Source organism: Onychostoma macrolepis, chromosome 18 (assembly GCF_012432095.1).
Source record: "Onychostoma macrolepis isolate SWU-2019 chromosome 18, ASM1243209v1, whole genome shotgun sequence".
Classification (NCBI taxonomy): domain Eukaryota; kingdom Metazoa; phylum Chordata; class Actinopteri; order Cypriniformes; family Cyprinidae; genus Onychostoma; species Onychostoma macrolepis.
This window is the reverse complement of record NC_081172.1, coordinates 14,566,148-14,692,523: the sequence shown is the minus strand read 5'-3', so window position 1 is coordinate 14,692,523 and position 126,376 is coordinate 14,566,148. Positions and strand designations below refer to the sequence as shown.

General features: G+C 36.0%; 4 protein-coding genes across 7 annotated transcripts; 2 read left to right on the top strand and 2 right to left on the bottom strand.

The window, feature by feature from the left end:
• The first annotated feature begins 5,268 nt into the window (after positions 1 to 5,268).
• Positions 5,269 to 17,041, top strand: st8sia2 (ST8 alpha-N-acetyl-neuraminide alpha-2,8-sialyltransferase 2). The gene is made up of 6 exons (XM_058750592.1): positions 5,269 to 6,077; positions 8,816 to 8,872; positions 9,217 to 9,369; positions 9,501 to 9,758; positions 13,166 to 13,459; positions 15,728 to 17,041. Exons 1-6 carry the CDS (start codon positions 5,980 to 5,982, stop codon positions 16,011 to 16,013), a joined length of 1,146 nt encoding a protein of 381 aa, XP_058606575.1. The 5' UTR covers positions 5,269 to 5,979; the 3' UTR covers positions 16,014 to 17,041.
• Positions 17,042 to 21,544: 4,503 nt separating this feature from the next.
• Positions 21,545 to 26,139, bottom strand: fam174b (family with sequence similarity 174 member B). Its single transcript, XM_058750541.1, has 3 exons — positions 25,464 to 26,139; positions 24,216 to 24,347; positions 21,545 to 23,341 (listed from the first exon to the last, which is right to left on the bottom strand). Exons 1-3 carry the CDS (start codon positions 25,736 to 25,738, stop codon positions 23,338 to 23,340), a joined length of 411 nt encoding a protein of 136 aa, XP_058606524.1. The 5' UTR covers positions 25,739 to 26,139; the 3' UTR covers positions 21,545 to 23,337.
• Positions 26,140 to 30,703: 4,564 nt separating this feature from the next.
• Positions 30,704 to 76,318, top strand: chd2 (chromodomain helicase DNA binding protein 2). Of its 4 annotated transcripts, XM_058750538.1 has the most exons (38): positions 37,530 to 38,279; positions 38,605 to 38,714; positions 42,291 to 42,525; positions 42,647 to 42,733; positions 43,049 to 43,110; positions 44,221 to 44,337; positions 44,761 to 44,919; positions 45,545 to 45,681; positions 45,786 to 46,011; positions 46,144 to 46,244; positions 54,668 to 54,709; positions 54,802 to 54,971; positions 55,074 to 55,198; positions 55,927 to 56,143; positions 56,239 to 56,328; positions 56,444 to 56,634; positions 57,430 to 57,618; positions 57,795 to 57,957; positions 58,041 to 58,193; positions 63,390 to 63,461; positions 64,815 to 64,964; positions 65,088 to 65,236; positions 65,346 to 65,535; positions 65,629 to 65,796; positions 68,516 to 68,685; positions 68,769 to 68,810; positions 69,207 to 69,346; positions 69,446 to 69,584; positions 70,428 to 70,578; positions 70,684 to 70,806; positions 71,092 to 71,208; positions 71,339 to 71,476; positions 71,772 to 71,888; positions 71,992 to 72,170; positions 72,261 to 72,360; positions 72,439 to 72,634; positions 73,949 to 74,192; positions 74,306 to 76,317. In XM_058750538.1, the coding sequence occupies exons 2-38, from the start codon at positions 38,653 to 38,655 to the stop codon at positions 74,604 to 74,606; spliced, it is 5,412 nt and encodes a 1,803-aa protein (XP_058606521.1). In that variant the 5' UTR covers positions 37,530 to 38,279; positions 38,605 to 38,652; the 3' UTR covers positions 74,607 to 76,317. The 4 variants fall into 4 exon arrangements, 3 of the variants coding, with proteins under 3 accessions (XP_058606523.1, XP_058606521.1, XP_058606522.1); XM_058750540.1 differs by lacking the exon at positions 44,221 to 44,337 and having other exon boundaries at positions 37,529 to 38,279; positions 74,306 to 76,318; XM_058750539.1 differs by having other exon boundaries at positions 37,530 to 38,714; positions 74,306 to 76,318.
• Positions 76,319 to 76,985: 667 nt separating this feature from the next.
• rgma (repulsive guidance molecule BMP co-receptor a) lies at positions 76,986 to 88,926 on the bottom strand. The gene is made up of 4 exons (XM_058752406.1): positions 88,203 to 88,926; positions 85,578 to 85,693; positions 82,083 to 82,594; positions 76,986 to 80,316 (listed from the first exon to the last, which is right to left on the bottom strand). Exons 1-4 carry the CDS (start codon positions 88,214 to 88,216, stop codon positions 79,615 to 79,617), a joined length of 1,344 nt encoding a protein of 447 aa, XP_058608389.1. The 5' UTR covers positions 88,217 to 88,926; the 3' UTR covers positions 76,986 to 79,614.
• Between the last annotated feature and the right edge of the window lie 37,450 nt (positions 88,927 to 126,376).

Genomic DNA, 126,376 nt, shown 5'->3' with positions numbered 1-126,376 from the left:
ATAGCTTTTTCACTGAGAAAAAAAAGCAATATTATGTATAGAGGACTCTATATTTTAGCCAGCATCATTGGTTAAAAAGTTAAACACGTCTTGATGGATTTGTTTATTACAAACATGCAGTTTTTTGCTTCATAAGATGTTAATTGGTGGACTGATATTTTTATCTCTCATTATGAGTTTGAACTCTCATTTGATGGCACCCATTCACTGCAGAGGATCCATTGGTGATCAAGTGAAGCAATGCGCAATTTCTCCAAATCTGTTCTGGTGGATGGTTTAAAGGTAAGTAAATTTTCAGCAAATTTTCATTTTTGGGTGAACTATTCCTTTAATTGCTAGTACAGAAACCTTTGTTAGTATATTACCTGTGAAACTGGGGGGGGCTCTTAAAAATTAAAAGTGTTTTTGTTTGGGAATTCAAAGCTTTTACATTAACTATAATGTTTCCCTAAAGACTTACTCCCGAACCATGGAGTGCAGTAGGGTTTGGATTGGCATTTGTCGTGTGTACGTTTCTATGCACATTGCATCTGTTTCGCTTTGTTTCACATAATAATCCATCACTGCTATAGCTATCCCATCAAACTGTGCATAATTAATTTGAGGATTCATTACAAGGCCTAATTTCTCAGGAGACTGATGTGTTTGTGTGAAAATGCACAGAATATTTTATGTAAATAAGTAATTCAATGGAGAGTTGATGTTCTGCTGCAGTGCTTTAACTGAAAAAGATGCTGAATTTATGGTTTTGAAAATGATCCTTCGGAACCACTGCTCAAGTTGTCCATAATAATCAAACAACTTAATCGTCTTCAGCTGAAGATAAACCCTGCTGTGTCACAAATATAAATCCAAAATACGCATAACACTCTTCAAATGGCACTCATAATATTTGAGTGAGAAGAGGGAAGGGTGGATTTTCAGTTGGCTCTTTGTGTTGTACATTTTTGATGTTCAGTTCAAAGTAGATGTTGAGAGGAGCTCAAATGCTCAAATACAGACTGAGTTTAGGGGAAAAAACAAGGAGCTTGACGCTTCACGATCAAAACCAAAGGATATCTTTTTTTTTTTTTTAAATGCAAGCAAAAGTAAACTACAATCTGGATACTAAATAAATGTTGAATGCTCTTGAATATTCTCTCATTTTAACTTTGTTTGTTTTCCATTAATGTACTAGCAGTTATTTTGTAAACATTACAATATATAATTGCATATTGTGCAATTGCAATTTTTCTGTACAATTTTTCACGATGCAGGAAAAGGTTACAGAAAGAGATTTTCAGATGAAGAAAATAGAAAAAGTGTCTAATTTCCTCCAAAGCATTTTTCACTTATTCCTTGGACTTTTTCAAAATACCAACTTACATATAAATTTAATTGTAAGTTAAAAGTATTTCCCTTCCCTGTGGCTGAGGGTTGAGCGGTGTGTGTGTGTGGAGGCAGGAGGAGATTATTTAAAAGCATTACAAAAACCCATTACTTGCCTTCATGAAATCCTTAGAAGCAGATTGGATATGGAGCATGGTCATTTTCCATTGGATAGCTTGATATACACATTGCACATGCAGGGCTAAACTGGGTCCGGTGCAATGGCACACTGAGCCGATGGAAATATGGGCACTATTTTCTACCTTAATGTTGCAGCAGATGAATTATATTGGCTCAAGGCATTCAAGAACTGCTGTGACTCACTGACATGAAATGTTGCTCATTTATTTGCAGGCAGCTCCGCTGACTCTCCGACAGCTTCAGTAGCCTGGTCCAAGTTTGGTAAGATGAAAAAAGAAGTGCCTTTTAAGAAGGTTATTCTGAATTTGATTTACTTTTTCACTTATTTCACTTTACTACATTAGTACTGACGTTCCAAAGGGGGTTTTCGCAGCGATGCCATAGCCATTTTTGATTCCTCAAATTAATAGTCATTTGAGTAGTCATTTGGATGCAGCGTTGCGCTGGACAGGACAAATTCCCGACAGTAAACCGATGTCCTGTCGTATTTCTGACCCTACTTCAAAATATCCGCGCTACTTCTGACATGAAGGACAAATGAATTTGCAAGAGTCGTTCTGTCGCGTCCATCATAGACAGTTTTAAAGGGTTAGTTCACCCAAAAATTTAAATTCTGTCATTAATTACTCACCCTCATGTCGTTCCAAACCTGTAAGACCTTCGTTCATCTTTGGAACACAAATTAAGATATTTTTGATCAAATCTGAGAGCCCTCTGTAGACAACAATGCAACTGCAATGTTCCCAGGTCCAGAAACGTAGCAAGGACATCAGTAAACTTTTTGTGTGCAAAGAAAACATTAATAACATTACTTATTAAATTCTTGTCCCCGAGTTAGCATCTTCCTCCATTTTGGAGAGTACCCCAGAATGTAATAAACGTAATCAACCTTGTTTACGTTCAGTAGACAGTGCGTGCATGCTAAACGTAAACAACACTGAAAGTGTACACATGCTGAACGTAAATAACGCTGATTACGTTGATTACGTTCTGGGGTACTCTCCAAAATGGCAGAAGACAGTAACTCAAGGAGAAGAATTGTTGAATAAATTATGTTATTATTGTTTTCTTTGCACACAAAAAGTATTCTCATAGCTTCATAAAATTATGGTTGAACCACTGATGTCACATGGATGTACCGATGTCCTTGCTACGTTTCTGGACCTGGGAACATTGCAGTTGCATTCCTGTCTACTGAGGGTCAGAGCGCTCTCAGATTTGATCAAAAATATCTTAATTTGTGTTCCAAAGATGAACGAAGGTCTTACAGGTTTGGAACGATATGAGGGTGAGTAATTAAATGGGTGAACTAACCCTTTAAGCTGTTACGATGCAAAGCGACAACGGTTTCTATGAAAAAAAAAACAAATCACTATAAAGAACCTTTTGTGGAATAGGAAAGTTCTATGGATGTTGAAGGTTATTCATAGAACCATATCCTTGCAAAAAAATAAATAAAATAAAATCGAAACCATCACAGGAATTCTAGTGGTTTCCATATAAAAACCATTATAGACATTACAAACCATCAACTTTTAACTATTAAAACCACTAAAAATGGATTCTTGAGTCTTGGGACATGTTCCATTAGGATTTAGTGGTTTTAACAAACCACCAATAGAAGGCAACCAATTACAAGTAGAGACCCACAGGCACCATTACAGTTTCCATTAAAACCAGTACAATTCCCATTATAACCAGTAAAACCATTACAAATTCTGTGATGGCCTCTATTGTTTGTTTTTTTTTCCAGCAGGGATGCCAATAATAAAGAACCTTTAAGATATAATTTTCACTGACAGATAGTAAGCCTATTAAACGCTCACACATAAACAAAATGTTATTAAGAAGGTTTTCATAATCCATCATGCATACAGACTCCCTATAAAGCAATTGTGAGGACAAATTAAAAATACGGCAGAAAGATGACCCCCTTTTTCCTTCCCTTACTCTTTTCTCCACGGGCACCACCATTTCTAGGCCATCTCTGGCAGCACGAAGCACACAAATGTATCAGAATGATTCAAAGACCTTTAGTTTAATGGCAAGATGCAGGAATTCATAAATGATCATGAACAATCAGTTAATAGGCTGGATGTACAGTATAGGACACTTTCAGTTTACTATCATCATGTGTACATTCTTCCATTTCTAAAAACAGTATCATCCTAAATATGCATGCGATTATGGGATGACAGAAATGTATTATGATATTTGAATCATAAAAATATAATAAATGGACTAAAAATCCCAAAGTGTCCCACTTTATATCAGTATTTTTAAATACAAACTACATTTGCCTACACAAGCATATTTTGATAAGCAGTGGGGGTGTTAGACCTGACAGGAAACTGTGATATAAACAGTACATCTTTCACAGTGCGAGAATCTTCTTCATTTGTAGGTTTAGAAATGATATGCCAGGGCTGTTTCAGTATATTTCTGAGCCTGGAAGACGGTGAAAACAGTCATGCACATTCTTCGTAAGTAACATTTTGTCAGCTTTTTTTCCAGTTATGTCTGCTGGGTACACTCTTAAAAAGACAGCAAATTTGAATATCTCTCATAACATCTGGTGTTGTGAAACACTTGGTGAGTGATCATGATAACCAGTCAATCTTAGCTTAAAAAACAATTATGCTGCCTAATTGTACAGGGTTGTAGATCACTGAAGCAACCAGGAAATTAAAGTTTTACTACCTTTCAAAGAAATCAGAGACGATCAGAATCAAAGATGAAAGGACTGTTGGCTGTTGAAGCAGCAGGTGCTTTTGTCTCTGTGTCTGTCTGTCTGTCTGTCTGTCTGTCTGTCTGTGTGTGTGTGTGTGTGTGTGTGTTTGTAGTGGGGTTTAAATGACCAAATGTCCCTACAATGTAGGCAAAACCCCATTAGTACATTGACATTGTGACCTCCAGCAATTAAATTTGTTTTCTAACCAGCTGTGACTGTGAAAGGCGATGAGCAAGAGTATACTAGCTAACATACTGCACTTAGCCTACTGTTTCTTCCATATAAATATATGGCAACAGCCACAATATTTTTAATGTAAGAGCTGGCGCAGGCATTTTTAACTTTAATGTGCAAGGTTTGTCAGCCACTTCCTGTCATTTTAGCAGTACAAAAACAGTCTTGTAATGTGCATTCAAATTTTCAAAATTGCAGCGAAATTTCACCAGCAAAAAAACAAACATGTATTGTCAGCAGTGTATTAATGTATAAAGCACAGCTCACACAGAAGTTTCTTTCAAACTAAGCAGCTTTCTGTTTTTGCCGAAAATCATTGTGATCAACAGTAACTGTGACATCTCCTTGAGAAATTTCTCACCCTCAAATTAAACTCAAATTGCAAACTATTATTTGTTATAATATAATTTTAATTTAGTAGGGTATTGTAATCATAAACAAACTGTGAGAAAACGGTGTTACTGTTACTGCACTCTGTTATTCTTCTAGTTATTTATAAAGTGGCCAGGCTAATGATTCGGAAGTCTCCTACATTAACAGGAAATAGATAAAATGTTGCATTTACTGCAGCGTTGCGTAGCTCCGCCCACACGAAACTCTCATTGGACAGAATTAACGCTCCTAGTGCATATTAAATATTAAACACGAATGAGGTGACAGGTGAGGCTGATTGTGGAAGTTGAGAAATATTGGATATCATATGACAAATCCCTAAAGTTCCACAATAAATAAATAAAAAATATGAAAAGCATGCCGCCCTAAATAACAGCAGGAAAGTCGTGAAAATAAAAGAAAATAAGAGAAAGCGCGCAGACGGAGTGAACTGTTCTGATTGGCTGTGATTTGTGTTTGATTATGTCGCGTCGTGCAGCTGTTTCAGGTTCACTCTGGACAGACAAATGGCTTGTCACTGTAACCCTGTCGTGTCGCACCTGGTTAGGAAAGGGATTTAGGATTAGAATTTAGAAAAGACCATTAGCTCAATATAAAAACAATAGAAGTCAATGGAAAGTCCTCACCGAACCAAACGTCTGTGTCTTTGTCAGATAGAAACAAAGAGAGCAAGACAGAGAGGGGGAATCATATTTCATATTCAATTTCAAATCCACGCCTTCTGCCTCTATATACCAATTACGCGGCTTAACTGAATGTATAACATTCATATGTGAGTTTATGCACCTTGCAGGCAAAGTTTCAAGGGAACTGCCACCCACCAGATCTCCGAGGAGTGAGTAGCGGCAGGAGTAGAAGAGAAGAAAGGACGTTCACGTTTGCCTCATCTCCACACTACTTTAGTGAAGGTGGAAGAAGCTGATGGACGTGATGTTTAATGCAGACAACTGTTCGCTAACCTGCACGGCCAGTTAGAATGGTCCGGCTTTGTCGAGGAGACGGAGGAACATTACATGTGTTGCCCTGCGTAAGGAAGCAGTGTGAAAGAAGAAGAGATTTCTATTGCGCTTATAGTTCAACGCATCTGTAGAATCGCACATATCGGTCAAGTCATGTCTTTTGAATTCCGAATACTGATGTTTGGGATCGGGACTGCCCTGGTTATATTTGTGATTATAGCTGATATATCGGAAGTGGAGGAAGAAATCGCGTAAGTAAATTCGATTAACGTACAATAAACAATAGGCTACAGATGAATGTATTCTTGTTTGGTCTTTGTTTCAACGAACGCACAGTTGCACTCTATTTATGTTTGTGTTTAGGACATTGTCTTCCGTGCTTTGATTGTCTCAAGAGAGACTTTGTAGGAGCCCAAACAATGGACAGTCCATTTAGGACTAGCCTGAGCTGCGTATTACATTGGCTTGTATTAATACCATTACTATATATATACAACAAAATGACAGAGAGCTGTGCATTTTATTTACTTGATGATGATGATTATTATTATTATTTTTTTTTATTTTTTTTTTATTTTATATATATTTTTTTTCTATTGGAAAATCAATCTTAAATTGGAGCTGTGTTTTGGAAAATAACTGGTCTCTAGTTGGTCCAAGCTGGTCATTAGGTTGTCTAAGCTGTTCAGTAGCTGCCCGACAAGCTACATATTCCAAAAAGCCAGCCTGACCACCCTGCTGAGCTGATTTGTTGCTGTTCCAAGATGATTTACCACCTTACCAACTTAATGACCACCTTGGACCAGCAAATGATTGGCTTGGACCAGCTAATTACCATTTTGAAAAGGCAAATAACCAGTTTAGACCAGCTACAATGTTCTAAAACACAGATTACATCTTAAACTGTGTCTTCCTGCAGGGTTGGTTTGGTCTTTCATCAAACAGGGTAATACTGTGTCTAAGTCAAAAGAGGGAGACAATGTGTTGTCCCGAAGACTATTGTTTGCAAAGCCTGTGTTTGTGGGTAGGCTACTTCAATTTGAGGTAACAGCTCACATGTTTGATATTACAATAGTTTGATGTCGTTGATATTTCTGTACAATCTGGAGGGGATATGTAAGATTTTTAAAGCTTTTAAAGTTAATCTTTTATCCATTCAGAGTTACTTACCAGCAGAGTGATAACATTTTTGGAACTGATTTTGCTGAATATTGTTAATATGTATATAGTCTCGAACTATTAATGCTTGGCAGGTCTCCAAAACGAGTCCTTCAGACTTTGCTGAGTGTGAAACCTTGTATGAGAGTCATCAGATAAATGCAGCTGACCCTGGTGCTCTGTAACGGATGGCTGTTGGTTTGTGGTTTTGTTCTACTCTTGAGTGTGTTCTGCTTGCACCCATTCACGGCAAGTGAAAAGACAGTCTGATCTGTGGTTTGTGGCAGCTAGGGGATTACTATTTGATTTGTGACTTTAAAGCTACAGCCTGGAGACAAAAATGAACCGTTTGCCTTTCCTCGGCTATAATTGAACCCTGTAGCAGAAATCCTCAGGCTTACATAATTGCAAAAATCTAGCTGTCTCGGGACATACACTTTAAAGCTCTTGAGCGAGAAGAATGTTTGTGTGTAGATGGATTAATTGCAAGAATAATTGCATGAGAAAACAACACTCAAACACAAGTGTGTGCTGCCAAGATGTGCATATAGTGCTTAATTTTTAAATGGATCATGCCTAGAGTTGCCACATTTGACATTTTATGCAAAGTGTTTGGCTTGTTTCTGTGTACCGTGAGATTGTATTTCACATTTCTGCTGCACTGATTACTATTTATCCATTAAGTGTGGAAAGGGAATATTTCCTCCCTCATATTTGCTAACCCAAAATATCCCAGAGACAAAATATAATTGTAAAATCCCAATTTGGAAATTTCACACCTCATTTACTAGCTGTCAGAAGGCATTAGATGATGCTTATGATCTAATTTTTGCTTAAGTTATTGGCGAGGTTTATAATTTATTGTAATTTAGAATATAATTCCATATCAAACAAAGGATCTAAAGGGCATATCTCAGAGCAGTTATAAGCGCTTTGAAGAAACACCACCGTTTAAATCTGCATTTGAAGCTACTCCCCAGAATTTTAAGAGATCTGTGCTCTGTCTGCTTAATAATGCACATAGCCATGACTTTGGGGGAGACATGGAGAACATTACAGTGAGTGGTAGACAAATAGGACTGATTTGCTGAAGGAGACAATGCTATCCTGTCCTAACTGCTTTGAAGGGGGGCACCCTGCAGTTAGAGGTGGGTTGAACGGCATGATGTTGGTTACCTATTATCCTTGGCATGTTTGAAAGGAATAGTTCACCCAAAAATGAAAATTTGCTCACCCACAGGCCATCCAAGGTGTAGATGTGTTACAAGTTAATAAAAACAGATTTGGAGAAACTTAGCAATGCATCACACTCTATCTCACCTCTGCAGTGAATGGGTGCCGTCAGAATAAGAGTTAAAACAGCTGATAAAAACATCACAGTAATCCGCACGACACCAGTCAATCTTTTAACATCTTGTGACGTGAAAAGCTGCATGTTTATAATGAACAAATTCAACATATGGTGAGCAAGTGATGCAATGCTAAATTTGTCCAAATCTGTTCTGATGAAGAAACAATGAATGGCCTGAGGGTGAGTATTCTTTTTAAGGCGATTCATCTAGGATTTAGTGTATATTCTAACACTTTATTTTTTATGAAATGATTAATCGGTAATAACTATAACTTTGTGTTTGTACCATCAAAATATTCTAAAGAGTTTAGAAGTGGAACGGCTTATATTAAGTCCTAAATAAACATCATCATCATTCAATTTCATATATTTTTCCAGTCCAGGGTCTAATTGCCTTTACCTCAATTATCTACTCAGAGAGCATTATTAATGGTCATTACTGGATAATGATGATGAATATTTTATGCCTTCTGCTCTTAGGAACATTGAGGATTCACAGAAGTTTCACTTAAAAAGCTTTGTCCTTCATTCCAACAGGTTTGTAATCTGATTTATATCATTCATGATTTATGGTGTTTTCATGAGAAAATGTCATTGATGCTTACAACCACATATTTAAATCTGTTTCTCAGTGTTATAGACCTAAAGCAAGACATTTTAAATGTAAATGTATTTTATTTTCAGTTTATTTGAATGTTAATTATTTAAACATTTTTTTTTTTTTCCTCATATGACTGATTTATCAGGGTTTCAAGAATTCATTAAACATAGCTGTCAGTATTTTTTGAGGTGACGGATGTTATTTGTAGCTGTGTCTAACAGTGATGTTTCACAGACATGCACATAAACATGGTCCTTTTTTTTTTTTTTTCCTCCATCAGAAATTCAGTCCTGAATGCTGTTCCTACTTCACTAGTCACGTATAGAAAGAGCAAAGTCTCTTCTCCAATTCCACTGCCAGGCATAAAGAGCAAAACCAGCAATTCATCCTCACCAGAATGGACTTTCAACAGAACTTTGTCTAACCTCATCAGGTACGGCTTGAATTTATTCAGATGCACAGTATGGCATTTCTAAAGAATGTGGTTCCCTGTTGATGCTATATTATTTTATTTTTATTTTTTTTTTTTAGCATTCATAGTGTTATTTTTAATTTTCCTTCCAGGAAAAACATTTTGAGGTTCCTGGATGCTGAGAGGGACATCTCAATTCTTAAGAGAACCTTTAAGCCCGGGGATGTAATTCATTATATATTTGACCGCCAGAGCACCACAAACATCTCTGAAAACCTGTACCACCTTTTGCCAACGGTGTCTCCCATGAAGAACCAGCATTACAAACAATGTGCCATTGTAGGGAACTCTGGGATACTACTGAATAGCAGCTGCGGCAGAGAGATTGATTCACATGACTTTGTCATTAGGTAAACAACTTATCTTCTATTTTGTGTCGTAGCATTCAACAGTTTGTGCTGTTGATGTATCCTCTCATCCTGAATCAAATGATAAATCCACCTAAACTAGCTGAACTTTTTAATATATGTATAAAATAGTCTCTAAAAGAAATCATTTGAACCTTCCTCTTTTTGGTCCTTGACACCAGATTTATTTAAGTGATAACTGTGTTTGTGCTTCAGTGTAAAAAAAAATGCTATTGCCACTATTTTTCATAAATTGGTCATTATTTCTTGTAACTGTGACTTTTTATCTCACAGTGACTATTTTGTCACAATTACCTTTTTTTTTTTTTTTTAACTCCGAGGGGGAAACTTGTTTTTAAGAATAACAGGCAGAAAAAAATCTCAGATACAGAGGTTTTATCATGAGTAGTATTAATACCTCCGAACAGAAAGGCTAATGTGAATTTATTATGAAGTTAATTTAAACATTTTTAAATGAATTGTCTAGGCTGTTTGTATCTTTGCAGCCGTAGATTCACATTCTCTACACTCAACTTGAAAACTTACTTTAAAGAAATGGTTGGATTTCAAACACATTGCGATCTGTATGCGACACCATGCACTTTTGAAATGGCTGTCAGTACTACATCCAGGCTCGACTCCTACTGTTGGAAGGCTTTCAGAACTGAAGGGTGATGCATACTGCAATTAGTGACCAGCTGAGCCAATATGACATTTGTATAAGTCATACTAAGCCACAGCCCTGGAAACGTAATTAGGCTGTCTTCTTAAAGTGACTAAAGTTCACTTGCCTGTAAAGTGCTCTGCCTACAGCCGAAAGCTGTTTGCTTGAAAAAAACATTTACAGCAGTGTGCTTCATGTGATATACTATACTGTGAGATTCCCAATCCTAAATGAGTCTTCGTCAGCCCAGCTGTGCTCTTAGGACATTAATGTCATTCAGCCTCAGTCCAGGGACATACAGAGACTCGAAGATTAAGTAATGGAGGAACTTAAATCCCTCCTGTGTGTTTGGCATGGCTTTTCTGCTGGGCAAGGACAAGACTGTGTGGGAGTGTGACCGTGACAGCTAAGCCTCGGCAGTCGGCATGGTGCCAGTGTTGAAAGGTTTTCCAGGTATTGTGGCAAGATGATAATGCCAACACTGCGCTCAGTATTTGCTTTAAAGTCACCTCTGTGTGTCTTTATGGATTTTATGGAAATTAAATGATGGGATGAGCTTTAAAGGCACTTGCTTAGTCTGTAGGAGTATTCTGCATGTGAAAAGATAATGCCTACTGTAGTATTTATGTTGTAATTTATACAAAGATAAATTACTTGCTTTAAGATGAAGCAAGTCTGGAGTGAAGGTCAAATGTTTTTACTTTTTTAGCTGTATATGTCACTCTTGATGCTCAGTAGTCCGGCAGGGCTTTTCAATTTGTCACTTGAACCCATCTTTCATACACTAGTACACTCTACTTGTAGTACACTTGTGACTAAATACATTTTTTAAATACAGAGATAGTATGTTAAAAGCGTGTTTTAGTTCATATTCATGGTGTCCCAAAATAGCACAGTTGAGAACACTTAGATGATCTTAAGTTTATCTTAAGTACTAAAAAAATAATTTTTAGTATATTAAGTACAAAATTAGTGAGCGAAAATAGAACACTTTATGTACATTAGGGAAGTGTACTTTTTTTCACCTGGGCAGATTGTACTTCCAATTTGAGGCCTTTTATTTTGCATTTTAATTAGTGATGCACCAATCATAATTTTTCACGGCCGATTCCGATTGATTTTTGATCAATTCCAATACTGGTTGCAGATTATTTTACTTATTTATTGTTTATTTTGTTCTATAACAAGCAAATTGTCCTTAAAGAGAAATAAGGACAATTTGTTTTTGTAACTGCTGCATTTTAATCACGATCCAAACAAATATGCTACACATGTTGCATGAGTTGTTGTTTTTTTACATTTTAATTAGATTGTATAATTTCAATATTTAAAGCAAAAACCGAACAGTCTGACTACATAAAACATCTGCATGAAACAAAAACAACAGAGGGGCTAAATGAGAACGCAAATTCGCTCTCTAACAGCAGGCGGCGCTTATGGAACAGCAGCAGTATAGAGCTGCTTTAGTTACTGCTGTAAACAAAGCAGCGCTGCACTTATAAACACTGCTTTATAAGGAGGTTAGAGGAGAAGAAAATGCAATTGCCATTGAAACTTTTCTGAAGACCGTTCCCTTCAGTGATGCATTCATATAACCCCTCATCCCCAATTCAGTATTCATATTTTCTTATTTTTCGAGAATCATGAACAGTGAGCTGCTATGCCTACTACGTTATTTTCTCCTCTTTTCGTCCGTCTTCAGCATCTCTGGCCTCTGTTAACTTCATGTTTACAGGCTCAGGCATGATGTGTTTTTCATTATCATTGTTCCAGTAGCTCCTGTACAAAAATGTACACAACAGAGTTGCATTCAAAGGTCTTTTCCATTAAATTGGATGTTATTACTTAAGCAATGTGCTGTGAACAGTACCTTTTTAAATTACTTGCTAAAAACACTTCAAATTGTTGCTTCATTGTGGCTGTAGTTGACTTGAAATTGTTTTTTTTTTCATAGAGATTTTTAAAAAGTCTCCATTTAAAGCATTATAAGCCAAAACCATTACGAACCAAATCGACCAGCTCTGAGGTGAATCAAAATATAAAAAATTGTATTTGAAAAAAAAAAAACCACTTGGAAAAATTGCTCAAAGACAAAGGTATAAGACTTTGTGCTTAACAGGTTTTATGAGGGAAGTAACTACAATTCCATGAATCATTATGAATGAGTCAAGTTAAAAATGTAAAATCGAATAAAATATAATATAAAATAATTGGATTAATGATGTTGTGACGAGCAAAAAGCAAGGAATATGGTTAGTTAAAAAGAATAAAAAGCACTTGCAACAGATTATCAAACTTGCAGACAGTAGGTTTGTCTTGATGGTGTTCTTTTTAACTTATTTAAAAACAAAACAAAACAAAAAAAAAAACCTATGGAGTAGTAAAATTTAAAAGTAGTTTTATTTGCGGAACCCAGCTGTTGCACTCTATAGAAGAATACCATTTAGTCTAATGTGCTATCGCACCCCTTTTGGCAACAGCGAAAACGCAACACTTATTTGAAAGACCTGCATTGACACGTTCATGTAGAGTATGTTATGGTTGTAATGTAGTCTCTTTGAAGCACACATAATAAACTTCAGACATATTTATTGTTGATAGCTTGTTACTAGGAAACTAAGGCTTGATCATATGTCACCATGTGAATACACACAGGCATAAGCATTTATAACATATACAATATGTAAATGAACTAACTTGAGAGAATATTAAGACTCAACCGTATGAATATACATGTGTTTCCAAGGTGTAACCTGGCTCCAGTGGAGGAGTATGCGACTGATGTGGGCCTGCGCACCAGTCTGGTGACTATGAACCCTTCTGTGGTGCAGCGTGCTTTTCAGGACCTGAACAGTGAGGAGTGGATACAGCGCTTCGTCCACAGGCTGCAGAGCCTCAGCGGGAGTGTGCTATGGATCCCTGCCTTCATGGCTAAAGGAGGAGAGGAGCGAGTGGAGTGGGTCATCCGCCTAATTCTTCTGCATACCGTGAACGTCCGCACCGCCTTCCCCTCCCTGCGTCTGCTCCATGCTGTCAGAGGGTACGTGTCCATGCATTTAAGCCTACTCAACACTCATGCTCGCTGAAGCAGGTGTATCAAGCCTCTCGCTATTTATAGTTCAGGCATCAATACATTCACATCCTACTCAGCAACCACAGCATGGGGCTGCTCTTGTAAGTGGATCAAGGCGCACACTAAGTGCGTACCGGCATTTATATATCTGTATTTTTTTTTACAGAAGGTCTTTTGTAAGTTCGCTCAATGAATTCAAGCCCCTCTGGGCTCAATTGTAGTCGGCTGTCTTTAAATAGCGCGCAACCTTTGCCTCTTTCATTGACCTCTGCATATTTTAAGTCTGCTATTCAGCCCTCCCTCAGAGCAGAGTGGCTGGAGCCCACCATCCTTACAATGCACCTAGCCGAGGTTGGTTTTTCTTAAATCCATCTGTGTAACATCGGTTGCCGGGGCCAGAATAAAGGTCAGGCGAGACAGCTGTTCAGTGAATGGTGTATTGAGGAAAATATGCCATTACAATATGTTGCAGTTGATTAAATGATAAAAAGTAGTACGTTTGTAAAGGAATAGCTCATTTCAAAATTATATCATCTGCATACACTCATTTGGGAAAAAAAAAGGGAAGATCTAAATGGAAGGAAGATAAGCAAGTTTAAGTCATTAAATAGCTTTAGATGGTGCATGCTATTTTTAAAATCTAAAACAATAAAAATAAATTATGCTTATTTTCAGCAACTATATGAAAATGTATTTGTACTTGATGAATCATTACAGCAAAAGAAACTACATTTTACGTGTTTTCAGTGTTGTTTGCTGTCTGTTGAATGTAGTACAATACTTTATATTGAGTTGTCCTTGTAGGATGCATGCCAAAACAATTATTGTAATTAAGCTGGTTCTTTTAATTAATAATTCACAGAGATGGCATAAATGTATAAAGTTACCAGTTTGAATAGGTCTGAATCAGTGCCTGCTATAATTTACAGCATTAGCAGACAATATTTAATTGATACAATACTGTCCTTCTTATATATATATATATAGAGAGAGAGGAGAGAGAGAAATTTAACAGTTTCCACAAAAATATTGAGCAGCACACCTGTTTTCAACGTTGATGATAATGAGAAATCCGTCTTTGAACAAATCAGCATATTAGAAAGATTTCTAATCTTTGCTGGTAATTTAGCTTTGCCATTACAGGGATAAATTACAAGTTACAATATCATGAAATAGAATTTTTAGAATTTCTTTTTAAATCCCAAATGAATCAGAAAGCAGTACAAAGACCAGAGGTAGCTTTAAGATGTGGGATCCTCTTTATTATCTGAAACGCCTTTCCTCCAGGCCCCCCTTTTTCCTCAAGCCTTCTGAATGAATGACACCTCACAGATACACAGAGAGGGCCCCATTGTGAGGGTTATTCAGGGGTTAGTGGACTGGAGAGGGTTCAGTGCATCTTAATGGACATTGTTCAATTGTCTGATCTTCTCCTTTTAAACGTGGAAGAACTGCACAGCCGTCAGGTTTGGATGTGGGTGAGTTTAGCATGAGAATATTTTAAAAAGGGGATTTAGCCTAAATTCAGCAGCTGAGCTCAGGCTCCCTTTTTAGTAACCTTAGCTGTTAACACACTTAGGATTTTATAATCCCCTGTTACATTTGGATTGGCACTTTAAGACCTTATACACCTACTGTTCAAGTTTTGGGTGAGTTTTTAATGGTCTTTTGAACTTTCATCAAAATAATTTATGGAACAATTCTAAAATAAGAGTTTTGTGGAAACTGATACTTAAATCGGCTGGCTGCTAAAAATTCAAGTTTGCCATCTTTCTGAAGATTTTATTAAAGGGATAGTTCACCCAAAAATAACAACTCTTTGTTCGTCTTTGGACCACAAATTAAGATATTTTTGATGACATCCAAGAGCTTTCTGATCCTGCGTAGACAGCAACGCAGCTAACCTGTTCAAGGCCCAAAAAAGTGGTAAGGAAGACATTAAAATAGTCCATGAACCACCATCAGTGGTTCAACTGCTCACAAAAAGTATTCTCGTAGCTTCATAAAATTAAGTTGAACCAGTGATTTCACATGGACTATTTTAACGATGTCCTTACTACCGTTCTGGGCCTTGAACGTGTCCGCTGTGTTGCTGTCTATGCAGGGTTAGACAGCTCTCAGATCTCTTAACTATCCCTTCAATGTAATTGATCTACAAATATAAAACAGTATAGATCATAATTGTAAGAGAGCATGCACTCAGTCTTATGTTTGTAATCATTGATTTTCTTTCAGATACTGGTTGACTAATCATGTCCAGATCAAAAGACCCACCACCGGACTCCTGATGTACACCATGGCTACACGCTTTTGTGATGAGATCCACTTGTACGGCTTCTGGCCTTTCGCTCACGATCCTGACGGCAAACCAGTCAAGTACCACTACTACGACACGCTAACTTACCACTACACATCCAGTGCCAGTCCACACACAATGCCTTTGGAATTTAGAACTTTAAGTGCTCTTCACAGACAGGGCGCGCTGCGGCTGCACACGGGACCGTGTAAGCTTCCAACATGAGCGTTTGCAGCCTCGTTCCAAATGGTTTCATACACTGGACCTATGAGATGCTGTGGAAAATATAGATTACCTGTATAATACAGGTAAATCTCTGACCAAATGTAAGAATGCAATATATGAACGGGGGAGTTTTTTTTTTTTTTTTTTTAAGTTTTCAACCTTAAGGTTGCCATTGTTTTTGTTCATATCCCATGTTTTTTTTAACATGTTTCATTAAGTGTCTTATTTGTTCAGATTTTATGCCATATTTGGCCACAAGGTGGAAGCATATCTGAGGATAAAATGAGAGGCTCTTTTTGTCTTTAGTCTTAGCTTTTTGGGAAAATTTGTGTATTTAAAAAAAAAAAAAAAATTGTCTAAATTAAGATTGTCATTTATTTGTTGCCTTTACGGTCTATATGTCTGTTGAGCCCACAGACAGCCTGACTGAATGTAGGACTGTTGTCAGTTTTTACATTTAACATGATACAATTTAGACTTGGAATGAACATTTTGGGGTTTTACCACTATGTTGCTACATGTGTTCTTCTAGACGATATTTTGGACAATAATTTAGTGCCTCAAGTAGGAGATGATGTTATGCTGCATCATGTGACACTTGATAAAGTTGCCTTAGAAAGACATAGTGAGTAGTTTTGTGACTATTAGCAGGCGTTAAAACTTTTGAATTAATGTGCAGTAATACTTGTGGAACATGTGAACTGCAACCGTCTGAACACTCTGGTGTAGTTGAACATGTTTGCACAGTGAGGCAGCTATCAGAGCGTGTGCAGCCCCACGCTGAGATACTGTAGTCAAATCCAGTACACACCCAGCTGTTCACACACACTTGTGTACTCAAGGATGGTTGACCGTATAGGGATGTTCAGTGTGTAAACTTTGGAATTGGTTAAAGCCACATAGTAGCGGTGTTTCTGTATCCAAGGGTTTTGGGTGGTGGGGGATTTCTTTTGTATGTGACACGCATTACATGTTTAAGTGAATGTATTTGTGATAACTTATAAGTAAAGAACATACTGCTGTACTCATCTGCCCAGTGTGATAAAAGGGTCAATGATATAACACGTGTTTGTTTTTGTTTTTCCAGTTTATTCATGCATGCACTGTAAAAAAATTTCAAGCGGTTTCAACTGATTATTATTTAGTAACTATAGTTTCGCAGAAATTTTATGTTCAGTCAGTATCTGACTTCAAAGTGTTATCTGAATTGTTAGTTTTTAGTTGGCTCAACCTTTACTGAACTAGTTTTATAGTCCATTCAGCTAAAAAAAATTACAGCAAGGTATGTACATAAAAATGTAACCATTTACTCCATGTTTATGTTACCTTAACTAAGATTTATTATTTGGGCATCATAAGAAATTGCTTGGGAACTAGTTGTTACATTTAATATATTTTAGTATATAATATAATAGGCTTTATTTTTAACAATCTCCATTTAAAACATTTTTCATACAGACTAAACATACTGTTTAAAAGTTTGGATTTGGTAAGATTTTCAAAAATGTTTCTGAAAGTCTCTTAAGCTTACCAATGCTGCATTTAAATAAGAAAAACACAGTAAAAGTAATATTGTAAAATATTACAATTTCAATTAGTTGTTCTAGTTTAATATATGCTAAAATTATTCTATTTTCAGGATTTTATATATATATATATATATATATATTAGTGGTGGGCATAGATTAATTTTTTTTAATCTAGATTAATCTCACTATAATCTTGGAATTAATCTAGATTAATCTAGATTAAAATGGCTCATTTGAATTCTGCCAAATAGATCAGAATAAGTTCACTACTAGTAGTAAACAACTAGCAGTCATCAAGAATTTAATATTGATAATAACATTGAAGACATTGTATGATTATTCCTTAAAGATAAGGTTTTAATAGTTTTAGTAGTAGTAGCCTATTACGTTCTGCCCAATGTCTTCAAGTGAAACCGAACTTTTATTTTGACAGGTTGCCGTGAGGATAGTTTTTCTCAAATGAAACGCTCGAATGCTCATGAAGTGACTCTCAGAGCAGTTCTGGAGATGTTGTTCATGTATTTATGTCCTCATTTAGTGAGACGACAGACGTTAATATCGCCGCAAGCGCCACGCCGGTCTTCTGTATGAGTAGTGAACAAACCCGTGCGTCTGCGCCATACATTAACACAGAGACACACAGAAGTCATATTTAAATAGACGTTTTGCGGCTTAATATTTACAAATAGGAGTGGGAGTGTGCTCACTTGTGTGTGCGCCACGCTTGTTTGTTTGTTTGTTTGTGTGTGTGTGTGTGTGTGTGTGTGTGTGTGTGTGCGCGAACCGGGCGGAACTCCGCTGTGCGCGATACAGAGAGCGACCATGTAGAGACAGAAATGACTTGCCGATTTCCATTGGGAAGCTTCTTAAAATAAATTTTCCTGAAGCAAACCCGCGGCTTCATAGCTGCATCCATGTTAGCACGCATACACACAGGTTCAAGACTCGTTCTCGCCCCTACAGTGCAATTCGGCTAGGTATACATCCGCTAAAATATCAAGGTGAAAGTCATCATAGCTTGCGTAGTATAGACCCAGCTCCCAACCCAACTTTGAGAATAGATTAACGGCGATATTTTTTTTTATCGCCCGATAAGAGTCTCACGTTAACGCAGCACGTTAACGCCGATAACGGCCCACCACTAATATATATATATATATAAATAAAGCTCAAAAGAACATTAATATTTTTGCTACAATGTAAAAGTGTTTACTCTCACTTTTGGTCAAATTCATGCATTCATTATTATTTTTTATTTATTTTCACACAAAAAAAATTTACATTGTAGGGTACATTGACTTAAAATAAATCAAAAGTAATGTGGTGTGAAAACAAACAGAAGAAAGAAAAAAACAGGAAATTATATCACAGAAAGAACCCCTGCAGACCCTTATGACTGTATCAAGGTCAGTAATTATCAGATTAAAATATCAGATAATTTGATTTTTTTTTTTTGACAATGCAAGGTTATTTCAAGTTGTAAAATGTTGCAACTCTCCAAAAAGGTCAAATGTAATCCAAAAGCTCATGATATTTGTAAGAAATACTTTTTACCTTTATAAAATATTGTAATATCTTTAATTTCGATGCGAACATGTAAATATTTGTATTTTTTAATGGTTATATCACGTCATGACTCTAGACATGAACAAATTTAGCATTTAACTTGTTGAAAATAGATCTTTAAAAAAAGATTTTTAAAAGGTTATTTTATTTTGGACAACAACAAAAAAATTGCTGAGTGGCAAATTTCATTACATTTGATTTGAGGTCTAATAAAAGGACGTTTTCCTAGAAGTTGTTTGCTAGAGGTTTTTCTTGAGGCAGTTAATCAAAATTAGTGAAATGTTTGGAATATTTTTCTGTATAAACACAAACAGTTGAGGAGCTTTTCATGCATTTTGAACCATGTGATCTGTCGTGTTTTTGACATGGAGCATTTGCTGCACTACATGTTGCTCTTATTATGTCTCTAGTTAAGTTAAAAATAGATAATTGTCTCACCGCAGACGTCAGCAGGCTATCCGACATAATGAACGCATTTATCTGTAAAAGCACCCCTGTGTTTTGAAAAAAATAGAAACGGTCTGTAACCAATATGACTAAACTTAATTACGCAGCAACTGACTGCAGGTCACAGCTTGGAGGACGTTCGGAAGAGATGTCCACGTTTCCTGCTTTCAGGATGTGTTAATGATTACCACAGTGTCTGGTTTTTGAGGAGAAATGGGGATCCTTTTGTTTCTGTTTTTACTGAATGACCCGTGTGGTTAGGAACCCTATTAACATTACACCCAAAATAGCCCAGATGTTTGTGGAGATGAGAGCTTCTTTGTCTTCATTGTATGCTAAAACTGTAACAATTCTTTAGATCTAAATTCATATTTTAAGTTGAATGCTGGATCTCTGAGCTAAGCCAATTTACAAAAGTCATGCTGTTATACTTTAAAGGAATAGTTCATCCAAAACAATTAAAAATTAGCTGCAAATGTACCATTCAAGATGTAGATGCAGATTTGGAGAAATTTAGCATCACTTGCTCACCAATTTTTGGAAATGAAAAGCTATGTTTGTAAAAAAAAAACAAATCCATCTTTAAGGTGTTATAACTTTAAGCCATAGCTTGCGGCCAAAATACTGATTGCTTTTGGATTATTGTGATGCTTTTATCAGCTGTTTGAACTCCCATTCTAACGGCACCCATTCACTGCAGAGGATCCATTGGTGAAAAACTGATGTAAGTTTCTTCAAATCTGTTCAGATTAAGAAACAAACTTATCTACATTTTAGATGGCCTTATTTGCATCAAATTTTCGTTTGTTGGTGAACTATTCCTTCACTGTAAAAAAAAAAAATGTAATTTTTTTTTTAATGCAACCAGATTCAGCGGATTTTTGAGTTTGCTCAACTTATTTTTGTGGGAGATTCTCAATTTTTTTGTTGTATAAACTTAAAACAACAAGTTGAGAAAACTCACAAATCTGCTGAAGCTGGTTGCCTTAAAATTTTAAGTTGGCTCAACTTTTTTTTTAATTTTTTTTTTTACAGTGTTTAATAAAGTATTATAGAGTTTAAATAAAAAGAGAAACAGGAACTGAGAAAACAGGAGATGCCACAAAATGGATCCAGTCTGGGAAAAGCGAAATAGTTTATGATCTGTAAGCCACATAACAGCATTTTAGCCTATATTTTCTGAGAAGTATGTGGTGTGATGTCTTGTCAGGCAAATTTCTGGAAATGTGGCGTGTTTTAAAGGCTTGTGGGTGACCAACGCGTGAGGAGCAGCTGTAGCCATAGAATGACTCAGCTCAGCCAAAGTTTGTTTTAAAAGACTTTATCACAGGAAAATACTGTTAAAAAAAAAAAAAAAAAAACCTTTCATGTCAGGCAAAAAGAGAATTTACAATATTTTATGTGGTTCTTCACAATTTATTTTAGAGGGGAACAACCACAAGGATGGAAGGCTCATTTAACACCAAAATTCCACATAAAGCTTCAAATGCACTTTTAAAGCCATAGTTGTGTCGTGTGGAACAAAATGTGTCTGCCTTCTGCAAATAATGAAGTGACATGCATCCAAGTGAAACTTACTCTCTCAGTAAAAACTCTCCACAAAAAACAAAAAAACAAAAACATGATTATAAGTTATAACTAAACATTAAAAGTAATAATTAAACAACTTTCACTTCAGGTGCAAAGCTGTCACTGTGGCATCTTTGTACCTTATTTAAATACCAAATTGTACACATTAGTACTTAAAAAATACATATTTTTATCACCTCAGTGACAGTTTTGTGCATTTTTCTGAGTGTACACCAATAAAGGACCACCAATTTTGAATACTGAGCTACAAATGAAACATTTGACTTGTATGTTATTCCATTCCTGAGCTGTTGCAAGTCATTGATTTAACACGTTTGTGGCAACTCACATTGAAGCTCAAACCAAGTTTTAAACAATGCATTTGACAAACCTTGTTTGAATAATTCTGATGCATTAAGATTTGTATTTATTTCATTTAGAAAGTATTTTTATTAATCAAGAACCCCAAAAAGTACATTTATCATTTGGTACTCTTCAGAAACAATATTCTACAATTAGCACATACATAGACAGGTTTTCTTTGGAAAGAGAGATGGTTGTTAATATAAAACTTTTTTTTTTTTTGTCCAGTGTTTAGACTAGCATGTCAGACAAACCCAGGAAAAAGTTAAAGCATGTATTTTAAGACATGTTCAATTATTGCAGAATGCTAAAGGAAGAAAAAACACCTTAGACAAGACACTTCATCTTATCAGTGCAGTTTTACAGCCGTCAGCAATCGCTCGCTTTTGATACTTTTTACTTCCCATTCCTCTCCATTCAGATTTGCATAAAATACATTAGGAAGTTGGAAACATTTAGAGCAGAATAGAAGGAGAGAGAATCACATACTTCAGTTTCTAGTCAGACAATAACAGCTACATCATAAACAATTTATAATTCAATAAACATTCTTATTGGCCCTTAGATGCTGGACATAAGTCCTTCACATTAACATCTAGTAGGAGCAATCAAGATAAGATAAAATCGCACTGAATTTAAGGAAAGTTCACAATACAATATATATCGCTGTAGCTTTAAGAGATTCTTTCAATGCTGCTCTAAACCTGGGAAATATAATTTAATATATCTGATACGATAGCTATCTGTGTTTAAACCCTTCATGATGTGTGGCACTGCAGTTTTCCACTGTAAAACCAAGTTAATTAAAAAAAAGGAGGTGTGCATATGCGACAATAAAAAACAATCCCCAACCTCAGAAAGCAGCAATACGGCAACAATATTCTCCCAACTCCACACACATCCTCTCTCACAAATACATTCAACCCATATACAGTAAATATGCACAATTAGTGGTTAGTAGATTAATAATTCTCAAAATATAGGGAGGTTTGAAACATATTACTCTTATTAAATCAAAATATGCTTTTTTTCTGTCTAAAAAATAAACAATTTCAGAGGAATAATTTGCATGTAGTATATACAGACAATAGTATATAATAAAGACGTTTGGAACACGTTTTTCCAAAAGTATTGGAACATAAACATCCATTTAAACATCGTCAATAGTCAGATACAGGGAAAAAAAAAAAAAAAGAAAAAAGTCTGTCCATCACAAATATATCTATATTCTATTCATTTGAAGCTTTGAGCTGATTCAAGCACAGCTAAATCACTTAAAGTAAGCTCCATATGTAGAGTTTTTAAATCAATAATTTTAATAATTGTCTGAAATTATAATATATATTATGATTACATTTTAAAATATTACTTAAAATAACTTCAGTGTGATATACTGTAAAACAAATGTTTAAGCTGCCTGATACATTCAAGGGCAATGTTGAATATATTATATTGAATTACCAACTTTCTACAAAACAACTGGAATATTTTTGGGCAAAAGGAAAAATATGAAAAGTTGTGCAATAATTAAAGCAATAATTAATTTGTGGAGGAATAACTTTAGTGTCTCCTTTCTTTGGAGCGAAGAAAAGTTTTATTTTTATACTTTAATAATTAATCTTTGATTAACTTAATGTGCTTTCAACAGAAAAGCTTTCATGAGACATCAGCTTTCGTGCTGGTTTGGAATGTCAAAACACATTGATACATCAAAAAACATGTCAAACAAAAACACTGCTTCCACTGAAGATTCAAGCCGAGCACAATTCCTGTATAGATGTGTTCACACAGAGGTATCCAGGGGGGGTTAGAAGAGATCTTCAACAATGACTCTGAGCGCAGAATGTAATTCACCTATGAAAAAGCAAAGAATTTAAATCAGAGGGTTAAGTAAACTAACAAAAATATAAAGTTTCCAGTTGTCAAACTGGTTTGCCTCACTATCAAACAGCTACATTGCCAATAAAAGCTGATAAACAGGGAGCCATGCCCAGCAAAAAGGAAGCAGTTTCTCAGTCAAAGAACAATTGGACGGAAGGGAGAAGTCAAGTCTTGACGCTCACTAGCCCTCCAAATAACACAACTATTTCCATTGTGACCTGTGAGGTCACATACCAAGAACATTCATATACCTTGTCAGATACTGCCCAGCAACACAAAAATGGGAAGCATTAACATTTTAAAACATTAACAACTTAAGTCTGTATAAAAACCAAACATTTCCGGCAGAAAGGTAGCACATAAACACTCTTCCTCAGTAAAAATGTTCAAATAAGTGCTTGGGGAGGCATTTTCCATTAATACTTTATTCTAATGAGACGAAAGTCCTTAGACGTTTCAGTCTTTGTTCTATTTTTAGCACCACTTCCTTGTCCCACTATGTTGCTACTCTGTTTACTGAAACATATTTAAAATGTTGTGTTAACTAGAGAAAAGTTATGTAGCTGCACTGCACAGACTACATTTACTGCCAACCATCTGGGAAGAAACTGAATCTTGTGAAGATTGAAGGTATTTAACAGGCAGACTTGGAAACAAATCAAATATGATCCAGACCAACATGCCACTAGTTTAGGCATTAGTCCCCCACCCTTCAACTTGTTTTTAAAATCTCCATTTTAAAAAGCATTGGAACACCCCTATATACAAAAATGACTAAATGAAGACTCAAGTTAATACATAAGATCTTATGCAATGTTGTAAGCAAATGTTGTGGTAAAGTACTCACCTGTACTTGACATCGAACAGGGTCGAGTCGTCGTCTTCGTCATTTTCTTCATTTAAAGGTGCCATCTCTACACGCTCGGCGGGAGTTGTGATTATGTCATACTTTCGTGTTTTTCTGATCTTCTTTGCCGATCTAATCAAACCAGGGATAGAGAGAACATGCGAGTAAGGTATGACCTGTATGTTCAATAGTGTATGAGAGTTTTCCAGTTACGCAATGGGAAATTCTGATTTTGATTCCATAGCTATAATAATCATTTTAGTCATTTTGATAAAAGAAATGGTCACTCGCTTCCCTTCACAGTCTGTTGCCAAATTAGATCATTTTAAAACTAATCTAACAAATCATAAATAATACAATTCTTTAAAAGGTTGCGTTTATAGTGACAGAATTTTCACAGACTTTCTAGATATGACAAATGCAATCCAATAAATGATCCTGCTTATATATTATCATGTCATTCATTTATTTCAGGGATGGGTAACTTCGGTCCTGTTTAGCTCCAACCCTAATAAAACACACCCGAAGAAGCTAATCAATTTCTTCAAGATCACTAGAAAGTTACAGGCAGGTGTGTTTGTTTAGGACCCTCCGGGACCGAAGTTGCCCATCCCTGATGTACTTATATAAAACACCACTTCAACAAAACTCATGTATTTAATTACATGTTCTACTGACATATAAGTAACTGCACTGTCCGAGTCTCGTTTTAAGTACCACAAAACACACTTCTTCGTTCATTAAGTGTTTTGAATCACTAAAAAGAACCGGCTCATAAGAGTCACTATTCGTTTGTTGAGAAACCGGACTGTTCGCGCTGTGTATATTTTTGCTGTAAGTTACACAGTGCTGGAAACACTGTCAGAGTATTTTAGTTTCGTTCGCATCTGATAACGGAACCGAACGTCAAAAAATATTTCGACTAAAGGTTCTGAATAAGAGTCGGTTCTCGGGTTCCTACAGGCGAACCATCTAATTCCAAAGATCCAATTAGAGGATTAAATCAGGGATAACGTGTCAACGTTAAACAGAGAGTGTTCCGAAATAAACGAATTATGCATACGATAAAGGCTATATTAGAAGAACAGTGACACTAAACTACGGAGACATTTACCACTGAGTCGAAAATTACGCCATTTTCAATTATGAACAAGGTGGCATTGTGAACAACAATAACAGGATATTTGCACAAGCACTCAGACCTACAAAATAATACACCATTTAAATATAGGACAAATTATATGTTACCTGATTATTTTTATGACAAGGCACGTGATTAGCAAGACTGTTAAAACGCAGATGAAAATCGAAATGCTTTTGATGGTAGGAAGATCCCTTAAAATAGTAGAAATACGAGATCCAACCGCTGAATCGGTTTCATTAACGTTATGTGATGAATGTTCTTCTTCTTGAGGGAGTAATGTTGAATTGAGCGGCGTCGCTGAGGATGGACGCGTATCTGGCTCTCCGTTCACCTCATGCGCAGTGACAACAAGAGCAATAGCCAAAGTATATAGCCACATATTGTTTCCCTGTTTAAACTGCTTGCTTAATGTCTTATATATTAAAAAAGAAAAAAAGAGTCAGTACAGAGAAGGTTTGCGTTCTATAACTCGAAACGTAAACAACAGCTGGCTGATGAATGGTGTTGGGAAACGATGCTCTGACATCTCAAATATTCCACGGTTCCCACAGTCGGTCGTCAAACATGTCCTGTGTCTCGCGAACTATCTGTCTCCCACCTCGAGTGCTGTTTCATTCGATGGTTTGCACTCACACGCAGCTCGGCCCGTTATCCAGGATGTTTTCTTGGGAATGCGTGTCGGACTCGGCAGGAGGAAATGTGGGTTATCCACACCCGGAAGAGCTCCGGGAGGGTCCAAACAGACGAGGAACCAATGCGCATCAGCGTTTGCCACCAACGTGGTGTTATGGAAGAAGGGCGCATGTTGATAGTTGTGGTGTTGAATTATTGCATTGTTCCACGAGAGTAGCCTATCAGACAGTTTTACAGCAGACATTTTAATAATGAATTTGAATCTTTATAAGCCTATGTGTCGTCATTTTATTATAAATTATACATATTGCAAACCTATCTATCTATCTACACTATATTGCCAAAAGTATTGGGTCACCCCCTTCTAATGAACAGGTTTGACTACTTTAGTCATTTCCATGAGTACAAATCTTAATGTTTAAGCATATAATGATATTCTAGGGAATTGTGTGCTTCTGTTTGGACAGGACCCTTTTCTATTCTAACATGATAATGCCTCTGTGTATAAGGCAAGGTTCAAAAATAAATGATTGATTCAGTCAGTGTGGAAGAACTTGACTGGTCTGCAGAAAGCCAAGTCCTAATCCAAGCTGAATACCTCCGGTGTGACTTTAAATGCAGATCTTGAGCCAAAAACTCATTACCAAACACTTGTACATACACTATATGGACAAACGTATTGGGACACCCCCTTCTTTAGAACAGAAAAATGCACTTCCAAAACTGTGGCAACAAAGATGGAAACATAATTCATGTATTTAAAAATTGTATTTCCATCTCTGTTGCAACAGTTTTGGAAGTGCCTAAAATGACTGTACCCATATGTACTAGTCATTGGTGTTTGGTAAAGAGTTTTTGGCTCAAGATCTGCATTTAAAGTCACACCAGAGGTGTTCAGCTTGGATTAGGACTTGGCTTTCTGCAGACCAGTCAAGTTCTTCCACACTGACTGAATCAATCATTTCTTTTTTAACCTTGCCTTATACACAGAGGCATTGTCATGTTAGAATAGAAAAGGGTCCTGTCCAAACTGCTTTAAAATTAGAAGCACACAATTCTCTAGAATATCATTATATGCTTAAACATTAAGATTTGTACTGGAAATTACTAAAGTAGTCAAACCTGTTCATTAGAAGGGGGTGACCCAATACTTTTGGCAATATAGTCTATCTATCTATCTATCTATCTATCTATCTATCTATCTATCTATCTATCTATCTATCTATCTATCTGTCTATCTGTCTATCTGTCTGTCTGTCTGTCTATCTGTCTGTCTGTCTATCTATCCAAAGGAATAACTCATCTTTAAAAAGGAGCCAATGATAGATATACAGGTGGGTAAAGTTTATTTTTGAATTATTTCAGCCAATTTGAACAGTTTGTACAAGGGATACAGATTATTTTATAAATTAATGTGATGTAGACTTTACAAAGAGGCTTTTGTTGAAGAATTATTCATTAAGTACTGTGTTTAACCTCAACAGAATACCTGCAACCCTTATCAGAGAAAATCTCTGCTTCTAAAATAAGAGAGCATTAAATGTACCCTGCAGCACAAAAACAGCCTGCTTAATTTTAGAGAGCGCGGAAAATAAAAAATAAAATAATGAGACTGTTTATATTGCAAAAAACAAAAAACAAAACAAAACAAAAAACGTATAAGTGGACCTCAAAAGAATAAAGGCATGATTTGATCCCTTAAGGTTATAAGTAAAGGAAATGGGTTATTCTTGGATTAGGCTTTGGCTTTCCTGTGTTCCATCCTGTTATTTAACAATATTTAACAGAGGAGTCTCAGTTATAGTCTACTGAATCAAAATACACATAATATGATACTATATTAAATACATAATATGCATTCAAATCAAACTCTTATAAGTGTTTTTAATAATAATAATAATAATACTTGTATAACCTAAAAAAGAAGTTTAACCATAAGCAGACACACCTTGGAGTATCACACTTCTAAACTGTCAACCTTAGTTATGTAAGCGAGGTTGTGATTTTTTGGGGGAGCTGTTGAATTATTCTCAAAGTCGAATACTTCCAAAACAAAGAAAAGGGGGATTAAATTAAGTGCATGGTTTATATTAGCCACATGATGGCGCACTCTACACTAATACAGTCAGTGGACACTTTTTTTTTTCTTCAGTGCACAAATGGAGTTGCACTGTGGACCCCAAATCAAAAATGTACTGGACAATGGTTGAAAATATGCTCTCACACACACACACACACACACACACACACACACACACACACACACACTACAGTAGGCCATTAGTATTTTCACCAACATACAAAGAAAATTGTTTTAAGGCAGTTATTTCTATCTTTTGCTGTAGTGTGTCAATAGGAACTATCAGTTTACAGTTGGAGTACTACTTGTGCACAATGCACATTTCAGAATATTAAGCCTAAAATGTAATTTAATGTCACTATTGATGAGGATTGTATGATCTTTGAATAATATCAGTCTATAAATGCAAGATATTTAAAGTGTACCTGAAGTTTACTTGCAATAGTTCCACTTTAGCACAATCACATATACCTCAGTATGTCTTTAGTTGGACTTCAGCACTACTTCCACACAAAATTAGTTGTTCAAATTTAGCAGACTTTAAGTATACCAGTATAACTAAGTATACCAGTTTAGCATACCAAAAGTACAAATATATATGTGTGTGTGTATGTGTGTGTGTGTGTGTGTGTACTAACATAAGCACAAATGTAATGTTTATAAGTCAACTCTCCAGCATACATTACTGGAAGAACTGCAACTTTCTTTGGATCCACAGACTAAAAAATAATCATATAAGGCCACAAGAGGGCTCCTAGGGATCTGTGTGTTTTTCAGACCATCCCATATTTTATTTAACATCTTTGTTTTATTCATCCAAATTTGTATGCTGATATTAGGGGCCATAATATCATACATTGCCATTTATTTATTATTTATTTCAGAAAAGTACAGACATAATGGCATCTTGGTTTTGACGCCACATTCTATTTATATTTGGCTAATTTATATATAATTCTAGTCTTGGTTGTATACAAATAATCAATAGAGTTCAGCTCGAGGCCTCTGCCTTCCATGAACAGTCCACCTGGTGCATTTGCCAGTGCCTACGTGGCATGACTTTAGAGAAGAAGGGGGAGGGAGTCCAGGAATGATCCAATTACTGTTGCTTAGTAACCAACTGCAGTATGCAGACTAGCTGTTGGAGAAGATAGAAATGAGCCCTTGACAGAGCTGAGCTTCTGTTACTGTACACATCAGCTACTTGTTCATAAATCAAAGGTTATACATATTTAAACAAAACAATGAGTTTTAGATCAATATGTTATTCATATTGCAATAGCATTAATCCAATGTGTTTTATTTGTGCTTTTGCAACATGTACATGAACCTGTTTTTTTCTTGGTGACTGTTGCATTGATAATGTTATTTAAATTATATGTATGTAACTATAATATAAATTAATATTAAATAAAATAATGTAAAATTCCAAAATAATCAAATCTACTGTTTTGACTATTTAATTAAAGGATTAATTAGTTTTTTAAATTATTATTATTAAAGACGTCAGAATAGCAACACAAATTCAAGTTGAATAATTTTTGCTCAATTAGCCTATAGGTTTTAATGAATAGTGAAGATGTCTGAAATGTACAACTCATGGAATTACTGAATAATAACACTGCGTATTAAATAAAAAATAATAACAATAGTAACATGGCACTCTGGGCCAATTTCTGTCTTCACAAATCCCTTATTAACAAACAGACTATAAGCAAACAGACAAGATTTTGAAATTCAACATAATACAAGGTCACAGACTATTCTGAAGACACAAAATTAGATCAATTAACCTCAACCTTAGCCTTTTGACTGTCTTAATCATACAAATGTTGACATTCAGATGGAACTACAAAATTAAGAATTGCACAGAGAGCGCATTGTTTTTATACAAATCACATTGTGATGAGATTAGGTTGGGAGTTTCATATATATATATATATATATATATATATATATATATATATATAGTATCTATCTATTTATCTATCTATCTATGCCTATTAGATAGATAGATATAGATATAGATGAAGTGTGTGTGTGTGTGTGTGTGTGTGTGTGTGTAAAAGCAAGTTTCAAATTAATCAAATAGGGTCTGTGGTTATTATTATAAGAGACTTTAAAACTTCTACAACATAACACTGTCATATCTCAAACTAATTTTGAAGCTGCTGTTTTTTTTTTTAAAACGTAAATTAAGTCTCACATTCTGGTGTTAGAAAAAAATAAAATAAAATAAAAGATAATAAAAATAAATCTTTTAAAAATCACTTTTTGAGGTATTACGGTGTAATTTATCTTCTGTTCTCTTCAAGTAGCTAGCCTAATGTTAACCACAGACTATTAAATCAAATTTGGATTTGTGTAAATTAAAAACAAAATAAATTCACAATCTGAACAAAATACAAATTCTCTTCTTGGTTTTAGAACTACAGACTGAGGAGCTCTTTTGTTTTGCGTTGTTATATAAATGCCTAAGCTTTATATAAGTGTTACAGTAAGGTAAGTGGTTCTTTGGTGGCCAGTATTTATGGTTAAATTTTAGTGTTGTCAATATTCCATGACAACAAATATGTACTTTTTTTTTTTTTTACGGTCACACAAATCAAACGTTAGTTTACAGAGACAGTCATGGATGCTGCGTTTCTTCTACCCAGAATGCTGCAGTGAGAGGAAGTTGTCTCTGCTTACGCTGAAGCTCAGGGCTGTCCACCCGATCAGTATAACAGCGCAGGCAGAGAGGACGAGGAGCGCAGACGGGAGAGAACAGGCAGTGGAGACGGCGAAGATGGCGATGCGGCGCGGTCTGAGCGACAAGACCTCATTAAAACGAAGAATATTAACGACGAGAATGGCGTCGAACAGCTCAGATGAAAGAGCAGATCGCAACGGTGGGAACATGGTAAGATTTCATTATAGATTCTAACTTATAGACGTGTTTGAGCGAGTGCTACAGACGCACCAATATGGTGGAAAAGGAGAGGGTTCGACGAGGTGTTGTAAAATGGCCATGATGGGGCCATTGCCAAGTACTGAAAAATGGCATTCCGTCGATTTAATCGACGATTTTATGGCAAAAACATCTAGAAAATGTTAGGGAAACAATGCATGGATATGTTGCAGGAAAACTGTGAAGATTTCAACTGACAGCAACGAAGAGAAACAAGGATTTAACTGTCTACGCATTTTAAATTCGCTTTGTCCTTGAGAGGACAAAATGTCCTTGTAACATTCGAAAGCGGGAAAAAATATATTAAATTGAAACATTGTTGTAATAATGCAATTTTGGACGTTCCATTTCTAGTATCAACATTTTGAGTGTCTTTTGTTGATTTTAAATGTTTTCTTTGAATAAACAATTTTATTGAACATTTTAATGCATTTATTGTGTGTTAATTACTGAAAAATATTTTCTTTTTTCCTGATGTACATTGTTTTGAACTTCTTAAGAGAACATTGTGAATATGTCAACTTACCATAGGATTTAGCACATAATTTTGATGTTTTACTTTATTTTAAGATTCTATTGTTATCTGCATAAAATGTAATTGTTAAACATTTGCTCATTTTATGGTTCTTTTCCACTTGGTAATGAACTTAAATAAAGGTATACACTTGTATTTCTTGTATTTTGCAAAACATTTATGCTGTATTTTTCGACGTTAAATAATAGGGTGTTGGCTTTTAACCCATTGTGGTCCACAAGAAGACTTTATATTTTTTTAAAAAAGAAGAAAAAATATATAAACTTGTTTCCCAATTTCTGTTTTTCCTTTTTGGCCAGAGATTTATGTGAAGTACATTTTTACCTGATTAGTACTGTTTTAAAGTATTAAATGCCTTAAAATTGTGCAAAAATGATTGATCAGTATAAAAAAAAGTCAAATTAAACCTGGAATTTCTTTTCCCTTCTGGTTGTTGACACAATATCATAGAAACACACAGCATAGAATGTAATGCTCTTTAGTATGTCTTTTATTTAAAGTGCAAAATGTTGACTTTGAAATATTATGATGTCTTTGCTAAATATGTATATAGAATCAACTGTTCACTTCACTGTTATTCATAAAACAAAGGTTGTTACAAATGTTGCATGTAAGAATAAATAAAAATAAAATATGAGCCCTCAGTTATGTTTCTATATCAAAGAGGTTTCTGATATATGTATATTCTTCGGTGTATTGTCACGTTATGTACATGAAGTAGATTTTAAACAGTAGTACTTAACATTTACTTGGACATTAGCTAAAGAAATTGTATTTCATGTAGACAAACCGCATGACTGAAATAAATATTTCTTTTGAACATTTTGACGCTGAAGTGAGCGTTACTATGTAAAGGAGACAATACAATACTAATTGTCTTTACATTTTTTTGTGTGTACAGGAATCAGAACAACTGGATGAAAGATGATGGCGTGTCGTTCAGTCTCATATCATGTAAATGTAAGTGTTGATAACGTAATGTTGAATAATGTAATGTAAAAAAAACCAAAAAACTGCTGTACTTTGTACATTACATTTTAAGCAGCCTTTAGGATTTTATTTACTTTATCACTGACTACCACTAGGTTGTGCTCTAAATCAAATTGTAAGATGAATTTTCGATTTAACGAAGAATCTTTTTGTTGTTAAAGGTTCCTGATCTGCCAAACGTCAAAGAAAGACGAGGAAAAGGATTTTCGCTGTAAGTATTGCACTTGAAGAAACATCGTAGAAGCCTAAACGATTTATTTTTTCTTGAACGTCATACGGTTCATATTTTAGCTACTACATAGTTGCATGGTATATTTATTAATGCTTTGAAAAAGCTTCAAAATTTGCTTTAGTTTTACTTCACAGTAATTTTTACATAATTTGAGCAAATCGACAGTAATGCTTTAAATTAATACATTCTAAACGCATATGTTTTCAAGATACTTTAAATAAAATTAAAAAAAATAAGGAACCTGAGTTTGCTATGGTAGCCATACCATCTGATAATGTAACGGCGACATTCTATATGGTACTAGCTATGAACATTTTAACTTACATCCGTTTTAACGATGAAATGCAGACAGAGAAAAATGCATTTATTAACAGAAAAATGCTAAAGGCAACATTATAGCACAATGTTGTTTGGGAAAAATGTTTTGTCACAGTACAAAATATACATAATGGCATAATATGCTTTTCATTGCACCATTAATAGCTGGAACATTGCGACTTCTACTAATTGAATTAATTTAAATTGTCTAAATTATTCGTTAAATTACAATAATTTGTTTAGATTTCACCCCTGGAGAACACACCAGCATCCCTAGTGTGAACAGCTTTAATACAGTAAACAAAAAAATAAATAAATAGGACACATGACCTTGCAACAAATTTTATATTTACAATAAAATTTCATTAATTTAAAGCAATTGTCACTGCAGTTACATTTGGGTTTGTTGTTGTTTTACTTGAAAAGCTATTATTATTATTATAAATTTGCCAGCATATCTTAAGCTCATTGCATTTATTGAGCACTTTACAATACCTTTTAATTCTGACTTCAGTTTATGAAACTTGCAACCAGAAACTTTTAATTCACCAGTTGTCAGTACTTGGATTCCTTGGGAATCGAACCCACAACCTTACCATTACTAGTGCATGGATCTACTGTTTGAGCTTGCAGTAATAGCACTGCAATTCCTGCTCAAACTGTGGTTTTTAATAGCAAGTTAGCTACTTCATTGCAGCCAGGGTAATGGAGTCTAATTAGCGATAACTTTTATTTATGATTCTCAAAGCAAACTTTACTGTAATTATTGCTCATTTGAATTATTACATTTAAGTATTACATGTGCTCCAAATGAAAAAAAGGAGAGCTGTTATTATTTTCTAAATGATCAGACTAGAGAAGAATTTAATCGGGCAAATTTTAAATGTCCCTTACATTTAAAAAAAATTAATAAACGCCATATATAGGGATTGCAGTATTGTGGGCGTGGAACCTTGTGACTTGTTCACTGGGCACTAGTAATCAAGTCACAACCAACTGCATAGCAATACTCTAACAACCAATCAGAACATCCGAACATCACGGCAGCGACTTTTGTAGGAAGAAGCATCACTCACATTTTCAACAGAAAATACATTTAGCAGTATTTGGAAGATAAATAGGCTTTAGGCTTTTCCACTACTAAACCGATGACATCTTGAATTAATCATTGGGCAATATGACACTAACTTGACTTGAAAACAGCTAATGTGTTCTCGGCTGACAGTATTATGTTTTATTCTTCTGATCTCACCGATTGTCTTTCTCCCTGCAGATGACGTTTGCCTGAAGAGGAAGCTTCAGCAAAGTTTCAAGGAACAGAAGACTGCTCTGTAAGTCCTTACAGTGTTATTTGTATTATTAAGGTTTTACTCCATATGTCTGTCATTTTTAGCTCGTAGTCAGTAAACGGCATGAAACGGAAGTTTTGTCAAAATAATTCATTTAGAATTTCTGTAGATCTCTACAGTTTTACAAAAGGTAAAGAACAAATTCAAAGCTTAATAGTTTAAGGTTAAGAATAGCTTGGGGTTCAGCTTTTTCGATTTGTATCGATGACCACGCTTTTTACAATTTACTTGTGTTCAGTACCTGAGCATGCTTGGGTGCTGTCTTCTCTTCATCTTGTTTTCATTGGAAACCCTTCTTGAGAAAAGTGACTCGTTTCTTGTGGAGTCAGTTCTACTTTTGTGTAACTTGTTTTACACATCTTTCTTGATTCTCTGCCACAAATGGCCTCCTTTTGTTTTCACTGGCTATTGCATACTTCATTATGCATTGAAGATTTCACTATCACTTGCACTAGTGCCACTTTTATACTGGAATACACTGCAGCATTTCCATTTTTCTTGTGTCGTGTGATCGCTGAAACTTTTCAGCTTTTGATTTTTGGGATGGGTATCCAGACAGGGACAGACCAGAAAACATGGTCTGTTGCTATTGCACATTAAATAATGTGCCTATTCCAGTACATTATTCCATTTCCTTCATATTAAGAAACTGTTTAATTTGAGCTGCCACCTAATTATTGTAATGACAGAGTTGATGAAAAGGGATTCAAACAGTTTAGAAGGAAAATGATCTTAACTTGAGAATAAAGCTACTGACATTTTCAGTAAGCAAATGTTTATTGAGAGCTGTGACTTGGAGTCTTTTTAATCACTTTTCTGAAGCCTGACTTTTATTAAACGTACTTCATATCTGGCTATTTTTTTCTTTGGGGATTTTTTTTTTTTCCTTTTTTTTTTTTTTTTTTTCTTTATAACATTTGGGACGACTTGTTTTCTTTTTGTAAATTCCCTTTTGTATTTGTACTTATACGCATCTATACGCAAATTTCTCTGAATGGATCCTTTGCAGTGTCACTTCTCATTTTTGGTGGTTAAGCCACTTTGTGACACTTTATATGCGTGTATGTGTATAAAAAAAAAAGAATGCTTGGCAGCCTAAACATTCTGAATGACACGCATGTAACAATTTTTTAATTTCATTTAATACATTTTTTAATATCGGCCAAAGTTACACATTGTAATAACATTATCAGAAGGACAGTTTTGTTACTTTTTTTAATATGTATATGTAAAAAAATTAATGCTCAGCAGCCTAAACATTCCGAATGACATAAATGTAACAGTTTTAGTGTTTTTTTTTTTAAATCATTTCCTTTAATACATTTTTAATATTGGCCAAAGTTACACATTGTAAGGACATTATCACAAGGACCGACACATTAAAATAATTTGATAAACTTCAATAATTGAAGTTCTCACTTGTTTTTCACTTACTTATTTCAATGCTTTTCTGACTCTTAACTTGGATACATCTTTGTTCTTGTATCAATAACTATTGAATACATCTTTGTTCTTGTATCAATAACTATTGGATACATCTTTGTTCTTGAATCAGTGACTATTATTACAAAGATTGGAATAAAGTTGCCTTTTGTGAAGCACATTCAGAGAAATGATAGCTAATGACAGACATATGTTGTAACTCTACTGGATTTCAAAATGCTTATTTTTTTCTGTTTCTTTTTTTATGTTGTGATCAATTAAACTTTGAGTCTATCATAAACCTACTTTGAGTAGCAATGTAAAAAGTAAACTTAGAAGTGAACCAAATCCAGGTATTATAGATTTTTTATTTTTTTTTGGTTAGTTGAAAGTAAAGGATTTGTAGTGTTGTTTCTTGTGATTTATGCTTCCGAAATAGTGTGAATAGTGTTTTTTGCACCTACATCTGTAGGTGAATGTAACAAAATCATGCTAAAGCTGCGGCAACTACGTAGCATTTTTCTGTTAGCATTTTACCATCAATATATGAAAAATAATGCACTTTGTTATTGTCTGTTATTATGCTACTATTATTGTATGGACAAGTTGTGCATGTTAATTTTGAAGTTGTCTTAATTGATCACCTTGGGAGATTGACCATTATCTTAAACTTGACAATCGTTAGTTAGAAAACTACAAAAGGGGGTACTGATAAAATAATTTTTGTTTCGTTCGTAGGCTAGCTACACCATAGTTGTATGTTACAGTTTATATGAAAAGCTGTCATCGCATCTTAAAGAATACATTTGGGGTTTACATGTTTTCCCTTCTCCTTTTTGATTTCATTAAGAACCAATTCTGGACAGTCGAGTGGACACTACTACTTAATGAGGAAGATGGCGGCTCATATTTTGCTTTTGGATTTGAAAAGAGACATTTTTATTTGTCTGTGGATTTGCTGTGATCTTTTAATTCATTCGCTAATGTGCTCAACAATTGTATGTATTTTTTCATATTTTACTGCATTGTTGTTTTGATGAAATGCCTGTATTATAAATTTAAAAAATGCTTATTTGCCTCTTTAAAATAAAAAAAAAATCGTGATTGAACAATATCGAGTTGCTCTTTTTGGATGGAGAATATAATGACGTTTCGCAAAAGATTTACTTTGCGGTTTACGTCGAAGTTTAACACAGCTTGTCCAGGTTTAAGGTTTTATTTTCTTATTTAAAAAAAAATAATAATTTAGGTCTGCTGCGTTATTTACTTAAACTAATAATTATTAAATGACAAGCTAGGTGATTATTTTCAAACATTACAGGGTTTGTGTCATTTTTAACTGCCCATAACGGTTTATTTTATTTTGATTTTATTCATTTTTTTTTACTTTTTGAACATTTTCCATAATGAGGATTTCGCAAGTTATTTTAATGTACTCCACCCATTAATTTCTTATTGAATTAAGATCACTCATTTGCTCACAGGAGCTATCCTGCAAGCTTTGGTGCACGCAACTTTCCTCTTTAAAATATCACGTTTTCAATGTACACTACATATACCGAGCAGGTGTAAAAGGGTTAAAATTAAGAGGTTTAAAATGGTGTCCAGTGTAGTCCAGCACTCACTGCAAAATGGCAGTCTGTTGTCTCATTTCCTGTCTATGCAGGAAGTGAAGGCTTAAAGAAATAATTGTATTAACATAAAGATCACTACTGCCCTGCATAACCAGTAATCAGTTGTTCAACCACTATCCTTGTAGGGTAAAATTAACTTGAGCATTTAATTTATCTTTAAAACAACTAGTTTTTATTTAAAATAAAAGGGGTGGGACTTTCGTGCATCACCTGAGCCCTGGGTAAATGGAGAGAACGTCAATCAAAGGCTAAGCTCTCAGAGCTGGGAAGGAGCTTTAGATGGCGGATGAACCTTGGGAAGGGGAGAGTGTTGAGCCTCGCAGGGCTCTCGATAGCACTAGTATCTCAACTTTGGTGAACTTTGAGTGCCTCCCGGGGCACCGTAATTGCGCGAAATAGTTCGTTTTATTACGTTTTGGACTGTAGAGACGTTAATACGCACGTTTTGCGACTTTGTTTCGTCGAAAACGGCTGTGGTGTGTGCGTAGAGTGGCCAGTCGTTGTTTTCCCTGCCTTGCACTGGCAGCCATGGCGGTCCTCCATTTTTAGTGCGCTCTGCTGGGCTCTTCTCACACTCTCTCACTCTCTCTCTCCTTTCAAATAGCCATCGGTGGATTACTGCTATTATTTTTATTTCCGAATATTATTCCGATTATTATTTTCGTCTCAATCCTGGAATATTTTTGTTTTTTTTTCATGTTATGGCCAAAGTAACAAATCGGATATTTTGTCAGATGTGAATGTACTGCTACAATCCTCCTCCTGTCAATGCAATAGGTATGTTTACATCGTTTCTTTTTTATTGTCGATTTTATTTGCTATCATCGTTATGTTTTAATCGTCCTTTGTTTGATGACGCAGTAAGAATTTATGCATGTGGCTCTGAATCTATTGCCTTGAAATGCCATAGACACATGGATATTTGACATCGAATAGAGTCGAGCAGGTGTCATTTCAATTCCGATGCCTTTTAATTTAAGAAATACTGTAAATATTTATTTATTTTAAATTATCCGAGCCCAACTTGCCTTTTCCATATATCGCAACGGCAGGACTTTTTTTTTTTTTTTTGATGGTTCATCCCACTTTAAACTTTTGACAGTTAATACCTGGACAAAAGACCATCGTTAACAAACCCCAAGACAAAATCATGATGAAGAATAAGAGTAAAAAGCAGGAAGATGAAGGCTCGACCCAAAGCAATGCTTCCAGGTACGATCTTTCGTATTTTTCTCTCTTTTTAAACATGTGTCTTCATTGTTTACCTTTACAAGCATGGTTGATCACCTGTGCACAAGTTTAAACCACAAAGTCTCTAAAATATATGGGTTTCGGATCATTGACCTTGGGATAGATGTATAGCCACACCCTGATTTTGCTAGTATTTCTAAAAGTGAATTCAAGGCCTATGGGCCTTTACCTCAATTTATAGTCAAGATGCACAGTGTTTATACAGATTTATGCAGTGATTACAGTTCTAATATTTACACTTTAATAGTGATCCTGTGAAATGACCTTGTCTGATTAGTATGTGCTGCATTGCACCACTATGTAAGGTTAATGATATTTTAAACACTTTTACTTTGACATTGCATGAGTTTAGCATTTAATAACTTTGAATTAATATTGCAGTACTTGTATAGAGAACCTGTTCAGTCTGATTTGCCTGAAATATTTTAATGAAATCCCATTTCACACAAAATGTTTAAAGCATGTTAATTGTTTTATCCAAAATGAAGAGTATTATTTTACATAGGCATGATTGTATGTTGTACATATTTTTAATTGTTTTACTTTTTGCAATAGCAACACAACTATTGCTTGTTTGTTTAACTTGTTCTGTGCAACTGTATTTTTAATTATATGCCAAATTGTTGCTTATTACAGGAAATATGAATCACTTTTTTTAATTTATTTTTTTAGTGTTTTTATAAAAATCTGATCCTAGACTACTACTTGTTTTAGGGTCACACATGACCCATGTGAATTACAATCTTTGTCATTGGCTATAAGGGTACTAAATGTTTATGGAGTAAATATTTATAATTCCCTAATGACATGGGGGTATATTAGCTCATATATTGGTACACTTCTAGCTTATCACTAAATCACATATTTCATAATTCACCACTTTTGAAACAATTTGTTGTAGCTCTTTGTAAAAAATACTTTAGCTTTCACTCTTTATTTTTGTTATAAAAGAGTGTTTATTATTTTAAAGTGTTGTTGAGGACCAAACTTTTTTCCTGTTTTGTCACAATTGGTTTAGTTTGAATAACTTTCAGCAGCAAAACTAGTTTTTGGGTGAAACATTTAAAAACCTTGGGGAAAAAACAAACAAACAAAAAAAAAACATATGTTGCTCCTTAAGACTGATAGTACCATCTAAAACGAAAGTAGTTCTCCAATGTGAATATGTATATATGTTCTATCATTTTCCCCTCCAAACCAAATAAACAAACAGGATGTCTTGGTTTCAAAGATGCAAGTGGAAGCAAATTATTTTGGTTACTTTACTACACTTGGTTACTCTTATTTCCATATATAAACTGGAACTATTTGAGTTGTAAATAATGTTATTTCATATTAAGAGTAATTTGTCTTTTACAGAAATGTATTATTTACATATGCATTATTAATTTAGGCTATTACTATAAAATATTACAAAATTAGGATTTTGCAGGGGACTTTGAAATAAGACAGTGATGCCATTTTTCAGAGCTTCATGATTTGTTTATTCAGGAAATATAAAAGAGAAACTTTTGAATAGAAGATTTTGTTTTAATTACCACTTCAGTTTTGAAAGTCTAGTAATGTATTTACATTATACACTCAAACACAGACACAATTTGTGTAGTTTTAACACATAATTTGCTTCAACTTTTAACAACATAAGACCTCATCAATGAGGGTTTTACCCTGTGGGTTGTCATTAGTCTAAAAAAAAAAAAAAAAGCACAATGTTTTGATGTTATGTATAGTGCTTATGACTGGATCTGTCATTATTTTTATGGTTGTTTGTCAAGAATTTCCCTCTGAATTGATGACAGCTTTGAAGTTCCTGCATATGTGCCAGATACCAGAGTCTAAACTGAAAAAAACCCTCAAATGTATGTTATCTTTTCACAATTACACAAACAGTAGTTATATGTAATGCTGTATATGTGAACATGAATTGTCAAATGAACATGTATGCTCACTTTTATAGGTTGCAAATAGTTTTTTTAGTATTAAAGATGCACATTACATCCTAAATCAATGCAGTGTCCTCAGAAACATATCTTCACTGTTTTTTAGCTGTGGCAGCCATTTTCTAAATATTACTAAAAGAAACAAGAGCTGACATATTAAATGTGATATTTTTCCTGGATTACAGCCAGTGTACTTTATTTGAGGTGCTTGTATGGCTTAGCTCTACAATAAAAAGCACTGCTTTGTTCCATCACTATATGAGACTGGTTTCATTAAATGGCTGAAAGTCCTCAAAGTCACAAAATGGCTCTTGCTTTGTGCTGCATAGCTTGTATTAGTTGCTGCATTACATAAAAGCTTCTTGGAACTACAGGAAGCGGAAGCAGGAAGTCTTGTAGAGGTCAGATGTTTTCATACCGAGTTTTCATTGGTCCTTCCTTTGGCTAGCAATAAGCAGCCAATGAGAATTCAGTTGAGAGGTTAGGTCCGCCCATAGGTGACATCAGCAACCATATAAGGACAGTCTGGCTGGTATGGCTGCTTCGTCAGCAGCTGTTTCGCTCTCGAGCACATGACAGGGTGTTTGTTTCTAGCAGTGCATTCCATTATAGTACTCGATGTGCAAGCTTTCACATCCAGATCTGCATTATGGTTTCCCATGAATGCATCGTACCAAATTAAAAGAGCACTACTGAGATGCTTTTAACTGAGGTTTATGGAAACAAGTTCATTTTCTTTAACCATGTAAGGAAGATAAATGTTCTATGTTGAGAGTTTCATTTATAGTAAGCGGGGTTGGGCTTGTTTCAAAAAGAAGCAGTTACTTTTATTTATAGACTCAAAAGGGCAAAAGGGCAGCAGCAGTGGTCAAACACAAAATGACCTGCAGGATGATGCCATATATCTGATAGTTTCACATTTCATAAAGTTTATTTTGGTAGTTTATTACATTTTTGGATTTGCACACTGAAAGACATCTTTAACTTGAAATAAAATCATTTTAAAAAATCATTAAACCAGGTTGTATGTAAATGTCTCATTATACATTTGCTCATTTGCACATGTAAAAAGATTCTTAATTCTGTCAATTAAATGAATTATTCTAATTTTACAAGTGTTGTCAATTTGTCTGTTTGTCATTTGAGTAGCGCTTTTTTTTTTTTTTTTTTTTTTTTTTTTTTTTTAGCTTTTTAATGCAGAACGTTCCCCCATCCATTGTACTGTATTCCCCATTTCTAGTTTCCAAATCCTTGGAATACTATTATTTACATTGACAAAGACACAGCATGGTTGAAGACATCCCACTTGAGGACTCAGCATTTCTTTGTTGGACTGAGAGGATTAAATTTGACTTAAAAGACAGACTTGTCCATTTAAAATCGGTGAAAAGAAAATGTGGCATAATTAAGTGATTTAGAATTAAATGAGTAAAAATATTAAAAGTTACAAATTACAAATTTACCTATTGACAATTCATAAGAGCTGAATGACAATAACTGAGATTTAAAAGTAAACTTGTGAACGTGATTCCTATTTTACTGTTTAGAGCAACTATGTTTTCATTGTTTCTCAACATGCACGTCTTTAATGTTATAGCAATTCAGCATCAGAGGAATCTAACCGCTCTGGATCGGAGTCTGGGAGTCAGTCGGAGAGCGAGCAAGGAAGTGACAGAGCTCGTTCCCGGCGTTCCGAATCCAACAGCACATCTGATTCTGAGAGCCACTCGGAGTCAGGCAGTGAATCCACTGGGTCCAAATCCCGTCAGACCTCAGCGCAGGTCAAAGACAAACCAGTCAGGAAGAAAGACAGCCTGGCAGATGTGAAGAAGGTACAAAAATAGGCGAGCCTTCAACATTAGGATCAATCAGTTATTCCCAGTGGAAGCTTAAATTTAGCTGCTGATTAATTGCTTTATGATTTAAAATGAATTATATCCCTAATTATCATAGATGTGGGAGGAACATCCAGATATTTATGGTGTTCGAAGATCCAGTCGCAGCAGACAAGAGCCTGCTCGCCTCAACATTGGAGCTGAGGTAGGCTGGATGTGCAAAAATTAACTCAACACTGACCCCTAGTGGTTTCTTTCACACACTGTGTTGACATTTGCAGTAAGTTGACAACATGTTCTGCTTCTTGGACTAAAGTAATTACAGACATGGTTACTTACTAAAGCGTAAACATTTATGTTTGGCTCTAGACTCGGAACTGATCGGGCTCGGCAGCTTAAGTCGTGTAAACATTCTCCCATGTGTTGAAAGCTTTGCTTCCTTGATTAATCTGAAACATGACATTTTCATAGCTTTTAATCCAGTGCCACATATTCAAAATGGATTTTCATGGATTTTTAGGGCAGCAGTGATTCAGAGAGTGAAAGTCCCAAAAGAAAAAGCTCACGGCAGAAAAAGAAAGAGTAAGTGTACTGGAAGTATTTAAGTAGGTCTCTCACTCTCCTTTTTCCATTCTTTATTTACAAATGTGTGCCTCTTGTTTTTTTTTTGTTTGTTTTTTTAAAATCATGAACGATTTGCCCATATTTTTGCATGTACATGTCTTTTAGGCAGTTGTTTTTCTTTACATTAAATACATTGTTTATATTTAAAAAGTATTGAACTTGACACTTTTCTAAGTCATTGTTTTGTAAGTAATTGAAAAAAGAAATGAAATTTGCTTGTTAAAATGTTAACTGAAAAAAAAAAAAAATGGCTCAGAAAAAAAGGTTTGAGAAAAGATGTTGCAGATGCCACTTGATATAAAGTTTTGTATATAGTGCAATGACAGTCATACATTAAGTATATAGAGTAAAATAAAAGTTGTCTAACTGTAAACCATGAATGTAAGCATTTGATTTTAAGAATTTGTTTCATTATAAAATGCAATACATAAGTTATGAGTACACTACAATTCAAAAGTTGGGGGTCAGTAAGTTTTTTTTTTTTTTTTTTAAATGTATTCAGCAAGGATGCATTCAATTCAATTGTTATAAAAGGTTTCTATTTCAAATAAATGCTGTTTTTTGAGCTTTCTGTTCATCAAAGAATCCTGAAAAAATGTTCATGGTTTTCACAAAAATACTTAGAAGTACAACTGTTTTCAACTTTGATAATAATAAGGAACGCTTCCTGAACACCAAATCAGCATATTAGAATGATTTGTGAAGGATCACGTCACACTGAAGACTGAAGTAACTGCTGCTGAAAATTCTGCTTTGCTACCACAGGAATAAATTCCAATTTTAAATCGGAAATTTAATTTGTAAAAAGATTTCACAATATTACACTTTAGCTGTATTTTTGATCGAATAAGTGCAGCCTTTAAGCATGAGACTTGAAACATCAACAACCTTACCAACCCAAACTTTTGAACAGTACTGTATACACACTGAAGTGTCTCTCTCAGCATGTTTAATTGCCTGCGCGGTGGGTAATAAGTGAAACGGACTGGCTTGCAGCTTTACGATAGGCTAGAAGTAGAAGCTAACAGAGGTCCAATAGATGAACCTGTGGTATTTCTGTGTTGAAAGAAATACGTGGAAAGATGATGACTCAAATGACGAAGAGGATGTTGAGGAAGAGGCCAGCAGTTCAGAGAGTGAGCAGGAAGAGAAAAAAGTTAGATCCAGACGACTTCCTGCTAGAAGGTAAGAGTGTAGCGAAGCCTGGCCTTCAGACAGCGCATCGTGAATTATTAAATGAGCTGTCTTACTAAATGCAAACGATGATGGCTCATTTTTAATTGCTATGGTTGCGCTAAAAATATTGGTGTGATTTTCTTTGCTCTATCATAAATTATTGCATGTGTCCTAAATTGTTAAAGCATGTACTTTTGGCATAATGATCAATATAATCATTAAAATATTAATTGATATGTATAACATATATAGCAGTCCTAATTCTTCATAAGTCTGACAGCTGTCTCAAGGCTATTGGCTTATGAGTCAGGCTGATAGGTGTGAAAACAAATCGCTACACTAGCAAACACATCAGGGACGCGGAACGAAAGGCAAAAAGCCTACCATGGTAAATGAGTATGTTTGTGTGTACTTTTCTCTTTCCCCTCCCAGGCCACAGACCAAATCATCTGCTGGTAAGCAGCAGTCACAAAAGGGACGGAAGCAGAGGAAGCAGGAGTCTTCAGATGAAGAAGATGATGACGATGACGACGATGATGAGGAGGATACCCCAAAAAGACAAACAAGGCGGCGAACAGCAACTAAAGTCAGGTAAGGATTCATCTTATCAAGGAGTTTATGTATGGGAGATGTCATACTTGTCAGAAATATGATCATTTATTTAGATATATAGTTATTTAATACATACAGTAAATACTACACCTATATATATTTCTAAATTTATGAATTTTTATATTTTTCGGGTTTAAAAAATTAGCAAATCTTTTTGTTTAATCCTATTAGTTAAATTTAAAACGTTGCCAATGTGATGCATGAGAAACATTCATTTTTACGTCGCTCAATCCTTATCGTATAATTTATATTTACATGCATTTTATAGAAGTAGTCTGTTGTAGACTAAGATTAAATAAGATTTTTAAGATTAAAAACTATATTCAACAGAAAACATGTATGCAAGCTTTTATTTTATTTATTTATTTTTTGAATTTTTCCTGTTCCATTTCATTCTCTCTCTCTCACACATACATATGTTACACCAAATTACATTTTTAGAGGCAATAAATAACTGTTCTTGAAAATGGCATAAAAGCTTTAAAAAACATACAAACTAGCATTCAGTAACTTTTTCCCTTTTCTTTATTGACATTCTTATTTGTGATCGATCAATCGAGTATTATGACTTGGCAGAGTAGTAATGATGAAGTATGTGTTGCAGCTACAAGGAGGACCAGAATGATTTCGAGACAGACTCTGATGACCTTATTGAAATGGCAGAAGGAGCCGAGGAGCAACAGGACGATGACAGTGAAACCATTGAGAAGGTCCTTGAGACCAAAATTGGCAAAAAAGGAGGTAAAGAACTTAGGTTTTTCTTTTTATACTTAATATTCTGTGATACACACCAGCTATTGTACTTGTTTATTAAAGCCCTTAATTTTTCTCCACCTTGTTTACAGCTACTGGAGCTTCCACAACTCTCTACGCTATTGAGGAAAATGGGGACCCTGGAGCAGACTTTGACCCTGAGAAAGATGAAGGGGAAACTCAGTTCCTCATCAAGTGGAAAGGCTGGTCGTACATCCACAGCACCTGGGAGAGTGTAGATTCCCTCACTCAGCAGAAAGTCAAAGGGATGAAAAAGCTGGAAAACTTCAAGAAGAAAAACGAAGAGCTTAATGCTTGGTCAGTGCTCACAGAGATGCTATATTTTCATTTTTATATGATCTCTGGAAGAAACTGGCATCTTGAAGCCGAAACTTGAACGCCAGACTAAAAACTGACACCAAACGTTTAAATTACAATGATGTTTTTTAGGTTGAGGAAAGCATCACCTGAAGATTTAGAATATTACAACTGCCAGCAAGAACTAACCAATGACCTGAGCAAGCAATTCCAGATAATAGAGAGAGTGATCGGTAAGTGCTGACTCGTGTTCAGATGTTTGGTGTGACTAAGGTTTTTCAATGTTTTTGAAAGAACTGTCTTCTGCTCACCAAGGCCACAATGAAATTGTAATATAATAAATCAATTCTAATTAAAAATTTCTTAGGAATATAAATCTACCTCAGCATCTGGTCTAAACTATAGTGAGCTCCTTTGCATTACTATAAGGTTACAATTAATAACAATAATTCAAAGTTTGAATTAAATTCAAACACTCAAATTAAAAAACATTGTATGCAAACATGTAAATTGCACATAATGCAGTTTTTAAATTAACTTCTAAATTATAAAATTTCTATTTGTAGTTGAAATATAATCATTTACACATTTATTTAAACATAAATTCAACAATTCAGACATCAGTAACAGGTCAAATAAAACATAATGAGCATATAGCCAGCCTAGACTTATTTTCTAGCGAACTAACACGTGATGACTTGCTTGAGGTAAATGAAATGCTATGTGATATTTTGTTTACAAGATGTTTTAATGACGTCTTTCCACGATTGAAACACTGTTTGAGTGATTACATGAGGCATAAGATATTAATTCAGGTTTATTTCGCATTAAAACTAGAAGTAAAGAGGGAAGGGATGATCACGCTGACTCGCACTCCACGCTGCCATTTAAACTGAAGCGTTTATGCAGCGATCTGTCACGCCACATCAAAGAGCGGCAAAACAGCTTTTATTGTCTGAATTTCCAGAAATTTTTTTATTTGTTCGGTATACATGCGCACAAACCGAAGACCTGTACCGAAAACTTTCGGTATGAATATGTGTACTGTTACACCCCTAGTGGAAACCATGATGTATGAATATATGTATGCATGTGTAATATATAAATTTTTTTTATCACGTTGAATCACAGTCGTGGGCTGTGATTAATCATGATTAATCACAAATTTAAAATACTAGGATTTGCCTGTAAATGTGTTGAAAAAGAAATGCATGACAAACTAGTTTAAGGAAACAGAACCTATCACTCTTCCGCCAGGTATGAGACATAATCCTTATTATTCTTTTATCATTATTATTTTGTTTTTATTCAGCCATTATCAGCCTTTATACTGGCAATAAAACGTTAACCAAGCTACATCGCTTCAATCCCAGTATACATTTACACAACTATTATCAAAAGTATTTCTAAATAAATACAACAAAACATTTTCTTGCGACCTTACGTGAAGTATTATGACAAAATACATTATGAAGAAGAATTGGACCTGTTCTGCAGGTGCATTAGAGCTAATATTATCATCATGGTGTAATAACTTCCATTTTGCGATCACATGTGGAATTTGGTTGTTTACTGTTGTTAAAATATGCTATTTATAGCCTTTTATATCGCTGCACAAATTAGCATTTCCGATGTACACATTCATCTAAACATAAATTCAACAATTCAGACATCAGTAACAGGTCAAATAAAACATAATGAGCATATAGCCAGCCTAGACTTATTTTCTAGCGAACTAACACGTGATGACTTGCTTGAGGTAAATGAAATGCTATGTGATATTTTGTTTACAAGATGTTTTAATGACGTCTTTCCACGATTGAAACACTGTTTGAGTGATTACATGAGGCATAAGATATTAATTCAGGTTTATTTCGCATTAAAACTAGAAGTAAAGAGGGAAGGGATGATCACGCTGACTCGCACTCCACGCTGCCATTTAAACTGAAGCGTTTATGCAGCGATCTGTCACGCCACATCAAAGAGCGGCAAAACAGCTTTTATTGTCTGAATTTCCAGAAATTTTTTTTTTTATTTGTTCGGTATACATGCGCACCAAACCGAAAGACCTGTACCGAAAACTTTCGGTATGAATATGTGTACTGTTACACCCCCTAGTGGAAACCATGATGTATGAATATATGTATGCATGTGTAATATATAAATTTTTTTTATCACGTTGAATCACAGTCGTGGGCTGTGATTAATCATGATTAATCACAAATTTAAAATACTAGGATTTGCCTGTAAATGTGTTGAAAAAGAAATGCATGACAAACTAGTTTAAGGAAACAGAACCTATCACTCTTCCACCAGGTATGAGACATAATCCTTATTATTCTTTTATCATTATTATTTTGTTTTTATTCAGCCATTATCAGCCTTTATACTGGCAATAAAACGTTAACCAAGCTACATCGCTTCAATCCCAGTATACATTTACACAACTATTATCAAAAGTATTTCTAAATAAATACAACAAAACATTTTCTTGCGACCTTACGTGAAGTATTATGACAAAATGCATTATGAAGAAGAATTGGACCTGTTCTGCAGGTGCATTAGAGCTAATATTATCATCATGGTGTAATAACTTCCATTTTGCGATCACATGTGGAATTTGGTTGTTTACTGTTGTTAAAATATGCTATTTATAGCCTTTTATATCGCTGCACAAATTAGCATTTCCGATGTACACATTCATCTAAAAAAAAAATCACATACAGACCATATCTATCGTAATCGTATGTTTATTATCTTATATAATCTATAGTGGCTGTTGTCATGTTTATTTCTGCTGTGTAAAAGCCTTAACATGAATGCTCTGATGAAACTCACGTTGTTTGATGTTACAACCACCTCTCCGTTCTTAAGTTGCCAGGGATACATTCCAAGTATTAATTTTTATTTGTCTATATACACTTTAGGCAGCCGCCGTACATTATAAAAGTAGCCCAAAAAAACGCAAACCACGGCTCTGTAATTTTTTCCCGCGACTGTATTTTCAAAATAGCCCACTTGTGCCGTTACCCTGGCAACACTGGTTCGCTGTACCCTCATCACACAATGATAGATAACCTTCCACGCTGCCATGACGGGAAGAAGTTAGGGTCAAACCTTATCAAGCGATTAATTTTCGTTAAAAAAATATTAATGCGTTAAAAATTTGATTAATCACATGCGTTAATGTTGACACCCCTTTTATATATATATATATACATACATACATACATACATACATGGCTGGGAAGGTTACTTTTAAAATGTACTTCGTCACAGATTACATGCTTTAAAGGGGTCATCGGATGCCCATTTTACACAAGTTGATATGATTCTTTAGGGTCTTAATGAAGTCTATAACATACTTTGGTTAAAATTTTTCAATGGTAGTGTAAAAAACACCTTCTTTATCCTGTCAAAATCAGCTCTGTTTTCAGCACGCTGATCTAGTTCATGTTGCTTTAAATGCTAATGAGCTCTGCTGACTCCACCCCTCTCTTCCGTGGAGTGACGAGCAGACCATAGATGTGTAGATACCTTATTCAACCGCTTATCCGAAAATGTCGGATGGCTTACGTATCGCCGCCCATAGAAACAGTCCATAATGAGGCATCTAGGTATGTATATCTATGGAGCATACTAAACTTCAGCTGCGAAACTGACTAACTAGCACATAATTAGGAAAGGCGATTTGCAAAGATTCGTAAAAACCCTTATGCTCACTTCTTCTGTAGATAAAGCTGGATCACAAATTATTCGGGCGAACATAGATGCATTTAGGCAGATCGGGATTGGCGCATTCCCTTCAAAACGAAAGTAACGTTAATTCTCTGCGTCTTCAGTGGCTCAGATGTCGGGAGTAAATGACGACTGCTATATTCATTATTACATCCAACAACAAAACGCCTCAATCGCTTAATCGGAGACATCTTGTCTTCCCCTGCACCGGAGTTGACACAATGGCGGTCGGACTGTTTACAGCTCACTCAGTTCACTCAGGGCGGGTCTAAGGTAAGACGGCCTTGTCAATCAGCTATCATGGGAGCGGTCTGTACAGAATTACGTCATTCTCACAGGAACCTCAGAACAGCCTGATTTGAGAGAGGAGATTTTAAAATTGGGATTTAAAAAAAAAAACAACTACTGGGTGGATTTTTATCATTATAGGATGGATGTGTACACACACTTCCAACACACATTTATGTTCAAACAACTTGTAAAGTGAATTTTGCATCCGATGACCCCTTTAAAAAGTATTTTGTAACGCATTTCGTTAATTACTTAATTTTAGTAACTTAATCTAAATACTTTGGAATACTTAAGGTAAGGGGCATATTAACTTCGATGTCTTGTTTTTATGTTAACCACCTCTAAATAAAAATGGTGGCAAGAATACATTTAAAACAATTATAAATGCATAAATAATGTTATGAGATTAATATTTTCAATACAACATTTTGAACATGGAAAAAGTATGGGAGGAAATTATTTTTAAACATGAAACTAAAACCGCCAGTTGGTGGTGGCAAATCACTGTCTTAATGAAAGAGTCATGGATGATTCCTTCAAAAGGACTGATTCATTCAGAAATCAAGCAAGTGATTTTATGAATGTAATTGAATTATTCTCAGCTGATTCATTCAAAATGTGGCTTCATTCTGGAAACAAATGTTGCTTCCAGACGCGTAACTTTTCTGATGTGGATTTATTTTGAAGGCAGGTTATTTGCATTGTGCAAATAGCCATAAATTCTATTTACACCATGTAGGAAAAAGTAGCATTTTCTTTGCAACAAGTGATAGTAATTAGATGTTATTAATACTTGCTGCAAACAGTGGCAGTTATGTGATGGGAAAAGGGAGAAGAACGGGAGTTGAATGAGTTCGACATAAGACAGATTCAAACTCAAATCTTATCACCACTTCTCAAATAGGTGTCTTTTCTAATGATGTCTGTCCCAACCAGATTTGCGCTTAGTGTAAATAGACCAGCGGTTGTATGGAACCATATTTGTTTTCGCTATAGAGCAAATCAGACAACACTGTTCTTTTAACAAGACACTAAATATAATTTTTTTGTTATGAATTGCATAAAATCAGCATCACATTTGCAATCGTGCTAATATTCGGCTAAACGGCACTCTTCTTCCTCAATTGATATTACTTAACTATACATAAATATAGAAAAACGCTAACTTGTACAGACCTGAGACTGAGAACAACTTACTTTAAGATGCTTTTTCAAGGTTAGATGTTCCTTTGAAGCCAAGAGACGTTTTGTTGCAGGTAAACAAAAATTACATAGCCTGCTGTGATGTTCCGTCCTTTTTCACATTTATAAATAAAATCGTCTTTTTATTTCCATGACAATTATGCGCTTGGCTTTCTGATTTTCTCTTGCATTTTAGTGAGTCATCACTATAGTCTGCACTCTGCAGGCAGGCTGCTGTTTGAACAGGCTGCACGCGAGTCAGAGTATCACCAGTTGCCTCATGTTTAAAATTTCCAATCATTTTACATTAATATTAAAATAAATAAGTGACATTTAAAAATCAAGGTAATCACTTTGGTAATCTAAAATACATTTCGGATGTAACTGTAATTTGATTACCACCCATTTAAAATGTAACTATAATGAAATAGTTACTCGTATTTTGTATTTTAAATACCTAACGACGTTACATGCATTTCGTTACTCCCCAGCCCTGTATATGTGTGTGTGTATGTATATGTATATGTATATGTATATATATATATATATATATATATATATATAAATACATGCATACACATACACATAAAGGGTGAATCCCATTTCTCTGTCTTACCCCTTCCCCTTACCCCTTCCCCTTAGTTTTGCGCGTTCACGTGAGAGTAAGGGCTATCCCAATTCTCGCTTTGATCGAGGGGTAGGGCTAAGGGAAGGGTAGATACCCTTAAAACCAAGCATTTTCGCGAGCTTACTTGAAACCAAGGGGTACACAGAACGCACTGCGCAACCGGCAACAATGGCGGCCAGATCATCAAGTATTAAAGTATTTTCGGCTTAAATAATTTATTTAAAAATTACGACAGTCTTGTTTTGTGCTCTAGACAGTCCTGTACATATATATTTGCAACATGATCTCACAGAATTCCATGTAATGTTCACAGACTTAATTAACCTCCGAATCTGTGGTGGCATCACGGAATCGCTGAAAATTCCGTGATGGGCTCACAGAAGTGATACCAATGTAAGTCAGTGACAGGCATCAGCCGTGCTCCACGCACGGAAACCCTTAGCATCAATATGCCGACGCGATACTGGGAAATTTATCGTCATCATTATTGTTCAGAACTGGGTAGGTTTAGGGTAGGGTGGGGTCAGGTACTCCAGTGAAAGTATAACTGCATCGAGTCACTCTTTTACGTGGTCCGATGCAGCGCTGGTGTTGAACCAGTGAATCCGTGCATGGACCACGGCTGATGCCTTCTGTGAGCCCATCACGGATTTTTCGGCAATTCCGTGATGCCACCACAGTTTCGGGGTTAATTAAGTCCGTGAACATTACACGGAATTCTCTGAGATCAGGTTGATATTTGCAACCATGTTCTTAACTGAAACGTTTTAAAAAAAAAATCGCTAGTTTGCGATGCTAACGTTACATTGCTGATTTGCACAACAGTCCCGCAGACTAGCCTTGAATGGACTCCATGCATGTCTACAGTTTTAACAAGTTTGTAAAATGATCCGTAGTTTGTGATCAACACTTGTCGGCTCTGGTGACGTAGCAGCCAGCTAGTGACGGTGTAGGATGACGTAACCGTAACCAAGTGGTGTATATATACATACATACACACAGTCATGGCCAAAAGTATTGGCATCCTTGGTAAATATGATCAAAGAAGGCTCTGAAAATAAACCTGCATTGTTAATCCTTTTGATCTTTTATTTAAAAATTAACAAAAATCTAACCTTTCATTAGATAATAAGAATTTAAAATGGGGGAAATATCATTATGAAATGTTTTTCTCAAATACACGTTGGACACAATTATTGGCACCCCTAGAAATTCTTATGCGAAAAATATCTCTGAAGTATATTCCCATTCATATTCACAATTATGAGCACTCCAGGGTGATTATGAACATGAAATTATCCAGCCATGGCTTCCTGTTTCACAGAAATATAAATAAGAGGGAAAACAAAGCCGAAATTCCCTTAATCATCCATCACAATGAGAAAAAACAAAGAATATATCTCTGATGTGCAGCAAAAGATAATTGAGCTTCACAAATTAGTGAAGTGGCTTTAAGAAAAGAGCTAGAGCAGTGAAAATTCCCATTTACAACCTCAGGGCAATAATTAAGAATTTCCAATCAACATAAAATGTTACGAAACTGCCTGGAAGAGGACGTATGTCTATATCGTCCTAATGCATGGTGAGAAGGAGAGTTTGAGTGGGTAAAGACTCTCCAAGGACCACAGCTGGAGAATTGCAGAAAATAGTTGAGTCTCCGGGTCAGAAAACCTTAAAAAAATAAAATAAATAAAAAAAAGTCAAACAGCACCTACATCACCACGTGTTGTTTGGGAGGGTTTCAAGAAAAATTCTCCTCACTCATCCAAAAACAAACTCCAGCATATTCAGTTATCAGACACGACTGGAACTTCAAATAGGACTGGCTTCTATGGTCAGATGAAACAAAATAATGAGCTTTTAGCAGCAAACACTCAAGATGGGTTTGGTGAACACGGGGATAAAAAGTACCCCATGTGTACAATGAAATATACTGCTGTATTTTTGATGTTGTGGGCCTATATTTCTGCTGGAGGTCCTGGACATCTTGTTTAGACACGTGGCATCACTGATTCTATCAAATACCAACAGATAAAAAAAAATCAAAAAGTGACTGACTCTGTTAGAAATCTTATAATGGGCCATGTTTGGATCTTCCAACCGTACAATAATCCAAACACAAACCTCAAAATCAACACAAAAATGGGTCACTGGGCACAAAAACAAGCTTCTGCTATGGCCATTCCAGTCCTCTGACCTGAACCCTGCAGAAAATGAGTAGGGTGAAGTGAAGAGAAGAAGCACCGTCGTGGAGCTGGGAATCTAAAGGGTCTGGAGTGATTCTGGATGAAAAAAAAAAGGTCTCTGATCTCTTGTCAGGTGTTCTCTAACCTCATCAGGAATGTAGGAAAAAATTTAGTGCTGTTAAACTTGCAGATGGAGGTTTCAAAAAGTATTGAATAAAAGGGTAGCGTTAATTGTGGCCAATGTGTATTAGAGAAAAACATTTATTTCATAATGATATTTCCCCCCATTTAAAATTCTTATTATCCAATGAAAGGTAAGATTTGTGATTTATTTTTTTTTTTTAAATAAAAGATTAAAAGGATTAACAATGCAGATTAATTTTCACAGCCTTCTTTGATCATATTTATCAAGGGTGCCAATACTTTTGGCCATGATTGTATATAATATACAAATGTACAGAGATTGAGATTTTTTTTTTTTAGGATTCTTTGAGTGATGGAAAGTTGAGTTAGATATCTTTTTTTAACATTGTAAATGTCTGTCTTTTTTGATCAGTGTAAAGTATTATTTTTAAAAGCATAAAAACTGTTACGATCTGTTATTCATTTTCTTTTTCTCTCATTTAATCAGCAACAAGAACTGGGAAATCACAACCACCTTCAGACATTCCCTGTAAGTTTGCTGCTTTTGAAATTGCACACTTTCTGATCTACTTGGTCAAGAGAGATGTTTACTACTATAATCATTTTCTGTTGTCTCAACAGCCCATAAAACCAGTTCGAGCGAGCCAGAGTATCTGTGTAAGTGGATGGGGCTGCCGTATGCGGAGTGCACATGGGAGGATGGCGCATTAATCGGAAAGAAATTTCAGGCATGCGTTGATAGTTTCCAAAACAGAAATGCCTGTAAGACAGTTCCTTCCAAAGATTGTAAGGTGTGTATGAGATTGTGTGCTGATGGAGCTTTTCTTTCTTCTTTGGGAAAAAGGTGTTGTAATTGTCATTTTTTCTTATTTTTTTTTTGGTCCAAATGGAAGGTATTGAAACAGAGGCCAAGATTTTTGGCCTTGAAGAAGCAGCCTTCTTACATTGGAAATGAGGTCCTTCAACTCAGAGATTACCAGTTAGATGGAGTGAACTGGCTTGCTCACTCCTGGTGCAGGTATGTAACATACAAGTGGAGCTTTTAGTCAGGAATTTAATATTTTCTGTTACTGATGAAGTACAGGCATTGGCGTTCGATTTGTCGAAATATTATTTCCGTGCAGAAAGCCTTGAAATATAAATAAAACTTACTTAATGTGTTGCTTTTATTAAATTTTTTAATTAAATAACAGTACTAAAAAGAGTACTTTTTAAACTGACTGTTTACTTACTGAAATAATTGCTTGGGAAACCTTTAAATAATATTAACACATTGTAGAAACACTTACATGTCATTTAATAAAATGTAAATGTCATTAGCAAATATTAATATTCTTTATTAAAATCATTATTAAAAAAAGAAGATTGTATATAATATCAGTGTTATTTTAGTATTATTTATATACTATTATTTAGTAATATTTTGATAAAGCTTTTAATTTGAATTTTTTAAACTTTCGTTTTAATTCAAGTAATTTTGTTTTGTATTTATTACTATTATTTTTAGCTTTAAATTATTTTCATTCAATTCAGTTTTAGTACTTTATCTTATTTAGTTGCTGAGACAACATTTTTTTAAGGTTTTTTTTAGCTTTTCTAATATTTATTGTTTTATTTCAGTTTTATTATTTTGATTTTAATAGTTTTACTTAATTAAAACAAGTAGTTAATATCAAGCTTCATATTAGTTCTTGATTTTGAATGAACCATGCTTTCTTCATCTCTGGTTTCTGTTATGTTCTGTAGGTGTAACAGTGTTATCTTGGCTGATGAAATGGGCCTGGGAAAGACCATTCAGACGATCTCCTTCCTTTCCTACCTTTTCCATCAGCACCAGCTTTATGGTCCCTTCATCCTGGTGGTACCCCTGTCAACCCTCACTTCCTGGCAGAGGGAGTTTGAAACATGGGCCCCGGACATGAATGTAGTGGTGTACCTAGGAGACGTCACAAGTAGAAAGACAGTAAGCTAGTACTCATGCTGAGACAATCCAACCACAAAGAATCCAACCTGTTATAATAAGGCTGGTTTGAGGTATAACTCCCTGTTTTTGACCAGATCCGGGACTATGAATGGATCCACCAGCAGACAAAAAGGATCAAGTTTAATGCACTTTTGACCACATATGAAATTCTACTGAAGGACAAGGTATGATACTCGTATATCTTTGATTTAATCTTTTGTACTTGGATTGTGTGTCATAGAAATGAGTTGTTCTTCATTATTCACAAATGATTGAGTCAAGACTCGTCTGTGTGTGCAGGGAGTGCTGGGGAATATAAACTGGGCTTTCCTCGGAGTTGATGAAGCTCACCGGCTTAAGAATGACGACTCGCTGCTATATAAAACTCTGATCGACTTTCGATCCAATCACAGGCTGCTCATTACTGGGACCCCACTGCAGAATTCGCTCAAAGAGCTGTGGTCCCTTCTGCACTTTCTTATGCCTGACAAGTAGGTTCTCACACTATGGGTTTGCAGGTTCATTTTTACCATTTGGGATCCACCAGAAGAATTGAGAGAAAATATAAATTTCACAGTTAAAATGTTAATTTAAGACATTTAGTAAATATATTTTAGATTATATTTATATTGCGAAAACGCTGTACAAATAAATTTGAATTGAAAATGATGTATATACTGTTTACATTACCAATCAAAATGACTGCTAAAAATACAGTTTAACCAACACAAAAATAAATGGCATTTTTTAATATATTAAAATAGAAACTGGTTATTTTAATTGGCAATAATTCACAATATTACGGTTTTTACTGTGCTCTTGATCAAATAAATGCAGCCTTGGTGAGCATTATAGACTTAAAACACACACACATTTAAAAAATGTGTAACACTTTACAATAAGGTTTCATTTGTTAACCACATTTAATGCATTAACTAACAATGAGCAATACATTTGTTACAGTATTAACATTAGTTAATTGAAAATATAGCTCAGGTCCATTAAATAACATGAATAGATACAACTTTTTGATTTTAATAATGTATTAGCAAATGTTGAAATCAACATTAACTAAGATTAATACATGGTTTAGAAGTTGAGTTTCTTTCTTCTGTTGTGCACAAAAGAAGATATTTTGAAGAATACTGGTAACCAAACACTTGATGGTAGCTACTGACTTCCATAATATTGAAAAAAGTACTATGGATGTCAGTGGCTGCCGTCAGATGTTTGGTAAATGATTCAAAAAGTTTAAAACCCCTGTTTTTGACTTTGCCTCCCATTAGGTTTGAGTCCTGGGAGGATTTTGAGGATGAGCATGGTAAAGGCAGGGATAATGGTTATCAGAGCCTCCACAAAGTTCTGGAGCCATTCCTGCTGCGTCGTGTCAAGAAAGATGTGGAGAAATCCCTGCCGGCAAAAGTGGAGCAAATCCTCAGAGTCGACATGTCTGCTCAGCAAAAACAGTACTACAAGTGAGCACTGTTTTATCCGATTTCATGCCTCTTTCCAATAGCTCTCTAAATCGAGTGACTCTTTGATTGAGCCAAATTTTGATTCCAGACTCTAAGACTGCATGCAATTGGAATGCGAGTGTTCAGAGAACATCTGTACATCTCATCACTGTTCATTTGTAATGTGACCTTTTCAGATGGATCCTAACGAGAAACTTCAAAGCCTTGTTTAAAGGCACCAGAGGCAGCTCTTCTGGCTTTTTGAACATTGTCATGGAGCTGAAGAAATGTTGTAACCATGGTTTCCTCATCAAACAACCAGAGGAGGTTGAGAATGAAAAAACACACGAGCACCTACAGGTATGACTCTCCTAGATTGAAACAGAATGATTTTGTTCTTAGGAGAACATCTTTTTTGAGGTTGTTTGTTGATGTTTGTTCAGAGTTTGGTGCGAGGCAGCGGGAAACTGGTTCTGCTGGACAAGCTTCTCACGCGTCTCAGGGAGAGAGGCAACCGCGTACTCATCTTCTCTCAGATGGTCCGAATGTTGGACATCCTTGCTGAATACCTGGCTTTGAAACGATATCCGTTTCAGGTATGATCTGAAATGTCAAGTGTTACATTGTTTGTATGTACAGCATCAAAGCAAACCCGTGGACCCTAATTAGAAAGATGCCTACTAGGCAAGTGTAATTGACTGGCTGACTAGTTAAAGCATTATTTAAGTTGTTCTCTGATTGATTTTCCTGTGTGTCTTTGCCTGGCGTAAACATCAGTGAAAAATATTTCTCCACCCTGTTGAAAAAAAACAGCTAATGCTGGTTAAGTAGGTTTTGAAGCATGGATGCTGGTTTGAGCTGGTTTAAGATGGTCCTTAGCTGGTCATGTGCTGGTCCTAAGCTGGTCCTGAGCAGGAGCTAGTTGCTTAGGACCAGCACATGACCAGCTCATGACCAGCTCAAACCAGCATCCATGCTTAAAAACATGAGTCCTGTATCTAAATCTCGCAGTGATCACTGAATACACTGGGTGGTGCTGTGGATACGTGCCGTTAACAGGGATTAAAGTTCTCCGTCGCTACGACGGATTTCCGTTAATTGCAGAGAGTCTACGACGGATTTCCGTCAATTGCAGGATTCCCGCCTGTCTTTAATGTCTTAAATTCACTTTTCATAATTTTAAGGCCGTAAATAGGCTTACATTTCTCAAACAGTGTAATAAATGTCTTAATTTTAGCTTGAATAGGTCTTAAATTAGGGAAAGACGAGGTGTATTCGGCCTGCTGAGGGGGGTGTGATCAAAGCCTGGAGTGGAGTAAAATCACGTTCCTCTCTCCGCTCTAAGCGTTCTGTATTCACTCCGCTGTGGATCCACTCCGGGTTTTCTGTTCCCGCTCACGGAAAAACTGCTCCGTGTTCACTCCATTAGTTATTAGGGATAACAGGGGAAAAATGAGAGGAAAAGAAACATGTAGCGCATTGTTGTTGTTGTTCTGCCGGCACACCAAAAATCATCCCCGCCATAGCTGCAGCTTCTCACTGACAACACAGTAACGCCGCTCGCATCATTCACAGTCGGGTTATTATCAGAGAACTGAGCAGAATTCGGCGCGGGATTGCGGCTATTACCGGTAATAATCATTCTACTCATTCCCGCAGGTTCCGACGGAATGTATCACATTTGCACCTGCTTTTGAGTCTTGAACTCTCGCGCGCTCTCATTTTCTGTGCACAGATCGCGATAAGGAGAGTGACAGCTTTTAATTATTATTAAGGGAGTTTGCAAATGTGATATTGATTTAATACAACAGATTAATAAACAAGTACTGCATGATTTTGCTCTATATCATCAACGAAAATAGTTCTAAATGAAGTAACAGCTGAGCCGCTGCACATCTCTAAAAGCAAACACGGCGGTGTTTCATTCATGAATGAAAGTGCGTTTTTGATTCATGATTAACCATTCATAAAGACAGTGCCTGCGTCCCAATGTGCATACTATCCATCCTAAATTCTGTGTGGTAGTAGTAATTTTCAATACTATTTAGGGCAAATAGGGTGGGTAGTATACATATTGGGACGCAGGGAGTCACTTGCTTCATTCCTGAATGAATCATCCGTTCGAACAAATCAATTGAATGAATGATTCAATGAAGAAATCATTGACTTGCCGCAACCTGCTGGCGATTTCAGTTTCACTTTTAACGTATAATTTCAGTTATTTAAATCATTTAATATTTCTGTATTCAAAATTTTATATTTAAAACATGAATCTATTAATTTAATTGCACTCATGCCACCTCTGAGCCTCATTAAACGTCTGAAAATGTACAAACCACTTTTGTGTTCTTCTGTGCCACCTCTGTAGTACAAATTATTTTTTTATTAATACTAATTTCATATGATTGGTAACTTATTTGTCTTATTCTACTACTTAGAGTAAGTCACTTTAAAGGAACACTCCACTCCACGCAGCAGGCGCAGTGATATTACGCAGCACCTGAAAGTAGTCCCCAGCTATATTATAACTAGTTACCTAGCTGGGGACTACTTTCAGGCGCCATGTATCACTGCGCCTGCTGCGCCATGGTATGGCAGCAAAGTTCCTTGATTATTACGCCAGAATGAGAGTATAGTTCCTAATCATATCAGCCTAGAAAATCGCAACTTTTCATTTTCCACCGGTCTTAGTACACGATATAACTACAGAAGAGTCAAGTTTTAAATAGGACAAATATCGAAACTCTTTGGTCATTTTTGAACGCGATGCTACTGGTCTAATCGGATTCAATGATCTATGCTAAGCTATGCTAAAAGTGCTATCGCCAGATCCAGAGATCAGCTGAATGGATTCAAAAACGGTAAAACTCAACTTATTAACTCTGGGGGAGTTGGAGAATGAGCCTATTTCCAAAAAAAGTGGAGTGTTCCTTTAAGGAGTCAAATGTCACCTCGTATTAGGAAGGCTAATTTTTGATTATTGATCAGAAGGTGCTCCTAAATTTTTTTTAAATTAGGAGGACAAGCACTCCTAAAAAGAAAAGTAAGCACAGAGCCATGTGTAACATATTCGATCTGTGCATGAGGTCTTAAAGAGACAGCAGCCTAAATAAACCTGTTGCTGTCTTTCATTATACAGTGAAGACTATCTAGTGTTATTTTACAGTTGAATAGATTATAATTTGACCTAACTGAAAAATATTAAGTATTGATAATTTAATTTGTATCTTGTTATTGTTTTTGTTTGTACTATTGATTGTCATTAATTTATTTGTTCTTATTTTATTATTTACTATTTACTTGTCTTATTTAGTTAAAATAAATTCGATTCTTGGGTGGGGAGGAAGAAAAACACGGCTCTTAAACTGGGTGTGTGACAGGTATGGCTGTGGAATGGGGTTTGGCCGAGGAAAAATTCTCAGTCAAAAGATTTTTTTTTTTTGCTTTAACCCCTGCGTTAAGATGATAAGAGATGAAGCCATGTGGCAATATTCCTATATAATGGAAAGTAATAATAACATATGAGGATCTGTGGTAAAGATGAAAAGATACTTGGTCGTTTCGTTTATATCACAGTTTGGACCAGAGCCATTGAGCTTAGTAAAGCCTCATTTGACAGCATATGACAGCCACAATCTCATCCATATTGCTATAAAATATAGCATTCTGTGTATAATTCAAATGGGTCTGTTACGTTTTGTTGTCTGCGCCGATTCACGCATATGATCTGCTCCTTGCTAGTGTGTGTGCGGTGCTGCGGTTAGTGTGACACAGCGCGAAGCCAGACTTCTTTTGCCCCAATGGAAAAGCATATTTACACTGTCTAAATGGTTCCCTATCCTCTGTATAGTGCACTACGTGCCATTCACCGTACAGAAAATACTAATTATGTGAACAAGTGACCGATATCAGCCGTGGCTTCAGCGTTTATTTATAGTGTACGGGGCGGGATGCTTTGGATTCTAGAGAGCATTTGATTGAACAAAGTCTGATGAGAAGCTGAAGTGCAGGGTGATGTCATCAAAATCTTTGATCGATATTGGCAGAAGTGAGAGACTGTAAGTTTTGAATGCTTATATCTTGTAAACGCGAATTTTGTCTTTTTTTTTTTTTTTTTTTGGAGCACACTAGTTTATAGATAACCTTGAGGCTAACATACTAAAAGCAAAAAAAAAATTTAATTTATGGGGACTTATTTATTTGAAATTTATGGGGAATTTATTTGAATTTATTTTATTTTTTTAATCATACACAAGGTTTTGAAGTTAACTTGCATGAAAACTAGGGGTGTGAATCGGCACTGGTTTCACAATTCAATTCGATTACGATTATCGTGTGAAGATGCATCACGATTATATCAAATGTATTTTGTGAATTTTTATAAAATTATATAAGCAGGCTACTTCTTAAATGAATTATTAATTAATATATAATTTATTTATTAAGTACTGTTAAGAATTAAGCGAAGTAAATATAGCTTCAAAACATACAAGTAATAAATGGGGGAAAAGACAATTACAAGTGATTAAACAAAAAGCACTTTCAGTATCTAAGAGTACTTTAAGTATCCGAAAGTTTACAGACAATCATAGTTATGGGTTTTTCATTTTTCCTCAGCATTATTGCCAATTGATTAGCCCAGATTAACACAGTGGCAGCTAATAGGCTGCATTCACACTAATGCACAGATCTATTTCCACATATCAGATGTTTTGTCCTGTTCTGAAAACATAACTGATTGTTTACATCAATTTCATAAAAGTATTCGGGGATGCAAGTGCATTTAAACGCAGCCACGAGCTTCAGGACAAACAAACACAAAGCGCACGTGTCAGTACATGAGTTTCGTGCATCTAATACGTACTGCATTCCAAACGGCAGAAATGAAAGCATATCTAAAGTAAAAGACTAAAATAACAGCGAGTGAAAACACTGTCGAGCAATACGCACGTGTCTCACAGCACATATTCTGTGCAATGAAGCCTGCCGCGATTGTCTCTAGCGTGCAGGCGTACCAAATGCGGGAAAAAGCCAAGCTCAGATTTAAAAAAATAAATAAAAAATAGAGAGTGCATTTGTAATACTCGCGTAACAAGCGCCTATGCGAATGACGTCAGTAGGCTATAATCGATTATGGTCTATTACTGCATCGATGCGATAATTAATTTCAACACCCCTAATGAAAACCATTATCAGTGATGTAACATTTTTGAATAAAACAAAATACATTGCATACTTAAATTCTTTTTAATTTGCATTTGAATTCCTTTAAGAAATGGATTACCATATTTTCCACAACCTGAGTCACATTTTTTTCTCTCTTCAGTGAAATTTTGACCCGGTGCTGCACTTAGAAAATGTGGTACTTGTTTTTGTGTGCTACCAAGTACTCGATTACAAAATTATGCGAATGCACTTGCTTAGTGTCGTTGTACAGTTGACAGTTTGTAATGTCTGAGGAGACATTCAGAGGTGTAGCTTGTATGGACTTGGCTCGGGTGATTTAGGGAATCATGTGTCAGGCTTGCAGTATGTCTGCTCAGACATCAAGTTCCCCCTAGCCTATTTTTATCACTTGGTTATTTTTTGATCGGTGCAGCTTTGAGCATTCGCACAGCTTGTGTCTTAATGTTGTTTTGGTCTGGCAAAACATCTTCAGTGTCGTCATAATTTTGTGGTGACTTAGGGGGTTTTAGGATTTATGGGTGTATATCTAGCTGAGGTGCCCTAGTTTGGTCAAAGTGCCTCGCTTGACATTCCTTAACCGCATCTGTGTTTTCTCTCATGTTCAGCGTTTGGACGGCTCGATCAAGGGAGAGCTCAGAAAACAAGCACTGGACCACTTTAATGCAGAAGGCTCTGAGGTAAGGTCCTAAACTATGGCATGCGTGTTTGTTTTGTTTGGGCAGAGCTGCACTGTCTGGAGACATTTGCTATGGTTGTGATGTTCCAGGCAGCTCTCTGCGTCAGAGCTCAGTTGACAAGGCACTTTACTGGTTCTGGGAATGCTTGATCCATGGGAAATACAGGCCTTATGTAATTATTAGAAGAATGTAAATGTAATTTATAAAGGGTCAAAACAGTTCTGTCAGATTGAAACAAGAAGGCCCATATGTGTTCAAAAACTCTACAGTAAACTCATTAAATACACAGAATATACAATAAATGAATGTTTCATAAGTTCGACAAGGTTGATTTATATTTAAGTAGTGATGCAACATCTGCGCCACTAGTGTCACCAAAAATAAGTAAAAATTGCAAAGAAAATAAATGTTTTTCTAACAAGGAATGTAACTCTTAAAATATGTGACCCTGGACCACAAAACCAGTCTTAAGTGTCAATTTTTCATTTTCATTTCAAGCTTTCCATTGATGTATGGTTTGTTAGGATCGGACAATATTTGGCCGAGATCCAACTATTTGTAAATCTGGAATCTGAGGGTGCAAAAAAATCTAAATATTGAGAAAATCGCCTTTAAAGTTGTCCAAATGAAGTTCTTAGCAATGCATGTAACTAATCAAAAATGAAGTTTTGATATATTTATGGTAAGAAATTTACAAAATATCTTCATGGAACATGATCTTTATTTAATATCCTAATGATTTTTGGCATAAAACAAAAATCGATAATTTTGACCCATGCAATGTATTTTTGGCTATTGCTACAAACATACCCCAGCAACTTAAGACTGGTTTTGTGGTCCAGGGTCACATATACAGTATATGCAATATATTGATGTTTGAGGTTCCATGAGGTTGATTTTAGATTTCATATAGGGTTGATTTGTATTTAAGTAGTGACGCAAATTCTGCACCACTAGTGTCACTAAAAAACATGAAGCAAAATAATTTTCTAATACATAATGTAACTCCTACAATAGAATATAAAGTATACTGTATACAGTACATTTGTTTTAAGCACTGCCTTTAGGTTCCATAAGGCTAATTGATCATTCATATAATATTGATTTTTGATAAGTGGTAATATAACTTCTGTGCCACCAATGCCACCAAAAATAATTCAAAACCACAAAGCAAAATAACGGTTTCCTAACAATCACTCCACCTGCCTGCTGTTGCTCAGACAGACTGATTTCTACCATTGCGTAGGCTATTATCCAGTTTTTATGCATATTAACCTGGAATAGGATAAATAGATTCAAGCTTTCATTACAATGCAGTTGGCTCTTGTTCTCACTGTCCACGGTCTTTAACAGGACTTCTGTTTCCTGCTGTCCACCCGAGCTGGAGGGCTTGGGATTAACCTGGCCTCTGCCGACACAGTGGTTATCTTTGACTCGGACTGGAACCCACAAAATGATCTTCAAGCCCAGGCCAGAGCCCACAGGATTGGCCAGAAAAAGCAAGTAAGTAGAGCATGAATCATTGACCTAATGTGTAACCGCACATACTTTTGGAGGAGTATGAGATAGTGTCATAAGTAGCATACATAGACTGCAATTAAATATATTTTGGGGTTCTTTACATAGGTGAATATCTATCGTCTGGTCACAAAAGGCACAGTGGAGGAAGACATTATTGAAAGAGCCAAAAAGAAGATGGTACTAGACCATCTTGTGATTCAGAGAATGGATACCACTGGGAGAACCGTACTGGATAACAACTCAGGAAATTCAAAGTGAGAACCTTGAATATTAAATAGAAAAATATTACTCTTATCAGAATGTTATTTTAAGCATGTATTGAACATATAACACAATGTATGCCTGTGTGTTGTCCATCTCCAGTTCAAACCCCTTCAGTAAAGAAGAATTGACAGCAATCTTGAAGTTTGGAGCAGAAGACCTTTTTAAGGAACCTGAGGGGGAGGAATCAGAACCACAGGAAATGGACATTGATGAGATCTTGCGGCTTGCTGAAACCAGAGAGAGCGATCAAGGATCTAGTGCTACAGACGAGCTTCTGTCACAGTTTAAGGTACTCAAGAGTCTGTTGAAACTTTTAATGTGAAGTAGCATATTTTCTCCTGAGCCTTGGCCCAGCATGAACTGTGTGTTTTTCTTTTGATAGGTTGCTAACTTCACTATGGATGAAAGCACACCAGATCTTGAGGAGAAGCATATACGCGACTGGGATGACATAATTCCAGAGGAGCAGCGGCGGAAGGCGGAGGAAGAGCAGAAGCAGAAGGAGATGGAAGACATCTACATGCTACCCAGAAGCAGATCTAAAAAGAGGGTAAGGAGGTGCTTCTAGGTTACCTGAGGTGGTTACTGCCTGTATTTTCATTAGCGGTCGACTGATTTTGGTTTTTTGACAGCCAATGCCGATTAAGGCTGTAAAAATGGCTGAAAAACTAAATTTGAACTTTGTACTAAAATATTATCAATATTCGAATTTAAAAGGCATCATTTCAGTCAGGGTGGAGAAAGGTTTTGGTTTCTCTCCTGAGGCCATAAGAGGGTGCATCGAGCAAAATATTACTAATGCACGTTTCTTCAAAGCAATAAAATAACACGACTGTCTCTGAAAAAAAGTGCATAATGTTTCAATTGTGACCCTGGACCACAAAACCAGTCTTAAGTCGCTGGGGTATATTTGTAGCAATAGCCAAAAATACATTGTATATGGGTCAAAATAGATTTTTTTGTTTTGCCAAAAATCATTAGGACATTAAGTAAAGATCGTGTTCCATGAAAATGTTTTGTAAATTTCCTACTGTAAATATATCAAAACTTAATTTTTGATTAGTAATATGCATTGCTAAGAACTTCATTTGGACAACTTTTAAGGCGATTTTCTCAATATTTAGATTTTTTTGCACCCTCATATTCCAGATTTTCAAATAGTTGCATCTCGGCCAAATATTGTCTTATCCTAGCAACCCATACATCAATGAAAAGCTTATTTATTCAGCTTTCAGATATGTATTACCTTTATGACTGGTTTTGTGGTCCATAGGCACATATAATTAAGTTGCTTAAACAATTATAAACAAAACAGCATCATGTATGCATGTATAGTTTAATACAAAGGACAGAAAACCAATCACAAAGAGTATTTTTCATTTAAAAACATGAGATGCAGTGGGATGGGGAAAAAACGCCATAAAGTCTCGAGACATGTTTTTTAAAAGTTGAACTTGAATTAATTTTACTTGGCTTTCTATACATGTGGCTCTCTTGTGCGAGACGTGAGTGCAACGGTGATAGATATCCCTATAGAAAATGCGATACGTATGTGTTTTGTGTGAAAGGCTTGGTTTCAGTTTTGACGTAAACATCATCTCCGTATTTATTGTCTCTTTTTCCGCAATATTTTGAATGAACAACGTAGCAGCACCGCATCTAGTGGGTTCAACTGGATAGGCTAAGAAAAACATTAAAATGCAACGACACTTACATCGTCATCGCATCTTGTGTGCCACTGATGAGGCTGCCTGACACACACCTAAAATCCGAATGCAATGCTTTTGCATTCTAATGTATATTTTTATTTTAAATTCGACAAATATTCGAAATTCAAAAAACATTTTTGACAGCCCTAATGCCGATATCTTGGAAAGCAGGATGGCCGATATAAAACTGATGTAATTTTATTTATTTTAATATTTAAGAAATTTTAAATAATTTGAAAATGGGTTAAAAAATAAATGTGTAAAATAAACATACTGATTGTTTAGATGACAAAGTATTTTTCACAAATAAATAAATAAATATTTATATTTATTAAATATTAAATAAATATAAAAACGCCAAATATTGGCCGACCACTAATTTTCATGTACTATCAAGGCTTGTGCCAGCTCCAATTGAGTAATCTGGGTATTATTTTACAGAATCCACAGTAGTGGAGTATATGGGTGTTATTTAGGTAAATTAAAAAGGGGCAATATTTTACCAAAAATCTAAAATATTACTGAAATCTTTGGACTGACATACTTTTCATGACAATTCAGCACATACAAACACTGTAATTGTCTATTAATTCCCAGTATCTTACTGTAATATGCAAAAATAATTATTCTCATCTCAATTTTTCTAATTCAAATATACACTGCCTTTCAAAAGTAATTTTACAAATAATTTCTATTTTAAATAAATGTCATTCTTTTGAATTTTCTGTTTGTAACAGTGTCCTGAAGAAAAGGTCTAAAAATCACTGTTTCCAGGAAAATATTAAGCTGCTCAACTGTTATTTAAAAAAAATATTGAAATGGAATTTATTTTACATTCGAATGCTATTTCACTAATTTTGTTTTACTAGATTTTGGATCTAATAAATGCAGTCTTGTTGAGCCTGAGAGACTTATTTAAAAAATGTACAAAAAAAAAAAAAACCTATATCTGTATACAACCCTATGTAAGGTTTTTTTTTTTTTGGATTTTGGGTGAAATATGACCTGTACATGTCTTACACGAGGCGTAAAAGGGTTTTCAGCTCTGTAAACAGATACTCGCTTATCAGCATGCATTTATACTATACGTGTGTATCAGTAATATAAATGTACATAGCATACAGCCGTGTGAAGTGCTCCCTGTGGCTTTTCAGCACTTTTATCCTCTCCTTGAGCTGGATCCATAATATCTTGCTCGGGCTGTAATGACTCATTAGATTTTATAGCCACACGCTGCATTCCCATGTGATGGCAGCACATGTTGAAGTATGCAGCATCGTAGCTTTTGGAAACGAGTCATTAAGTTTTACAGTGCAGTGGACTCCCCGACGATAAGGCCGTGTGTGTGTTTGCAGCCACATGCTCATTACTCTTGCTTTACGCCAAAGATGATTTAATCCAGAGCAGAACAGAGGCGTCCACAAAATATTCTGTGAAATCACTGTTTTAATATTCCCAAAATGGATTTGTTAATCTATGCATGGTGAGAATGCAAGAAAAATACATTTTGCAACATTGTCCATAGTGCATTTTGCAAAAGCTGTATTGTGATGATTTTAGGCGCAGGCCAATGACAGCGACAGTGACGTGGGATCCAAACTGAAGCACAGATCCTCGGCTTCAGACAGTGAGACGGATGATAGTGAGGATGACAAACGGCCCAAGCGAAGAGGCAGGCCGAGAGCTCGCAAAAACAATGTGGAGGGATTTAATGACGCAGAGATCCGCAGGTAATATAGCTTAACATCCACTTACTGATTTAAGAGGGCTTTGCTGTAAACATTTCATTTACTTCATGGTCTATTTATTGTAGGTTTATAAAAGCATACAAGAAATTTGGAGCTCCGCTTGAGAGGTAAGAAATTACAATTTTAATAAATTAGTTGTGTTTTTAGTTCTCTCTAATGTAGTCCAGTGAGAAGCAATACTGAACAGTGTTATTTTAGTATTATTTATATACTATTATAATATTTATTAATATTTTGATTTATATTTCATTGCTATATTTTTGGGATTTAAAAAAAATTGTTTTATTTAGCTTTCATTTACTTTTATTTCAGTTTTAGTTTTTAGTACTTCAACTTAAAATTTTAACAAAAATTTGAATTGTTGACCTGGTCATCTGATATTTATATTTTAATTCAGCTTTATTTCAATTAACAGAACATTTTTGAATAGTTTTTTTAATTAACAGCAACAACATGATGTCCAATTAAAAGTAGTACTGAACTGGATATGGTGTTTTGTACAGGTTGGAGGCGATTGCCCGTGACTCTGAGCTGGTGGATAAGTCCATTGCAGACCTGAAGCGATTGGGGGAATTGGTGCACAACACCTGTGTTACTGCAGTGCAGGAGCACGAGGAGCTCATGAAAGAAAATCCTGTGGAAGGTGTGTGTTAATGTTAATAGCAGTGCTGAGTAAAAAGAGTGATTCATTTCCTCTTATTTTTTTAATAATCTTTTAATTTGTATTATTTCTTTGTTGCAGCTAAAGGCCCGGGGAAAAGACGAGGCATTAACATAAAGATTTCTGGAGTTCAGGTCAATGCTAAGTCTATTATCCAGCACAAAGAGGAGTTTGAACCACTACATAAAGCTGTGCCTTCAAATCCTGCTGAAAGGAACAAGTGAGTCCTAATTAAAGCTATATTATAGATTAGTTTTCATAATGTAGTACATAGTTGAGTTGCTACAGACACAAACCGCAGTGTGTCTAACAGTTGCAAGCACTCTCTGTGTGAAGATTTAATCAAGCCATTTGAATAGGATTTTATGTTTTTTTTTGGGGAACTTCACTTTCAGTCCAAATAGATATCCATTCCAGGGTGGCGCACCATTTAAAATTGATTTGAGAATGTCTTTTAAATCCCAGTTCAATTGAGGCTATTGAATTGAGGTAGAAAACAGAATCTAGAATTTAAGGAATCCAATTTAAGGAAGTGGAATTAGAAAAAAAAAAAAAAAAAAATCAGATAACTGCACTATATGTAGTGTTTAATCATTTAGATTTCAGTATTTTAATTATTTGACTTAGTCAGTTTTAAATGCTTATGATGTGTATATGATATATATAATCAGTTATCATATAATTATCCAATTTACTCAATATTATATAATCAATAGATTTTGTTGCCAGTGTTTATAGACTTACATTTGTCTGCCAAAATGTATAAAGTTGTCTAAACATAATATGGTAAATTTTGACTGTATTGAAAATATCTAAACAGGTGAGAAAAATTAGCAATATTAGTCCAAATAAAATCACAATCTATTGGACTAATGGATTTTCTCTGTCACTTTACATTTTCTGTCAAATTCCTGTTTTATGATACACAGCCAATTTCATTTCTAATTGCATCTAATAAATTTTTAAAGGATTTGATTATGAAGTTTTCCCAACACTGATCCATTTATAAACAAGGAATAAAATGAGACCGAAAAGAGTAAGTGAAGTTTTCCGTTTTGGCTAGATTTCAGCTGACCTGTCGGGTGAAGACTCCACACTTTGACGTAGACTGGGATATTCATGATGACACACAGCTGTTACTGGGTATCTATGAACACGGCTACGGCAACTGGGACCTGATCAAGACCGATCCTGATCTCAAACTTTCTGAGAAGGTACATTGAGTCAAATTATTGCTTGCTCACAGTTAAATAAGCAGCATCAACAATGTGCAAGTTTGCCTTACCTGACCTCAAATGTCCTGTTGTCTTTACTTGTAGATTCTCTTAGATGACCCTGATAAGAAACCTCAGGCAAAGCAGTTACAGATGCGAGCAGACTACTTGCTTAAGATGCTTAAGAAGGAGCAAGAAAGCCAAGATGCTGCTAAAACAGGAGATGAGGTAAGGATTATGGGTTTTGCAGGTTTGCAGGTTTTTAGACTTGCGACACCTAGTGGTTTGGAGAACAATGGTATTGTAAAACAATAGAAGTTCTTAAAGTGGTGGTTAGGTTTAGATAACTTTTTAGTGGCCATATACAGTTTTGGGCCTGCAGCTTTAAGCAAGAAATGTGTTAGCAAAGGCATTTTAAAATATAGGTGGTCTTGTCATGTACCATACATTGGATCAGTTCCAGCCAATATATTTTAATGACATTTTCATTCTTTGTATCTTCCCACCTCCCAGACCAAACCCAGAAAGAGGAAACCTCGAGTGAAGAACAAGGCCCCTAACAATGATCTGGTCAATGAAATCACCTCGCCTCGTCTCTCTGACAACCTGTCAGAAGAGGGAGAGGTGAAGGTATGTTACTTTTATTGCATCGTATCACCTGTATAAAGAAAAACAGATTTGTTAATGCAGAGATATAAAGGCATAGAATCCACAGCACAAACCAGTTAGGCTGCATATTTACAATTCTCTCATTTTCCAGGACGATGGAGCTGAAAAATCACCCACAAAGAAGAAACAGAAAAAGGATAACAAAGAGAACAAAGAAAAAACAGGAACTCCTAAAAAAGAGAAGGAGGGGGACAAAGATAAAAAGCGTTCAAAGTCCAAAAAAGAGAAGGTATTTTATATGGCATCAATAGTCTGCAGTATTATGTTTCAGCATGAGAACATTTCTTTTAGAAACTTGGACTTAAGTATTATGTTTCACTGTCATCCTGTGCACAATATGGTTGTAAGTTTCTTAGATCAACAGGTTGACTAAAACTCATGATGTAAACCTAAATTATACTGCCATTATAATTAAATTCTCTTGTGTTATAAATATAAAAATATTAGTTTGTCTGTTTTTGAGAAATAGATTCCTTAAAGTTATATCATGTGTCAATGTGCTTCTCAACTTCTCACATTTTCAGGCCAAACCAGGAGGAAAAGGGAAGAAAGCTCAAGGCCCTGTGCACATCACTGCAGGAAGTGATCCTGTACCAATTGGAGAGGAAGATGATGAGCTCGACCAGGAAACATTCAGTATTGTGAGTGTTAAAATTCTCATTTCTTCATTTCAATCTTTCCTTTACTAGATGTAATGTATAATTGTACACAGAAGTATGTTGATAATGTGTGATGTGTATGCAGTGTAAGGAGCGGATGAGGCCGGTGAAGAAGGCTCTGAAGCAGTTGGATAAGCCAGACGAGGGGCTGTCGGTGCAGGAGCAGCTGCAGCACACTCGTACCTGCCTGCTAAAGATCGGAGACCGCATCACAGAGTGCCTTAAATCGTACAGTGACCCTGAGCACGTCAAGACCTGGCGCAGGTATCTCAACTACACATTACACATCCGATTTCAAGAGTTCCCATTATATTTGGACAGTATATTCAACCCCGCTTTTGTGTAATTTGTCAGAAACCTCTGGATTTTTGTGTCTAAATTTACTGAGTTTGGGGCCCGGAAACTGCACAAGCTGTATAAGATGGCTCAAAAGAAGCGCTCCCAGGAAGAAGAGGTAAGCTCATCTTAAATCCACCGTTCTCATTGACATTGTTCTCCTCATGTACCACTTACTCACTTGCTCCTCTTACAGAAAGAACAAAAGAAGAAAGATGATCCTGCCAAGAAAAAACCCTTCAGACCGGAACCGTCTGGATCTAGTCGGGACTCTACAGGTACCCAGCCTGCACCCAAACCCCATCCTTCGGGCAACCATCCGCCTGGACCTCCCCCTCACGGCCACCACAGAGAGTACAACCAGCCCAATAAAAGACACTTTCCTAATGACGGTGAGAGATGAAACAATCCATCAAGTGTCACTGTTTTGGGGTCCAAACTCAGATTGAGAGAGAGAAAAAAAAAACAGCTTTTTGCACTCACATTGTGTAGTAGGGCCATATGATTTCATGGAATCCAGTAATAAAAGGAGTTTACTGTATATCGCAGAATGTCGCGGAATTTGACAAATTTTGGATGGATAAAGTAAAAGTAGGTCAGAACAGTTAAATGAAAATGCAATATGGACTAATGTCTGTGAATGTTAAGCTGCAAAAAGACTATTTAAATATGAATCCTGAATGTTCTGCATGTCTCTGTGTGAATGAATGACGCAGACACGCGGTTTCGTTTACTACACATATTGAAGCGCACGTGATGCTTGCGATGTTTTCAGCCTCTGTCGCCTCAGTATATGAGTACATGAACACATGCTCTGAGAGTCACTTCATGAGGATTTTACAGTTTTCTTTTGAGAAAAACTATAGTCATATACATTCAGAAACTTAAAGGTCTTCACAGCAACCCGTCAAAATAAAAGTTTGGTTAACTTGAAGAAACTGTGACACTTGTATTACTTAATCTAATAATTAATTAATAAATAATTATTATAACATTATTTGTATTACAGATGTATTACTACTGCTACTAATAATTATTAAAACATTATTTTTTTAAGGAATATTTACCAGAATTTATTTAGCAGGACAATGTAAATACACAACAGTATTTCTGAGAAAAAATAAAAATAAAAAATTATAATAATAAATCTTTTTTATATATAAAATAGATTAATTAGAGATTATTTTGATTATTACAATTTAATGAAAACATAAAATGGAATCCAGAAATATAATGGAAAATCGTATTTGGTAAAAAAATAAAGAAAAGAAACTGAATTTGAGAAAAAAAAAATAAAACATTTCATAGGGCCTTAAAAATTAAATTTTTGTTAAACTTATTAAATTGTGAAGGTTTCATGAATTAGATTAATTAGACTTGCTTTTTGATTTAATATTTTAATTTAACAATTAAAACAGTGTCTACAAAAATTAAAACAGATAAACACAAGTTAAAAAATGGAATTTGGGAAAAAATAAAACTGATTTCATAGGGCGCTACTAAAGGAATAGTGCTCATAAATGACTTCTGGGTGTTGGACCCAGAAACTACATTACGTAATCATATCACAGTTTGATTAGCTACTATAATTATGGTTTTGATGTCAGAGATTTTTTTTTACAACCATAAATGATGCCATTTACGACTTCAGTTGTCATTTTTAATGATCAACCATCTCATTTGGTACCTTGTGCATCTTTTAACAGATAGGGGAGACTGGCAAAGGGACCGTAAGTACAGCTACCCAGGTAACAGCAGTCAGCCCTGGCAAGGAGATCGGCATCACCCGTATGACACTCACAGGTACAAGGACCATCATTACGGTGACCGTCGTCCTCATGGTGACTACCGCAGCTCAGGAGGTTACCGTAACAGCAGCTCCCCTCGCAAACGACCCTATGAGTATGGTAATGATAGAGATCATCGTGGCCATCGAGACTATTATGACAGGTGAGCAAGAGTGGTTTTTTATTAAATCTATTAACGTTTACAACCCGTCCTCATACCCAAAACCGCATTGTTGTGTGTTAAGCTGTAGGACTAAAATTTTACTTTTTGTTCAGACATCCAGACCCTAAGAGAAGGCGTTCGGATGAATACCGCTCCCCAAACTATCACCCAGGTGGAGGAGGGCATCCACAGGACTTCAGAAGGATGCCAGACCACAGGGGACCTCCTGGAAGCCATGGCCCCATGGGGCCCGATCACTACCGCCCCTTCCACCCCGATAAACCCCCACCCCTGATTGACCCCCGTTCCCCTCAGTCTCAGAAATCCCCGCTTGAGCCCATCTCACCTGCTATGGAAAGAACTGCAGAGCAGAAACCTGTGACGGACTTTAATTGGAACAACAGGAAGACGTGAGGTGAATACTTGGTTAGTGCAGAGACGGTCTGTACTGCCAAAGGACGTGGCAGAAAGGCCACCTAGGCAATAAATGGAGCCTACAACGAACTCCTCTTTATCGCCACTGTGTCCTCCGCTCTCTTCTAGGATTCACAACTAGGTTAAGTCTGCCATTTTGGACTGAGGAGACAGAACAAAGCGTGGTTAGTCCTATGGACTATGATTGAACTTGATAAAGTGTTCAAGTATGCCTAAGTTAGAAAGTGCCTCATGTATTTGGTCTTTGTTGAGAGTCATTAGCAGAAAGGGACTATCCCCAAAGCAAACTTTTCTTTGATGTTCATGTCTTTTGTTTCGTGTTGTTTTGGTTTGTGCAAAAAAGGATTATTTCATGAAAGTAGACTCTGTGGGAGGAGAAAAAAGGAATCGTTTTAATTGCACCTTCAGATGTTGATTCATATTTTTGTTGAGCTATTCGAAACTATCGCTTTTGCTTTCTGAAATACCCAGTTCGCTGTGATTGTACGTCATTTTGAGGAAAGAAAATCAAGTGATTACATGTACGTTTTTGTCTTTTGATGTTGTTATTATGTAGGAGTCACTTACGTGATGAGCAACAACTGCAACAATTACTGGAATTGTTTTTCTCGAATTATCAAATCCGCTAAATGTGTCTTTGCTATTGCAGACCCACCATTTGTTAATATTGCCCTGTTGGAGGACAGTAGCCTTATTTAAAAAAAACAAAGGAAAAAAAAGGCTAAACAGTATTCAGGGTCCATGTAGACCTTGTCAGAACACTAGATATAATCATAACACCTAAGCTATCTTTGATTTTATTTTCTTAGATCTGTAACACTTGGCACCACTTAAGTCCACTTTATGGTCAGTGCTTGTACTGTTGCATCTTTTTATTGCACTAAAAGGACAGTACTTGCTTGATTTTGAGTATGTAGTAATGGTAGACATTACCCAAATCTGATTTTCATGTTTCGTTGAGTTGTTTTCTCAGTATATGAGTGTGCTGAAACGCTGATACCGTTGACCTTTAAGTGGAAATGTGAGTACTGTATGAATGGACAGATGCGTGTTTCAGGAGTGGGCGGGTGTCACAAGCTATTTTTGGTGAACCAGATTTTGTGCCAAAACATTGACAGACTGGCATGCTGGTAAATACTGTTCATTGATTGTTTATTTGATGTGTTTTTCCATCTGTGCCTTATTCTTGTGTAGATTCAAACACCGGATTGGTATAAGGATGTTAAGCGGTCGGAAATGATGCAGTATTATTATGCTGTTGTGTACAATTTCAAAACATTTGCCAGGATGGAATTTTAACTAGGTGCATGTAAAGCCAGCTCTGGTGAGTGGGGAACAATGCGGTGTGCTCAATTCCAAAAGATCATGGTGACAGGACTGGGAGAGCAGGTGAGCTGGTGAAATGTGGACACGTCTGCAATGGAATACTGAAGATGTGTTACTTCTTTCCCACCCAAGCTCCTGCTCACGCTCCATGGACATGTGTTAAAGCTTTGAAACAAGCCAATTTAAAGTAATTTATATTTGTGAAAAGCCACTGTTCAGATTAATTGTACTGTACATATGTTTATAGATCTATATGTATTAAACTTTCCTACATCATGGACAATCTGTTTTGTTCTTCAGTGATAATTAAAACAAATTGCGCTTTTTATAACTAGTTTTATTCAACCTATGTCAACTGCAGTCTTCATGCAGTTTCACCAACTTTGATTTATTTCATTCATTTCCATTCATTTAATGTGATATTTAGGAAAATCCCCTAAATGATTCAATTTAAGAAAAAATAAATACAAGTTTACGTTTAATTGGTCCGGCTGTTCGCGCGCCTTATTTCATCACGTGCACTGGGAGTCTGAGAGGAATGGCGCGAATTGCTAAGGTGAGACACTTTTCCTTAGCTACATTTTCAACAAGATTTAACATTAATGACAGATTTAAGTGATTAAAGGGAATAAGGGAATATTTTTATTGCGCTGGTAAGGTTAGTCAGATATAACCTACATGAAACGCGTGTTTTATAATGAATAAGAATACCTTTAAATCTTTTTGCTCTGTCTTTTTGTTGTTGATTCTTTATTATAAGTGGGGAAAGCACCTCATTGACTACAAATAATATTTGCGTTTTATAGAGCAAAAGTTACATAGTGCTCAAACACGGTAATATTGTCCTCTTTAGATAAGATCGTGGCTGTGGTCTAAAATGGTTCAGGAAATTGAGTTTACTTATTGTACCATTAGGTGGCAGTCTTAGCTCGACATACTTGCATTAATTCTGTGGTGAAGTCACTTCCATTGTCAAACATGAACTCAAACAAAAAGGAACACAGCTGAATACAAAAACCCAAACATCAAAAATATATCAACATGACACTTTATTTTTTCTTCAATAAATAATTTACAGTATTTACAGGTGGTGTGTGGCACCGCTTTAGTCCTACATACAAAAACAGACTAAGCTGTCTGGTATCTCCCATTCAATGTTAATACATTTGAAAATGTTATCATTCACTTTTATTTTTTTAGCATTACAAGTTTGATAACCTCTTTCACCATCAAGTTAAAACCAAGTAAGAGCTAGTTTAAAGAGAATAAAAACATAAAGTGCTTTTGTAATAAACAACACATGAACACCGCAAGTCACACGTTTCCTACTTAGTATTTAGTTAAAGGACATGATGTCTTTGTTTTACTCTTGTTCCAAATTAGATTGTAAGTCTCTTATCTTATGTTTTTGTGGTGCTTGTGTACACAATATCCCTTTACATTTAAAGGTAAATTTGACCACACCCTCTGATGTACCCAAAAATCAGCACAAAATATTATTTGCCAAATCACACAAACTTATATACATGTCACATTACACATTTAAATCCAAAAAGCACTGACAACACAAGCACACCTAAACACAAAAGTCATTACAATCATTTTGTATGCTTTCAAAAGTCTCTTTAAAGCCATGAACTGCACCAACAACACAAGCTTTCTTAGCAGTAGTAAGGCTCACAAAACTTTACAGTGTAAGAATAAATTACTGTGAAGTCTCTCAGAGCATTCTTTATGTATAATTCATATCTAAACCATATTTTCATAGTTCAAACTTTTTACTAAGAGAAAACAAACACTGAGAAGAGACAGCTGTGATAGATGTTCTTAGAAGAAATGGGACATGATGAAGATGAAGTTATGTGGGCTTCATCTTCCATAAAGACCTTTCCAACAGTCTCTAGACATGGCCTATAAAAACAATTAGGCTACCAAGGGTGCAGTTTCACTCTTCAAAATAGTGGTGCTATGTATCGCCAATATTACTACTGCTATTTACAATACTGAGTGCCAGTGATCCTGAGCCTGCTAATGGCTGAAGAGCAAATGCCCCCATTTCAAATGTCACAAGAAATGCATGGCAGATGTTCTCAATAGCTCCTGCACTGGTCCATCCACCACACTGTAGTTAGCAGCACCTTCCAATATTATACACAATCAGGACATCTGGTTTGAGCCCAAATACTTAAGTGAACCACAAAAGGTCCCATGAGAAAGCGAGAGAGAGAAAATTCAGCTGTTTGGGAAATTGTTGGCACCATGGCTTGTTCTTTGGCAAAACGCCTCCGCCATAAATTCACAGATCTACAGAGTCGTGAGTTAAACGGGGCCTACAGCACAGCCACGTCGACACCCTTTTGAAATGGAGAGCAAGGCGTTGCTCTTTAAGAAGCAGTAAGGATGATTGATGGACCTGCCTTGTGGGTCCCATCTCAAACTGCAAACATTGTATGGAGGAACTTGGCTCTCTCCTGGATATATACGTTGATGCTACCTATTGTACCTATTGCTACCTATTGCAAACTGACATGATTATTTTTTATCACAAACGTGTTTATCTGAAACAAGTGGGCTCAGAGACAACTCTGTCTTGGGCTATACCATTGTATGACGTGGATTTTTTACTCAATGGCTTTATTTTGTGAACAAAGTAAAGAAACTTATTCTCTATGTGCCTAACAATTGTTCAGGCTCATTTTGAACACCCAATTTGACAATGGAGGGAATTCAATAAATATTTTCCGAAATTATAACACCTAAGCAGTATGGGTGTAGTTTAAAGTCTGTTTGACACAATGGTTGACACCCTTTTTTATATGAAATGTAGGAAACAGCTCATGGCAGGCAGTAAAACTTCTTACTGACCCATGAACCACCACACCAGAGGTACATTAGGACCCTGGGTGCAATATACAGTTATTATGAAACACTTCTCACACAAACACACACACACACACACACACAAAATAACACATCTTTCTTTTGCACACACACATAGACAAACTATACAAAAGGCCTGATGTTATGGCCTGTTAATCTCCTCTGTAGACAACATGACTTACTAGTCTGACATGGCCTTGGCCAGGGGGTTTTCTCTAGAAAGCTAATATTTTTCTGAAGCTGGAGCTTCTTCAAAGAGAGAACTCCTGCCGGCCCTCCATCGTTTGGAGACATTAATAAAAGCTCCTGTCATGTCCTCCAGCCTGGCTCCGGGAGACATACTTCACCTCTCACTTGGCATCAAGTGAACTGAAGAACATCTCCGAGCTCTTCTTTCTGCAAAGGATCATCCCCCTCTCACTCCTGTCAGTGGCACATCACCCTGGTGGGAACAAGGGTGGTTTAATCTGACTCGGGTCTCAGGAACTTTCAACGCTGCGTTCTCTGTCATGAAGCAGTTATGAGATCAGCAGGATGACCACAGAGATGGGTGGGTCTCCAGGAACGCTTCTGCTCTGGCCTGATGAATGAACGTACGTGATGATGATGAGAGATGAGTCCATGGTGTGACACAAGACACACAAGTGTGAAAGCCCTCAGCAGAAGCTCAGGCTCTAGCTGAGAAGCCCAGCCTCTGGTAGATGGAACACAACACGGTGAGAGCAGCATTTCACATGCATACAGCATCTTACAACCATCTGACAAGGATGTCCAATGGGGACTACAGACGAATGGAAAATGAGTCAGTCCACAACTGTATGACAACAAGGCTGATGAGGATTAGGACACTAAAACCCCATTTTTCTGAGGCAGAGTTGAATATTGTATCCTTTTCAAAGAGGTGATACTTGTCTTTGTTGGAGTGGAGCATTTTAACATCCTCAAAGGCGTAGTAGGCCGCCAGGGTGAAGTTGATGTCCCCAGAAGATAGCAGGTCAAAAACACAGGACTGGAAATACAAATCCTCAACTGGTAGACGTTCTTTGCACTTGGCCATGGCTGACTGGTATGTGAAGCCATTAATAGGAGCACCTGGCCGTCCCCTGCCTAAGCCTTGGCTCTCCGCCGCCCGTGCTCTGAAGGTCCTGAAGTCTATTCGCTGATTTGCAGGGCAACCATGCAGGCAGAGGTAAAGATCCTGGTTGTCCTGGTCCTCCACCGAATTCACAACCTCCTCTGGCATCCGCACCGCAAAGGTGAGGTAGCGGCCAACCTGCCGAACTACAAAAGTGGTGCCGATATAGCGTGCCTGGATCTCCACGTGTTGTCCAGGCACCTTCTCTACTATGCGTAGGGTGTTGGCGCCATGGCGGTCGCCTCCGTTCTTTGAACCATCAGCAAATGCAGCAGGAAGCTCGTCAGTCTCCGCATGATACATCTTCTGGTCTACACATTCTTGAAAGTTCTTGAAGATGATTGTTAGCTGTGGTGAAAGTGAGAGTGAGAACAAGTGAGAACAGTATTAAGATCAATTATGGTTTTGGACATAAATACTTTAAAACAAAACAATTCTAGGGGGATAAAAGATGACTAGAAAACATTTAAAGTGCACAAAGTTTTGATGTTGAAAATACTATATTTGTTAAATCGAAACCAGCCAAGAAACAGCAACCACAGACATAAAGTGTTTTATGCACCACTGCATAAGGCAAAAGATGGTGTCTAAGTACTCCATTCTGCATAACCGAGCCTTGTCTTTATAAAACCAGAGGACTGTGTAGTGCAGACCCTCCAAGCCCAGAAGCTTTCGTAATGTCACATTTCAGCAGCAGCTCAAGATACAGGGGGCCAATGTAAACGCACTCTGGAGAAACACAGGTCCAGTCTATGTTACAGCAGGCCTCAGTATGCAGACACAAAGACAATCCATTCATGCTGCTCAGAGCCTGCCTGTGAACCCCGGATTCAGCTCCAGGGAGTGGACTCGCGCCAGCTAGAGAGCACAGCCTGCACAGGGGCTAATTAGAGAAGGCTGCTCCTACCTCTGACTCCTCCAGCAAGCTGCCATTAGGAGGCCAATGGACTGCTGACACATATGTGACCTCGGGATATCCAGGCTGCTCTGATCTTGCAAATGATGCATATGAGTGTGTGTATGTGTGTCTATGTCTGGAGACTCAGTTAAGCCAAACCACCCTATAATCACTAATGGTGCAGGGATCTACCTCCTGTTAGCGCCACCCTAGTTTTTCGCAGGACAGCGAGAGCTTGTTTAAAGCAAAGGGTCTATCAATAAACAAGGGACGTCTTGTTTGCACAGGTGCCATCTGCCTGCAGACCTGTTTGCGCTTTTGTCCGAGCTGAATGACCTCTGAGCCACTGTCATTTATTCAAAAACAGTCAGCTTAACAAAAATATCACAATCCCTTTCCCTCCTACAAGAAAGAACTGTGGGTCCATCTACTTAATGGGGAATCATTAGAGGTTTTTGATGGCGGAAAATTGCTCTGTTTCCTAATGTGACTGAGTACAAAGTTCTTGTGTTTTTCTGCCACAAGGAAAAACTCTGAAAAACATTTAACCCTGGTCACACAATTACAGCAGCCAAAAGGACATCAGGCATAGTGAAATTAGCATTCGGCAATCGGACACAAAAACTTGAAGTCCTGTGTTTTCACCTTAGGCTCCACAGCTGGCCAATTCTAAGGCAGCTCCCCAGTTTGTCCAATGGGCCGTAAAGCAAAACAATGATAATTTATGAGGTATGAGGGCCAACTAATGCAGAGAAAATATCAGCAGTTTCCTGTATGGACTGGGCACTTAGTTAAAACAACAAGACTCCTAAATCACAAAAACAATAGCAAGGACTGCCACAGATATAGTAGCATTAGTTCTGACTGTCGGAAAAAAACGAAGGCACGTGAGCCTGCTAACATTCTAATTTATTACCTCTCTTTTGTTGCTGGCATTTCTTTAAAAAAAAAAACTTAGCAGACTTTTGCCAACTGTCTTATCTCATCTTCATCTGTCTTGGAACAGATCCAAATGCTAACTACAGTCTGCACTTACAAAGTCTGCTTTCTCTTCCCACTGGTAAAACCACACTTTCACCATTAACTAGTTCCATGCTGAAACCGTTCCTTAAAGTTGGGCTATGGTTGAAAATCAGCTGGTGAAATGAGACCAAGACTAATGCTGAAATGACTTTTAGCCTACTTGTTTTTTATGTGAGGTACAAAATATCCTTACCTTGCTAGTAGCTGTAGCAGAAGATCCAGGCACAACAGGAGTGTTCGTAACCTGCACAGACAGGTATTTATTGTGAATCAGTGGCCAGGCTCCCTCAACTTTACAGGTCTGAAAGTCATCGTTGAATGTGCGGAGATGTGGGTCCCCAAAAAAGCCGCAGTGAGTGTAATTGGGAGGCGCAGCATTACGTGGTAGACTCCGCTCGTAATGGCACACCTCTGGCCTGTCAGAGGGAACGTTGACGTCCGGTGGTGGCTGGACTGGGGGCGGGAGTGTGCGGGCACGAGGCTGTGTAGTGGGCCCTTCTTTGGAGCAATTGTGTTGGCTCATAAGATCCTCTATACCATGTTGGGCTGAATGGTAGGCCAGGTCACCCCGGCACGTACGTGCAGTGCGACGGACACAGTTGTTATACGCTCGCAGCGCAGTGCAGAACTCCTCTTCTGGGCCAGAGCTGGAGGTGGAGGCCCAGAACTCGGAGTTACACTTGAGGATCTTACACTGCAGAGTTGCTGTAAAGTCAAAAGAGAGATAGCATAAACACACTGTCATGGTCAAACCAAGTTTACAGAAACCTTAAATGAAACAAGCATCAACCAGAGTAGCTGACACAACTGATTAAGCTTTTAAATTGAAAACAGTTAAAATAAAAACAAATGCTTTTGAGAAAGTGTTGTAAAATAACAACATCCTTTACATTTTTATTCAAGAATAGCCCATTTTCATTTCTTACAGGTCATTTTACACCCTCTTTGCACTTTTTATACACATTTCATTTAGGAATAATTTTTATTCTGATTATGTCAGAACTGAACTTCAAATGAAGTTCAGTTTATTGTGTTATGTTCATGAATGCCAGTTGCTCAAGGCTCTCATAACAACACATGAATTCTCTCTACATCTGGACAAAGTGAGGCTTTAATTCCATCAGTAATAAAAAAACAACATTCCAACCAAGTTCCAAGTTTCTGTGTTTTGCCAACTTCCATCAAGTCTAAGTGCTCTAAATGTAGTATAAAGCAAGGCTATTGTCGTCTTGTTGCCTTTTCAAAAATAAATTAAACAAAAAAACATTAAAGTAGGCCAATCAACGTTTGTTGATTTTATGTGAAATTCAAAATGTTAATGGAATATTCTGATTATGTCTGTCACAGGGGAGAAAAGCTCAACACTTAAGAGCTATTGTAATTCAAAACGTAAAGCAATAAGCATCTAAATAGGCATCATTACAAAGTAATGAACTCTCGACAGGCTTATCTAACTTCATTACCTCACCATGAATGACATCACTTTATATTAGTAAATGGGCTGTATGCTTTATCGAAAAATGCTTGACTGATTCCAAGATCCCAGTTGGATATCTAGCAATTTCACACTGTTTAAGGCGCAACACAAATTAATAGCAGTTAAAGACAAATGGGAAGGAAGCCTTCAAACTGACAATCACACCAGCAAAAGTCTATTATTTAGAAGTGCTAATCATCTCATATCAAATTCACACCCATTCACACCTTGTGCTGTCTCTTTGCATTGCTAAGCAGATCGTGGGGGTGCTTTTGAGTAAAGCACCGTGGGTGTCAGTGACCGAGGGCAAATGCACATCTGAAAAAAATCACTTAGGGCCTTAACAGAAGGGGGTAGCTGTTTGTGTGTGTGCGTATGTGTGTGTGTCTGTGGGAGGGTGTAGTCCTAGGACTCTGAATGAAGACAATGCAATTTGCCATTGAGAAGAAACCAGCAGAGTCATAAATTAGCCCTGTGTAAAGGGATTAGGTAGAGTTTCATCAGCCATGCAGGGTAGGAGAGAAGGGGGGCTAAGGACTGCCTTAAAGAAACAGGATCTCTGGAGAGAAACTGGCTCCAGGACCAATGGGCGGAACACAGAGTAGGTCTCACCATTCCACAGGTCAAACTGGATATGAGATAGCCACCTGTCCAGAGCAAAAGGCCGTAATCAAAGGCAAAAGCAATTTCAAGCACATTCCCCTTTCTCAGATTACAAGATCCGAATTGAAATCTGAAGGCTTTTCAATCATGTGGTTTTTCATCATTTTCGTTTGATAAAATGCAAGGATATGACAAAACTACACATAACTTTGTTTCCAAATGATCACGCAACAATCTTTGTTTTCTTAGTCACACACACACACACACACACATACATCTTCCACCTACCAGCTACAAAGGACATTTATCATTCATCTGATAAGAGACAATAGGCTAATTTAAGATGTCAACTACTAGTGCTTGCATGATTGCCTTTTGTTTGGCGTTAAATAACTTGAAAGAAGATGGGACACAGGGTGTGAAATCAAACTGCACACTACTTACAACTGACCAGAGCATTGACAGAACAAAACAACACATGTAAATTCCATTAAAGTGAGATACAGGAATTAGGAATTGCACTCTTTTTCACACACATTAGACTTTTTTTTTTTTTTTTTTGCAATATATACTACAAAATATCAATTTTCAATTTTAGATAAAAAAAAGAAAAACTGAACACTACAAAACAAGTAACTTCAAGTTACAGCAACAGCAAAATGCATTCATACCACAGTGTGTGCTGGGAACATAAGTGTTAATTTAATACTGTGGACATCAAAATATTAGGCTACAGTTAATCTATAAACACAAGACTATAGTGTAGTGCAGACAGGAATACTGTTCTACTACTGTTCACTGTAAAGTCAATGCATAAAATTTTGACTATTTTTGTGTGAATTTAACCATACACATATCTATTTAAAATAGCCTATCTATACAGACAATTTTAAGTAATATTTTTCGTTCCATTTAAGACTTCACTTGTTTTACTAGTGAAGACGGTCTTCACGCGTTTTAAAAGGCCTTACTGTAGTTTTTGGAAATTTTGCCCCCACAAGCCCAGCGAAGGCATGTTATAGATGTGGAGGGTTCGCTTCCCCTCCCCCAAACACAACAGCACGTCTCCGCCAGAGCTGTGGGAATCACTGCGGTAGTGCAGCAGAATCGAACCGAACCCGGATCGCCACGCTTTTATCGCACGGTTTTAACAATGGCTCTAAAACAATAAATCATCACTCTTCCTATGTAAACATTATTGTTTTCACATTAAAAAGATGCGAAAAAGTTTAGATGGAAATGTAACACCTTTAACTTAAATGTATTATGTGTAGCGCAAACTTGAAAGTTATAAACAACATTATTCAAGCGTGCATAATGAAGGAATGCACACTGGCATGTTTTAGAAGACAAATAGCCTAACTTTTACCAGACATAACTGGGTCATGACTAAACAAAATACACCCAACTGCGTTTAATTTGCTGCTAAGTAACAAAGCATGCGTTTGTCTGCATTATTTCAACATATTTAAATGCTTTGAGTGTTTGCTGTTTTGTGGCGATTAGTTTAGGCTACATCATTGCTTCGACAAATAAATTCCAAATAAACATCCTTATTTCCAGTCCTAAAACTCGAATTAGATTAATCATGATAAATGTTTTTCTTACCTGCTGGAAACAGACAGAGAAACACAACAACGAACTGGCAGACTTGTAGCGCCGATGGTGCTGCTCCTTTCCCCATAACCATCCATCCAGCACGGGACAGCGCTCCTCTCCTCTCCCTATTTTCACCAGCAATGTGAGGAAAGGCGAATTAGAGCAATGCTGCGACTTTCCGTTTGATTACAAGTTGCTGAAGAACCGCAACACAACGAAATCATGCCGCCCGCCCTTCCGTCGTACAAATATCGCTGCTTTTTGTCAGGTATTCTCCGTGTTCACACATTCCCAACCCTCACTAGAAACGTGCCATCGATCTTCCAGTTCGCTAGTGTCAAGAGGGTGCAGCCTACACTGCGAAGTGCACCAATAAGAAGTCACTGTTTCGCCACCAACCCCTCACTAGTTTCAAATTACGCCTGAGCTTTGAAAAGTACTTCACCCGTTTGCAATGTAGGCTGCGAACTCATGGAAGTGAACACATTACTTGTTACTTTTTAATTAATAGCTAAAGTCTAATAGCCTACTTTCCAGTGTAGTTTTATGCATTTTCAGTTCGGAGAGAATCAAAATGAGACTGAAAATGGATTTAAATCAAGTTCTAAAATTACCATGGTAATCAAATCGCATTTATACACAAATTCACCAATTGGCCTGACCATTTAATCCCATTTGTGCACAAAAAGAGTTGATGTATTGCTCACAAAGTTGATCACTAAATGAAAGTACAGACCTGTCTTGTTTTGATTTTTGCATGGCTAGTGTAAATAGTCACGTGTCCAGATTTAGTATACATAATAATTAAGTGTCCATTATTAATGTATCCAAGAAAGATTGCTGTCTGTCTCATATAAATTATAATCACAATCACAAAAACAGCCCCATTTTGAAGAAATAGTAGACTGAGTCATATTATATAGGCTAATTGAAAATGTGCAAATACCTATGAATTATATTTAATTGAATTATATACTATATTAACAATAAAATGTTACTTTATTGTTGTTACTACTTGTGATCTGAAATAAAACATACCTTTTTTATTTTTTTTTATACATGATGAAAATGTTACAGTTTGCTTCATGTCCAAGTAGTTAAATATACATGCTTACATAGCTGGTAAATGGGTTATAGCAGGTCCAATCCTGGTCCTGAAGGGCCAAAGTCCTGCAGAGTTTAGCTCTAACTTGTCCCAATATACATTCCTAGAAGATTCTAGTAATTCTGAAGACCTTGGTTTCTTTGGTTCAGGTGTTTAATTGGGGATGGAGCTAAACTCTGCAGGACAGTAGCCCCCCATCAGGAGCGGACTGGATGGACGGGTGTTACATAGCCTACTCATTTAAATGCCAAAGAGAGAATCAGTTTCTGAATAAAACTGAATTTGGAATTTATGCTTTATTTATACAGTAGACTAATTTTAGGAAGAAATCAGAAAGGACGGATGCCTCTGTCCAAACCTTCAAATTAGAAACGGAAGAGAATCCCATACCACCCCCAAATAAATTGGAACGGTATAATGTATGATCACCTGTTACATAGTGTTCTGTCTCTGTCAACGTAAATGCATCCGCCTAAGCATCAGCATATATATATACATAATCAATGCCTAGGGTTTTTAAAACATCTAGCCAACATGTGATGTGACAGTTGAGAGATCTAACAAGCTTATGTCAATGCATTTGCTTCATTAAATCCCCTGACAGATTATCTTAAGAAGATGCATTGAAATGTGAAATATTTCTATAATACATAATCAGAACTACTTTTTTATTTGTGTGAACATATGAGATGAAGAAGGAATAATACTCGCTCATCTAGTAAAAAAAGCTATTAATTAAAGTAATAAACAATCTGATCATAAAAGCCTTGTTGAGATTTTGACAGGTCAAGGTAATCGAAAGGTCCTAAAGAAGAGGAGGGAATGTGGATTTGTTATAGGGCAGGCTATATGGTTTTGTTTTTAGTGGTCAGCTGTTGCAGTCCAACAGATGGCGCTTGCACAGTGGTGGAGAATGAATGATATCTCCAGAGATGCGTCCTCCTGTATAAGGCTTTTTAAGAACCACTATATTATTTACAGTTCAACTGTGATGTCTTCATTTTCTTTTGAGATTAGTGAAAATTAATTGGAGGTATACATAAAGCCAAAACATAACATTATCTTATCTTTAATGAGAAGATATAGATATGTTGTGAACCCAACACAGATGTTCTCTAACCATTCGTGAGTTTAATTGATCATTAAAAGCATGTCTATGGTTTTTAGCGCGACAGAGGCAAAAATATAAAAATTTAGAGACAGAGCAAATAACACTCATTAGTGACAGCAGCTATGCATAACATCTAAAAATCCCGTTCTCCCTTTCTTCTATCCTAATTACAAAGCAAAAATGTAAATTATTCCTGATATTAAACACAATCCTTAAATTTAGATTTGAAGTATTGAAGACAAAGAACTGGACTAGCTACAATGTGATGCAGACTTTTAAGTCAAAAACTATAAGAGACAATGCAATATAATGTTCTCTGTACCATTTAAGAGAAGATATTCACTGTTTAAGTAGCGAACCACTGCATCCTGTTTTAAAGGAATCAAAGTTATTTGTCAAGAAATCAACCAGAACCCACCTTTTTGAATGCATGGAGCTCTTCAACACTTTTGGGTTGAGTTTCTTTGCAGAACCGGGATGAAGCTTGCGGGTTGAATCCGGACTGAAGCGCGTACAGGCGTGCTTTGTATCAGTAATCCGAAATTCTTATTTAAGTCTATACATCGTTGTAAAACTAAAGGCTAAGCACTCCTGTCGTCCCTGCATGATGTCCCTTGTTTATTAGCTATTTATTATTTTAAAAGGCGAGATAGGTTTTATCTAAACGCTGCTAATCTACTTGCGGTGTCTGATGTTATTTTCATCGGTGTCGTGATCTGGAAATGAAGGTACGATCCGTCAACCAGTTTATCGAGACACAAACGATAAAAAAGAAAACCTCGGAAATGTTTTCGAATCAATAGTGTTCTTCATTTTGCCGTGGTATTCCCAAGATTCCTCTGTGGCTCTCAGGACTTGAGCAGGAAGAGCCCTCGGGGCAGCAGTGTTGATAGCGCTGGCTTGTTTCCTCGCCTCAGTGTTGTGAAATGACGAGTTTGAAAGTGTGAGGCACAATGATCAGCGCTGCAGTCTCGAACTCCCCACACTGTCATAGTCAATACAGGCTTATGTCTGTTAAACCAAGCTTTAAGATTAAAGTTAAGATCATAATGTAACACATTTTGTTTAAACATTTTATGTCTGTAATTCAGTGTTGTGTGTGTGTGTGTGTGTGTGTCAAACATCTATATAATTACCATACCTATCTGTTACAGCGTGAAGCAGTTAACCAATCCACTACTTATCCATAAACTGTGTAAATCCTAATGGTGTGCTGTTGTTATAATCCATCCAACTACTGGATGGTCTTTAACACTAGTACAAAACATGGACATTTCAATTTTTGTGTATTAATTTAATGTGGTCATCAAATTACACGTGCAAAACCACATGTAATAACTTATATTGTGAGTGTGATGTTGCTTTTATACAACAGTATAGCCTATTTATACAACTGCTGTTCACACAGTATACTACTTTATACAAAGAAATTATATCCAAATACAATTTGTTTCAGACAAAAAAGAAAAATGACTAGTAGGTTCTTATTTGATCAACTGCAGCAAACAATAATAGTCAATAATAGCAGAAGCATCAGGCTTTGAGTAGCTTACCAAGCAACACACAGACTGAAAGCTGGTCTGGAACAGAGTATTCCTCTCACAGCATTCAGTACTCACTCGACTCTAGGCTTTTTCGCTTATAACTTTCCACACAGAGGAGTGAAAGCGATAACACTGACACTTGTGCTGTGTTCAAAATCGAAACTAAGTTTACTTAGTGCCCATGAGTAGCATAAATGTAATCTGGATGTACTGTATTCATCATGTTGTCGTGTGACCTATCAGTGTCAGTTGTGTCACCTCACTGCCATTCACAAATCCTCTCCCATGGCCTCATGGGAAAGTAAAATATCGCATGCACACTTTTTTGCCTATATGAATACTGTGAATTTGGGCATACTACTCTGTTCACATATTGTTATGTATTTATGTATGTATTTATTTGTTTTTTTGTTTGCCTACTATATAGGAAGTATGCCATTCCAGATGCAGCTTTGAAAAACTAGTTCTAATCAGAGCTGTGCACATGCCCAGCATATGTTGGCTCAGGGACCCAGGTTTGAGTCTATCCTGGCTCCCAAACCCTTTAACCTCTACATTTCTCCTACATGTCAAATTAAACAAGAGAACCTGCTGAATCAGATGAAACTCAACTTTAACATCCATTAACATGATCGCAAATCAGATGTTCAGGCTACAGTGTATTTATATAAGAATATCTTTAAAAGTAGGCGTACATGTTACAAACATGTCATACATACAAACAAACTGTATCAGACTTGGTTTATTGTTGGGTGTAATTATATGCAACCTCTTACTAAAAGCAGTCAAGGTACAAATAATGTAATTAGACAGTCTAAATGTAAATGGCACAGATCCAGAGAGTAACTCAAGTGTTAGAAACAAGACTGGCTGCTCTGAGTCATGTCCTGGTAACTACAGAGCTTGGGAGTGACTAGACTTTGCCAATGTCAGGGGCTGAGCCCATTATCCATTTTAGACTCAAGAAATAGAATATTATGATCTGTCTACATTATACCAATCCCATATGCATGTAACATTTTCAAGTCCTGTTAAATTTAGCAATTAGGGAATATTAATATTTCAGCCATGATAACTCTTGGGATAGTTTCTAAAATATTTTATTAATGTAAATGGAGTGTACATAGGTTTGGTGTGGGTGGACTAGATCTGCTACGCTGCTGCTGCTGGAGCTATAGTTTCTGCTGCTGCAGAACAAGTATGACTTGCTTCTGCTAAATGCTCATATCATAAACTTATCGGAACATGCAAGAGGGAGACCCCTTTAGCAGATCTAGACAGGTGGTGCTGGGGAGGCAGAGGGCTAGATTAAGAATTTTCATGTATTCATTTAAGAATGTGAATAGAGATTTGTAACTGGACTACTCATTAATACAAAAAAGTATTTTTTAACTTTATTACTTTATTTGACAGTTTGGCATTGCAAATTGCAGTAGTGGTGGGGATTTTTCAAGTTTATCATTCATTCAGGAAAAAAAGAGCACTTGCTTGGAAACGTGGAGGCATTGACTTTTTTGGAACTTTTTCATTGATTAAACAAAAATAGACAAAGTGGCTGGCATTATTTTTAAAAGTTGAACTTCTTTTAACTTCTGAAAATGCAACTGTCATGCAAAAGACACAAGCGCAATGGTCAAAGACATCTGTTGAGCATATTTATTTAGAAAAATAATAGAAACATGAAGTGGAATGCAAAAATGCGTTTTGTGTGAACAGCCCCTGCAGCAACAAGCTCAGTACAAACTATTATAATGAATGGTCATTGTAATAATAAAAAATGGTCTTTGAAGCGTTGCTCGCTTGTGGTGTACATTGGGGTGTTACAGCGCAGTTACTGCATATCAAATCAATCAAATTGCCATCTGAATTAAAATTGCTGGAGTGCGCACATAAGAAGGAATGAAAAATACCCATCACTTTCTAAAAAAAGCACAAAAAAAGATTGACATGAGAATTATTTGAGCATAAGCATTTGAGACTGTTTGTTGTAAACAACCTAATGTTTGACAACCTAAAATGTTCTTTGACTTAATATAATTGAATAGTAACATATTTTATTCAATAGTAACATATTGTATCTTTGACACTGGCCACTATGACTATGACAGATGCTTGAAGGATATCGCTTTTACATTAATCTGCTAGTTTCCAAGGCAGCGGTTTCCATCCTGGTGTGAAGAGAATGGCTTTCCAACAGCCGGATGCTGGACATCCACCTCAAACACAGCTGGCGGAGGACAAAAAAAGAGGGGGGGTGCAAGGGCAAACAGACCAGGCTTGCTAAAGCTATGCGCTTAGTTGATACATGTTTGGCTGACATCTGAGCGATAAACTTTGCAGCTGTAAGAATGCATCTTTTAAATTTAGCACTGCAATAAAAAATCCAACTAGAGCTAATAGAAGGTGAAAAGGACTTGGATATTTTGTGCAGAAAGACCCAGGCAAGTGAGAGTGTTTAAAAGAAAGAAATAACAGCATAAAATAATTAAAAAATTGTGAGAAAAACATAAGTGAAAATAGTAATGGATAAAGAATGCAATATGAGTCAGACAGAAGAAACCACATAAAATAGAAGATGAAGAAGAAAACACATCAAGGGCCAGACAGCTACAGGATGTCACACATGCACTAAATGAAAAAAAACTAAACAAAACAAAACAAAAAAACACTAATTTATTATACTTTGACCTAACACAATGACTTTGATTTCAGTGGTTACTCATTCAGACACGAAAACAGATAAAATCAGCTGTAGTTATTACAACCAAAAATGAAGAAAAATCAATAACACCCCTCCTTTTTTGCTCCCCTTGATTTCCTTTCATTTGCTTTATGATTGAATACTGCCAGTGCCAATCTCATTATGTTTCATGTAATCCATTATAGACACTCTGTCAGTTTTAGGCACGTCTTAAAGCCTTGGCCACTATAACAGAATGTGAGGTGAGGATAAGTCTTGCCAGAGAGCGAGGCATTCCAGCCAGTAATTATGGAAAGAGACCGTGGGATCCCGATCTGGGCGAAAACCATTAATTTTCCAATTTGTCTCATGAAAAGGCAGAGGATTGGGCACAGTGAATCTAGCCGTTGTTTATTTTATGAGTGTTTGTGTAAGAAGAGCCTGCTGTTGGAACACTATGATCTGAAGCATGGTCACACATTTGAGATGAATGCCTACAACAATGCCGAAAGCATGATCAAAGAAAGGTTTATCTCATTTCTATTGTGTTGGGTATAATTAGGTAGATAAGTTGAAAGAATGGCTAGACTGTCATTTTCCCCTTTGTTAGAGAGGGACTTTATCAGCATATACGTGGGCTAGTGAATATCCGCGGTAAGCTTTCTAAATAGCAGCTTAAACAGTGCTGTCGCCATGTTATCTTCTTCACTGCTCAACATAACAATATTGAAGTATGTGTGTAGTTTAAAATGCTTTTGAATGTACCTTGCTTTAATGTGCACTTGAAAATAAGCCAAAAAGATGCTTTCAAGCCTATTCTGTTCTTTTTATATAGAGATATATGCAGATGTGCATTTGTGGGACCAGTTCCATATTTAAATATGCACACAACAAAGCAATTTAAGGTTAATTATGTCCGACCTCAGTCTGCATATAATGAATACAAATGCTATATGAGTGAAAGGACATGTTAAAGTTATTTTGGTTGTTTAGTTATTAAAAATGTCTAATTTTTCAAAATGAAAACTCAGACAGTTGTCTAATAGGAGTCTCACACTATTTGTAAGCAGGACTATTCTTGATAAGAAACACACTAGGTGGTTTCATAAACATCTGTGGACTTATTGCTTCTCATAAATTCTGACTATGATAGAACTGATAGATTCAGGTTTGTTTACATTCTCAGTCATCCCTGTTTTACCTGCGGGGACATAGTCATTTGTTGTACGGGACTGTTAAGCAAATAGATTTGTCACATTCATCAACCCTTCCATCATATGACTCACAATAGCAGAGAACAATCATCACAATATGATCTTAATCAAACATACTGCTTTAAACCAGTATCGTAGGCTGTTCTGTGTTCATTTTCTTTGTATTTATCTTTTTTAAAGAATTTGTCTAAGTTGAAAAGATATTTTGTGAGGCTGTAAACAGGATATCTGTATATATATCTACATATTTTTCTTTGTCATCATAATATAATTGCATAGCATAATTACATAAAATACATGAGAGAAGTATGTATATATATATATATATATATATTTTATTTTTTTATTTTTTTTGGACCTAACACAATGACTTTGATTTCAGTGGTTACTCATTCAGACACGAAAACAGATAAAATCAGCTGTAGTTATTACAACCAAAAATGAAGAAAAATCAATAACACCCTCCTTTTTGCTCCCCTTGATTTCCTTTCATTTGCTTTATGATTGAATACTGCCAGTGCCAATCTCATTATGTTTCATGTAATCCATTATAGACACTCTGTCAGTTTTAGGCACGTCTTAAAGCCTTGGCCACTATAACAGAATGTGAGGTGAGGATAAGTCTTGCCAGAGAGCGAGGCATTCCAGCCAGTAATTATGGAAAGAGACCGTGGGATCCCGATCTGGGCGAAACCATTAATTTTCCAATTTGTCTCATGAAAAGGCAGAGGATTGGGCACAGTGAATCTAGCCGTTGTTTATTTTATGAGTGTTTGTGTAAGAAGAGCCTGCTGTTGGAACACTATGATCTGAAGCATGGTCACACATTTGAGATGAATGCCTACAACAATGCCGAAAGCATGATCAAAGAAAGGTTTATCTCATTTCTATTGTGTTGGGTATAATTAGGTAGATAAGTTGAAAGAATGGCTAGACTGTCATTTTCCCTTTGTTAGAGAGGGACTTTATCAGCATATACGTGGGCTAGTGAATATCCGCGTAAGCTTTCTAAATAGCAGCTTAAACAGTGCTGTCGCCATGTTATCTTCTTCACTGCTCAACATAACAATATTGAAGTATGTGTGTAGTTTAAAATGCTTTTGAATGTACCTTGCTTTAATGTGCACTTGAAAATAAGCCAAAAGATGCTTTCAAGCCTATTCTGTTCTTTTATATAGAGATATATGCAGATGTGCATTTGTGGGACCAGTTCCATATTTAAATATGCACACAACAAAGCAATTTAAGGTTAATTATGTCCGACCTCAGTCTGCATATAATGAATACAAATGCTATATGAGTGAAAGGACATGTTAAAGTTATTTTGGTTGTTTAGTTATTAAAAATGTCTAATTTTTCAAAATGAAAACTCAGACAGTTGTCTAATAGGAGTCTCACACTATTTGTAAGCAGGACTATTCTTGATAAGAAACACACTAGGTGGTTTCATAAACATCTGTGGACTTATTGCTTCTCATAAATTCTGACTATGATAGAACTGATAGATTCAGGTTTGTTTACATTCTCAGTCATCCCTGTTTTACCTGCGGGGACATAGTCATTTGTTGTACGGGACTGTTAAGCAAATAGATTTGTCACATTCATCAACCCTTCCATCATATGACTCACAATAGCAGAGAACAATCATCACAATATGATCTTAATCAAACATACTGCTTTAAACCAGTATCGTAGGCTGTTCTGTGTTCATTTTCTTTGTATTTATCTTTTTTAAAGAATTTGTCTAAGTTGAAAAGATATTTTGTGAGGCTGTAAACAGGATATCTGTATATATATCTACATATTTTTTCTTTGTCATCATAATATAATTGCATAGCATAATTACATAAAATACATGAGAGAAGTATGTATATATATATATATATATATATTTTATTTTTTTATTTTTTTTGGACCTAACACAATGACTTTGATTTCAGTGGTTACTCATTCAGACACGAAAACAGATAAAATCAGCTGTAGTTATTACAACCAAAAATGAAGAAAAATCAATAACACCCCTCCTTTTTTGCTACCCTCGATTTCCTTTCATTTGCTCATAATCATATATATATACACTGTCACATAACCGAAGTCTGATACTTTTATCTGATGCTTCATAAAATTACTCTCACCAGCTTCAAACAGATTGGCTTGACTGACCCTGTCATCAGTTATTTCCTGCTGATAAGGTAATTCAGTGATTCAGCAATAACTAATGAGACATGAAGCCAAAGCATGTCGTAGACAAACTCCAAACAAATATGTCAGAACTGCCTGGTAGGAACACCCCCATCTGTGATTGCTGTGCCAACTGAAATAACTACCTTCATTTATCTCTTTCTCCCACAGCGCATATCAGGATAATCCCTCTTCTTTAGACTTCATGCATAATGCATCAACCTAATCCTCAAGAATAGGTGGCAGGTGATTATAATTACTCAGGTAAGACTGTATCTAAAAATACAGAGCTCCCATTAGCTCATTATCTCACATGATCATTATAAATGATACTTTTTACATATTCAAATTAAGTTAATAGCTATTAATTATGCACTTTTCGTAGAAATCATTGCCTATTTTTGGATAGATAAAGTTAAATGTGAGTGGAAACATGATCAGTTGAGAGAAAGAGAAAACAATCTTCATGCTTTGAACAGGTCCCATCTCAGCTTCCTTAATGCAGTGGTTATAGGTGAAATTAGTGTATAACTAAAATATCTACATCTAAAATTTAGTCTTAAAGGCACAGTTGACCAAAAAAATGAAAATTCTTCAGTTTTCAATTTTGGTTCTCATTGGAAAAATGTGCATGTGGTGACATTTCTTCAAAATGATATTGCGCTGTTTCTTGCACGATTCACAACACTTTCAAAGTGAAATATCCAATGAAATGTCCAGTGAGCTCAGTTTTATTTGAAACAGATTAATGTGAATCTGGCTTTTATTGTTTTATAGTTTTATTGTGACGGTTGTTGAACGTATCAAATCATTACTGGAAATGAAATGTCTGGTAAGTGGCGCTGAAATGGTTCTTGCTAATCATTTTTGAAAATAATGTGCCAGCTACACTAACCCCTACCCTAAACCTATTAATAGTGTTAACAAAAGTAAACCTGAGATAAAAATGCATTTGATGAAACCATGCCATTTTAGCTTGTATCTTTAAAGCACTTTTTTGTGCATTGTGCATTTCATGGGGCTCATAGGCCTACCTGAGCGATACATATAAGTGCAATGCTACCATGCAACTTTACTATGTCAGAAAAGCCCTGTGGAACTGGTAATGTGATGCAAACATCAAAATGTATTACTATGTACAAATCATGCATAATACAATCATTTTAAGGTCAAACCACAGTCATGTGGAAACACAATGAAGTCTTTATTAACTGCTAATCTACACTGTAATCATAATTTGTGTGAATAAAAGTTATAGTAAATAGAAATAAACATTTTTGGTGTTTTTTTTTTTTTTTTTAAACTGCTACAAAGTGTTTATTTCAGCTGGAAACTGTAGTGAATTGTACAGTTTGTATAGGTATGTTTTTGGCAGAGGCTCATTTTTCCATTGAGCCTATGTGACTGTCCCTTTACGAATAACTGAGGTGGTGTAACTGAGCTGGTGCAGGATGAACCAATCAAAAAGGTCAATATTACCTGCAGAAATCTGTCTGTTGGTATTCACTATTTAATTGCTCAGATGGTGCAGTGGCCCGCCTACTAAAACTACTATAATATAAAGAAATATTAGCAATATAGCCAGAATACATGGCAAATTTTGATTAACCATCAATGGAAAAAAAAGATGCTTTTCAGTTTGTAGACTTCTGTCAGTAGCAGTGATGGGAATAACGGCGTTATAAATAAACGGCGTTACTAACGGCGTTATTTTTTTCAGTAACGAGTAATCAAACGAATTACTGTTTCCCCCGTTACAACGCCGTTACCGTTACTGACAATAAAATGTGGCGTTACTATTATATTATTAGAATTTAATTTTTCAGTTCATCTGAATGGATGCGCAGTGTAGCTGTATTTGACGTACCATAAACTCTAGTGTGAAGCGCACGCCTCGCCGTCGCTTTCTCTCACAGACACGCACGCAAAGAAAGATACAGAGCACGAGAGTCTTTCATAACATGCAGAATTGACGCGCTGCATGTAAACGATATTCTTTGTTGTATTTTCCTGTCAAAATAACGGAGTTCCTTTGAACTGCCGGTTTCTCTGGTAGTGGGCGGAGCTAATGCTCAAACGACAATCTCATTGGCTGGCGCAGGCGCTCACCTATTATCATCACTGTTTTGATTTCAGCAAATCAATTCGAGCGAACGCAGACAACGTGATTAATATTCATGAACCCAGCAGCTCATTAATCCTTAGTGCGTTTTATATTGATGACAAATATGCATTCATACTTGGTTATTCTAATTACTAAAGTTCTATCATCATATAATATTGAATTATCATAATATTATATTATGATGTTTGACTGACTGATACTAAGTGTTAGTAGATAAATAGGGTAGATTAATGTACAATGTTTTATAATAATAATTTATTCTTTTTAGTGTCCATTTCATTAATTTAACATATTTAATATTGGGGGCATTCAAAGTTATTTGACATTTGAATTTTTTTTTTTAAAGTAACGCAATAGTTACTTTCCCTGGTAATTAGTTACTTTTATAATTATGTAACTCAGTTACTAACTCAGTTACTATTTGTGAGAAGTAACTAGTAACTATAACTAGTTACTTTTTTAAAGTAACGTGCCCAACACTGGTCAGTAGTGGCTAAAAGGGTTACACAGTTTACAGCACGTTACTGTGACTTCCAAGTAGGAAGTGTTACTGAATTAACATCCTTTGTTGATCCTGGAGCAGCATTTCAATCAACCAATCACAACCTTCTGATGTCATTATTGTTTGCCGACCAAACAATGGTCAATCCATTTGGACCAATCCCTTGTTTTCATCTAGACACACCGCCTTGAGGTACGCTATTCCATCTGTCTACTTTGGTTTCCCCCTCTCTGTAACCCAAGTTTTTATTTTATCGTAACCTTTACAGCACATAAGCAGGAGAACATAAATGATACCTGATGCCTCTGCCAAAGTGGCTTTGTAATTGCCACACATCCATTTGTTAAAGTAAAGCATTCTAGGACTAAGCTGGTAATACTGGTTTAGTTTATGGAAATTTCACCTACTTATACATCTCTTAACTTAACATTCAATGCTTTATGTAATGCCTATTCTAACTGACTGTTAAAGTATTTGCATTAGACATTCCTTGTTTGTTTCGTGACCCAAATGACCATAGATTGTGTTTTTTTTTCTCTCTAATCGCAGTATATTATACACACACACATGCATGCACAGACAATGCATAGAGCTGCTGTGCCGAGACCCCATTGATGACTGCCTAGACATGCATTATGCATCAGGAGCATTTGCTGAATTAAAGAGGCAAAGAATCAGTGGTGCGCTGTGTCTCAGTGCACTTACATCACCTTAGCTTATTCTCACCGGCGTGTAATTTCCTCCTTGATGAAACACAAAATTAAATGTGTGGCCCTGAGAGCAAATGAAAAAGAAATGGATGAGAACAGATATAAACGCAGACAAGTGCCTCTTGGCGGGAGCTACCCACAACACATAGGATAGTGCTAGACTTAAAATGTTGATCTATCCGTATGATTGAGGGTTTGTCTAACCCTCTCTGCTCAGCACAAACCACTGATGTAGAGTGCTAGGAGGCATCATTACATTCACTTTATCACACGCAGACAGCATTGATGTGTATCCTGGTGGAGTACTACATAAGCGAACACCTTTTAGGTGGAAGAATGGAGCTGAATGTTCAAAGCCTCATTATGTAAACACGTTCTGGCTTAAAAGCTCGGACTGTTAGATGTTTCTTAAGCAGACATATCAGTCCGGTATGTGCTTTTAATTCACACTTTGCACCTAGAGATGAGTATGGTCTGCAATTAGAATTAATCCAGAGGCAAACTAGAGTTGATCAAAATGAAAATGACTACCACGTAGGCAATTTGGTTGAAAGGAGCATAATAAATACGTTGGCTTCAGAACCAAAAGCTTATAATGAATGCATAAACCTTTTTAAAAGACACTATAACAGTTGGAACACTCATTTGTGTGGTAAAACAATATAATGAATCAACATACAATGTGAGCAATTAAAGGAGCAGTTCACCAAAAAGTAAAAAAAAAATGTTTAAAATCTATGTGACTAGATTTCATCATTAAAAACAGACTTTCTGAGCTGCTTTTTTCCATACATTGAAAATGGATGGTACAGTAGTGCACATCACAACGAAATCGCCACAACACAACGGATAGGACTAATTTTGTTGTGTTGTGCTAATTTAGCTGTGTTGTGACTTGTTTCCATTGTGTGGTGCTAATTTCTTTGTGTTGCGGCCTGTTACCGATTTGTTGTGCAAATTTCGTTGTGTTGTGGCTTGTTTCTGTTGTGTTCTGCTAAGTTAATTTTCGTTGTGTTGTGACTTTTTTCCGTTGTGTTGCAACTTGTTTCTGTTGTGTTGCTGCTTGTTTCCATTGTGTTGTGCTAATTTCGTTTTGTTGCGACTTGTTTCTGTTGTATTGTGGCTTGTTTCCTTTGTGTTTTGCTAATTTTGGCGTGTTGCGGCTTGTTTCTATTGTGTTGTGCTAATTTCGTTGTGTTGTGGCTAATTTCATTGTGCTGTGCACTACTGGGCCACCGTAGGATGGGAACTAGGCACTGGTAATCTTTAGAAAAGCATCATAAATGTGCTCCATATGACTTGTGCACTATATTTAAAGGGGTCATTGGATGCAAAATTCACTTTACAAGTTGTTTGAATATAAATGTGTGTTGGAAGTGTGTATACACATTCATCCTATAATGATAAAAATCCACCCAGTGGTTTAAAAAAAAATCCCTATTTTAAAATCCCCTTTCCCAAATCAGGCTGTTCTGAGATTCCTGTCAGAATGACGTAGTTCTGCACAGGCCGCACCCACGATAGTTGATTGACAAGGCCGTCTTACCTTAGACCCGCCCTGAGTGAGTTGAGAGCTGTCCGCCATAGAGTGGGGGAACTATGACGTCACTTTGTATGTGGATCGGCGGTTAGCATGAAACTGGTTCCCTCGACAAAAAGCCAATGGGATTTTTCCATAGGCTTTTGGATAATCGCAAAAAATAAGCTCTGTGTTCAATCATAGTTCATGAAACTTACACGTTTTGTCCATCAAGAAAATCTTCACAAAATAATATAACTTTGATGAATTTTGATGCCTAAATAAAAGCGCCAGAACTGAAAAGCTAAACTTAGGCTATAAACAAACTACAGCACCACGGTCGCTCGCCTTCAGCGACCAACGCGCTTCCGGCAACTGTTTCAAACTTATTTTTAACATGTTCAGTGAAGAGGATTTACTCTGTATATGAATTTTAATCCACACTACATGAACCGTTTCATATAAACTGGAATAAATACAAAACTAGAGCCAAACTAAAACTGAATTGAGACATTAGTAATAAATAGTATAGTGAATAAATGAAATAATCTTAACTAAAGGACATTTAAAGCACGTATTTCTGTACATTTCGAAATAAGGTGCATTAAAAGTGAATAAATCCTTGATTAACATGAATATTTTAATTTAAAACGTATCCCCGCGCATTTAATCTTTTAAATAGAAGCAGAGTGAGCGAGTTTTTGGATTAAGATTACATTTATTTTAGTGAACAAAGTACCGCAATTCAGCTATCATTTTGTTAGGGTGGATACACAAAATGTTATTTTATCCTTGCTTCTAGGAAATTCTATATCTATATGCTTTCTAACAGCTTGCCTTAAATTAGTTTCACTTTAACCACGTAAAGCCGGTAAATGTGGTGTTTACATGGAATAATCGTATGAGTTTACCTTATGGTCTGAACCCAGAGTCTCCGCATCAGTAAGCGATAAAACGAGCTTCTTCCATCCGAAGACATGTGTCGCATTTCGGGGCAAAGCAAAAAAAACATTGTCGAACAACAATATAAAATGGGAAACTATTCATTGGTTATTCTAAAATTAATTGTATTACAAATTATACTACAACTGCAAAATACTAAACCGATAAACTGTTCGGCGTGATGACGTTGAATGTCTCCGACAGCACCTGTAGTCCCATTTAGCAGCTTGTTAGCAACCGTCTTTTTTAAGAAACATGACAGTTTTAAAGGGATCCCCGGGTATTAAGACATGTATAGCTTAATATAATGTAAATGATGTCTCTTATTTAAATATGTAGTAAAATACCCATGAAAATGTATGTTATTTGAAAAAATCGACATCGTTTTTGGACTATGGGGTGCGCCATTATTTTATGTGCACAGTACATTCTGCGTCGATGACGTCAAATGGTTGCACTCAGTGAGCTACTGGCGCTTTTTACCGTAACAAAACACGGAATACACATCTCAGAAAATAAAATACTAATACGATGCCACATTGTGAGGCTTTTGGTTGCAATTTTCAGTCGAAGGGCAACAAAAGAAGCGATGTAATGTAAGACTTCACTGCTTTCCTAGCGATAAGAAAAGGAGAAAAGAATGGGAAGATGCCTGTGGACGAATAAAACTTCCTAAAGACCCGCTTCTTTTCTCTCCACTTTAGCCCTGATGCCTTTGAGTCTTTTAGTAGACCACAGCTACTGAAAGAGCTTACAAACGGCTGAAATAAGAAACGCTAGATGCCATCTGTTAGGATATAAACAAGCCGACGCGCGGCCGCTAGAGGAGTTTCTCAGCGCGGACTTCCCTCGATATCCGGGGCGTTTACACTCCTTGTGGGGAAAAATCGATGGTACAAGCATTTGGTTTAAACCTATACTTATATCCATCGCCACCTGTAAGCTCTTTCAGTAGCTGTGGTCATCATATCAGTATTTTATTTTCCGAGTTGTCTATTCCGAGTTGTGTTGTGGTAAAAATAGCAACAGATAGTGCTAGTAGCTCACCGAGTGCAACCATTTTACGTCATCAGAAAAATGGCGTCCCCATAGTTCAAAATATTTATAAAACGATGTGATTTTTTAAAATAACACACATCTTTAATGGGTTTTTTACTACATATTTCAGTAAGAGACATAATTTACGTTATATTAAGCCATACGAGTCTTAATACCCAGGGATCCCTTTAAAAAATCACGAGTGGGGTGTAACTGGTGTGTTTTATGTCATAGAATAAAACGTGAAAGTATCTTGAGCTCGTGTGAACCACGGACCTTATTTAAGGGATTTAACCAAAATCCCATTCAAAAAACCCATTGACTCTGGGACGATGGAACCGGAAGTGCTAAAATACTAACTCGCTTCCGGGTTTCCGCCTACAAAGTGACATCATAGTTCCCCCACTCTGTTGTGTCGACTCCGGTGCAGGGGAAGACAAGATGTCTCCGATTAAGCGATGGAGGTGTTTTGTTGTTGGATGTAATAATGAAAATAGCAGTCGTCATTTACTCCCGACATCTGAGCTGCTGAAGACGCAGAGGATTAACGTTACTTTCGTTTTTGAAGGGAATGTGCCGATCCCGATCTGCCTAAATGCATCTATGTTTGTGTGAATCATTTGTGATCCAGCTTCATCTACAGAAGAAGTGAGTATTAGTGTTTTTTTATGAATCTTTGCAAATCACCTTTCCTAATATGTGCTAATTAGCCAGTTTCGTGGCTGAAGTTTACAGTCTGCTCGTCACCCCATGGCAGAGAGGGGAGGGGTCAGCAGAGCTCATTAGCATTAAAGCAACATGGACTACAGAGAAAAACAGAGCTTATTTTGACAGGGTAAAAAAGGAGTTTTTTATACTACCATTGAGAAATTTTAACCAAAGTATGTTATAGGCTTTCCATTAAGACCCTAAAGAATCATATCAACTTGTGGAAAATGGGCATCCAATGACCCCTTTAAATCGTGAGGGAAAAAAAATGTTAACTGGTCATTTAAAGACAAAATTGCCTTGAAAATCTTGCTTGACAGCCGTGGTAACCATTCTAGAGCCAGATAGATATTCTGTGTCCTAACATCTCACTGTATTCTCATCCTCTTCATATGGATTTTAAATAACAGAAATTTCATTTTTGGACGGGTTATTCCTTTAAGGGTATGAAATAGCTTTTCAGATATAGATCTATTAATGGGGCAAAATCCTCAATAGCTATAACATAAAGATTTCTACTTTCTCTACTTATTAAGCCAAACATGTATTGGAACCTTGCTAGAGGTTAGGGGCGTTATCTCAGTGGTTGTATAGGGCAGAATATATTTTTTTCTCTTTTTTTCTTTTCTTTTTCATTGATGAAATGATAACTTTGTGGATTCTCAGAGAATTGGCTCATATAAAGGGAGTCCTCAAAATGACTCTGTGGCTGCTGTCGTCTTTGTTGCCATGCCAACCACTAATAGCAAAAGCCATTTTTTATAGAGGTCTTCAATTTTTAGTTCCTTTTATGAAGACTTTTATTGTGTCTTGTTTGTATATATATAAAAACTCTCTAGAAACCTTGTCAGTTTCGGTTGAAATTATTTTAAGTTCAAGTGTCAGCATTACAAACAGCATTAATACCAACATATGAAATTAAATTAATGACAGAAAAATTAGGAATGTTGGACAATAAATATAACACAAGAATATAACAGATTGACAGTAAACTGTTTTTGCAGTATTGTCTTATATTAATGTCCGTTAAAGGAAGACTGTAAACAAAAACGTTATGTAAAAAAATTAAAAAACGCGTACAGCCACTTTCTCCAAAATTATTTATTTAATTATGCCAGACACAGCAATGCATCATGCTCTAGATAATCAAGTTTGTAATTTAGTGTGTTCCAGGGGATTAAAATGTACAATATATATATTTCAGACCTAGTGGAGTAATAGTAAATAATAATTTTGTAAATGTTGTAAAATTGTAAATGTGTAAAGTTGCATAAGCTCATTCTAAGTTAGTGTCCATATAAATCATTATTATGGTTTCTATGGCTAGGACCTGCATTTCCTAAAAGGAATTAAGTTCAAACAAACAGAAAGTTGCATTCCCGCCACCTACTGAGCTGGAGTGTGGATCATTGATGGAACAGGAAGAAAGACTAAGCTGAAGAAAAGAAAGGGGGAAAAAAACAACAACATAATAATAAATTGCCTTCTAAATCCTATTAAACGTTAAATGCGTTGTATACTCTATAAATTTCCAAGCCAATATTCAGTAGTTTTTTAAGTGTAATATTTCCTATCCCACCTAGTGGCTGTTACCAAAAAAGCATTAGACTTTCACCTCTTGGTCTTCTATACTCTTTGCCCATACTCAGAATTTGTGCTCAGCATTTCATCCACCCAAGTGCACATACACAGTAGGCAGCCATTTTTGGAGGTTCGGTGCCTTTGCTCAAGGGTCTCACCTCAGTCGTGGTATTGAGGTTGGAAGAGAGCCCCCACCTACAATCCCTGCCGGCACCGAGACTTGAACCCACAACCTTTGGGTTACAAGTCTGACTCTCAAACCATTAGGCCACGGCTGCCCCAATAAAGTCCCATCAGTTAAAGGGATAGTTCAGCCAAAAATGAAAATTAGCCCATTATTTACTCACCCTCAAGCCATCCTAGGTGTATATGACTTTCTTCTTTCAGACGAATACAATCAGAGTTTTATTAAAAAATGTCCAAGCTCTTCCAAGCTTTATATAATGGCAGTGAATGGTGGTCGAGATTTTGAAGCAAAATAAAGTGCATCCATCCATCATAAAAAAGTACTCCACACGGCTCCAGGGGGTTACTAAATAAAAGTGAATCGATGCGTTTGAGAAAGAAAAATATCCATCTTTAAAACTAAAAAAAATGCAATCTCTAGCTGGATTGTCGTACGCATCAGTCTCACAAGAACCATGTTTTGTTTACAGCAAAGGAAAAACAGTCTTCTCTTGGCTTATATCGAAATCCTCTTAGAAGTATATTTAATTGTTATTTTGTGTTATCTAATGTTTTTTAATGTTTATCTAATGTTTACATTTTTACCCATATACCACACATTGCCACACACATTTTAGTTCCTTTTATAAAGCCGGGATTATTTAAAACAGAATAATTTTATTGTGTCCTGTGTGTGTATATATGTCTGTGAATGGAATTTGAATTTGAATATTCATTTATTTATTAACATTTACTGTGTATCAACTCTAACATTCACATCCAACTCATGGAAAATATATAACAACTTCACATAGACTGCTAGATGACAAGCACATTACACACACACAATTATACTACTGATTAGCATAAAAATGATATCTATCTTACAAATGTGTGAGTAGCAGAGATAAGAATCAAGAAGCGACTAGGCAGTGATTCATGTCAGTGACATGTCATTCTCTCTCAGTGTCTAATGGGTGTGTTGTTAGATTGGAGGAGGGTCCTGCAGAGTCTTGTATGCACAGCTGTAGGGGTACGTCCTTTCTTTCCTTTGTGATGTCCAGTCACCAAGGCCAGAGCTAAAATTACTACAGCTGCAAGCCAATTATCGACCCTTCACAATTCTTCACAGCTTCTCTGTCTGGCAGACGGAAGATGGCAGCTGCTCTGAGAACTGTGATGGACAAAAAATAAATAAATGTATTTGGCCCAGATCCTTTAGATTGGAGTATGCAGGTTCTGAATAAGAATCGTATCTCATAGATCCATGCTAATGCACTTCATGACACTCTTCAGTGGCTCAGGTGTTTAGTGGTGCAAGACTGTGTATGTGGAATTGCAGATGTGATTTCAAAGCAATTTTACGAGTTGGCAGAACTCCTTGAAACACTTTAGACTAAATCACTTTTAATTAGGCAAGAAAAAAGCATAAAACCAGAAAACTACAAGTTGCCTAAATACATATTTTGCTGGAGGAGCTCAGATGCTTTTGCCAATAGCTCTAAAATAAAAAAAGTGTATACGTTATAGACTGCTGTTTCGATGTAGTGCTCGATATGGATTAAGAGCTGTAACTCAATCAGTTTCCTGTTGAGAGTGTGTTAACAATCAATCAGATCCAGCTTTACTCTGTTTGATCTGTGATTCAAATATCTGAGTGTTTCCAGGAATTAACCATTAAAAAACCTAATGTCTATGTACAACATTTGTGGCATGCAGATAGTTATAACGGATAATGTATTTTTTAATATATAAATGAGAGGCTAAGGTGTTTACAGTACATGCACGTTCAAGCAAGTGGGCAGCAAAGTGAATAGACATGTAAAATATGCTATCATACTGTTTAGAAATGTTATTAATCTCTTACCATCCCTGTCTGTGCACAGTTACATCCATTTCAACACATGTCATCATGTCACCAACTAAAAATGTATCTTTTTGCTTTTGTTTGGCATCCGTATGAGGATACCAGGAAGGTACATGAAAGGAAAGTGATGAAATAATCTGTAAAACTATTTACATGGAAGATAAATGCACCCCTCAATAATTATGTCCATAACGCTAAAAAAAAAAAAAAAAGGTTCCACCACCTAGAAAAGCAGCACATTTTCTTACTGATGAATTAATGGAAGTACTTTAACAATAGAATTCTGTTTAGAGAATTCAAATTAGTAGAGTTAGTAGAATTCAAATTCAGTTTTTGATGTATCCAATTTGCATGATAGACTTCCATTTTAAGCTCATTAGTGTAAATGCATTTGCATGTTGAAGGAATTGATAGTATGCAACAAATGTCAAACTAAACATTATTTTGAAGACACCTTTATTGTGACATACATCTGGGAAAAAGTGTAAGGCGGGCACTTAGTTCTACTCATCAGTTATTGATTAGATGGAGGCTAATCTGAATGCAAGCTTGCCATTGTGTGTAAGAAAGGGGTGGGTTTAAGCAGACAACATGATTGGAGAAGTCTGACATATGTCACATGAGAGAAGTCTGTTGTTTCAGTGAAGATTAAATAATAATATTTTGATTTAAAGGAGACCTATTATGCCCACTGATTATGCCCCCTTTTTACAATATGTAATATAAGTCTCAGGTGTCCCCAGAATTTGTCTGTGAAGTTTCGGCTAAAAATACCCCACAGATAATTTATTATATCATTTTGAAAATGCCTATTTTGAGTGGAAGCAGAAACACGCTGTTTCCGTGCATGTCTCTTTAAATGCAAATGAGCTGCTGCTCCCCGCCCCCTTTCCAGAATAGGTCTGTACCTTCACACCTTGTACCTCAGACATTTTGCCAAAAAAAACATTTGTTTGGTTTTGATTATCCTGTCTATTTCACTAAAATCATGCATTTTAAAGCAATATCAGTTTAAACTTCCTATATATGTTTTTTTGAGTGCACACATCCAAAGCACGCACAAAGCAAGCGCCTGTCACACTGCATGTGAGTACTAAGCTAAGTTCTCTTATTGCGCTTAAACCGTCAATTACACATAAGTTTTTGTTAAAAATACACACGAGTTACAAAACAGTCTGTGAAGGTAAACAGCTGAGAAAAAATAGCATGTTTACATTAGATCTGTGTTGCAGCAGTGTAATATACAGTAAATAAATCAATAAATCCACTGCTCTCGTCTCCTCTGAGGTGCTCGTCTGTGCAGCTAACGACAGAACAATTAGCATGCTTTGCTCGAACTTTTGCCATGGCGTTAGAACTGGTAGACCATTGTCACTTGCGAAAACAAAATGATGGAGACATGCAGATTAAAGGGTGGTAATATTATAATAAGATCTGAGCGGTCGTTTTTTCACAAGCTTGCAGATAAAGGTTTACCAAAACAAAGTTACTGGGTTGTCCTTTTTCAGGTTTTCTGGGTTGGTAGATGCACCACCAGGGATCCGTTAATAGCACTTAAACATGGAAAAAGTCCCCTTTAAAATAATGGGCTAAACAAACATATGTCATAAATGAATTGTTCACAATAAGATCAATATGCATTCATAAAACAGATAGGGGGAATTTCTTTTTCATGTTGATTAATGTTGCGTTTTGTGGCTTTCAGTCCAAGCATGTTGCCTTTTATATATACTTTTCTGTCAACACAATGAAAGTCAGTGGAGTTCAACACACTAAATTTAATTGTATAGAAAAAAAACAAAAAAACTTCTTTTGTGTTTCAGAAAAGAAAGAAATCCATGCAGGTTTGGACTGACATAATGCTGATGGAATTTTCAGAATGTGAACTATCCCTTTATGATATGATTGTGGAACTTGAGTAGAATGTCAACTTTAATATTCCTCAAGCTTTCTGAAGTTTTAATTATGCTTGCTAAACATTGCCATAATTATTGGCTAATATTATGCAGGCTTTAAAGTGATCAACAAAGAGAAGTAAATTAATTCATGACTCAATATTTGAATGAAGTACATCTGAATTATTCATAGTTATAGTTTGGAGCTGCAGCAGTTCTTATATGGGATACATTTATCAAGCAGTTAACCTTTTGTTGCAGTAAAATCAGAACAATGCTATGTGCTATGATTAACATGTCATGGTTATATGTGCTGGGGAAAGTTTAGCGAGAGACGTTAAACAGGTTTCTATTCAATGCACTCTGACTCATTAATGAGCTGGGTAAATGTCACTGTGGAGGTCCAGATTAATTAAAAACCACAGACAGCTGATTACAGGAAAATGACTTACAGATATCGGCCACTAAGAGTCAAATGCAAAGTTCCGATGATCTAAATTACACTATTATTGATCGCTAGCAGTACAATTAGACTGTAATTGCTTCAGCTTGCCTATTACAATGAAACTGTTAAAGATGGAGTAAATCCTACAAACAACATAAAAGGTATCCTGGCACTAAATGACAGACATGTGAAAGTAATTTGTGGGACAGTTAGCCCCCTGCTGAGATGTATCTAAATGCAGCATTCAGGGCAGAAAAAGCTTAGAGATTTGGGGGTTTTAAACATGTAATACTGCACTTTGCCAGATAAATGATAACTTTGCATACTAAAAAACAAGTTTTGCCAATTATATTAACATAATTATGTAAATGAGTCCCTTCGGAAATGAAAGTACATGATGGTGAGTAAAATGCATGAAATCCTATTGACAGCATGAGTCGTCCAACTAAGTCTTGTAAACCCTTGGCCTTATGACATTATTGCATTTATTACGGTATCTGTTGACAGTGGTATGATGTTGAACCAGACAAACCTGATACTGTAAGTCACAGCGTGCCTTTAAATAGCAGCTACTTGTTGCAGATGTCCTTGTTAAGAAGCACCACATGGCAATTCAATTATGTTAACAGATTGTGGTGATATTTTATTATCATACCCTAAATGATCATTTTTAGAATATAGCTGCTCTATTAGCTGGAGTAGTTTCTTTTGTCTAGTGCCATGTGTGTATTTATCAGGGCAGGGCAGAGAAAGCCCTGAGAAACAGAAACTGGCTCCGGTCAAAAGTTGCTGAAACAGAAAAAGGCAGAGGCCCAACACAACTGCCACTGCCAAAATAATACCAGTGACTCATAGTTGCCTTCAAGCCATGCTGCCATTCTCTTCCCTGTTTCAACATGCAGTCTAACCATGAACTTTAATTAAACACACTATATATAGAGACTACACAATCTCCACCATCTTTTTAAGTGAAAGTTGTGATAGTCTTCAGATCACTCTTTGATGCTGGAAGTGCTATAAAACCAAAAAATGCCTTTCGTCTACCAGTTTGTTGGACAATGTATGGGGAAGCCTGTTTCCAGCATAAACAATATTACAAAGGTAATTGTGACTTTCAGAGGAAAAAAGTCAAAACAATGAGGAATAATCCCCCCCCCCCCCCTCCAAATTACATCTCAAAAGTCTGAGTTTACATCTCACAATGCAACTTTTTTTTCTCTTTATTTTATAATATCTTGCAATTATGTTTTTTAGTTTTGCAATGGATAACGGACATAACCATTTGGTGACCCAGTGGATAAATATCGCTAAGGGACTAATCCCTAATGAAGCCTATTCCACAGCGCTAAGAGATAAACCCTTTACGTTTCATAGGATTTGGGACCCCTTTCTTAAATTTCTAGGTGTAGAGGCGGAACATATGTTATCCTTGGGAATAAAAAAAATCTAGCATGGAAGGATAGAGGTGAAGTTGAGTGACCCCCTTTATTATTATTATTATTATTACTATTTTTTTTCCTCATTTCAGTTATATATTCCATGTGTAATGTCTGTGATATCCATTTCTCTGTATTTTTCTGTATTGTTTGTACTTTGTTGTATTATTGTTATTATTTTAAATCATCCCTGTAATTGCCAAAAAACGTAATAAAAAAAGAATGATAATGACAAGGAAAAATATGTTAAATTCTAGTTTAAAAAAGTATTATTATTATTATTAATATTAGAAATATCAGGAATTATTCATTTATATTTTTAAGAGCCCTTCATACAAATTAATGAGGGTCTGCAGGGGTCCTCTCTATGACATTGTTTTCTGTTTTCAGTTTTTTATTTATTTAATAATAATAATAATAATAAGACCGCATGAGTTTAAGACCGCATTTTCATTAAGAATTTAATTATATAAATTAAGATTATATTGTATCACCCTGACATTTTTGCACCCCAAAAATTGTAAAAGAAAGGTAACACTTCAGTATAGGGACCAATTCCCACTATTAACTCGTTGCTTATTATTAACATATTAACTGTTTAGTACTTACAAAGCACATATTCTGCATGACCATATTCAACATCCCTAATCCAACCTTAAACTTAACAACTACCTTACTAACTACTAATGAGCAGCAAATTAGGAGTTTAGTGAGGCAATGGTTTGTTAATAGCGAGAACAGGACCTTAAAGTAAAGTGTGACTGAAATTAAAAACATACTCATTATATAAAAGGTTTATTCAAGTCATTGTATGTAATAATTACATTTTGTGTGTATTTTTAAATAAAGTAATATATCTGAATTAAAAAAACCTCATATCACTGACAAATTAACTGTAAGGAAAGTAAGTTGCATGTTTAAGGGTTAAGCAGGACATCTCCAGTAAAACAGGCCTGGAGTGACTTCAGCAGATGTCTGTAGGCTTTTTCCCTCCCAGAGAGGGATGGAAGCTGTTTAATACATGCAACGTGGGAGAGGGATCTGCTCTACTCTAATGCAGTATTCCTGCACAACATGAATAAAAAATCTGCCTCGCTGAAACAATACCTGGCAAATCCATTGTTGTCCAAACCAAGTAAAATGTGGGCGCCTCGACCTCTCGGCCAACACAAACCCTCCAGAATTGGTATTCAGGCAACACGTTACACATTACACGTTTTAAAACAAGTGTTTGGGTATTGTAGTGCCAAGACTGGCCATCGGCTTTGTCTGCAGAGCTAGAGCAGAGTGCCAATTCAAACACAGTGGTGCAGCAGTAATATTCTCAGAGCTTAGGTCTTGTAGAGCTGAGTGAACGCAGGATGGATTGTGTTATGTAACCACGGCCCGTTCCAGTCTGTTCGCGTCAACCAAAACAGACGGCAGCAGTTTTGAAAGCAGCAGAATGCAAAATTAGACTTCGCAAACAGTAAAATGAATCCTTTGTGTGAGCATGCGGCAGGATGCGCCGCATCTACTGCTCATCCAGATGGCTAACACATGTTCTTTCCTGTTGCTGTCACTGTTTCCCTTTTTTCCTATGGAAAGGTGATCCACACCAGCAGCCCCAGCTATATCTGTCTCTTTGGCAAAGCTACATTGTAGCAGCAGTGCAGCGCCTTGATCTAAACTCCTCCACTCTGAGCTAAGAACCACCTTTATTCCATTTGGCAAAGGCCTAAATGCGTACACACACACACACACACACACACACACACACACTCTGACCGCAAAAGAAGGAACACTGTAAAACACCCCCAGAGTGTTAGGTAGTAAAGTATTGAAAAAGAGGTGGAGGAGAGGTGAAAATGTGTGTCAGGTTAATCCTAACAACTGCAAACCATTTTTTTGCTAAATACGCTATTGATTGAAGCCCATTGATTTGTGCACATGTGTGTGAGCGTATGTGTGTGTCTGTGTGAGTGTGTGTGTAAACAGCTGCTCTTGTGACACATTGGCATTCCTGCCAATATCTGTCAGTATGGAGCTCTGAAAATAAATCCTCGGCTTTTAGCTGTCTCAGCCCACACAGAGGAAATTTGAAATCACACAGCAGTTTTAGATAAGAAAGTCACACAGCCTCGATTCCTGCCAGATACGTAAGCCAAAAACTGCCCGGGCTACAGATGCTGTCCATACTTGCCTCTTTGTTGCATCTATATCAATATTTAGGGAAGGTGTTGGCTGTTTTTGTAGTATTAAGTATGAGAGATACAAAGTAAATGGCTGAAGAATGAAGGCGTACTGTATGAAGATTGTTCATTTAGCAGCACGTATCATGTTTTTCAACAGATGATGATGTCAACTTTGCATTAAAATATACCTGATGTAAATATATTACAGTTGCATATTTTCATCCATATCTATTGATTGATTCATGTATTTCATACATACAGTGACTTTTGAGCATGTCTGATGAGCATGATGAGCATGTTTTTAAATTTCTGAATTAAAATTCAGTTATATTTTTTCGAAGAGCACAAATTCAAAATGTTAGTTGATACTTGAAAAAAAAAATTAAATTAAATTAATAAATGAAATGAACTGCTTATTAATATATGAGAATTCTTTTGGACATCAAATCAAAGGTATGTGGTGTGAATAACAAAACAAGAAATTAAATCATAGAGAAGACCTCACAGACCCTCATGATTGTGCATCAAGGTCAATAAGTTTCTGAAAATATAAGATAATTCTGCTGTGACTTGCTTGCCACTTGTTACGAAATTGACCCTGACCTTAAGTACAATATTTATTTGGACACATACACACATATACAGGCACACACACACACACACACACACACACACACACACAAACCCCCATCTCTGCTACTTCATTTATAAAGGCGTCCTTTTGCACCTGCAAATCCTTTGACACAATGCAGCTGACTGACAAAGAGGTGAAGCCTTCAATCTCATTGAGGTAACTGACAGCCAATGAGGCTCCCACACAAAAAGGAGAAGAAAATAAGATTCTTTAAAGGCATCCAGTGGAACCATAGAAGGAAACAGCTCAAAAGAGAGACAAAAAGGAGGGGAGAGAGTACGTGAGAGAGCAAGTGTGTGTTTGAGAGTTGAACACAGGCAGGCCATGCCTAAAGCTACTCATCCCACTCACCAGCCTTCACCAAACACAATATTTCACCAAACAAAGAAAACGTGGCTGCTAAAAGTTCATCCGAATCGCAAATACATTAATTCAAATGACAGTTATGTGTTCAGTTAAGCTAACGCTCCTCTTCACAAGCTCTCAACTGTGGTTTCATGCCATGAATAAACCTAATAGATTAAATCAGCCTCAGGAACTGTTTGCTTTGTCGGACCTACCTCATTTGGGAGAGGAGTTGTGGATAAAATATGCAAAATTAACGTAATAATGAACGTCATCAACATTAGACAAGCACTTATCAAAAGTGGGTCATTTAATGCTTCTTAACATTCATTGTTAAGGGAATTAACACAGGGCTAAACTTGAATATCAAGTTTTGTCAAGTCAAGTCACCTTTATTTATATAGTGCTTTGTACAATTCTAAACAGGAAATAACAGAATCAATCATGCAAATGACTAATCAAAAACTGAATTTTTATGCATTGATATTTTAAGAAAGTTTGTAAAAAATACTATTTTGAAGAAAAATTTTGAAAATAATGATGACCAAGTGCACACACATGTATTCAAAGTGTAAGAATATATATTATTACTTTTTTTTTGCAATTCTGAGAGAAAAAAGTACGATTTGTGAGATATAAACTAAGAATTGCGAGATGTACACTCGGAACGGCAAGAAAAAGTCTTGAAATTGCGCATTTATGTCTCAACATTTCTTCTCAGTATATAAAGCAAATCTGACTTTAGATCTCTGGTTTTTGTTTTCTGAATTGCTAGAAAAAGGCAGAATTGTGAAAAATAAACTCAGAATTGCAAGAAAATATTTATGAATTCTAAAGTCGCGATTACTTTTTATTTTTTCTTCCGTGGCGAAAACAAGCTTCCATACATTTGTCATTATATAGTGCTAAAATATAGTGCTTTATACAATTCTACACAGGAAATAACAGAATCAATCATGCAAACTTCTTCAAATATGAGACAAATTCAAATTTGGTTTTAAAGCAACAATAGTGTCATTATTCAGTTGAAGTCAGTTCAGTGCTGATTCATTTCAATTCAATAGCTAAATATGAAATCAATTATAAACAAGTTCCATTCTGCTTTAAGCAGCTCTACAAAAAGCAAAAGTATAATAGTCTTCAGTTCAGTTCAATGACCATCCATCTATTACGAAACAATTTATAACTAGTATCATTGTATCAAGTTCTGAAGCAGAATATGAATTGATTGAAATAACTAAGTTTCTTATTGTAACTGCATTATTTCTTTCATTCAGCCCCTGTCCATGTGACAAACCACCTCTCTCAAAAAGTGAAAAGACGACAAGATGTGCTTTGTCAGACACCTGGGATATGACTCATGTGGACCGGCCCTCCCTCTGTAAATGAAAGCACCATGTGTCTGAAAGAAGCGCCTTGAAGGAAATTAATCCTGCACAGCAATAAGATGGTGAGCCCTGTAGGCCTTTATCTGATAATCGCCTCTATTATCCAGACTATGGATAGTGCTGCAAGTCTAATTTGAAATGATAGTCTGTGTGGTGTGAACAAAGACGAGGTGTCACCTGGAATTTCACTATAGTCAAACTGGCTGTTGTATTATGTTGAATTAAGCTGATTTGGAACGAGCTTTTACAATGAAGTTCCTATAGGATCCCTAATAGAATTCCGGTAGGCGAACTCTGTAAAAAGTTTAGCAAGTGATTGCATCTGTTAAACTGCACACATAAACCAGAAGCGCAGGAAAGCAAAAATTATGCTGATAACACCAAAAACCCATTCTCAAACACTATTAGATGCATATAGTGTGGTAACGTAACCCCAGAGGTCCCCTGGGGTTATGGGAAAAAAGTATAATGTCAGATTTGACAGTTCTGACATTTGTAGGCAGATAACGACTGACTGCACTGACTGATACCCATTTTGCTTTAAAACGGTGCTGGTAAATGTGAGTCGAGTTTGGGGTCTGTAAGATTTTTTTAATGTTTTTGAAAGAAGTCACTTATATTATTATAATATTAGTATGTTATGTCATGTCATGAAATGTATTTATGTCATGGAAATACAGTAAAAATACAGTGATACAGTAATACTGTTTAAATTACTGTGAAACTGTTTGAATTCTATTTTAATTACAGCATCATTACTCAAGTCTTCAGTGTCACATGATCCTTCAGAAATTATTCTAATATGCTGATTTGGTGCTCAAGTAACATTACTTATTATTATCAATTTTGAAACCAGTTGTGCTGCATAAATATTCTTTGATTAATAGAAAGTTAAGAAGAACAGAATTGATTTGAAATAGAACATTATAATTGTAACATTAAACTGTAAAAAAAGAAGAAGTGACATTTACGGTAAAATACCAGTAGCTGTGGTTGCCAGAAATTTACCGTAAAATATACTGTATGGTAGCAACATTTTTGTTTTTACAGATTTCACAGTTAAAAAACTGTATTTCATTAACTGATATAAAATTAATATACCATTAATATACCACTTTTTAACAAGATGAGGAGGGAAATACTCATATAAGGTGCAAAGTGTCATTAACATAAACAGCCTACTAAACACCATCATGGTAACATGCATGACATTAAAATAATGCAATAAACATTAATTTAACATCATTATATGAAAGATAAAACCCAAATGTAAACAACTGATAAGAAAAAAATAATAGTTATTTCAATGAAAAAAAACCCATCAAATGTGAAATGTCATGCAGAGAATTCTGGGAATTTATACACTGTAAAAAACATTTTCACTTCCAAAAAACATAATTTTAACAGTATTTTACTGTATAATTACATTAAATGTAATTGCAGTTATTCACTGTATATAGTATGGAAACTTACCGTTAACCAATTAACAAATTTATACTGTAGCATTTTTACAGTATTTTACTGTTAAAATCATGATGTTTTTTTACATTGTATAAATGCTTTTACTGTCAGTTTTGATAAATTCAATGCATCCTAACTGGATGAAAATTATTAATTTGTTAATTTGATTTTTAATATGCAAAAAACTGTTACAACGGTAGATTTCTATCCCTTGACCACACGTCAAAACAAACAATATTTGGTGAACACGTTTCCTAATTCATCCCAAATCAAATTTTAAAGGATAATATTACTTAAATGGATAGTTTATCCCAAAAATTGAAAAAATTATTTATTCACCCTTAAGTCATTCCAAACCTTTATGGCTTTCTTTCTGCTGTGAAGCACAAAAAATGACTAAGGTGAGTAAATAAAGACTGCATTTGCATTTTTGGGTCATCTAGCCCTTTAAGACTTTTTACATAACTCACTCAAAATGAGTTTCTTTCCAAAATATGCTGACTGCTACTGAAACTGTAAGAGGTAGAGGACTGAATTTTGTTTGCTCATACCTGATATGACTACGCTGAGCATTGAGCATTAAGTTATTACTGATGTTACATTTATTGAGCATTTCATTCATACCGGTTTGAAATGAATACTGCATTCACCTAAATCCTTCTGGGGTTTAAACTACATGGGGTTTTTACAACAACATAAACTCATATTTCTAAAGGGCATCTAGGGTGAGGCCCATTTCTATTTGAACAAGACACAATCACTCAAAAGAGACTAATATGACAAGTCAGTAGTTGCACATTATGTATTTTCTCAGCCCCGCCCACCAACCCGCGTATTTCATCAGTTCAGCCCTCTGCTACTTCACTAGAATGATTTAATGTCCATATCCTTTTCACAGCCGCTTCACGATTGTCCACGGTGAGAAATGACTCTAGTCTCCTTTTATAAGGTTAAGACAAAAAGTGACAGGGCAATACCTGTAAACGGGCCGATGAGTCTGGGAAAGACAGAAGGCCTAATCTCAGTTTGGTTGGATTTATCATATCTGCTCTAGTAATCCTTAACATAAAGCCTGGATGAGTGCTGTCTTTGTGTGTGTCAGAATAGCAGGCTTGCAGAACAAGCCTTGGCGTGTATTTTCTTTTTTCTCTTTTTTTTTCTTTGTTCAGCGGTAACACTGTGGCAGGTACGGAATCTTAGGTTACAGTGAGGATATCTTCTGACAGCATGGAGGTGCTGAGGGTACGGGGTGGGGTTGGCCGGAAGGTTGATGTGGAGCATAGCAACAATGTGCATCTGCAGTGCTGCGTCTTAACTATTTTTGTCAGCCTAAATGTTTCCAGCTAAAAAACTTAAAACAACGTACTCATGAAGCAATATAAGTTATTAAGACTAGTTGAAAGAGAATGGATGTTTAACCTTAAAAAGCCTGCAGTATCATATTTGATACCAAATCTCTAAGGTCTGTAAATGATCAAAAACTACCGACAAACCTGTTGTACACAATCTACTTCATGCTTTCTGTTGTCTGATTGAAACTTTTAGTAATATTTTATATTTATATGTAAATGTATATAATTACACTTTAATTATAGTAATTATCCTAAATTATACTGCTAATAAATTAGTATAATTATAAAACGTCCACCTTCAGGTTGTGCTATTTTTGGTATCACGTGTTTTTCTGCTGTGAAATCTAACCTAACCCTAACCCCAAAATAAAAACTACAGTGCTTTGATCATAAATCTAAGCAATTAAATACCATCTTACTAAGGAATATTGTTGGGAGATAAAGAGTGACAAATGACGTTTATATGCATTTGATGTTAGTGTTAGTGCTGTCAAATGATTAATTGTGATTAATCGCATCCAAAATAAAAGTTTTTGTTTACATAATATACAGGTATGTGTGTATACTGTGTATATTTATTATGTGTATATATATAAATATATTTATATATATATAAATACAAACACATGCATGTATATATTCATGAAAAATATGTTATGTTTATATGTAATATATAAGTATTTATATATAATATAAAATATAAGAATATAAATGTATGCATGCAAATACATGTAAATATTTTCAAAATATTTACTGTATGTGTGTGTATTTATATATACATAATAAATATACACAGTACACTTATATTATGTAAACAAAAACTTTAAAATTGCGATTAATCATTTGACAGCACTAGTAAGTGTATGTTGTAAAGATCTCATTGATTTACATTACAGAAATGTAATCAGAATTTCATCTTTTATCTTTAGTCAAATAAATATAAACTGTACCAAACTGCATATTCTCCCTCAGTTTAAATAAAGTTTAGGTGTTTTTCCACCTTAAATACAAGCCTGATGTATCAAATATTATCTTAACATATTCATATATAGTCAATTTTTTACAGTATATATATATATATATATATATATATGTATATATATAAAGCACTGCTTCTCAAGGAAATTCATCTTGTTTTATGATTTTAAGATATTTTTATCGAAAAAAAAAATGTTTATGCTTTATGCTAAATTTATTTTCTTGTTCTAAGGATGCTTAGATATGAAAAAAGGTGTCTGCACTAGTGATACTCAAGAGTGAGAGAAGCTGTGACATTTAAACATTCAGATATTTTCAGTTATTCAAAGGTGCTTTAAGTATGACAAAGCTACTTAGAGCAAAAGTCTGAGCAGACCATATGCTGAAGCGTGCTGAAAGAACAAAAGAGCCACAGGTGCAAGCTCGCTTTACACCTTGACCTGGTTTGTCAGCTTGTCTGCTGAATTTGTGCCACTGCAAAGTGAAGTGTCAAAAGCAGCAAATCTGGGTTGACGAGAGGGAGATTAAGAGCCACTGGTCGGAGAACAAGCACAACACTCTTCAGACAATTAGAAAATTCTCTTAAACACAAAGTTATTTTACACACTTTGCAGTTTCCTTTTATTTTAACCTATTGTAAAATGAAGATCTTATGGCTAAATGGCCTTGGATTGTAATCGGATATGTTAAGTATGCATGCTTTGTGTATGCGCACATGTGTGTTTATTTGTTGCTCTTTGGGTCTGTGAACCTGAGCGAGGTGTTACTGCAGTGCAGCTGTTAAAAGACGATATCACTCTTTAGTCCTGACTTTGTGTGTTTATTTTGTGTGTGTGTGTGTGTGTGTAGACATAAATGCACCTGGGGGTGTCCATGCTTGCAAACCTTCTGAAAACCTCAAAGCTGTTCTGGCTGAGACACAGAATACCTGCATCATTGTCACTTCAGCACCTTAGGCAGGCAGGAGGCAGTGGACGGGGAGAATAAGTCATTTGTCAGAATGGGGCAAGTTGAAACTACAACCCCATTTGTTCCACTAGAACAAGTTATAGATCTAGTTAATGAGAAGAGACAAGGTCTTACACATTTTCAAGTACACTCATATTCAAATGCCTACATTGACCTGGCTGTTCACACACACACACACACACACACAGAGTCTGGTATATGTGGTTTACAGGGACTCTCCATAGGCGTAATGGTTTTTATACTGTACAAACTGTATGTGCTATTGCCCTACACCAAACCTACACCTAAACCTACCCCTTACAGGAAACTACTGGCAATTTTTGAATTTCATAAAACACCCTTTTGTATTTTTTTTAAGCCTTTTGTTTTACAGGGACATTATACAGGGATGTTGTAGTACCCATGTTATTATACACATTTGTGTCCTCGTAAACTATATATACCAGTACACACACACAAATGGATACAATACTTGCTATAATGCAGTCATGTGGTAAGTGAGAGGGAGAAGCTTTGTCATCTGTCTACATTACTGTAATAATGTAGATAGGAAACAGTCAAGTGAGAGGGTGAGTATCGCAATGCCTCTGACACATAAAAGAACAATGATCATTCACCATAAAGTTTCTGGGAGTTATGATGTGTCAAGAAGCAAGACTTTCTCTTGACAGCCTCTGTCTCGTGAAATATGATCCTGTATGTCTGAGGAAGTTATGAAATTGTGTCCAGAATATAAAATCTGGAACTAGTTGGTAAAACTCATAAAGTCTTTCAAACTGACAAATGACCAGGCCCAGTCAGAATTTATGTTTTAGCATTGCATTTTTGTGGAAAAATATGCTAAACTATATTAATTAATGTAAATATGGAAAATATAATAAATGCACTTACTTGACAGCTGAGGACAGTAAAGATTTGCACTTAAAATCAAAATGTTCAAAATGATATTTGCTATACTAATTTACTATATTATATAAACTATATTTACATTTAGCCTGTTGCAAATGCTTGTTAAATAGACAGTCACAGGGGAAAAAAAGAAGTTGCCAAGAAGTAAATCATCTCAAAGCATATAAAAGATCAATGGTCTAAGCAATAATTCAAAACTGTCTTTTTTAAAATTTTAATTATTCTATTGTTCAATTCAGAATTCATGCATACAAGTAATGGCCATTCAGCTTACCTTCTAATAGAATTAATAAAAGTGTCCTAAACAGATTTTAAATTTAAATTTAGCTTATACATACCCTTGTGAAAAAGTAGTGCATTCTTTGCAGACAATATAATGTTAATGAAATTAACCTTTAAACACAATAACAGTATTTCTTAACATACCTAATTTTAAAAGCAATTTTATTGCTTTTAAAAGTGCACTTTGTAATAATGTCAAATTCAAAGTTTTACTATTTTTAGTAAATTGAGTATATTTGAAATTATTATGTTGTAATAATCATTTGTTGTGCTTTAGAGAAATACACTTATTTTGTTATCTAACATACTAAAGTAGTTGGTCACAGTTTTAACTGTAGTGTGTTATTCAAAACAAAACACTCTAAACTGCATTTAATATCATTTTAAATTATAATGCATTTTTATTTAATTGCAATTAACATGCAAGTGTCAGAGAACATTACATTCAATTCACATTTATTTTTAAAAGTATATTATTTCCCATAATAAGTTCTCTTTGGTCACACTTTATTTTAGGTCCAATTCCCACTAAACTCCTAATTTGCTGCTTATTAATAGTTAATAAGGTAGTTGTTAAGTTTAGGTATTGGGTAGGATTAGGGATGTAGAATATGGTCAAGCAGAATTTGTGCTAATATGCCAACAGCCAATATGTTAATAACAGGCATGCTAATAAGAAACTAGTTAGTCAGAATTGGTCCCTATACAAAAGTGTTACCTACTCTTTTAAAAAAGTATGCTAAAATGTGTGCGTCTGATTCTCAAGGGTATTGTTATAGTCAAGAAGGATTAAAAGTGCAGGACTTCTTGTGTTGTCATGATATTGTATTAAAGACTGGATGAATGTCATATGAATTTACCATTCCTTGACCTTTGGTAAAATTATGCCATAATCCACAGCATAATCAAATTAGTCAAAAATATGTTCTAAAGAAACTGTAATAATGTGTAGAGCTTTGTGAAGATTTTGTGTGGACCTGCAAGTGACACATTCTCATCTCAGGTAGCATTAGAAAATCGCTGCACCTGACTGATAATGATCTGTTTATGTTTAGGGTTACTTGTGTTTCACAACAGTCCTGGTGCTGCAGATTAAGACTGCATTGCAGTATGATATTAGATGCCTTAAAATGAACAATTTTTTTTTTGTGTGTGCATCATATATTCAAATGCTGGTCATTAGCAGCCTGCAATCCTGGTCCTTTTCCACCATTAGGCTTTGGCAGCTGTTCTCAGAACAGTCCAGTCACCTGTCAGCTCTATTGCTCTGACATGAACACTTCTGTCTCGCCTCAGCCAAACCTAATTGCTGGCCTTTACAACACCGGTGATCACCCGCCTGGTGTACTCTCATTGCCATCCCTGGCCATCAAAATCACCCTCAGTTTGAATCAAAATGAGCCTTGCCTACATATTCATAATGCTGCCTCGCCTAACTCTGCATAATTTAAGGGGGAAATACATCCTAACTTGGCTGCATGTGGAATTTCGTGGATGAAAAATGTCTATTTTGGCCCACATCATAAGTGTTCGTTTTGGCAACGTGTGTGTTTTTAGGCATGGCGGAAGAACATCGTTTTCATACGGAGAATCTACTGTGACAGATTAAAATGTGTTTTAGCCAAATGATATTCATGTCTGATGTGCATTGTGAGTCTTCAGAGTGATCAGAGTGAGACACATGAGAACTGAGGGTTCAGTCGGCATCATAATGTTCATTATGCCAGTGATAACAAAAGCACGACAGCTGCAGTTTTCCATTTTCTGGCTCAAAAGATGGAAAAGTCTAACGTCTCTGTGAATTCATAATTATGGTCTCTTTCTTTTGAAAATAAATGTGGTAATAAAACTGTATATCTGTCTATGTCGACAAAATGACAACACATGGCATTCATATTTAGTTTTTTCGAATTTGTGGTAAATTTGTATGAATTTTGTTCAGCGTAGCACCCAAGTATCAGGTTTTTTTTCAGGTAGACTTTCCTGCTTAGATTTTTTTTCTTCTTCTCAAAATCGTCCGAATTCAAATTAAATTGTCATACTTTATTTTCTCATTTTTCTCATATTTATGTTTTCTCATGATGTTGTTTTGGTAACACAGTTGACATTTTTGGTAACACAGCTGACAAGTTAGTTTACCAATGAAAATTCAGTCATTTACTCACCCTTGTGGAACACAAAAGAAAGTATTTTATACGTGTCTAAATATAAATGTGTCTGTTTATTTATCCACACAGTGAAAGCCAGTGGTGTCCGATAAACAAAACAATTCTTCAGAATGTCTTATTTTCAGTTAAGTTATTAAGTCCATTTCCACAACAGAAAAAAAGTAATTGCGACTTTTTATCTCACAGTTCGGAGTTTATCTTACAATTCAGACCTTATTTCTTGTATCTGGGGAAAAAAAGTTAGAATTATAATATATAAACTCAGACTTTCTGACTTTATTTTGACAATTTTTATACATTTCATAATTCTGAGTTTATATCTCAAAAGTGTGATTTTATTTCTTGCAATTCTGATGTTTTTCTCTTTATTAATATTTTAAATCTGGCAATTCAAATTTTTGTTTCCCCTGCAAAATAAAAAAATTAAAAAGGTAATTGCGACATTTCTCACAATTTTTTTTTTTACAATAGCGAGTTTATATCTCAGAATTTTGAATTTGTCTTGAGAATTACCCTGTTTTTTCTTAGAATAGTGAGTATATCGCTCACAAATCTGCATTTAAATATCTTGCAATGCTGACCTTTTTTTCCCTTCAGAATTGTGGAAAATAAACTCAGAATTGTTTTCAGTACACACTCAGTGCTCAAAGCCGTATATCCTGTAAATAGAAAATTCCCATCCTTGCATTATGAATCGTTACTATAAAGGTATAAAAAGCACTTCAGTGTAGTGTTGCTCTGACACTGTGGCAGTGAAAAGGCTAGAGCTTTACTATCTGTCAGCCATGAAATGTTTAATGAAGGATCAAGAGTTATGCAGGGAGAAGTGGGACAGTACGTATGGGAGTTGCTTTTCCACATTTTCCGCAAGTCTGCCATCTGACTGGCATGTCTGAGCACATTCTGTGGAAAAAACGGTGGGGAGGGGGGGTATAAGACGGTACATTGTTGAGAGGATTACTGTCATATCAATTTTAATATATTTCTCAAATACGTTAAATGCAAGCTATCCACACTGTGCTGCTTCGTTCACAAAACTGTCGTTATGGAAAAAAATAAGGCTCTGGCCATCAGTGCTGAAATAGATGGGCATATAAGAAAGACTGGGGCATTGCTCAAGGATGAGTTGTGTCTGTAGGGGGAAGGAATGCTATAAATCTCTCTGGCAATGTTCCGGTAAACGTCTAGAGTCATCTCAACAGAGCAGTGGAGGAGATGCCTTATGTGTTTTAATCCATTTAAGTCTAAATGCTTATTATTTTTTTGTTCATTCATTCATTATAGGAAAGGCAGTGAGACTTAATTCATCTTAGCTTAATTTAAAACCATAATCGTTACTTCAATAAACACATGTAGCCATACTACTATTCCAGGACTCCATGAAACAAGAGAGAGATAAAGAGAAAGAGAGAAGTGTCAAGCAATATAATACAGCTGATAATTAGTGGAAATAAAGATCAAAAACATGAAAGAAAATTAAAAGAACAAAGAGCTGTCAAATATAAAACCATTACTAATAAATAACACGCATGTCAAAATAATATTTAAGAATGTTATTTAAGGTTTATTTTATATTAATTATATTCATGACAGACTTTAATTTCCACTTTGATGTTTTGATGAAATAATAATTGCACTTGCTTTTATAAGAAGCCTAATTAATATAGCAACTTTAGATTCATAGTAAGTGGGTTGAATGGTTTAAATTGCAAATCTTATATAAATAAATTGTTACCTAAAGTGTATCTTTGATTTACTTGAAAAAAATCTCAGTATTATGCAAAAAACATGAATAAATAATACTTGTATGGTAGGCTGCGTCGTAAAAAAAAAAAAAAATGCTTTCCCAAGCATGAAACAGTCTGCTTGGAAAAAAGCCCAAGCATTTAGTTCAAAACATACTTTATGAATTACAGTACTGGTGGATAGGTTAATACATGCACTATTGCTGTAGACAAACTGACTTGCAGGTCTAATCAAATAGTCAGATGAGAGATCAGGCCAAAAAGCACATTTGACACTAATAATGCACTCAAAAGGTGCACAAATTTGAAATTCTAATGCATTTACATGAATAATTAAACCATACAAAAACAATGCTACAGACTAAATAAATTAACTCCGCAATGCATTATTCATACTTGTGATGGCTAAATTGGACTTTGTTGTGGGTCACAGAACTCAATTTTTGAAAACAACAACAGCTTTGTCCCCCTTGCTATTTTTACTCATTTTCTCCAATGGTATTCTAACACAAGCACTGCGATCATGGTAGAAAATCCAAATGAAGGGAGAACTGAATAAAACTGCTGGGTCTCATTGTGCAAGCATCTCCCATTTTCATTCCAAGAGTGCAGTAACTAAGCATCCTCCAAAGCTCACAGAAAGCATCTGATTTGTGCCCTGCGTCTCATTTCCACAGCCAACTCCTCGTTTCTGTCAATCAAACACGCTCACACACACACAAAACGATCGCACATAATATATTCAAATCAAGAAACAACTAATGTTGACAAAGGACCTCCAGTGACACCACAAAAAGGCTCAATCAGGAAGAGCAGCACTGCGGCAATGACAGTTTTGTATGGGCGACAGCTGGTTTTGTTCTAGCTGACTGAGAACAAACCCAGTTGTGCTGAGAGCGTGTAAGAAAAGACCCCGGAGATGTCTGAATTTTGGAATGACGGAACGCTTCTATGCTGTCCATTCAGCGTGGCCGGATGGATTTTCCCAACCCAGTAGTTCTCACGCTTAGTGCTGCATCTCAAATAAACCTCCTATGGATTCCCAACTTCAGAGAGGAGGCCAAGGAGGGGTTATTGTGAGTGGGGGTTTTGGGTCACGCGTAAAAAGGCGTTTTATAGAGATGCTGATTTCTCATTCAGCCCAGTCTGAGGGGGTACAGAGGCCCAGGAAGGAATGCAAAGCTGCGGAAAGTGAAAGAGGGAGCGCGGATGATCCAAGCTCTCTTGTAGAAGTTATACCGCATGATATATTTAAGTGTTGAGAAGCAGCTCCCCGCTGGGAATGGACCGACCTTTGAACCCTGCCTGTGAAGACCAGCAATCTTCTGCAAAAGCACTCAGAGTTCAAGGTGGCTTCTTCTCACCTGCAGACAGACAGAAACAGAGAGTTGAGAGAAGGGAGGAGGAGTGTTTATCGCAAGCCCTGCTCTTCTTTTGCAGCCAGGCGAATATATACATGTATAAATCCCGCTTGATAACAGCGAGATGTGGATTTGCCAGATTGTAATCTCTTTCATTCAGGAATACCATTGAAAAGGCACACAGGACTCCAGCCGTGCATTTTCCTTCAGCTCACTTCCCTTTCTCCTTTTGTTCTGTGGTAGATCAAGCCGTAGACATTACCGAGGAATGAAG

Excerpts from the sequence above, each read along its gene's own strand:
- st8sia2 (XM_058750592.1), top strand. The coding sequence starts at position 5,980 with ATGTCTTTTGAATTCCGAATACTGATGTTTGGGATCGGGACTGCCCTG. Across the intron at positions 8,873-9,216 it reads TTTGTCCTTCATTCCAACAG|AAATTCAGTCCTGAATGCTG; the intron begins GTTTGTAATCTG and ends TTCCTCCATCAG. Across the intron at positions 9,759-13,165 it reads TCACATGACTTTGTCATTAG|GTGTAACCTGGCTCCAGTGG; the intron begins GTAAACAACTTA and ends TGTGTTTCCAAG.
- fam174b (XM_058750541.1), bottom strand. The coding sequence starts at position 25,738 with ATGTGGCTATATACTTTGGCTATTGCTCTTGTTGTCACTGCGCATGAG. Across the intron at positions 24,348-25,463 it reads CTTGTCATAAAAATAATCAG|ATCGGCAAAGAAGATCAGAA; the intron begins GTAACATATAAT and ends TGGTTTGATTAG.
- chd2 (XM_058750539.1), top strand. The coding sequence starts at position 38,653 with ATGATGAAGAATAAGAGTAAAAAGCAGGAAGATGAAGGCTCGACCCAA. Across the intron at positions 65,237-65,345 it reads AACAACTCAGGAAATTCAAA|TTCAAACCCCTTCAGTAAAG; the intron begins GTGAGAACCTTG and ends GTCCATCTCCAG. Across the intron at positions 69,347-69,445 it reads GAAAGAAAATCCTGTGGAAG|CTAAAGGCCCGGGGAAAAGA; the intron begins GTGTGTGTTAAT and ends TCTTTGTTGCAG.
- rgma (XM_058752406.1), bottom strand. Across the intron at positions 82,595-85,577 it reads TCTCTGTCTGTTTCCAGCAG|CAACTCTGCAGTGTAAGATC; the intron begins GTAAGAAAAACA and ends TTGACTTTACAG. Across the intron at positions 80,317-82,082 it reads CTGCTACAGCTACTAGCAAG|CTAACAATCATCTTCAAGAA; the intron begins GTAAGGATATTT and ends CTTTCACCACAG.